This window comes from Colossoma macropomum, unplaced genomic scaffold, assembly GCF_904425465.1.
Source record: "Colossoma macropomum unplaced genomic scaffold, Colossoma_macropomum, whole genome shotgun sequence".
NCBI classification, from domain to species: Eukaryota; Metazoa; Chordata; class Actinopteri; order Characiformes; family Serrasalmidae; genus Colossoma; species Colossoma macropomum.
Window position 1 is genome coordinate 3,485 of NW_023494986.1, and position 113,382 is coordinate 116,866.

At 39.8% G+C, this 113,382-nt stretch overlaps 1 protein-coding gene across 1 annotated transcript; it reads left to right on the top strand.

Annotated features, from left to right (window-relative positions):
* Positions 1 to 27,197: 27,197 nt before the first annotated feature.
* Positions 27,198 to 84,508, top strand: LOC118800643. Its single transcript, XM_036560900.1, is given in 16 exon segments — positions 27,198 to 27,366; positions 28,760 to 28,856; positions 28,993 to 29,316; positions 30,369 to 32,390; positions 34,353 to 34,362; positions 35,776 to 35,910; positions 55,206 to 55,257; positions 56,523 to 56,619; positions 56,760 to 57,152; positions 58,967 to 59,738; positions 59,740 to 61,073; positions 68,145 to 68,318; positions 68,564 to 68,737; positions 75,380 to 75,553; positions 82,230 to 82,276; positions 82,596 to 84,508. Coding segments are annotated over 15 exon segments (6,294 nt in total). The 5' UTR covers positions 27,198 to 27,366; positions 28,760 to 28,809; the 3' UTR covers positions 83,135 to 84,508.
* Positions 84,509 to 113,382: the final 28,874 nt, after the last annotated feature.

Here is a 113,382-nt window from a genome sequence, read left to right on the forward strand (position 1 = left end):
CAGAAGGACCTGGACTTCACGAAGACACCATTCCTCCTGGATTACAGACTGCAGACGCAGAGGGACCAGAACTTCACGAAGACACCTGCACCTTCTGCGTTCAGCAGCCTACGTCGACCACCGCCAGGATTTGAATCGGCTACAGGATTCGTTAGACTGTGTTTTGTACATCCTTTAGATTTAATTATTAGATTCATGTTTTCATATTTCTTACTTCTTAACATTTTTGCATGTCTGTGTGTTTCTGTGTGAGTGTTTTGTTTTCAGGTGCAGGCGCTGTCGTCTGTAACCAGAGCCCCTAAATGTTGACCAGTGGGAGCGCTGAGGTCGAACATCACATCCACTCATCACCACAATGGAAGTCTATATCCTCCTTATTTTGTCTTTTTAGGTTTTAAATATTACAAACCCCCAGATTTTATTAAACCATGCTAGGAATATTTTTATTTCCTCCCTTTCTTTTCTTTTCCACTGTTTTCTGTGCAGGGATCCGGTGAAGCGTCCTTCCTGGATTCAGGATTTCAGACAGCAGAAGGACCTGGACTTCACGAGGACACCTGCACCTTCTGCGTTCAGCAGCCTACGTCGACCACCGCCAGGATTTGAATCGGCTACAGGATTCGTTAGACTGTGTTTTGTACATCCTTTAGATTTAATTATTAGATTCATGTTTTCATATTTCTTACTTCTTAACATTTTTGCATGTCTGTGTGTTTCTGTGTGAGTGTTTTGTTTTCAGGTGCAGGCGCTGTCGTCTGTAACCAGAGCCCCTAAATGTTGACCAGTGGGAGCGCTGAGGTCGAACATCACATCCACTCATCACCACAATGGAAGTCTATATCCTCCTTATTTTGTCTTTTTAGGTTTTAAATATTACAAACCCCCAGATTTTATTAAACCATGCTAGGAATATTTTTTTTCCTCCCTTTCTTTGTCTTTTCCACTGTTTTCTGTGCAGGGATCCGGTGAAGCGTCCTTCCTGGATTCAGGATTTCAGACAGCAGAAGGACCTGGACTTCACGAGGACACCTGCACCTTCTGCGTTCAGCAGCCTACGTCGACCACCGCCAGGATTTGAATCGGCTACAGGATTCGTTAGACTGTGTTTTGTACATCCTTTAGATTTAATTATTAGATTCATGTTTTCATATTTCTTACTTCTTAACATTTTTGCATGTCTGTGTGTTTCTGTGTGAGTGTTTTGTTTTCAGGTGCAGGCGCTGTCGTCTGTAACCAGAGCCCCTAAATGTTGACCAGTGGGAGCGCTGAGGTCGAACATCACATCCACTCATCACCACAATGGAAGTCTATATCCTCCTTATTTTGTCTTTTTAGGTTTTAAATATTACAAACCCCCAGATTTTATTAAACCATGCTAGGAATATTTTTTATTTCCTCCCTTTCTTTGTCTTTTCCACTGTTTTCTGTGCAGGGATCCGGTGAAGCGTCCTTCCTGGATTCAGGATTTCAGACAGCAGAAGGACCTGGACTTCACGAAGACACCATTCCTCCTGGATTACAGACTGCAGAGGGACCAGAACTTCACTAGACACCTGCACCTTCTGCGTTCAGCAGCCTACGTCGACCACCGCCAGGATTTGAATCGGCTACAGGATTCGTTAGACTGTGTTTTGTACATCCTTTAGATTTAATTATTAGATTCATGTTTTCATATTTCTTACTTCTTAACATTTTTGCATGTCTGTGTGTTTCTGTGTGAGTGTTTTGTTTTCAGGTGCAGGCGCTGTCGTCTGTAACCAGAGCCCCTAAATGTTGACCAGTGGGAGCGCTGAGGTCGAACATCACATCCACTCATCACCACAATGGAAGTCTATATCCTCCTTATTTTGTCTTTTTAGGTTTTAAATATTACAAACCCCCAGATTTTATTAAACCATGCTAGGAATATTTTTTTTCCTCCCTTTCTTTTCTTTTCCACTGTTTTCTGTGCAGGGATCCGGTGAAGCGTCCTTCCTGGATTCAGGATTTCAGACAGCAGAAGGACCTGGACTTCACGAGACACCATTCCTCCTGGATTACAGACTGCAGAGGGACCAGACTTCACAGACACCTGCACCTTCTGCGTTCAGCAGCCTACGTCGACCACCGCCAGGATTTGAATCGGCTACAGGATTCGTTAGACTGTGTTTTGTACATCCTTTAGATTTAATTATTAGATTCATGTTTTCATATTTCTTACTTCTTAACATTTTTGCATGTCTGTGTGTTTCTGTGTGAGTGTTTTGTTTTCAGGTGCAGGCGCTGTCGTCTGTAACCAGAGCCCCTAAATGTTGACCAGTGGGAGCGCTGAGGTCGAACATCACATCCACTCATCACCACAATGGAAGTCTATATCCTCCTTATTTTGTCTTTTTAGGTTTTAAATATTACAAACCCCCAGATTTTATTAAACCATGCTAGGAATATTTTTTATTTCCTCCCTTTCTTTGTCTTTTCCACTGTTTTCTGTGCAGGGATCCGGTGAAGCGTCCTTCCTGGATTCAGGATTTCAGACAGCAGAAGGACCTGGACTTCACGAAGACACCATTCCTCCTGGATTACAGACTGCAGAGGGACCAGAACTTCACAGACACCTGCACCTTCTGCGTTCAGCAGCCTACGTCGACCACCGCCAGGATTTGAATCGGCTACAGGATTCGTTAGACTGTGTTTTGTACATCCTTTAGATTTAATTATTAGATTCATGTTTTCATATTTCTTACTTCTTAACATTTTTGCATGTCTGTGTGTTTCTGTGTGAGTGTTTTGTTTTCAGGTGCAGGCGCTGTCGTCTGTAACCAGAGCCCCTAAATGTTGACCAGTGGGAGCGCTGAGGTCGAACATCACATCCACTCATCACCACAATGGAAGTCTATATCCTCCTTATTTTGTCTTTTTAGGTTTTAAATATTACAAACCCCCAGATTTTATTAAACCATGCTAGGAATATTTTTTATTTCCTCCCTTTCTTTGTCTTTTCCACTGTTTTCTGTGCAGGGATCCGGTGAAGCGTCCTTCCTGGATTCAGGATTTCAGACAGCAGAAGGACCTGGACTTCACGAAGACACCATTCCTCCTGGATTACAGACTGCAGAGGGACCAGAACTTCACTAAGACACCTGCACCTTCTGCGTTCAGCAGCCTACGTCGACCACCGCCAGGATTTGAATCGGCTACAGGATTCGTTAGACTGTGTTTTGTACATCCTTTAGATTTAATTATTAGATTCATGTTTTCATATTTCTTACTTCTTAACATTTTTGCATGTCTGTGTGTTTCTGTGTGAGTGTTTTGTTTTCAGGTGCAGGCGCTGTCGTCTGTAACCAGAGCCCCTAAATGTTGACCAGTGGGAGCGCTGAGGTCGAACATCACATCCACTCATCACCACAATGGAAGTCTATATCCTCCTTATTTTGTCTTTTTAGGTTTTAAATATTACAAACCCCCAGATTTTATTAAACCATGCTAGGAATATTTTTTATTTCCTCCCTTTCTTTGTCTTTTCCACTGTTTTCTGTGCAGGGATCCGGTGAAGCGTCCTTCCTGGATTCAGGATTTCAGACAGCAGAAGGACCTGGACTTCACGAGGACACCTGCACCTTCTGCGTTCAGCAGCCTACGTCGACCACCGCCAGGATTTGAATCGGCTACAGGATTCGTTAGACTGTGTTTTGTACATCCTTTAGATTTAATTATTAGATTCATGTTTTCATATTTCTTACTTCTTAACATTTTTGCATGTCTGTGTGTTTCTGTGTGAGTGTTTTGTTTTCAGGTGCAGGCGCTGTCGTCTGTAACCAGAGCCCCTAAATGTTGACCAGTGGGAGCGCTGAGGTCGAACATCACATCCACTCATCACCACAATGGAAGTCTATATCCTCCTTATTTTGTCTTTTTAGGTTTTAAATATTACAAACCCCCAGATTTTATTAAACCATGCTAGGAATATTTTTTTTTCCTCCCTTTCTTTGTCTTTTCCACTGTTTTCTGTGCAGGGATCCGGTGAAGCGTCCTTCCTGGATTCAGGATTTCAGACAGCAGAAGGACCTGGACTTCACGAAGACACCATTCCTCCTGGATTACAGACTGCAGACGCAGAGGGACCAGAACTTCACTAAGACACCTGCACCTTCTGCGTTCAGCAGCCTACGTCGACCACCGCCAGGATTTGAATCGGCTACAGGATTCGTTAGACTGTGTTTTGTACATCCTTTAGATTTAATTATTAGATTCATGTTTTCATATTTCTTACTTCTTAACATTTTTGCATGTCTGTGTGTTTCTGTGTGAGTGTTTTGTTTTCAGGTGCAGGCGCTGTCGTCTGTAACCAGAGCCCCTAAATGTTGACCAGTGGGAGCGCTGAGGTCGAACATCACATCCACTCATCACCACAATGGAAGTCTATATCCTCCTTATTTTGTCTTTTTAGGTTTTAAATATTACAAACCCCCAGATTTTATTAAACCATGCTAGGAATATTTTTATTTCCTCCCTTTCTTTGTCTTTTCCACTGTTTTCTGTGCAGGGATCCGGTGAAGCGTCCTTCCTGGATTCAGGATTTCAGACAGCAGAAGGACCTGGACTTCACGAAGACACCATTCCTCCTGGATTACAGACTGCAGACGGCAGAGGGACCAGAACTTCACGAAGACACCTGCACCTTCTGCGTTCAGCAGCCTACGTCGACCACCGCCAGGATTTGAATCGGCTACAGGATTCGTTAGACTGTGTTTTGTACATCCTTTAGATTTAATTATTAGATTCATGTTTTCATATTTCTTACTTCTTAACATTTTTGCATGTCTGTGTGTTTCTGTGTGAGTGTTTTGTTTTCAGGTGCAGGCGCTGTCGTCTGTAACCAGAGCCCCTAAATGTTGACCAGTGGGAGCGCTGAGGTCGAACATCACATCCACTCATCACCACAATGGAAGTCTATATCCTCCTTATTTTGTCTTTTTAGGTTTTAAATATTACAAACCCCCAGATTTTATTAAACCATGCTAGGAATATTTTTATTTCCTCCCTTTCTTTCTTTTCCACTGTTTTCTGTGCAGGGATCCGGTGAAGCGTCCTTCCTGGATTCAGGATTTCAGACAGCAGAAGGACCTGGACTTCACGAGGACACCTGCACCTTCTGCGTTCAGCAGCCTACGTCGACCACCGCCAGGATTTGAATCGGCTACAGGATTCGTTAGACTGTGTTTTGTACATCCTTTAGATTTAATTATTAGATTCATGTTTTCATATTTCTTACTTCTTAACATTTTTGCATGTCTGTGTGTTTCTGTGTGAGTGTTTTGTTTTCAGGTGCAGGCGCTGTCGTCTGTAACCAGAGCCCCTAAATGTTGACCAGTGGGAGCGCTGAGGTCGAACATCACATCCACTCATCACCACAATGGAAGTCTATATCCTCCTTATTTTGTCTTTTTAGGTTTTAAATATTACAAACCCCCAGATTTTATTAAACCATGCTAGGAATATTTTTTTTTCCTCCCTTTCTTTGTCTTTTCCACTGTTTTCTGTGCAGGGATCCGGTGAAGCGTCCTTCCTGGATTCAGGATTTCAGACAGCAGAAGGACCAGAACTTCACGAAGACACCTGCACCTTCTGCGTTCAGCAGCCTACGTCGACCACCGCCAGGATTTGAATCGGCTACAGGATTCGTTAGACTGTGTTTTGTACATCCTTTAGATTTAATTATTAGATTCATGTTTTCATATTTCTTACTTCTTAACATTTTTGCATGTCTGTGTGTTTCTGTGTGAGTGTTTTGTTTTCAGGTGCAGGCGCTGTCGTCTGTAACCAGAGCCCCTAAATGTTGACCAGTGGGAGCGCTGAGGTCGAACATCACATCCACTCATCACCACAATGGAAGTCTATATCCTCCTTATTTTGTCTTTTTAGGTTTTAAATATTACAAACCCCCAGATTTTATTAAACCATGCTAGGAATATTTTTTTTCCTCCCTTTCTTTGTCTTTTCCACTGTTTTCTGTGCAGGGATCCGGTGAAGCGTCCTTCCTGGATTCAGGATTTCAGACAGCAGAAGGACCTGGACTTCACGAAGACACCATTCCTCCTGGATTACAGACTGCAGAGGGACCAGAACTTCACTAAGACACCTGCACCTTCTGCGTTCAGCAGCCTACGTCGACCACCGCCAGGATTTGAATCGGCTACAGGATTCGTTAGACTGTGTTTTGTACATCCTTTAGATTTAATTATTAGATTCATGTTTTCATATTTCTTACTTCTTAACATTTTTGCATGTCTGTGTGTTTCTGTGTGAGTGTTTTGTTTTCAGGTGCAGGCGCTGTCGTCTGTAACCAGAGCCCCTAAATGTTGACCAGTGGGAGCGCTGAGGTCGAACATCACATCCACTCATCACCACAATGGAAGTCTATATCCTCCTTATTTTGTCTTTTTAGGTTTTAAATATTACAAACCCCCAGATTTTATTAAACCATGCTAGGAATATTTTTTTTTCCTCCCTTTCTTTGTCTTTTCCACTGTTTTCTGTGCAGGGATCCGGTGAAGCGTCCTTCCTGGATTCAGGATTTCAGACAGCAGAAGGACCTGGACTTCACGAAGACACCATTCCTCCTGGATTACAGACTGCAGACGAGGGACCAGAACTTCACGAAGACACCTGCACCTTCTGCGTTCAGCAGCCTACGTCGACCACCGCCAGGATTTGAATCGGCTACAGGATTCGTTAGACTGTGTTTTGTACATCCTTTAGATTTAATTATTAGATTCATGTTTTCATATTTCTTACTTCTTAACATTTTTGCATGTCTGTGTGTTTCTGTGTGAGTGTTTTGTTTTCAGGTGCAGGCGCTGTCGTCTGTAACCAGAGCCCCTAAATGTTGACCAGTGGGAGCGCTGAGGTCGAACATCACATCCACTCATCACCACAATGGAAGTCTATATCCTCCTTATTTTGTCTTTTTAGGTTTTAAATATTACAAACCCCCAGATTTTATTAAACCATGCTAGGAATATTTTTTTTCCTCCCTTTCTTTGTCTTTTCCACTGTTTTCTGTGCAGGGATCCGGTGAAGCGTCCTTCCTGGATTCAGGATTTCAGACAGCAGAAGGACCTGGACTTCACGAAGACACCATTCCTCCTGGATTACAGACTGCAGAGGGACCAGAACTTCACGAAGACACCTGCACCTTCTGCGTTCAGCAGCCTACGTCGACCACCGCCAGGATTTGAATCGGCTACAGGATTCGTTAGACTGTGTTTTGTACATCCTTTAGATTTAATTATTAGATTCATGTTTTCATATTTCTTACTTCTTAACATTTTTGCATGTCTGTGTGTTTCTGTGTGAGTGTTTTGTTTTCAGGTGCAGGCGCTGTCGTCTGTAACCAGAGCCCCTAAATGTTGACCAGTGGGAGCGCTGAGGTCGAACATCACATCCACTCATCACCACAATGGAAGTCTATATCCTCCTTATTTTGTCTTTTTAGGTTTTAAATATTACAAACCCCCAGATTTTATTAAACCATGCTAGGAATATTTTTTTTTCCTCCCTTTCTTTGTCTTTTCCACTGTTTTCTGTGCAGGGATCCGGTGAAGCGTCCTTCCTGGATTCAGGATTTCAGACAGCAGAAGGACCTGGACTTCACGAAGACACCATTCCTCCTGGATTACAGACTGCAGAGGGACCAGAACTTCACGAAGACACCTGCACCTTCTGCGTTCAGCAGCCTACGTCGACCACCGCCAGGATTTGAATCGGCTACAGGATTCGTTAGACTGTGTTTTGTACATCCTTTAGATTTAATTATTAGATTCATGTTTTCATATTTCTTACTTCTTAACATTTTTGCATGTCTGTGTGTTTCTGTGTGAGTGTTTTGTTTTCAGGTGCAGGCGCTGTCGTCTGTAACCAGAGCCCCTAAATGTTGACCAGTGGGAGCGCTGAGGTCGAACATCACATCCACTCATCACCACAATGGAAGTCTATATCCTCCTTATTTTGTCTTTTTAGGTTTTAAATATTACAAACCCCCAGATTTTATTAAACCATGCTAGGAATATTTTTTTTTCCTCCTTTCTTTGTCTTTTCCACTGTTTTCTGTGCAGGGATCCGGTGAAGCGTCCTTCCTGGATTCAGGATTTCAGACAGCAGAAGGACCTGGACTTCACGAAGACACCTGCACCTTCTGCGTTCAGCAGCCTACGTCGACCACCGCCAGGATTTGAATCGGCTACAGGATTCGTTAGACTGTGTTTTGTACATCCTTTAGATTTAATTATTAGATTCATGTTTTCATATTTCTTACTTCTTAACATTTTTGCATGTCTGTGTGTTTCTGTGTGAGTGTTTTGTTTTCAGGTGCAGGCGCTGTCGTCTGTAACCAGAGCCCCTAAATGTTGACCAGTGGGAGCGCTGAGGTCGAACATCACATCCACTCATCACCACAATGGAAGTCTATATCCTCCTTATTTTGTCTTTTTAGGTTTTAAATATTACAAACCCCCAGATTTTATTAAACCATGCTAGGAATATTTTTTTTCCTCCCTTTCTTTGTCTTTTCCACTGTTTTCTGTGCAGGGATCCGGTGAAGCGTCCTTCCTGGATTCAGGATTTCAGACAGCAGAAGGACCTGGACTTCACGAAGACACCATTCCTCCTGGATTACAGACTGCAGCAGAGGGACCAGAACTTCACGAAGACACCTGCACCTTCTGCGTTCAGCAGCCTACGTCGACCACCGCCAGGATTTGAATCGGCTACAGGATTCGTTAGACTGTGTTTTGTACATCCTTTAGATTTAATTATTAGATTCATGTTTTCATATTTCTTACTTCTTAACATTTTTGCATGTCTGTGTGTTTCTGTGTGAGTGTTTTGTTTTCAGGTGCAGGCGCTGTCGTCTGTAACCAGAGCCCCTAAATGTTGACCAGTGGGAGCGCTGAGGTCGAACATCACATCCACTCATCACCACAATGGAAGTCTATATCCTCCTTATTTTGTCTTTTTAGGTTTTAAATATTACAAACCCCCAGATTTTATTAAACCATGCTAGGAATATTTTTTTTCCTCCCTTTCTTTGTCTTTTCCACTGTTTTCTGTGCAGGGATCCGGTGAAGCGTCCTTCCTGGATTCAGGATTTCAGACAGCAGAAGGACCTGGACTTCACGAGACACCATTCCTCCTGGATTACAGACTGCAGAGGGACCAGAACTTCACAGACACCTGCACCTTCTGCGTTCAGCAGCCTACGTCGACCACCGCCAGGATTTGAATCGGCTACAGGATTCGTTAGACTGTGTTTTGTACATCCTTTAGATTTAATTATTAGATTCATGTTTTCATATTTCTTACTTCTTAACATTTTTGCATGTCTGTGTGTTTCTGTGTGAGTGTTTTGTTTTCAGGTGCAGGCGCTGTCGTCTGTAACCAGAGCCCCTAAATGTTGACCAGTGGGAGCGCTGAGGTCGAACATCACATCCACTCATCACCACAATGGAAGTCTATATCCTCCTTATTTTGTCTTTTTAGGTTTTAAATATTACAAACCCCCAGATTTTATTAAACCATGCTAGGAATATTTTTTTTCCTCCCTTTCTTTGTCTTTTCCACTGTTTTCTGTGCAGGGATCCGGTGAAGCGTCCTTCCTGGATTCAGGATTTCAGACAGCAGAAGGACCTGGACTTCACGAGACACCATTCCTCCTGATTACAGACGCAGAGGGACCAGAACTTCACGAAGACACCTGCACCTTCTGCGTTCAGCAGCCTACGTCGACCACCGCCAGGATTTGAATCGGCTACAGGATTCGTTAGACTGTGTTTTGTACATCCTTTAGATTTAATTATTAGATTCATGTTTTCATATTTCTTACTTCTTAACATTTTTGCATGTCTGTGTGTTTCTGTGTGAGTGTTTTGTTTTCAGGTGCAGGCGCTGTCGTCTGTAACCAGAGCCCCTAAATGTTGACCAGTGGGAGCGCTGAGGTCGAACATCACATCCACTCATCACCACAATGGAAGTCTATATCCTCCTTATTTTGTCTTTTTAGGTTTTAAATATTACAAACCCCCAGATTTTATTAAACCATGCTAGGAATATTTTTTTTCCTCCCTTTCTTTGTCTTTTCCACTGTTTTCTGTGCAGGGATCCGGTGAAGCGTCCTTCCTGGATTAGAGACTGCAGACAGCAGAAGGGACCAGAACTTCACGAAGACACCTGCACCTTCTGCGTTCAGCAGCCTACGTCGACCACCGCCAGGATTTGAATCGGCTACAGGATTCGTTAGACTGTGTTTTGTACATCCTTTAGATTTAATTATTAGATTCATGTTTTCATATTTCTTACTTCTTAACATTTTTGCATGTCTGTGTGTTTCTGTGTGAGTGTTTTGTTTTCAGGTGCAGGCGCTGTCGTCTGTAACCAGAGCCCCTAAATGTTGACCAGTGGGAGCGCTGAGGTGGAACATCACATCCACTCATCACCACAATGGAAGTCTATATCCTCCTTATTTTGTCTTTTTAGGTTTTAAATATTACAAACCCCCAGATTTTATTAAACCATGCTAGGAATATTTTTCTTTTCTTTTCCACTGTTTTCTGTGCAGGGATCCGTGAAGCGTCCTTCCTGGATTCAGGATTTCAGACAGCAGAAGACCGGACTTCACGAGACACCATTCCTCCTGGATTAGAGACTGCAGACGGCAGAGGGACCAGAACTTCACGAAGACACCTGCACCTTCTGCGTTCAGCAGCCTACGTCGACCACCGCCAGGATTTGAATCGGCTACAGGATTCGTTAGACTGTGTTTTGTACATCCTTTAGATTTAATTATTAGATTCATGTTTTCATATTTCTTACTTCTTAACATTTTTGCATGTCTGTGTGTTTCTGTGTGAGTGTTTTGTTTTCAGGTGCAGGCGCTGTCGTCTGTAACCAGAGCCCCTAAATGTTGACCAGTGGGAGCGCTGAGGTGGAGCATCACATCCACTCATCACCACAATGGAAGTCTATATCCTCCTTATTTTGTCTTTTTAGGTTTTAAATATTACAAACCCCCAGATTTTATTAAACCATGCTAGGAATATTTTTTTTTCCTCCTTTTCTTTGTCTTTTCCACTGTTTTCTGTGCAGGGATCCGGTGAAGCGTCCTTCCTGGATTAGAGACTGCAGACAGCAGAGGGACCAGAACTTCACGAAGACACCTGCACCTTCTGCGTTCAGCAGCCTACGTCGACCACCGCCAGGATTTGAATCGGCTACAGGATTCGTTAGACTGTGTTTTGTACATCCTTTAGATTTAATTATTAGATTCATGTTTTCATATTTCTTACTTCTTAACATTTTTGCATGTCTGTGCGTTTCTGTGTGAGTGTTTTGTTTTCAGGTGCAGGCGCTGTCGTCTGTAACCAGAGCCCCTAAATGTTGACCAGTGGGAGCGCTGAGGTCGAACATCACATCCACTCATCACCACAATGGAAGTCTATATCCTCCTTATTTTGTCTTTTTAGGTTTTAAATATTACAAACCCCCAGATTTTATTAAACCATGCTAGAATATTTTTTTTCCCTTCCTTTCTTTGTCTTTTCCACTGTTTTCTGTGCAGGGATCCGGTGAAGCGTCCTTCCTGGATTCAGGATTTCAGACAGCAGAGGGACCAGAACTTCACGAAGACACCTGCACCTTCTGCGTTCAGCAGCCTACGTCGACCACCGCCAGGATTTGAATCGGCTACAGGATTCGTTAGACTGTGTTTTGTACATCCTTTAGATTTAATTATTAGATTCATGTTTTCATATTTCTTACTTCTTAACATTTTTGCATGTCTGTGCGTTTCTGTGTGAGTGTTTTGTTTTCAGGTGCAGGCGCTGTCGTCTGTAACCAGAGCCCCTAAATGTTGACCAGTGGGAGCGCTGAGGTCGAACATCACATCCACTCATCACCACAATGGAAGTCTATATCCTCCTTATTTTGTCTTTTTAGGTTTTAAATATTACAAACCCCCAGATTTTATTAAACCATGCTAGGAATATTTTTTTTCCTCCTTTTCTTTGTCTTTTCCACTGTTTTCTGTGCAGGGATCCGGTGAAGCGTCCTTCCTGGATTAGAGACTGCAGACAGCAGAGGGACCAGAACTTCACGAAGACACCTGCACCTTCTGCGTTCAGCAGCCTACGTCGACCACCGCCAGGATTTGAATCGGCTACAGGATTCGTTAGACTGTGTTTTGTACATCCTTTAGATTTAATTATTAGATTCATGTTTTCATATTTCTTACTTCTTAACATTTTTGCATGTCTGTGCGTTTCTGTGTGAGTGTTTTGTTTTCAGGTGCAGGCGCTGTCGTCTGTAACCAGAGCCCCTAAATGTTGACCAGTGGGAGCGCTGAGGTGGAGCATCACATCCACTCATCACCACAATGGAAGTCTATATCCTCCTTATTTTGTCTTTTTAGGTTTTAAATATTACAAACCCCCAGATTTATCCTCCCTTTCTTTGTCTTTTCCACTGTTTTCTGTGCAGGGATCCGGTGAAGCGTCCTTCCTGGATTCAGGATTTCAGACAACAGAGGGACCAGAACTTCACGATGACACCATTCCTCCTGGATTAGAGACTGCAGCCGGCAGAGGGACCAGAACTTCACGAAGACACCTGCACCTTCTGCGTTCAGCAGCCTACGTCGACCACCGCCAGGATTTGAATCGGCTACAGGATTCGTTAGACTGTGTTTTGTACATCCTTTAGATTTAATTATTAGATTCATGTTTTCATATTTCTTACTTCTTAACATTTTTGCATGTCTGTGTGTTTCTGTGTGAGTGTTTTGTTTTCAGGTGCAGGCGCTGTCGTCTGTAACCAGACCCCATAAATGTTGACCAGTGCGAGCACTAAGGTCGAACATCACATCCACTCATCACCACAATGGAAGTCAATATCCTCCTTATTTTGTCTTTTTAGATTTTAAATATTACAAACCCCCAGATTTTATTAAACCATGCTAGGAATATTTTTTTTCTCCTCCTTTTCTTTGTCTTTTCCACTGTTTTCTGTGCAGGGATCCGGTGAGGCGTCCTTCCTGGATTAGAAACTGCAGACAGCAGAGGGACCAGAACTTCATGAAGACACCTGCACCTTCTGCGTTCAGCAGCCTACATCTACCACCGCCAGGATTTGAATCGGCAACAGGATTCGTTAGACTGTGTTTTGTACATCCTTTAGATTTAATTATTAGATTCATGTTTTCATATTTCTTACTTAACATTTTTGCATGTCTGTGCGTTTCTGTGTGAGTGTTTTGTTTTCAGGTGCAGGCGCTGTCGTCTGTAACCAGGCCCCCTAAATGTTGACCAGTGGGAGCGCTGAGGTGGAGCATCACATCCACTCATCACCACAATGGAAGTCTATATCCTCCTTATTTTGTCTTTTTAGGTTTTAAATATTACAAACCCCCAGATTTTATTAAACCATGCTAGGAATATTTTTTTTCCTCCTTTTCTTTGTCTTTTCCACTGTTTTCTGTGCAGGGATCCGGTGAAGCGTCCTTCCTGGATTACAGACTGCAGACAGCAGAGGGACCAGAACTTCACTAAGACACCTGCACCTTCTGCGTTCAGCAGCCTACGTCGACCACCGCCAGGATTTGAATCGGCTACAGGATTCGTTAGACTGTGTTTTGTACATCCTTTAGATTTAATTATTAGATTCATGTTTTCATATTTCTTACTTCTTAACATTTTAGCATGTCTGTGTGTTTCTGTGTGAGTGTTTTGTTTTCAGGTGCAGGCGCTGTCGTCTGTAACCAGACCCCATAAATGTTGACCAGTGGGAGCGCTGAGGTGGAACATCACATCCACTCATCACCACAATGGAAGTCTATATCCTCCTTATTTTGTCTTTTTAGGTTTTAAATATTACAAACCCCCAGATTTATCCTCCCTTTCTTTGTCTTTTCCACTGTTTTCTGTGCAGGGATCCGGTGAAGCGTCCTTCCTGGATTAGAGACTGCAGACAGCAGAAGGACCAGAACTTCACGAAGACACCTGCACCTTCTGCGTTCAGCAGCCTACGTCGACCACCGCCAGGATTTGAATCGGCTACAGGATTCGTTAGACTGTGTTTTGTATATCCTTTAGATTTAATTATTAGATTCATGTTTTCATATTTCTTATTTAACATTTTTGCATGTCTGTGTGTTTCTGTGAGTGTTTTCTTGTCAGGTGCAGGTGTTGTCTGTAACCAGAGCAAGAGTTTGACCTCCCAACAACAGAGCTTTGTGTAAAGGACATGTTGCCATTTAGTGTCCCACCAGTTTAGGGTAGAGAACACGTTTGCTCTCTCCTCACACACAGACTGGAGAACGTAAATCACTGATCACTCAAGTACAGTGTAGAGAATACATCAGTGATTAACCCCACACATACCAGTGGCATAGGCAGGAATACATTTTCAGGTTAGCCTGTGGAAAAAGTGGGTTGGACAAATTTGTAAAAACAATTTCCTAACATGCTACGTACCACAATGTTGTCACAAAATGCTATACTTCAGCATACAACACTGACGGCAGTGCATCGTCATTATACATTTTCCAATGCTTCTTCCCTGATACAAAACAATAGGAAAAATCATCTGACATCAACCAGAATGCTGGATTCACATAGACCAGAACCGCATACTTCACTAACCAACCGCACACTTCAATAACCAACCGCACACTTCAATAACCAACCGCACACTTAAGTATAAAACATTTCTAAGTGAAAAAGGTGAACCCAGCAAGGTGGACAGAGGAAAAGCAAGAAAATGAGGTAACAAAAAATGGCAGAGGCTGAATAAACTGTGTGGATACCGAGGTGGTGCTCCTTACTGAAGAAAGACTTACCTGGACTCGTGTCCTCATAAAACACAAGGAGATCTCATCGTAACCTCAGACACTGCCAAAAATGAAAGCCAGTGCCAGTACCTAGCAAGAAAGATAGAAAGCTTGAAGACTGCAAAGGAGTCTGCTGGTCGGACAGCCAGCGTAAGTTGGTTCCACCAATGGATGCCAGAACAGAGAAGGGTCTTGATGCTTGTCTTCCATACATTGTAAAGGATGGCGGGTCAAGCCGAGCTGTACATGTAGCCCGAGGTACAGATCAAGTTTTGATGATTGCCATCAAGCAAGCAGGCAAGCATCAGAGTTTTACATATGACACGGGCTGTTACAGAAAGACAGTGAAGGGAACGCAGCAGTGTCTTTGTAAAAGGCAGGAAGTGCAGCAAATGGAAGGATGTTAATGCTGAGATCAAGTCTGCCTTCTGGACTGCAGATGGGCAATTCCAGAGACCACCGGCCACCCTGGTCTACACCTGTGACAAACATTGGGGATAGATAAGATCACAGGTATTGCGCATCCTGCGACGATGATGTGGTAGTCTACATCTGTGGGATGTGGAAATAGGTATTGAAAAACACAGTTTGGAAGTGCAAAAATGCAGTAATGTGAAGAACTTTTAATTGGTCCCATCTGTGTGTTCATGACGAGTGGAAAAGACTGGTACGTCCAACCAGCCACCACAGATACTCACGTCCATGACAGATGCCTCCTCAGTTAATCAGCTTCATGACTGCCAGCTCAGTCTACATTTCACACCTTAGACTAACCTACAACCACATCTGAAACAGCAGACACAGGAGAACCCCAATCACTGATCACTACAATACACAATGCAGCTAACACCAATGACTAAACCCCACATATGTACAGTTTACTGCTAAGAAGGCAAAACACAAAGACAGAAAAGAGATTCATGAGAAATTAATGAGAAATAAAGATTGATTGCCCATCACCAGAGACTGTGTTTGTGTCTGTATATAATACTCACCTGTTGTCTGTTGCTAGCAGAGTCTGCAAAAGGGAGGCAGAGCAGACGGAGCTCACTCATGAGTGTGCAGGAGGGCCCACGGCTAGCTCATGGGAGGGGTGATGTCTCCAATCTAGATCCAAGAAAACAGAGTGAGCCAGGTTAATAAATGTGCGCACCGTGATGAAACACCTTTACCGGGAATGACATTAAGGCCTTATGACATTGATTGATTGGATTTAAAACAAAGGTAAATAAAATCATACTCTTACAGGACACCCCTGTAGAGTGGAATAGTTCAGCTCAGGTGATGCAGGGGTGGGGCTAAGCCCATAAAAGGTATGGGAGAGGTTTAGCAAAGGGAGGCTAGCTTGAGGATACTCACCTCAGATTGAGAGGAAGCGGTGGGGGAGGAAGTAGAGCCAAGCTAAAAGTGTAGTTCTATGGACCTTGCGGCCTAGGGCTAATTATACTTACCTGTACTGCCAATGAGTCGGGTCAACATTTTAACTATCGTTTATTTTGGGTTTGCATAGTTTTTCTTTTGTATGTCTTCACATTGTAAATAAATGATTCTCCGTTTGAAAGAACCATTCGTGCAATCTTCAGCTTCCAACTGCATTCCACTTACCATTCAGTCACAACCTACCCGGTGACTTTGCGTCTCCTCACGAGGTTCGACAAACCATCATCACATTGATTTTTAAACTGTAACAAAAAAACCCAAACAAAAAAAATTGCAAACCGTTTAACCAAACTGAAGATGAACAACAGAGATTGCCTCGCTGTCCTCTGTGTCCTTGGTGTAGAGATCCTCAACACTTCTTCTCTGAACTCTGACTTGCACGTCATCCTCTGGTCAGTCCAGCCAGGCACAGATGTCAGCAAGTACAGGCCAGGAGGAACCTAGCTCAGAATAATTCCACATGAATTAAAGCATGCTTAAAACTGGATTCAACAACATTTGAGGAAATTCATACACACCCACAAATAATAGCAATAATTTTTTGTCAAATATTATCATACTAACATCTGCTCATTTGCACACAAAGTTTAGCGAAATCAAGCCCAGAGTTGGTCAATAATGGTGTTCAACAGCGTTTTGCTACACGTCACAGCTTCTCTGGATTTCTTCCACGTGGCAGACCACAGTCCTCAACCTATGGCACTGGGTCCATGGTGAACCCAGCAAGGTGGACAGAAAAATCAACAAAATGAGGTAAATAAAAACATGGCAGAGGCTGAAGAAACTGTGTGGATATTGAGGTAGTGCTCCTTACTGAAGAAAGACTTACCCAGACTCATGTCCACATAAAACACATGATCCCATCCTGCCAAATCAGAGGGAAAACTATGCCAGGCTTGCTTTCATTTTCAGAGCTCAAGGGTAGTTTTTTTGCATCTCAGCCTTGCAGAGTTTTCCCTCTGATTTGGCAGGATGCGATCAAGTGCCAGTACCTACAAAGAAAAATACAAAATTAACCATGGCATAAATGCAAAACAAAGCATTTCAATAAGAATCTTGAATTCTTGAAGAATTAGGCCTTTGCTTTATGTTGAAGACCGCAAGGGAGTCTGCTGTTCGGACAGCCAGTGGAAGCGACACAGAAACACACAGACATGCAAAAATGTTAAGATGTAAGAAATATGAGAACATGAATCTAATAATTAAATCTAAAGGATGTACAAAACACAGTCTAACGAATCCTGTAGCCGATTCAAATCCTGGCGGTGGTCGACGTAGGCTGCTGAACGCAGAAGGTGCAGGTGTCTTTGTGAAGTTCTGGTCCCTCTGCCGTCTGCAGTCTCTAATCCAGGAGGAATGGTGTCTTCGTGAAGTCCAGGTCCTTCTGCTGTCTGAAATCCTGAATCCAGGAAGGACGCTTCACCGGATCCCTGCACAGAAAACAGTGGAAAAGACAAAGAATGGGAGGAGAAAATACTCCTAGCATGGTTTAATAAAATCTAGGGGTGTGTAATATTAAAAATCTAAAAAGACAAAATAAGAAGAATTCAGACTTCCATTGTAGTGGTGATTGGATGTGATGTTCGACCTCAGCGCTCCCACTGGTCAACATTTAGGGGTCTGGTTACAGACGACAGCGCCTGCACCTGAAAACAAAACACTCACACAGAAACACACAGACATGCAAAAATGTTAAGAAGTAAGAAATATGAAAACATGAATCTAATAATTAAATCTAAAGGATGTACAAAACACAGTCTAACGAATCCTGTAGCCGATTCAAATCCTGGCAGTGGTCGACGTAGGCTGCTGAACGCACAAGGTGCAGGTGTTTTTGTGAAGTTCTGGTCCCTCTGCCGTCTGCAGTCTCTAATCCAGGAGGAATGGTGTCTTCGTGAAGTTCTGGTCCTTCTGCTGTCTGAAATCCTGAATCCAGGAAGGACGCTTCACCGGATCCCTGCACAGAAAACAGTGAAAAAGACAAAGAAAGAGAGGAAAAAAAAATATTCCTAGCATGGTTTAATAAAATCTGGGGTTTTGCAATATTTAAAACCTAAAAAGACAAAATAAGGAGGATATAGACTTCCATTGTGGTGATGAGTGGATGTGATGTTCCACCTCAGCGCTCCCACTGGTCAACATTTATGGGGTCTGGTTACAGACGACAGTGCCTGCACCTGAAAACAAAACACTCACACAGATATGCAAAAATGTTAATTAAAAAAAATATGAAAACATGAATCTAATAATTAAATCTAAAGGATGTACAAAACATAGTCTAACGAGTCCTGTAGCCCATGAAAATCCTGGCGGTGGTCGACGTAGGCTGCTGAACGCAGACGGTGCAGGTGTCTTTGTGAAGTTCTGGTCCCTCTGCCATCTGCAGTCTCTAATCCAGGAGGAATGGTGTCTTCGTGAAGTCCAGGTCCTTCTGCTGTCTGAAATCCTGAATCCAGGAATGACGCCTCACCGGATCCCTGTATAGAAAACAGTGGAAAAGACAAAGAAAGGGAGGAGAAAGTATTCCTAGCATGGTTTAATAAAATCTGGGGGTGTGTAATATTAAAAATCTAAAAAGACAAAATAAGAAGAATTTAGACTTCCATTGTGGTGATGAGTGGATGTGATGTTTGACCTCAGCGCTCCCACTGGTCAACATTTAGGGGCTCTGTTTACAGATGACAGTGACTGCACCTGAAAACAAAACACTCACACAGAAACACAGACAAGTAAAAATGTTAAGAACTAAGAAACATGAAAGCATGAATCTAATAAGTAAATCTAAAGGATGTACAAAACACAGTCTAACGAATCCTGTAGCCGATTCAAATCCTGGCAGTGGTCGTTAAGGGCTGCTGAACGCACAAGGTGCAGGTGTCTTCATGAAGTTCTGGTCCCTCTGCCGTCTGCAGTCTCTAATCCAGGAGGAATGGTGTCTTCGTGAAGTCCAGGTCCTTCTGCTGTCTGAAATCCTGAATCCAGGAAGGACGCTTCACCGGATGCCTGCATAGAAAACAGTGGAAAAGACAAAGAAAGGGAGGAGAAAATACTATTTTTAATCCATGTTTGTCTACACTGGTTTAACTTTATGAGTACTATCAGTGAGTTTTAAAGATTCATTTGCCCATTAAAATGACTAAAATGCAATAAGTACAATAAACAGAATCACTACTGTCAAACATTAAGCCTGTAGAATATCAGTAATCTGAGGAATTTTCATTTAAGGCAAGTTTGATACAATCAGGTCAAATTTTGGTAGTAATAATGTCCAAAAGTAAGTCTTAATAACAGTTACACTCCTACAAGCTGTGTTAAATCAACACATCTAAAATATCATTATACAGTGTAAATGGATGTGATTATTTTATAATAACTGAACTTAATAGTACAGAACAGTTAACATGTATTTACTCACATAAACACAGATATAGAACTGTGGGGTAATTTCTGTGTGGGTTCTTTAGAACTGCTCTGGTGGGTGAAACATCCTACAGAAAGTAAACATTGCAGGCACCACTTAAGGTGGAACAATATTTAAGATGGAGTGGACAATTTCACATAAAAGCTTGAGGCTCACGGCTCAAGGCTGTAACTGCTGATTATTTAAGGTGGAACAGAAAACAAACAGGAATGAAACTTCAGCCTCGTACGAAGAGTAAAGCGTTTTGGCGGGAATACAGATGTTCACTTCCTGTAAGATGTTCCACCCATTAGCTCAGCAAAGGAGAGACAGAGTTAAACTACCTTAGAGTCTCTTTAGTTCTCCGCTCCTCCTCAGCGCTTCCACAAACGGAGGCTGATCTCGGACTGCGGGAAATTAAATAACCACGCGCGCGCACAGATTAAGGCCTTAAATCAGTCACTCTGATTTTCCCGCCTTCCGCTTCAGTGTTGCAAACCGCGCCAAAATGACCAGAAGAAAAAAACAAGCGCTGAGCTGAATCTGGACTTCTTACTCCAGATTCCCTCCACCTTAAACGGGGCAGCTGGTACAGTCCGCCGCCTCGGGCCCGTTTGAGGGGCGACACAGTTTAACTGCTGCATCACTGAAGGTGGAACTGAACATTTAACTGAGAAGCCTGAGGCGCGAAGCTGTGACTGCTGACCATTTAAGGTGGAACGGACAATTCAGAAAGGATTTTAACTCAAGCCTCGTAAGAAGAGTGAACCGTTTTCGCGGGAAATTCAGGGTAAAAAACTCAGGGTGAAGCTCTAAGGCTTTAATCTGCGCGGCTGAGTTTAGTTGAGTGATGAATTCTTTCCCACAGACGACAGACATGAATCTCTGTTTGTAGAAGCGCAGAATTATAGCACTTCACAGCAGTTTAACCCTCTCTCTCTCTCTCTCTCTCTCTCCTTCACTGAGCTGAGAAGCAGAACTCCCAGAGAACCATCCTGACTGTTCTGCTGAAAATCACAGCTTGGTTCTGCACTGATGTTGTTCAGAGAACCCGACAGACTTCAAGTTGAGGTGAGTGAGTTACAGAGAGCAGCAGCGCAGGTCTTACCTACTGACCGTCCAACACAAATGAGCGGAGCTCCGTCCACAGCTGTATATGTACCCTTTCCAGCTTCCCATAGTGCACCACTACTGTACCACGTGTTCTGTTAAAACCTTATTTATTCATTTTATTTAAATGTAATATTTTACTGTATTGAATACTTTAGTTTTTGTTTGTTTTTTGTTTCTTATTTGTTTACATTAAAACAGTTTCTGCTGCTCAAAAACAAAATAATAAAAACAACATTTCTTTTGAAGCTGTACTTTGTGGAAAGTTGTAATATATAAACTTCGAGGCGTCAAAGCTTTCTTTACTTTTTCAGAACCTGCTGATTCTCACACTGAATCAAAGCCTGTATCAAAGTCACTGTTCTCACATTACTATGAAGTCTGGAGCTTCGGCAAAGCATGGAGCTGTTTTGAAAGGTGTGGCTCTCTCAAGCTATAAGAGAGGTCAGAAAGCACTGATCATGTATTTGTCACAGAGAACGACCATCTTCCTGAAGCACATTCACACCCATCTAACGAATAAATGAATAAGTACATAGATTAATAGAAAGAAATGACTGTTTGAGAGAAAACATACATCTATCTACAGGAAATGATTTATGGAGCCAGTGACCCTGCAGAGAGAACGACAGAGCTTAAGAACTGCAGTTTGGGTCACCATAAGAGAGACTTCAACTGTTTCAGGTAGTGAATTCACTCCTTTTAGGCTCTGGTGAGCATCTGTGAAGTTGAACTTATGCTTAATCAAAAGCTTCACTTGTATGTTACTTTTCAGTGCGATATCATGCAAAAAAGAGTAAGTCAGCTTTAGCTGCTTAGGCTTCTTTGTGTTTGTATTAAAGTAATCATTTTGTGGACCATGTACTAACAGGCCAGTCATCAGCCCAGCTGATCTTAAGCCCTGTCAGTCATCATCTGTGTGAAGATGTTGCAGCAGAGGTCATGATGGCTAATGGCTTCAGTGAGGTCGGCCAACACATCCAGTTTCATTAAAATGTGTAACATTAGGTCTGTTGAAGAAAAAAGTGGCCATTATAATACTAAAACTGAATTTGTACTAAAAAACCTAAACCAGCTTTATCATTTTTCTGTTATTTTGGATCTGAAACTGTTAGTGTGTTTATACTGAGAATATATTGTAACATACTCAGATGAATGTTTTCTTACTCTCATGTTCAGTTTTTGGAGATTTGGACTGTCTGATGTCTTTATTGCATGGAGGAAATTGCAAAGAGCAATGTTTAAGCTACATTACAGTCATCCTAAGCTTTAATGGAACATATAGATGAAAAATTTAAAGTATAGTGTAGCCATTTAGAACAAAGATCATTTGCATTAAATAGACTTGAAATAGCACTTATTGCTTGGGGTATTCATATGATGGCTGCTCTCCCTGAATATATCTAAAAGACTTCTGTAAAATAGATCCTGCCATTACTATTAAGTTAGGAAGAAAGTGGGAAAAAGTAAACATCTGTAACATGAATCCGCCTTACTGTCAAATTGAGGCCTGTAATTTTGTGCATATTCATATGTGCATGTATGAATGTGTGTTTGAGCTACATTTAGACTTAATAAAGCCCAAGCTGACGCTGTATTCTCTGAATGTAGGTGTTGGTATTGGTGCTTACAGTTTTGGAAGCTGTATGAATTTGACATGTGTGGTCCTCTACAATCCATTCCTGGAGGATTTGCATCTGTTCAGTGGATGTGAATATTAATTACTACCACTGGCACCTAACCTAACAATTTTCACTAATATTTGGACAATGTCTTACTTTGAAACTGAGAGTGGGATCATGGTTTATGCTCATTGTTATAGCTACCTGAAAATCAAGTACATTTCTTGTCAGTCAGCAATTCACAACTCATGATATTAGAAATAGTATGTTGTTATCTTGTAGACATCATTGTAAAAAGTTATCTAATTGTCTTTGCTGTAAAATAGTGCTTACAAATTTGAGTGTTGTAATAAGGAGACATTAGAGGGGCCTCACAATATGCACGAGATGAGCTACCTGTTAATTACATAGCAAATAATTTGAAGATTTTTTTTTTCAAATGACAATTGCATGTACTAAAAAATTCACAATTAAATAAGAATTAAATCATTTCAATAAAATTATGAAGAATTACTTGCTGCCTTACTTTCATATTGAGGACAAAAAGGCTGAACGTTGTCTGTTGCACAGTTATCTGTAAAAGAAGTTCTAATCTTTTCAAATCTGAGCTCTACATAAAACGACTGAGTTAAAACAACAAATGGTCAGTGTTTCCTGAAAAAAAAACACTTTCAGTTTTTCACATAGTATAAAATATACTAACTGGCTAGAGTGGTAGCTTTTGACCTGTGTAACCCTGGACTTGCTAAGACTGTTCCTAGTGGTCTTGAATCTGTTATAGAAAGGAAAATGAAAAAGAATTACAGCCACCACATCATGTTTGATAGATAGAGATACACTATATTGCTGAAAGTATTCGCTCATCTGCCTTCACACGCATATGAACTTGAGTGACATCCCATACTTAATCCATAGTGTTTAATATGATGTCTCCCCACCCTTTACAGCTATAACAGCTTCAACTCTTCTGGGAAGGCTTTCCACAAGGTTTAGGATTGAGTTTATGGGAATTTTTGACCATTCTTCCAGAAGCGCATTTGTGAGGTCAGACACTGATGTTGGACAAGAAGGCCTGGCTCATAGTCTCCACTCTAATTCATCCCAAAGGTGTGCTATTGGGTTGAGGTCAGGACTCTGTGCAGGCCAGTCAAGTTCTTCCACACCAAACTTGCTCATCCATGTCTTTATGGACCTTGCTTTGTGTACTGGTGCACAGTCATGTTGGAATAGGAAGGGGCCAAACTCCCCAAACTGTTCCCACAAAGTTGAGAGCATGAAATTGTCCGAAATCTCTTGGTCTGCTGAAGCATTAAGAGTTCCTTTAACTGGAACTAAGGGGCCGAGCCCAACTCCTGAAAAACAACCCCACACCATAATTCTCCCCCGCCAAACTTTAGACTTGGCACAATCCAGTCAGACACGTACCGTTCTCCTGGCAACCTCCAAACCCAGACTCATCCATCGGATTGCCAGACAGAGAAGTGTGATTCGTCACTCCAGAGAAAACGTCTCCACTGCTCTAGAGTTCAGTGGTGGCGCTTTACACCACTGCATTCAACGCTTTGCACTGTGCTTGGTGATGTAAGGCTTGGATGCAGCTGCTCGGGCATGGAAACCCATTCCATGAAGCTCTCTACGCTGTTCTTGAGCTAATCTGAAGGCCACATGAAGTTTGGAGGTCTGTAGCGATTGACTCTGCAGAAAGTTGGCGACCTCTGCGCACTATTTGCCTCAGCATCCGCTGACCCCGCTCTGTAATTTACGTGGCCAAACCACTTCGTGGCTGAGTTGCTGTCGTTCCCAAATGCTTCCACTTTGTTATAATACCACTGACAGTTGTGACTGTGGAATATTTAGTAGCGAGGAAATTTCACGACTGGACGTCCTGAGAGTGACCCATTCCTTCACAAATGTTTGTAGAAGACAGACAGACAGACAGACAGACAGATAGATAGATAGATATGTAGATAGATATGTAGATAGATATGTAGATAGATAGAGATGTAGATAGATAGAGATGTAGATAGATAGATAGATAAATATGTAGATAGATAGATAGATAAATATGTAGATAGATAGATAGATAGATAGATGGATAGATAGATAGATAGATAGATAGATAGACAGACAATATCTATCTATCTATCTATCTATGTACATGTTTATCTATCTATCTATCTACATATCTATCTATCTATCTATCTATCTATCTACATATCTGTTGGTTTTATGGACTACTTATTGGAAATGACCATTTTACAATGTGTACTGACAAGTTTGGGGATTTTGGCTGCCAATTACTTAAAGATTCTACAATTCAATATAATAGTCCACTGATTGTTGATAACGAGAGTGGATATGTGTTCAGTAGATATCCTAACTGAAAAGAGAAGCAATGATCAGTCTAACAATGAAAAGCCAATGTGGAAAACCTGTAAACAATGTTGCGCTACATGCGTAAATCAAGCGCTATGTTGTGGTTCATGATTGACAGGCTCGTGAGGTGACGTGCAGTAGGCCAGGTCGGATGTGGGCGGGGTTGGATGTCCAACTGCGCCTTCCTACAGCTGAACGCACTGGTCTTTCACACATACAGCGTTTGAGCTGCAGAGAGACGGTTACACAGACAGTCCTGCTTCAGACGGACAGACAGTCACATCGGTCACTCTGATCAATAAACACATACGTTATAAAAAGTGCATGGCCTGTCTCTCTGTCTGTGTGTCTGTCCTCCACAGCGCTCTGACTGTGATTAGGAGAGAGTTTCAGGCCTGGTGGACCAGTCAGGAAATCTGTCTGCAGCTCAGAATGACTGACTGGTGTTTCGTCATGAACTAAATAAAAGCAGCGTTTGTAAAGTTTGTACACGGTTCTCTGTTTGATCTTCACTGATCTTCACGGCTTATTTCAGTGTATTTTGTTGCGTGTCTGGGACTCGCGCAGGTTGTGTGAACATGCTGACCTGTTAACCTGGGCGCCAAAATGAAAAGCAAGACTATTTGTGTGGAGGCGGCGCGTTTGAATAAATAGCAAGCTGGAGCACTGCTTCTTTACCTTCTCAATGCAGGGGTCTCGCTGAGACTCACAGTAAAGCAGCCCCCACTGAAAACAGCCACACAAACCATGAAGAGGGTCTGCTGGTTCCTGGTGGTGTCCAGTAGGTACTGATGGTGTTTAGTGTCCTCCTGATGGCTGATATCACAGTGTAAAGGACTCTAATGGTTCTAATGGTCTTTATTCAGCCGATGCCGATCCAAAAATGCGCAGAGTTTTGTGTATGAAAAGTTTTAACACCTCAATGCGTTTTAAAACTTTGTACACACATCACTTTAAATATAAAGGAGACACAAATGGAGCGTCTTATATACACAAGACTGAAGTCTGACCTGCCAGGTAACTTTTTCTTTTTCATTTCTTGTCCACTGGACGCTCCTGTCAGGCGACGTTGGGGAAGTGGGCTATGAGTCATTCCTTCAGGAGCTGATGTGAATGACATCATCACTCTGAATCTGTTCTCTTTTATTGTTTTATCACCCCTCCAGGTTCAGGTAGGCATCAGGCAGAGGGAAACCCTGGAAGAGTGGCAGCGCAATATGTCCATCACCTTGACATCAACGACCTCAGGACATATGGTGGTCCTCCAGGTGGGCCTCTACATTAGTGCGAGCTAGAAAGCTGCTCCGCCCTTTTCAGTGAAGCCCAAAGACATTAAAATGCATAATACTGAGGAGAACTTGCTGCTCTTGAGATGAACGGTGTGTGTATAGAGGCTGAAAGGAAGTTTAGTGTAGACTATAAATACGATCCTCTGACTAAAGTGCTTCTTACCAGGACCAGATGAACTTGGGAACATCTGCCACTTTTACAAGAGCACCAGAAATGATCCAGACCGAGAAGAACCTTCAAGCATAGAGATATTGAAATAGTTGTATGTAGTTCATCCCCACAAAACTCCTAGATAATAGAAAAAACAAACCAGGCCTTACCTGACTTCAGTGGACCAGTACACCGTGTCCAGCTACAAACCAAGACATACATGCTGGAGTGGCCTGTGAATAAGCTGTGTTTGTTACAACAGGACATCAAACAGACGAGGACTTACAGCTGAGAGTTAAATAGTTATTCTCAGTTTAATGGTTTGTGGTTCTTAGTATTTAAGTTGATAATTGCTTAATGTCTCTGCCTGACCAGATAGAGGTTGATGATACAAGAGCCACAATAAGGGAAATACTGAAATTGAGGAAACATAAACATTCAGCATAATTTGTAGTGCATGTTTGGAATGAATATGAAACTACTGGTGGTTCTGGTTAATATTGTGCTCCACTAGGGGGCAGTAATGTATTAGTCTGCTCAGTTGCAGAGCTGCAACAGACACTAGAGCAACACAGTTCTTTCAGGCTGTGTGACAGTAAATCAAGTTCAGTAAACTTCTTTTTTTAATTGAATGTCATTGAAAATTAATGTTTGGCTGAAACATGGAGTGGACTTTATGAATACTGGAACAAACTTCCATGGGAATGTGTTCAGTTCTTTGCTGGAACGTGTTCCTCTCAGAAGTCAGACCAGTTAAACCAGTTCATGTGTGAAAGGTCAGAGTAACTGAAATGAAGACTTTTAGTCTAAACTTTAACTGGTGATCTCTGTCAGATCTGCAGCAGAGTGTAGTGTCAGATCCTCTGGTGACGTAATGAGACTGAAATGAGCTCCAACCAGTTTCTCTGGTTCTAAAGGAAACAAAGTTCAGCCGTGTTCTGGTTCAGTCTGGACTGAGACAGAGTGATCTAAAGGCTCCAGTGGGAGAAGATACTCTACTGAAATGGAGATGAAGTGTCTGTGTTGGTGGTCAGTGATGTTTCTCTTGTAGACCTGCTGTAAATGAACACAGATGAAGGAGGACTTTCTCACTGAAGACGTCTAGACAAACCTCAGAAAAGGTAACAGTGCTTTCAGTTCCTCACAGATATCACTGAGGAGTCCTCTGATCTGCATTAATAACTATCTTTATTTTAATAACACCTTTATACTTAGCTTATCACAGAGAAATTATACACAACATTCATAAAACAATAAGAGGACACTAATTAAAATCTAAAGTAGATAAATATGATGTTAATAAGACAGTTTATTAAAATCAAGAGTAAATAAATATAATTTTAATGACAGTTTATTAAAATCTAAATAGGAGTAAATAAGGTGTTAATGTCCTTGTTAAATGTGAATGTTGAGGATGAGACAGTAACATTATTGATAATGATTATCAGGATTATAGAGGTGATCAGTTATACAGTTTGTTTATACTGAGATTCTATCAGTAAATTCAGTTTATTAATAATGAACTGAGAGATCAGACAGAGACAGTAACATTATTGATAATGATTATCAGGATTATAGAGGTGATCAGTTCTACTATCTGTTTATACTGAGATTCTATCAGTAAATACAGTTTATTAATAATGAACTGATAGATCAGACAGAGATAGTAACATTATTGATAATGATTATCAGGATTATAGAGGTGATCAGTCCTACTGTCTGTTTATACTAAGATTCTATCAGTAAATACAGTTTTGTAAAAGTTCAGTTCATCAGTCTCTGAGTGTTTCCATCAGCTACTCTTATATGAAGATCCTGAAGATGCCATAGCAGGATTAGTCCTGTGGAACTAAAGAGAACCTAACTGTAGCCTAATGGAGAGTCTGAGCCTCTATTAGCTCTGAGTAGAGTGGTCATCTGTACACGGCTGAACTACAGCAGGTCAGAGTGATGGACCATTTACTGAGAGATCAGATTACTGTTCCACTCCAACACCGTCCACCTGAGAATGACCACACAGTTCTGGATCAGTATTACACAGGGACATTATTATGGAGATCAGATGAAGCTGAAATATGAGATTTACATCGTCACAATGTCACTGTTTATTCAACACTGTTTCCATCATCATGTATCACACATAATTTAAACTGAAGCGATGGAATTCTCAGCTGGTAAGCAGGTGAATGGTATTGTGGGATTGTCTTTGCTGAGAAGGATACATGCGATGCTGCCTTCAGATTTGGTCAAAATAAGGCACCTTAAAAGGCAGCTGCCTTAGGCTGCATAGTGTGCAGTTCTGTGTGATGGACAGTCTGAGCTCTACAGTAGATTCCTGCATCTGCTTCAACCACCTCTCTAGTAGTAAATAGTGCTGAATAAATTTTAAAGAAAAAAACATACATTGACCAATGAAAATGTTATCTAGTATCTTATAAGATGCTAGTTTCATATGTTGTAGTTATATTTATTATCCAGGCATTATTTCATGCTACATTAATGATGTGTTCACAGAGAGCAGCATCTCCAGTGTCCAGCTGTGTGTGGAGAGTAAAACCTCAGTGATGGAGCTTCATCACTCCAGCAGTGGAGGAAGAACCTCTGATTCAAAGTGAGTAACTTTATATCAGCTCTTAACCTGATTAAACAGAAAGAGGAAATCGTGACTTATGATCAGACTAAATGAGTCTTAGTGAAGAACACAATTACTCAGCACTTTAATCTCACTGTGGATGAACTTTTCTCAGAGTAAAGCGTGCAGCATCTCCAGAACCCAGCTTTGTGTCTGAGAAGAGGTACCGGTCCATGGAGAACCCTTCTGTATTCAGCAGAGGAGGAGGAGAACCCAGCTGTGTGTCTATGAAGAGTAACTGGTTCATGGGGGAACCTCCTAAACTCAACAGAGGAGGAGGAGAACCCAGCTGTGTGTCTGTGAAAAGTGACCGGTCCATGGGGAACCCTCCTGTATTCAGCAGTGGAGGAGGAGAACCCAGCTGTGTGTCTATGAAGAGTGACGAGTCCATGATGTTACCAGCACAGTCCAGTGGAGGGAGAGGATCCTCTGACTCGGGGTAAATAACTGCTACGAGTAAACAGCAGCTCTGACAGTGAATCATTGTAAACATGTATCTGAGCTCTGGTTCATTAAACCAGCTCTAAATGCTGTTTTAATCTGTAAGATCTGTAAAAAAACAAACAGATCTGCTTTGATTATTAGGTTTAAAGAAAGTGAAAGGACATGAGCTGCTCAGGCATGAGAGCACCATTTCAGAGAAGCTCCCAATTCACTTCTATTCATTTTGGGACTGTGGTGAACATATGTTAACCAGTAATTCATAGCAATGTTAATTTAATCAAAATTTTATGTTTGATGATGTTTATTGCAACAAATATTATTTACCAGTAGAGACAGAAAATCACAGTATAAAACTTAAAGTGAATAATTACATTTTTATAAACTTTTATAAAGTGTTTATGTACTATTTATGTTATATATTTTTAATTTGTATGAATTTTACTAGTTATTAATGCATTACTTTAATTTGATAAATGCTTTATTTTGAATGTATTGTTAAATGATACCACTAATAATAATGATACTAGTAATAAGATTAATAGTAGTATCACTTTCAACATGCTCACAATTTGCTGAGCAGCTTCTATAACCAGGTTGGTTATTTTCACTGTACACTGAGATTTGTGTCATTAAGGCATCTGCAGAGTCTCATTGGCTAACTTAATATCAGCTTAGTGAGACAGAGACCCAAACAGGGCCACACGTCTCAGTACAGGTTTGATTCTGACTGACTGCTGCTCAGATCACAGTGTGTTAGTGATCCTTTAACTATTAATAACCAGTTCTATAATATTTAAAACCAAATTTAACCTCAATTAATGTTATAGAAATTATATTACTACATTATTGGCTGGGAATATTTATAATTGTTAGTTATAGAGAAATCAAAAGCAAAAAACATAATGTTAAGTTATCTTGGGAATTTGAGGTAAACTAAAAATATTTTTTTTAACTAAACAGCTCAAATCTAATGAAATGTACGGTAAATTGATTATTATGGGTATTTGTATTAATGATGTTTAAGTTACTGTGTTTGGTCCTGATTAGGCAGCACTCCACACAAACAGCACTGCAGATAAACACTCTGGCAGATATTCACCAACCAGTGGATGACATCCTTCACAGAGTCTTAGAGAGACACAAAACCAGCATTAAGAACAAGTACGAGAGCTTATTTGAGGGAATCAGAACAGAAGAGAATAAAACCCTCCTGAACAGGATTTACGCACAGCTCTACATCATAGAGGGAGAGAGTGAAGGAGTGAATGAAGAACATGAGGTTCTACAGATGGAGAAAACATCCAGGAGACACTTACAAGACTCTCCAATCAACTGCTTAGACATCTTTAAACCTCTACCAGGTCCTGGAGGAGAAACACAAGAAGAGAACATTAGAGCTGTGAAGGCTGACAGAAAAGAAGATAACAGACCAAAAGAGCCAGAGCTCAGAAGTGTTCTGACTAAAGGCATCGCTGGAATTGGAAAAACTGTCTCTGTGCAGAAGTTCATTCTGGACTGGGCTGAAGGAAAAGCCAATCAGGATGTAGAGCTCATGTTTGTGCTTCCATTCCGGGAGCTGAACCTGATTAAAGATGATCAATATAGTCTTCATGGACTTCTGTGTGACTTCCATCCTGAGCTCAAAGATCTGGACCCAAAGATTTATGATCAGCTCAAAGCTGTGTTTATATTTGATGGTCTGGATGAAAGTAGAATTCCACTGAACTTTGAACAGTGTGAGAAAGTATCTGACATCACCATGACATCATCAGTGGGAGTGTTGATGACAAACCTCATCAAAGGAGAGCTGCTTCCCTCTGCTCTGATCTGGATAACCTCCCGACCAGCAGCAGCCAATCAGATCCCTCCTAAATACATCAAGCGTGTGACAGAAATTCAGGGATTCAGTGACCCACAGAAGGAGGAGTACTTCAGGAAGAGGATCAGTGATGAAGACCAAGCCAAGAAAATCATCTCCCACATTAAGAGAGCGAGGAGCCTCCACATCATGTGCCACATTCCAGTCTTCTGCTGGATCTCAGCCACTGTTCTTCAGCAGATCATGAAACAGCGTCATACAGAAGTCCCTAAAACTCTGACTGAAATGTACTCACACTTCCTGCTCACTCAGACAAACATGAACAATGAGAAGTATGAGGAGAAAGATGAGAGATACCCAAAGAATTTGCTGGAGTCCAACAGAACCGTTATACTGAAACTGGCTGAACTGGCTTTCAAACAGCTGATGATGGGCAATGTGATGTTCTATGAAGAGGACCTGAGAGAGAGCAGCATTGATGTAACTGAAGCCTCAGTGTATTCTGGGATTTACAGTGAGATCTTTAGGGAGGAATGTGTGCTTCACCAGAGGAAGGTCTACTGCTTTTTTCATCTGAGCTTTCAGGAGTTCCTGGCTGCTGTTTATGTGTTTCACTGCTATGAGAGCAACAACATGGAGGGACTGCAGATATTTAACCCACTAAACAGTGAGACGTCTGAGAACGATCTACTGAGGTTTCCTTTCGAACGGTACAGAGAGTGGTCTACGAATATTCTACTGAGGTTTCCTTTCCAACAGTACAGAGAGTGGTCTAAGTATGTTCTACTGGATGAGGTTCTGATGGGAGCAGTAAACAAAGCTGTAGAGAGTCAGAATGGACACCTGGATCTTTTCCTCCGTTTCCTGCTGGGCATCTCACTGGAGTCCAATCAGAGACGCCTACAGAGTCTACTGACCCCAACACAGAGCAGCTCAGAGAGAACTACAGAGCACATCAAGAGGTTAATCAAAGGAGAAGATAAATATCACATCTCCACTGAGAGATTCATCAATCTGTTCCTCTGTCTGTCTGAAATGAATGACGCGTCTCTCTCCAGAGAGATTCAAGAGTATGTAAACTCAGAGAGACACTCAGAGGAGAAGCTCTCTCCTGGACAGTGTTCAGTACTAGCCTATATGATTCTGAACTCAGAGGAGGTTCTGGATGAGCTGGACCTGAAGAAATACAACACATCAGAGGAGGGTTATAGGAGACTGATCCCAGCTCTGACTGTCTGCAGAGAAGCTCGGTGAGTGTTACACCTACATTAATACAGCAGATTAATATCTGATTATTAATGATTGATTAAGGCTGAAAACATTAGAGCTTCAGTTCAGAAAATGAAAAATAAATTTCAGTTATTATAGTTATAGTTATTATGAAATGCTGCAGGTTTTAATAGAACTTTAATAAAAACCCCTATTTCTGGAGTTATGGCTGATTGTTATATTGTCAGTATATTCTGTGGTACATTGTGATATTGACATGTTGTGATAGAGCTCTTTAGTGTTAGAAACAATGAAAGCACGAAATTATTCAATTTAATAACCATAACTTATTAAATTTTCACTGTGAATATTTGAACATTTTTGTAAAACATATAACTGAGTAAATCTTGAAGAAGCATGTTAAACAGTAGCTTATTTGGATGCCATTACCTAATAAGTAAGATAAAACATGGCTCATTTACATGTTCTTCAATTAAACATATTAACAAATAAAGTTCAAGTGACCTTAAGTGTGGCTCTAGTTTATAGCGTTATAGTGTTAGGGGAGGGGTCACGCTAAGTATGGCTCTAGTTTTATAGCGTTATAGTGTTAGGAGAGGGGTCACGCTAAGTATGGCTCTAGTTTTATAGCGTTATAGTGTTAGGAGAGGGGTCACAGTAAGTATGGCTCTAGTTTTATAGTGTTATAGTGTTGGGGGGGGGCCACGCTAAGTATGGCTCTAATTTTAATAGTGTTATAGTGTTAGGGGAGGGGACATGCTAAGTATGGCTCTAGTTTTTATGGCATTATAGTGTTAGGTGAGGGGTCATGCTAAGTATGGCTCTAGTTTTATAGCATTATAGTGTTAGGTGAGGGGTCATGCTAAGTATGGCTCTAGTTTTATAGCGTTATAGTGTTAGGGGAGGGGTCACGCTAAGTATGGCTCTAGTTTTATAGCGTTATAGTGTTAGGGGAGGGGTCACGCTAAGTATGGCTCTATCTTTACAGCGTTATAGTGTTAGGGGAGGGGTCACGCTAAGTGTGACTAATTTTTATAGCATTATAATGTTAGGGGAGGGGTCACACTAAGTAAGACTCTAGTTTTTTATACCCTTGTCATTTTTGAGGTGGAGTCATGCTGATTGTGCTGCTAAACCAGATACTGAAACTTTTTATGGACACAACAGACTCAGTTATGTGTTACTGCTGAAATAAAGAATATAGGTTATATATTTATATGACTGTATAACATACATTGTTTTTTAAACTTGTGTTCATTCATTGATTTGCATCTAATTTTAATGAGAGGAACAAGGGATGAAAAAATCAGAAAGTGCGGGTCAGTATGGCTGTGGATAAGAGTTTGGAGTGGTGCACTGAGTGAGTACTTGCATTTCGGTGGGTGTCAGGCAAAGAAGTAATAGAGTTTCAGTGGTGGTAAAAATGAATGGGACTCTATGGGAGGAACGAAGGATGAAAAAATGACAAATAGAGGAGTGTGGGTCAGTGTGGCTGTGGATAAGAGCTTGGGGACTTGCCCTGAGTGAGTACTTGCATTTCGGTGGGTGTCGGGCAAAGAAGTAATAGAGTATGAGTGGTGGTGAAAATGAATGGGACTCTATGGGAGGAACGAAGGATGAAAAAACAACAAATAGAGGAGTGCGGGTCAGGATGGCTGTGGATTAGAGCTTGGGGACCTGCCCTGAATGACTACATGCATTTTGGCGACTGTCGGGCAAAGAAGTAATAGAGTCTGAGTGGTGGCAAAAATGAATGGGACTCAATGAGAGGAACGAAGGATGAAAAAATGACACAAAGAGGAGTGCGGGTCAGTATGGCGGTGGATTAGTTCTTGTGCTAGCTAAGTGCAATTCCACCTTTAAAGCAGTTCCACCTTGAGCATTAGGCTGTGAGGATGTGAGACATTGGGCTCCGTGTGTGAGTTTGTATGGGTGTGAGTTAAGGGCCCATTATGACATCATGTCTGGCATGCTGCCAACAGTCCGCTCAATGTAAGTCTATGAGAGAAACAAATGATGGAATAAAATGACAAACGGATGAGTGTGGGTCCGAACGACAGTGGATTCATGCTTGGGGGCCTGCCCTGAGATAGTGTATGAAAAACAGTGTCGATCGGGCAAGCAGAAGTACCTTAGATTGGCATGCAAATGTTTACCCCATTCATTCTCTATGGGAAAAAATTCCGCAAAATTCCCCTGCTACACGGAATCCGTGCATCCGATCAAAAAGCTGTATACAAGCACGCATCACACAATCAGGCTGGACAATCTGGAGTTGGAACAGAGTTGATATCTCAAAAGCTGCGGGATGAGTTACGCAGCAAAGACACGGCAGAAAAATAAGAATAAAAGAGAATAATATAAATTGGATAACAATATAGTTGATGAGGATGTCGCCATGGTAACCAGTTCGAATGGCAGCAAAAAACATCAGCTCGTAAGTTAAACAAACTTTTATGGTATTTTCACATTGAGAAATTGCATATATAACCCATCCACATGATATTACAATAGATTAAACAACACAACAACATTTGGGAGAAAAAACGAGAGTTTTATATCAACTCTAGACGAAATACAAGGGCCGTGACCTCAGCTGAAGACGCACCGGTAAATATTCCGTTACTAATAACAAAGTAACCAACGGCCAAACAGTGGCCTAACGCAGTGAAACAGCGGTGCTAACTAAACACAACAGGACAGAAACCGCAGAGAACAACGACAGAAAGAAAGAAAGGCAGAAAAGAAAAGAAAGAAAAGAAGGCAGACAGTAAAAAGTAGACTGAAGATGGAAACAGCAGATTCCTCCGCTTCCAACGGACACTCGCTACAGCTGGACGGCTGTGAAATCTGATGCCCTCAACAAGCAAAATCAATAAAAGCCAAGAAAAATTTCAAAACAAAAGTTCTCCACGACAACCCAGAAATACTAGTGGGAGACTTCAGTTCAAAGGACAACCGCAAGGTAATGTGCAACCTGCTTTTTTCACGCATCATCCTGCAGACTGGCATGCAGTAATATGTGAGACATTTCCTCACATAAAGAAAAAAGGAATCAGCAAAGGAAGACAGATCAGCACATACGAGAATGCTGAATACACATATCCCATCCTAACAGTCAATATATATCATAATGAAACAGTTATGATTCAGGGATCTGAAAAAAGTCTACAAAACTTCCAAAACTGCTTCCTAAACATGAAGAAAACAGTAATGTCAAAGAGGAACATCACAGCTCCACAAACACCACCACACAAGGACGTTCCTCAGAGCCCCACCATAACAGCACAAATAGAACACACGCCTAAGCTAGCCAGCAGCGTCAGGACTCTAAAGGAGGGGCTGTCTGTCCTGGAGCAGGAGTTCATAGATTTTAAAGAGAGAACTCTGTCTGTTCTGCATCAGAACAACAACAACAACCAGCCAGCAGGAGAACTGCACTCTCTACTACAGCAGCAGAGAGACGAGATCAGAGAACTACAGCAGGCCATGAGAGAACTAGAGGATGACAACCAGTATCTGAGAATGGCTTTACGGAGAGTGACAGAGGAGCTGGCCACAATCACACACCACCACCCCAACCCAGATACTGCAGCCCAGCCAGACTGAGGAGCAACGACAGACCAAGAATGGGCTCACTTCGTCCCCCACCCTCACCCCCTCTGAAACACCACTGCTGATCCAGCCCTCACATTCTGCCCTTCCCACTTCTTTCTCCTGATCCTCTACAACCTCTATTCCCCCCAAAACCACTCTACCAAAACCTACACAGACGCTCACAACTGACCTCCACAACACTGTAAAACCTGCACACAACACTCAGACACCACCACCCTCTGAGAAGAAATAGCACCAAATAATATTCATGTGTGACTCCAACGGGAAATAGTGGACATGAAGCGTCTTTTCCCAAACAAAAACTCAACAAAAGTCTGGACTCCAACCATATCAAAAGCCATTGATCAGCTATCAAGCATGGATCGAGAAGGAGTTCAGCACATCATCATTCACACCGGAACCAATAATCTCACTGAAAGAGGCAGAAACATACCTGAAGCACTCAAACAAACAGCCATGAAAGCCAGCAGGAGATTCCCCACAGCTACAATCACCATCTCCACCTTATTACCACGACTGGACACAACGCAACATGCAATCAATAACATCAATGCAGATATCTACAGACTGTGTACACAGGTATCAAATGTTCAACTAGCGCTTCAAATTCTTCATGCACACCTGTACGATCGACTCCATCTCAATCAAAAAGGAGTGAAACTATTTGTAAAAAACATTAAAGACACAGTTCTATGCCAGAACAGACCTACAGTCCACTCAAGACTGGGACGCACAACTGAACAGCTCTACTCATCCCAGAACCTTCACCCCAGCAGAGCAGCCAGAGACCCCAGAGAGATTTTAAGTGCCTCCACCCCCACTCCACTGCACACCCCACATCACCAGCCTCTTCAAATCCACTGGCCACCACAGCCTCAGACCACCCCTCATTCAGCACCACAGCCTGAGACTTATGCTGCCGTAGTGGCCCGAGGAACTCCACCTGCACCCACCCAGCTACAGTCCAGTCAGATAAGAGACTTTATCACCCTGCTCTGTCACAAACTACTTAACTAGTTCTACTTACTAGTGTTTTACTTCATTTAAATTCAGATACATTAGTCATTACTATTAATTCACTTGAGATTATTAGAAAAACAGTGATTATTTCATCATATGGTTAGGTTATAGATTGGATACCTCTTTGTGAAATACCTGTAATTGACTGACAATGGCTTCTTTTTCAGTTAGTTGTTGGAATATTCAAGGTTCATTCTCTTCAACATTTGGTTCAAAATTGACAAATCCAGATTTTGTAAATAGTGTATATAATAGAGATTTAATCATCTTACAAGAAACATGGGATACCCACATCAATTCTCTCTACCCAAACCATTACATAGAACTACACGTACCTCCTTCAAAACACAATCACATCAAAACTGGTAGAAACTCTGGTGGTATACTTGTGTGGTATAAAGAAGAATACAGATCATTTATAACCCCAATCAAAAAAGGTAAAAACCATCTATGGATGAAAATTAACATGAATCTATTAGAAACTGACAGAGATGTCTATTTATGTGCAATTTATATACCTCCACCAAATTCTCCTTATTATTTAGAAGACACCTTTGAAAATCTTCAGAAGGAAATTTTCAGAACTTAGGCTACATTTTGCTCTGCGGTGATATAAATGCTAGAACTGGCAGAGAACAAGATTTCATTGATTTAGAGGAAATAACACACATACCTAAACAAATCCCCTCTACCACACAAATATAACAACTCAGAGACAGAGTTATGACAGTGTAATTAACAAACATGGAAAACATGTTCTTCAGTTATGTAAAAGCCTTAGTCTGTACATTGTCAATGGCAGGATGAGAGGAGATTCCCTGGGCAGATTCACCTACTGCTCTGGGCAGTAGCGTAGTAGATTATGCCATCACAGACATGAATCCTGGACACATCAATGCTTTCACAGTCTTACCACAACTCCATTTATCAGATCACAGCCCAATAGTACTATACTTGAACAAAACAAAACAAAAAAAAACAAACAAGTCCAAAACAAAGATAGCTGCGCTCTCCCAAAAAGATACAAATGGACAGAACAGAGCATCACTGATTACACAGCAGCTTTAGACTCTGATAAGATCCAGCAAATGTTGGGTGCGTTCCTTGAAACAAACCACAAGACTAACAAAAAAGGCATAAACTTAGCAACAGATGATCTAAACAAAGTTTTCTACCAGCTGACAAAACTATCAAAACTAAGGACATTAAGAACCAAAAAATCGAAACAAAAACCAAAGGAAAGATGGTTTGTCTCAGAATGTTTAATATCAAAGAAAACCTTACGAAAATTGTCCAATAGAAAACACAGAAATCTATATAATATAATATATATAATATATAAAAACGGTGATAAATTTGACCCACGTAACTACAGAGGTGTATGAGTGAACAGCAATATAGGCAAAGTCTTCTGTAGTATACTAAACAAGAGATTATTAGCATATTTAATGGAACATAACGCAAAAGGCCAAATCGGCTTCTTACCAAAACACAGGACAACAGATCATATTTACACCATGCATACACTCATTCAAAAACACGTCCATCGGCAAAACAAAGGAAAAATATTTGCTTGTTTCGTCAACCTTAAAAAAGCTTTTGATTCTGTTTGGCACAATGGACTATTCTTCCAATTACTCCAAACTGGTATAGGAGGAAAAGTCTATGATTTAATTAAATCGAAATATAATGATAACAAATGCGCAATTAAGTTAGGGAACAAAAGAACAGAATTCTTCAAACAAGGACATGGAGTGCATCAAGGCCCCGACCCTCTTCAACATATACATCAACAACCTGGCCACAACCCTGGAACAATCATCAAATTTAGGATTAGAACTAAATAAGAAAGAAATAAAATTCCTTTTATACGCAGATGATCTGGTCTTACTAGCTCCTACAGCACAAGGCTAACAGAAACACATCAACTTATTAGAAGATTACTGTCAAAATTGGGCATTAGACATCAACATCAATATAACCAAAATTATGATTTTTCAAAAAAAAAGCCAGATCACACAAATCAAAATTCCATTTTATGTTTGGTGAGACTATATTACAGCACACTATGGAATATAATTACTTAGGACTAATAATCAATGCATCTGGTAACTATAACAAAACAATGAATGCACTAATAGAAAAAGCAAGAAAAGTATATTTTACTATTAAACAATCAATAAACACACTCAACCCACCAATCCAAATTTGGCTAAAAATATTTAATTATGTAATTAAATTTCATATTTCAGAGAGAGAGAGAGAGAGAGAGAGAGAGAGAGATTGGTTTCTGAGAGAGAGAGATTGATTTCAGAGAGAGAGAGAGAGAGAGAGAGACTGATTTCAGAGAGAGAGAGAGATTGATTTCAGACAGAGAGGGAGAGAGAGACTGATTTCAGAGAGAGAGAGACAGAGAGAGATTGATTACAGAGAGAGAGAGAGAGAGATTGATTTCAGAGAGAGAGAGAGAGATTAATTTCAGAGAGAATGAGAGTGAGAGATTGATTTCAGAGAGAGAGAGAGAGATTGGTTTCAGAGAGAGAGAGATTGATTTCAGAGAGAGAGAGAGAGAGATAGAGAGAGAGAGATTGATTAGCAGGACAGACATGTATATTATATATATTGTCATAAGATGTATTGCTTGTAAATCCTGGAGAATAATTAATCCTGTGAGGCCATTTAATGATTTATACATTAAGAGAAGGATTTTCTACTCTACAGGAAATTTAAAGTGTAGCCAGTGTAATGACCATAGGATTGGGGATATATGGTCAAATTTTTGGTCCCTGTAAGCAGCTGCATTCTGGACCAGTTACAGTAATCCAACCTGGAGGTTATAAAGGCTCCAGCTTTTCCGCATCATTTAGGGCTGGAATATTGTGTAGTTTAGTGATGTTACACAAGTGAAAGAATGTGGTTCTAACAATGTTGCAAACATGCGTATCAAAAGAGAGACTGGAATCAAAGACGACGCCTGGATTTTTTACAGTAGTGCTTGGAATGACCGTATGGCCTCTAAATTTAGTTCACATTTGGAGAGTTGAGGTCTCTCTGCTTTGGGTCCAACTAGTAGAACCTCAGTTTTGTTAGGATTAAGAAGAAGGAAATTGTTGGTCATCCAGCTTTTGATGTTTTAACACATCCTTCAAGATTATTTAGATTCAGAGCCTCATTTGGTTTAGCAGGTATGTAGAGCTGCATGTCGTCAGCATAGCAGTGAAAACTAACACCAAACCTGTGAATTATAGTCATCACACTGCAGATCTATCTCATACATCAGTGTGGAAAAGAAAAAAGGATGGACTGATGCCGCTTTGTTATTTTAGACTCCAATCGCCCAGACTGTACAACCACTCTTTCAAAATAAAAGTCTCCTACAGGTCATTGATAAAGTGGTGAATTAAATACAGCAAAGACTAAACATGTATTATGTGGTATTAATTTTATGCACATTAGTAAAAATGTAGTGAATCATTCAGTGAGTGTCAGTTCTGCTACATATGGTCCTGTTGTTGGTCAAACTGCTGATTCTAATGCTCATTACTGTCCAGTCTTATCCACAGAAGGACTGTGTGGCTGCAGATTTTTCATTTCCACCAAGCAGGAGCTCAACTGATGTCCTCCTTTGTTGTACTAGTTTTAGTCTTCAAACATCTGATCAAGGGGGTGTTTTACAAAGCAGGACTTCTCAGCTAAGCTGATAACTTACAATAAGCACTGTCCAACCAAAGGAGAGATAAGGGATGTTCCTATTGGACAGTTCTCACATTGGGCTTGAGTTAAGGGGTGATGCTGCTTAGTTGGACTGAAAACACACTGGCCCTTTATAGATAAGACTTAACATCCTTACTGTAAGGTTAAGATAACCTGAACTGATCTGGTCACTGAAAGCCTTGTTGTCTGTATGCAACATTTTATTAGTTATCATTTAAAAATACATTTGTTGTGAAGAGTTAATGTTAATGAAAATAATGGTTGTTGTTTTGATATTATGGTTTTGAAAAAAGTCTCAAATATCAGAACTTTTTTAAACTGTTGTATCAAACTTTAAAAATTCAATATTGTGACAAGTCAGAGAATTCATGCACCATAAGTGACAGTCGTATACGTCTCATTTCAGCAGTGCTTTGGATTATTTTAAACTGGACTGTTGTGTAATGAGAGTTTCTGTGCAGGTACAATCCTATACAAAAGTCTAGGCACCCCTGGTCAAATTACAAACACAATTCCATAAAAAGTTGTGACAGAGTGTGAAACACCAATAATGCAGAAAGCAGTGATGAGTGAATTCTGTTTGATCTGATAAATTGAAAAACAGCCCAAAAATGTTATCTTACCCCATGTTTTACCTTCTGACCTTTATTTTTTAAATATACACTCATTCCAAACATGATGCTTGAAACATGTTCCAAAAAGGTGGGACACAAGTAGGTTTATCACTTTACTACATCGCCTTCCCTTTTACCTGCATAAAATAATGTTTACATCTCCTCTTTCAAAATGTTTTCAGAACATTTCATAGTGTTAAGTCGCCCCTGTCCAAACTGTTTTAGAATGTGTTGCAGGTATCAGTTTCAGAATAAGCTTATATTTACAACAGACAGTGAAGTTGATAGGATAAAACATTAAGGGTGTGTCATAAAACCCAGTGAGCTCTCTTAGTAGCAGCTGTCTACATAGGCAGCTGTTTAAATAGGCAGCATTCTAACCATTACTGAACCTTATAAGACAGATAGATGAGACGCTCTAGTTAAACAGTAATGACATCACCGCTTGTTCCCGCCCACTGCACACGACCATTGTTTACTGACCTCAGCCGTCAGAATCATCTCTGCATTTAACCACAATGGATTAAGTCCACTTCCTTCTATCTACACTCACTGTCCATTTTATCAGCTCCACTGACTATATAGTTTCACTGTGTAGTTCTACAGTTACAGACTGTCACCCATCTGTTTCTCTACTTTTTTAGCCCCCTTTCTCATGAAATGAGGCGAATTCTCCCAGCATCCAAAAAGTGAAGAATTACAAAGCATGTAAAAGGTTTTGTGAGGCTGGGGAATCATGCAGTTTTCTGATGTGTAGTTTGTGCTATAGATGCTGCAGTGTTTGAATTAAAGCTCCTGGAGAACCTGTGCAGCTGCAGGCTGGATGTGATCATCAGGCAAAGATTTGGATGTTTTTATAGGCTTTTCCTACAACAGTGCAGAGTCCTTCACCCAAAACTCCCTACCAGCAGGCAGTGTGATCCTTGGTGATGGTTGTCAGTCCCACTTCTGGATATTGGAGACTTCAGCTCCTCAAATAAATGTTAAACTGTAATATAACCTTTGAGTAAACTTGTAGGATTTGGATCTAATATGCAAACAGAAGATTTGGAGGAGGTAAACATTTTAACTAGCTCAGTTTCTTGAAGGTAAACGATTCCAGTCTTTCTGCAGCAGTTATAATATTCTTGAGATCTGGATTGGCTTTGTAAGGCAGCATGTTTGTAGAGTTTAACTGTGCATTTTGAATTTTTTTGCCTTCATTATTTCAATTTTATTATTTTATTGTTTAAGAAATTCATAAAATTACTGCTGCTGTAGGCTGATGGCATCTGGGGTTCAGTAACTGGTCTTAGTTATTTTAGAAATTGTGCTAAATAATAATCTAAGATTATTCTTATTGTTTTCTATGAGAGAGGAGAGAGAGGCTGAGCGTGCTGCAGTAAGTGCTCTTCTATAGTCTATAAGGCTATAATCCCTCCAGGCGGACTGGAACACTTCTGGTTTAGTCAGGTGCCGTTTTCGCTCTAGTTGTCTGACAGTCTGTTTTAAAGCTCGAGTATGATCATTATACCCCGGTGCAGCTTTTTCTGCCTTATTATTTTACTTTTTAATGGAGCCACATAATCTAAAGTAGGTTGAAAAGTATCCTCTAAGCACTTGGTCATAATATCTAATTCAGTAGGATTAGACAGACAGCTGACAGAAGCTGATAATTGTGGGACGTTTCTGATGAAGCTACCAGCTGTGGAGGAAGTTATAATCTGCTTAACACGATAGCATGGTGATGAATGTACATTACCACTAAAGCTAATTTCATATGAGATTTGGTAATGATCTCAGACTGCTGTGCTCTAGGGAAAAATGGGTAAATGATCTATGTTTACAACAAAGGTATTTATGTTCAAAATAAAGGTTAAAAATAGATAAATCCTTAATCTTTCAATTAATCTACTAATCTACTGTTAATCTTCAGATCTGTCTTGGAACTTACCTTGTATTTCTTTTTTAGGCTGTGCCACATTTTCCTGTTTCCCCAATTCCAAAGGATAGTCCTGTCAACAAACAAAATCAAATTGGGGCTTGTAACTTTGTTAGAGAATAGGTAAAGAGATTAAAAGATCCAACATTATTCAAATAAATTTAACCAGATTAGGAAAATGCTTAACCACACTTAATTAATTACTTCTACTTCCTTTTCAGTAATGATTAGCTAATGTTACATTTTATACTATAACTGAGTTTGCATGAATAACTCATTGGTGTCCAGTCGTATCTGAGTGGGGCTGCAGGTTTTCATGATTAACTTTTTTTTTCTGATTAAGGGGAATCAGCAGAGCTCCTGCTTGTTTCCAGTGAAAACCTGCAGCTACAGCTGCCCTTTGTGGATAAGGTTGGACACCCCTGATCTAACTGGTGAACCAGCACCCTGACTTTCTTACTTCCAAACTGACAAAGCAGAGTTTTTCTCCCTGGTGAACAGCTTCTCTTTCTCTATTTATGATCCTTCACTGAAGGCTTTGATCACTGATCTGGTGGAAAATGCTCTCTCGATATTCGGTCAAAATAAGAAACCTCAGTGGGCAGCATATTTGAGATATCTATGAATTGAGAGCCTTGTTGTCGGGAGCACATATTATGATGTAAAATGTTGTCTATGTAGAAAGATCTCTAGGTTTTCAGACACACCTTAAATATCTTGTCTTTTACTGCTTTTATTTAAATATAGGTCACAGTAAAATTTACAAATGAATTTTTTCTTTTTTAATCTTCGATTTGCATTCTGTCACATTTTTGGAAGTAGACGAAGTAAACAATCTCTCTCTCTCTCTCTCTCTCTCTCTCTCTCTCTATATATATATATATATATATATTTGGGTGGTGGGTCATTCTCAGCACTGCAGTAACACTGATGTGGTGGTGCTGTGTTAGTGTATGTTGCGCTGGTCTAAGTGGATCAGACACAGCAGTGCTGCTGGAGTTTTTAAACACCTCAGTGTCACTGCTGGACTGAGAATAGTCCAACAACCAAAAATATCCAGTCAACAGCGTCCTGTGCGCAGCATCCTGTGACCACTGATGTAGGACAAAAGGATGACCAACACAAACTGTGCAGCAGCAGATGAGCCATTGTCTCTGACTTCACATCTACAAGGTGGACTGACAAGGTAGGAGAGTCTAATAGAGTGGACAGTGCGTGGACACAGTACAGGTCCAGCAACACTGCTGTGTCTGATCCACTCAGACCAGCACAACACACACTAACACAGCACCACCATGTCAGTGTTACTGCAGTGCTGAGAATGATCCACCACCCTAATAGTACCTGCTCTGTGAGGGTCCATGGGGGTCCTGACCACTGAAGAACAGGGTAAAATGGGGCTAACAAAGTATGCAGAGAAACAGATGGACTACAGTCTGTAATTGTAGAACATTTTAGAAATTGTTATGCCTGATCAGTGTGTGTATATGTATGTATGTATATTACAACAGGAAGAGTGGGAAAAAAATCCTAAAACATTAACAGAAAGATGTCTAGCTGGACAAAAAACATTGTGATATCTGCCAAAAGGGCAGATAGTATAGCATCCAAATTTTAAACATTTCATATTTACTATTTACTTGTTTCTATGTTTAGTGTTATTCAAATGTAAAGTAACTGTGCATTAGCAACATATTTTTCAAATAGTTTGCTGTAGATATGTTTTTTTTACTTCAAAAATCAACAAACTGTGCAATGTTGAAGGCTGTTATTGTGAAGTTACTGTGAAGCACAAATATTCCATTCTTTTTATGTAGTATTTCCATTTGAGACTTTTTCCTAGTTTTTCTGGGAACAGAGGTCCTATATGCTTGAAATTTGTTGGAAAAAATCGGCAACATCCTTTCACAACTGATTTACTATATAGATTATTTCTGTTTCACTGTTGTTTTAACACTAAACTGTCAAATTAGGTAAATATCTGATCAGTATACATTCTGGTACATAATGAGGTATATGAGAACATAGTCTGATCATATCTAAGTGAAAAGAATTTACTGCAACATATGGGTTGAAAATCTTTGACATTCTTACATTTTAATGTTACCTTTTATTTGCTGAGCTCAAAATATTGAAAATAAAATAAAATGTGGATTTTTAGTGAATCCACTAGTGTAATTTTTGTAAGGGCTCATTTGATTCATTAGCCCTAATGCAACTGAGGTGTAGACAATTCCGTAGCATACTAAATTCTCTAACCCTTTAAACCCCTGAAGATCTTAAGCTAAAGATAATTGAATCATACACAGCAAGAGAAGATTATAAAAGATAACTAAACACTTCCTGTTTGCAATTTGTACTGTCTGAAATGCCATTAAATAGTCAGGTATGCAGAGTAAAAGCCCTAAATCACTGCCAAGGACTTAAAGGAAGATTTGGCTGGCACAGAAATAGTGATGCTAGTCCTCTGTGCAGTGTTGTTGCACAAACATCATATACATGGAAGGGTCATCAGGAGAAAAAGAGACATAACTGTAAATGTAAAATGTAATTGAACTTGCTACAACCATCAAAGTCATGTTTGGAAATAAATAAATAAATAAATAAGTAAAAGAGCTTTTTGCCATCAGTTAAGCACAGGGTGGATCTTTTATGCTGTTTGGTTGTTTGGCAGCCAGTGGCAGGGCTGCAGAGCTGAACTAGTATGTTCTCATTTATCCTCAATATTTAATATTCATTTCACATGGTTTTAGACTTCTGCTGTATCTCTTTCTCTAGCCTTCCCTGAAATATTAAAACACACTAAAAGTATAAGGTGCTGCTGAAAAAACATTATGTATTTTTTTCCACTTAATCTACTCAGCAATGCTTCTTTTAGTATAGTGCAAAATTTGTTCTATGTTTAACTGTATCATATATTGGCTGGATTGTTGTGGCAGTTAGCATTTTATGCTACTAAACAGGTAGCTTCTACTTAGAGAGGAAAACAGTAGCTATCTTTTCTGTTTCACATGGATGAATTATATCTTGTGCACTTATTCCTGAAAGTGAAGTCAAAGTAGAAAATCGAGAGTAAGGTAATTCTATCACAGTTCCCCTGATTACACCATGTACTATATTTATTCTGACTTTTACAGACTAGCCTGGTGTGGTCTCACCACAAATTCCTGTGAGAATCTATCATCAGCTCTACAATCTTTTACTCATCTCTGAAAGAGCTAGACCTGAGTAACAATGACCTTCTTAATTCAGGCGTCGAGCTGCTCTCTGCTGGACTGAAGAACTCACACTGTAAACTGGAGATACTCAGGTGAACTTTGTGTGAATTCAATTTTTAATAAAAAAATTGACAAACTATAATAAACTGTAATTTTACAATAATATCTTTATGTGTAATTTTAATATTTGTTTCACATGGTTTTAGAATAGTACTGAATCTCTTCTTCTCTAGCCATCCTTGAAATATTAAAACGCACTAACAGTGTTATGCTGCCAAAAATTCCTTTTTGTGTCTGTTTTTTGTTGTCACTGTAACTTGTAACTTATCCTCTCAGGCAGTGAGGGAAGTCTTTCTTTTGTGTTTACTTGTTTTGTTTGTTGTTAGAGAAGGTTGGTTGTGTTACTTCACCATGACTTCTAAAGGCCAAAATGCTCAGAAATGTGGTAAAGATTCTTGGAAACCTCTTAAAAATAGCACATTAGTTAAGGGTGGGACTGAAATGCCTCAGTGGACTGAGTCAGAATTTGAAATGGTAATTGATAGCATAGTCAAAAAGCACATCAATGAGCAAAAGAGATCTCAGTACTTTGCATCCAAAGGGTTCCCTGCTGATAGTGAATGGGCCTTTACAGAATGTAAAACAGCTTTGGGTTATGGTATAAAGCATGATTCAGTTAAGGAATGTCTTCATGTAATAAAGCAGTACTGGAAGTACAAGCTTAGATACATGGAGGGTAAGCTAGAGGAAGCTGAGGGAAAAATCCTAGAGTTAACCACCAAGTGTAAAAAGCATAAAATAGCTGCCATGAATGCCCAGAGAACCTGTAAAAAACTTCAGCAATCACTAACCAAGGTTGAACAACAACATGCCAACCGTAAATCCAAGTCAAAGCGTCAGTGCCGACCTCCACCTGTAGCCCCTCCTCCGGGTCAGCCATGTTACACAGAGGATGAAGATCCTCCACTGTTGGCTAGGCTGTATCCAGAGTTGGATGTATTTCACTCTGATGGATCAGAATCCTCCTCCTCTGATGAGGATTCTAATCCTACTAGTAATAAGCCAGTTCAGATGAGACCAATCACTATTAGAACGTCTGAAGTCCTTAATAAGGGAGGTGAAGTTAAACAAACCAGAGTACAGATTGACCACATTCCTTTAGATGCAGCTACATTGGATAGACTGTCTAAAGAATTCAAGCACCCAAGGGAGATGGGACTTGATTTCATTGATCTTATTGAGAAAAAAAGAAACCTTTACTCATTGCATCCTAATGACGCTGTAGCCATAGCGAGCCAAGTCCTCAACATAACTGATAGTAGGAAACTTGCTAAAAGGGTGTTAGATGGTTTGGGTGACAGTGGTCAGGATATTGATGTGGGGTGGAAAGTTTTCAGGGAGTGGATTAGCCACAAATGCCGCAAGACCACTGACTGGAAGCAGATAACCAATTGTAGACAAAGGAAAGGGGAATCAGCTGCAGAATACACAACACACCCCATAAGTGCTGTAACAAATAATACAGATAATATAGATTATATACAAGAGAAAACTAATCATTGCAAATACAGTCACTGCAACTTAAGTGTAGAAATTCAACCAAACATGAGAGCATTTCACAATACACAAACATCAGCAGCGCTCACAGTACACAGCTGAGTGTGAAAAAGTGACACTCTGAATGATCCTAAACACAATTTAGCATCCAGAACACAAGCAGTCAGAACTCCCAACATGGTTTATGGTATGCATTGCATAGTTTGACCTCCCAACAACAATTTAGTGTACAGGAGGTATTGTACATTTCGAATAGCCAACAATGTAGAGGACGCATTGCACAGCTGGATCTCCAAACACAGTCTGATGTAGAGAACACGTCACAGTTTGACCAGTTTAGCATAGAAGGCAAAGCGCAGTTTCACATCCCATAAACACAGATTATCGGTGAGAAATCAGTGCACAGACTGCTCCAAACACATTAACACACATGTAGCCAATATAACACCAATCATTACCTGCCATATACGACACTTTGGGGTAGAAAAGTCAAGACAGAATGATCCTGAAAACACAAATCTCTCCCCACTGCAACTCGCTGAAGATCTTCTGAAGCCTCTCCAAGATGCACATTTAAGACACAAATTAATTAAAAAGTACGTAAACGGTATCTTTACTATATTAGCAAGTTCTGTAGACAGATTACATTACATCAGGTGTTGTGTTAAAACACTTCATCTTGGTTTACAGAAAACAACATTTTCAAAAGGGGTTTAAAAACCCTGAGGTTTGGTGATGTTTTGTGGATCACTTTGCCATCTCTTGGGTTGGGTTAGGGTTAAATTTAGATGGTACAGCAGTAGATTAGAAATGTCTGAGTGAACAGTGATCGCTTCACACACAGATTTCAGGTGATGCTCTGTTTAAAAACAGCCCTCTTCCTAGTCAACGGTTCACTGGAAAAAGCCATAGTTTTTACTGTTTACATCAGTATGAAATCAGTAGTAATGTACAAAACAAGCCAATGTTTTTCCTGCTGTTACATTTCAGAACTAAACACTTCACCCAAATGACAGCAAACAGTGAATTTTTCTTAGAAGAATATTTAATTATTATACAATAAAACACTTTTTACAAAAACAGCATTCTAAACTCTAAGACCTTCATCTGCTTATGACAGTTAATTACCATGAAAACACATAAGCTCAGCAGTGTGTAAAGAAAACATGCCTTGTGTGTTAATCTGGGTTTGAGAGAAATGACCAACGAGATCAACAGATTTATTGACTTAAAATTGATCATATAAATATAAATCTATTTAATCTATTTGTTTTGTGGTATACTGCCATGTCTGTGCATTTCAAGTTTAATATTAATAAAAAAGGTTCATAGGTTAACTTTGCTAAAATTGTATTAATTTTTGTAAAACAATAAAATAAATTGTCAAAGTTTTAATGAAATCTATTTCAAAAACACACTATAATATGTAAAGGACTTTTAATCCATGTTTGTCTACACTGGTTTAACTTTATGAGGACTATCAGTGAGTTTTAAAGTTCTTTTGCCTATTAAAATGACCAAAATGCAAAAATAAGTACAATAAACAGAATCACTACTGTCAAACATTAAGCCTGTAGAATATCAGTAATCTGAGTAATTTTGATTTTAGGCAAGTTTGATACAATCAGGTCAAAGTGCTGAGATTTATTTACTATTAATATTTTTGTAAAAGTAATAATGTCCAAAAAGTAAGTCTTAATAACAGTTACACTCCTACAAGCTGTGTTAAATCAACACATCTAAAATATCGTTATACTGTGTAAATGGATGTGATTATTTTACAGTAACTGAACTTATTAGTGCAGAACAGTAAACATGTATTTACTCACATAAACACAGATACAGAACTGTGGGGTCATTTCTGGGTGGGTTCTTTAGAGCTGCTCTGGTGGGTGAAACATCCTACAGAAAGTAAACATCGCAGGCACCACTTAAGGTGGAACAATGTTTAAGGTGGAATGGACATTTTCACATAAAAGCTCGAGGCGCAAGGCTGTAACAGCTGATTATTTAAGGTGGAACAGAAAACAAACAGGAATGAAACTTCGGCCTCGTACGAAGGGTAAAGCGTTTTGGCGGGAATACAGATGTTCACTTCCTGTAAGACGTTCCACCCATTAGCTCAGCGAAGGAGAGACGGAGTTAAACTACCGTCGAGTCTCTTTAGTTCTCCGCTCTTCCTCAGCGCTTCTACAAACGGAGGCTGATCTCGGACTGCGGGGAATTAAATAACCACGCGCGCGCACAGATTAAGGCCTTAAAGCGCGCGCAGTCACCCTGATTTTCCCGCCTTCCGCTTCAGCGTTGCAAACCGCGCCAAAATGACCAGAAAAAAAAACAAGCGCCGAGCTGAATCTGGACTTCTTACTCCAGATTCCCTCCACCTTAAACGGGGCAGCTGGTACAGTCCGCCGCCTCGGGCCCGTTTGAGGAGACACAGTTTAACTGCTGCATCACTGAAGGTGGAACTGAACATTTAACTGAGAAGCCTGAGGCGCGAAGCTGTGACTGCTGACCATTTAAGGTGGAACGGACAATTCAAAAAGGATTTGAACTCAAGCCTCGTAAGAAGAGTGAACCGTTTTCGCGGGAAATTCAGGGTAAAAAACTCCAGGTGATCTCTAAGGCTTTAATCTGCGCGGCTGAGTTTAGTTTAGTGATGAATTCTTTCCCACAGACGACAGACATGAATCTCCTGAATCAACCATCCTGACTGTTCTGCTGAAAATCACAGCTCGGTTCTGCACTGATGTCGTTCAGAGAACCCGACAGACTTCAAGTGGAGGTGAGTTACAGAGAGCAGCAGCGCAGGTCTTACCTACTGACCGTCCAACACAAATGAGCGGAGCGCGGTTCACAACTGTATATGTACCGTTTACAGCTTCCCATAATGCACTACTACTGTACCACGTGCTCTGTTAAAACGTTATTTTGTTTAAATGTAATATTGTACTGTATGTAATACTGTAGTTTTTGAGGGGTGCTGTTTGTTTTTTGTTTCTTATTTGTTTATATTAAAACAGTTTCTGCTGCTCAAAAAATAAAAAATTAAAAACACATTTCTTTTGAAGCTGTGCTTTGTGGAAAGTTGTAATATATAAACTTCGAGGCGTCAAAGCTTTCTTTACTTTTTCAAAACCCGCTGATTCTCACACTGAATCAAAGCCTGTATCAAAGTCACTGTTCTCACATTACTATGAAGTCTGGAGCTTCGGCAAAGCATGGAGCTGTTTTGAAAGGTGTGGCACTCTCAAGCTATAAATCTTATTATGAGTGGTCAGTCTGCCAGGATTTCTCCAAGGGCAGATCATCCAGGAAGTCACCAAAGGTTCCAGAGAACATCCAAGGAACTGCAGGTTCTCTGCTGCAGTTAAGGTCAGTGTTCATGACTCTGCTGGAAGAAGGAGGGTGGGTACCAGTGACATTCATGGAAGAGCAGCAAGGCAGAAACCCCTGCTAAGCAAAACCACCATTCATCTCACATTTACAACACAAATAAATAACTAAATAAACAAGAAGACATGGAGAAGTTCTGTTCTGTATCAGAGAATTCTTAGAGAGTATCAGCTCATCTGTCCATGAGCTGAAGCTGAAAGGACATAAAGGTTTTGGAGTGGCCTGGTCAAAACTCTAACTTGAGCCCAGCAGAGATGCTGTGTCAGGGCCTCAAACAGGTGGTTCATGCTTGAAAAGCTGCCAGTCTGTCTCAGTTAAAGCAGCCCTGCACAGAAGAGTGTGCTCAAATTTCCTGATAAGAATCAGAGGAAAGTTGTTTGCAGTTATTGCTGCTAAAGGCCTTGAAACAAGTTATCAGTTTTAAAGGCCATTTTCTTTTTCACATGGGTGATTCACATGTTAGATGACTTTGGTTCTAAAATAAATGAAATAATTAGTAAAAATCATTTTTTTCTGTTTCAAAAAGTTCTTTTTGTCTAATATTACATACAAATACATAAGAATAGTGACAATCGGGAAGGGGCAAGTACCTTTTCACAGCCCTTTAGCAGCCGTGGAGCAAAAGCAAACCTTAGGGTGAAGCCAGTGCAGCACAGGATGAGGGGATGTAAAAGAACGAGAAGCAAAAGAAAAAACTGTTTTTCTGTTGAAAACCTGCACAACAGCCAGGTAGGAGTGAACTGTGTGTTTCTCTGGAACACGTTGCTCAGTAATAGATGCTCATGGATGAGATGATACAGACCACAGTAAGGCTGTCAGTTACAACACAGTTGAAATGGTGAGGAGGAGCACAAACAGAAACAATGCAGTGATGTGCAAATCATTAAACCCCGTATTTAACTGAAAATAAGACAAAGACAACATATCAAATGTCATCTCATCATTAATTAGATCAATTAGCAACAGGTCAGTAACATGACTGGGTAAAAAGGGGAATCTCAGAGAGTCTTTCAGAAGTAAAGATGAGGAGGGGTTCAGCACTCTGTGAAAGACTGTTCAGGCAAATAGTGAAAAAAATGCAAAACTAATGTTTCTCAGAGTAAAATAGCAAAGAACTTTGGGATTTCATCATCTACTGTACCCAATATCAGTAAAAGATTCAGAAAATCCAGAGAAATCTCTGTGTATAGGGACAAGGCTGAACACCAATATTGTCTGACTGTGATCTTCAGCCCTCAGAAGTCTTGGCTTCTTTTCTAAATGGAAGGGGCAATAAATGCTTAACCACCAGCTTTCAGATCCTACATCAGCATTTGGCCTTCAATTTTGATACTTCTAAGAAATGTTTTTTGAACATATGATGAGTTGTTGTTGTGGGGTGTCATGGACCAGTCACAGCTCCAGAAGAGTCTCACAAACAGAGGGGGAAGACCCCAAGGTTAGATGGTATTCCTCCTGATCTATATCTAGCTTTATGGGAGTCGGTGGGGCCTTTGATTCAAAACTCTTTTGTTTCTGCAACAGGAAACAGATCTTTTCACGGGGATCAGAACACACAATTGATATCTCTGCTTTAAAAAAAGAGAAAGATCCACTAGAATGAAGCAGCTACAGGCCTTATTCGCTGATTTGCAGTGACATAAAATTATATGCAAATTAATTAAATAATAATTAAATAAATTTTAATTATTTTAAATTATTAAATTAAATTATAAAATAATTAAAAATATGAACTGGATTTTGAAAATTCTAACATTTCTGTGTTGCATTCGTTTATTTAAATTAATCTTAATAATTTTAAGAATAACTATTTAGATTCATCTTAAATTAATCTAAATCATCTTTAGAATTACATTATTTAGATTCATCTTAAATTAATCTAAATAATCTTAAGAATTGCATTATTTAGATTCATCTTAAATTAATTTAAATCATCTTAAGAATTACATTATTTAGATTAATCTTAAATGAATCTAAACAATCTAAAAACTCATTGTGTTTAAAGAAACAGAATTTTGTAAGTGAGACTTTAAGAATCTTTTTGTCAGTAAAAGTTGGACTGAATCAGAAATATGAAGATGTGCTGGACCTTTAAAGAGCACTGAGTTAATGATGTCATTATTATTATTATTATTATTATTATTATATTATATTATTATTCTCTGTTTCTTATATTTCTCTCTGATATACACAAATCTAAATATAAAGATATGGACAAATATAAACTATTTTAAAAACTGATTATTTTAATTTAATTCTCTGAAATTAATGGTATAATAATCTGTTTGAGGTTCTCTGTATTTTTACAGATATTTACATATTTAGAATTTTCCAGATCAGTTTCTAATATTAAAATCTGATCTTATTATTCATAATTAGCTGCTAGCAGTGTTTCTCATTCTGAGCTGATCAGAATGAGGCTGACTCTGACTCTAATTACTGATGGAGTCTAACAGAGTCAGTAACAGCGCTCCTCCGCCATGGTGTGTGTTTCGGTGTCCATTATGGAGCGTCTCTTAGCTGTACATGGCATATAGACCATCCTTCAGTCTGTATGACCCCAACAACAGATCAGTGATGACACGCTGGAGTTAGACAATAAAGCAGGGATTATTATGAACCTCATTCTTAATCAGACAGAAATCTGCTATTTATTTATTTATTTATTTATTTGATAAAATAACTCAACACTCAGATAAACACGGCATCATTGAGATTCAGTGAAATACATTATTGTAATCCCACTAAAGGTTAATCAATCATACTGATCAATCCTTTCTGTGCTGCTCGTGGCTGATTGGATGAACACACGCGGCCCTACAAACGTGTTTTGAACCTTTTCTCTTTCCGTAGTTCAGAGCTGCTGAGCGTTGGTTGGTGCGCGCCGAGTTGAGGAGGAGCTGAATGGGATCAAAGCGGTTTAGAGTGAAAGTGAAAGTGGAGCAGCGTCTGTTCAGAGAAGAGAAGATCAAACAGAGAAAAGCTCAGAGGTAATTACCGAAGATCAACACTCACAGTTTACTGAGGAGAACAATGAGAACCACACTAATCTGAGAGGAACAGCTGCTGGGTTCTGTTTTAGGTTCTGCTGAAATGGTCTGTTTGATAAAGTCAGGTAACTGAAGCTAAGCTAAGCTAATGCTCAGGTAGCCAATAAACCCAGAGAAATGTTGGAGCTTTTAGAGCATCAGAGCTTCTTTCTGTGAGGAGTCTTTAATTTATGTAAATCATCACGTTTTCGTTATAAATAGTTCAGAATGAGCTTCTTAAAGACTTTTATTCTGGAGAAAAGACGCTAACAGCTGGGTGACTCGGTCGTACTGTAATTGAGCTGTGGGTGACTCGTTTGTTCGTTCGTACTGTAGTTGAGCTGTGGGTGACTCGTTTGTTCGTTCGTGCTGTAGTTGAGCTGTGGGTGACTCGTTTGTTCGTTCATGCTGTAGTTGAGCTGTGGGTGACTCGTTCATTTGTGCCGTAGTTGAGCTGTGGGTGACTCGTTTGTTCGTTCATGCTGTAGTTGAGCTGTGGGTGACTCGTTCATTTGTGCTGTAGTTGAGCTGTGGATGACTCGTTCATTTGTGCTATAGTTGAGCTGTGGGTGACTCGTTTGTTCGTTCGTGCTGTAGTTGAACTGTGGGTGACTCGTTTGTTTGTGCTGTAGTTGAGCTGTAGATCACTCGTTCATCCGCCGTAATTAATTTTAACTCCACAATGCATATTATCATATTTTCTGCACATATGTGTCCAGTATGATTTTCCTCCATTGTTCTGTTTCAGTCTGATTCAGAGAGACCAGACTCACCTGATCTCAGCTATGAGTCCATGAAGAGTCAGTGATCCACCATGAAGATTCAGAGAGGAGGACATTTCTACTGAGGTAAAGAGAGTTTACAGTATGAATGGTGCAGTGAGGTGTTCCTCACCTGATTAACCTCAGCAGGTAGAGCAGAGTAACCTGTGCAGAGCTGTGATTCTACAGAACATGAAGAGCGGATCTTCGGTTCCACACCTGGAACCCCTTTCATCTAGATAACATCAGACCTCAGACACATTATTGATGATGATTATCAGGATTATAGAGGTGATCAGTTCTACTGTCTGTGTATACTGAGATTCTATCAGTAAATACAGTTTATTAGTAATGAACTGAGAGATCAGAGAGAGACAGTAACATTATTGATAATGATTATCAGGATTATAGAGGTGATCAGTTCTACTGTCTGTTTATACTGAGATTCTATCAGTAAATACAGTTTATTAAAAGCTCAGTTCATCAGTCTCTGAGTGTTTCCATCAGCTACTCTTATATGAAGATCCTGAAGATGCCATAGCAGGATTAGTCCTGTGTAACTAAAGAGGAGCCTAATGGAGAGTCTGAGCCTGTATTAGCTCTGAGTAGAGTGGTCATCTGTACACGGCTGAACTACAGCAGCTCAGAGTGATGGACCATTTACTGAGAAATCAGATTACTGTTCCACTCCAACACCGTCCACCTGAGAATGACCACACAATTCTGGATCAATATTACACAGACACATTTTATTATTATGGTGATCAGATGAAGCTGAAATATGAGATTTACGTCTCCACAACGTCATTGTTTTTTCAACGCTCTGTTTCCACCACCCTGTATCACATCTCATCTGTATTAATAGACTTTGTTCAGCTCAGTTAAATGAAAAATCATCTTTTAGAATATTTAGGTGTTTTTATTTGGCTTTTACCAGAATGTATGTCCAATCTCAGAATTCATGTATAAAGTGATAGAAAACCCTCTAGTGTGCAGTTCTCTGTGATGGACAGTCTGAGCTCTACACAGCCTTCACTGCAGATCATATAATGATTGATTATGATTAATTAAGATTGTGGAGCAGCAGGAGATGTGATGGTGTCAGTAGATTCTTGTCTGCTTCTGCCACCTCTGTAGGAGTGGATAGTGCTGGATTATTTTTAATAAAAACATCCATTGCCCAAGACAATTAGTTATTTAGTAGAATCTAGTAAAATCACATTTAGTTTCATATGTTAAATGTTATATCTGTTATATTTATTATCCAGGTATTATTTCATGTTACATTAATGATGTGTTCACAGAGAGCAGCATCTCCAGTGTCCAGCTGTGTGTGGAGAGTAAAACCTCAGTGATGGAGCTTCATCACTCCAGCAATGGAGGAAGAACCTCTGATTCAAAGTGAGTAACTTCGAATCAGCTCTTAACCTGATTAAACAGAAAGAGGACATTGTGATTTATGATCAGACTAAATGAGTCTAAAAGAACATAATTACTCAGCACTTTAATATCACTGTGATTTAAATCTTAACTTTTCTCAGAGTGAAGCGTGCAGGATCTCCAGAACCCAGCTATGTGTCTGTGAAGAGTGACTGGTCCATGGGGAACCCTCCTTTATTCAGCAGAGGAGGAGGAGAACACAGCTGTGTGTCTGTGAAGAGTGACTGGTCTATGGGAAACCCTCCTTTATTCAGCAGAGGAGGAGGAGAACCCAGCTGTGTGTCTATGAAGAGTGACCGGTCCATGGGGAACATTCCTGCATTCAGCAGAGGAGGAGGAGAACCCAGCTGTGTGTCTGTGAAGAGTGACTGGTCCATGGGGAACCCTCCTTTGTTCAGCAGTGGAGGAGAACCCAGCTGTGTGTCTATGAAGAGTGACCGGTCCATGATGTTACCAGCACAGTCCAGTGGAGGGAGAGGATCCTCTGACTCAGGGTAAATAACTGCTACCAGTGAACAGCAGCTCTGACAGTGAATAATTGTAAACATGTATCTGAGCTCTGGGCTGTAGATCAGTTTATAAAGGCTGGAGTTTTTTACATATTTAATATTAGCAGGACTGAAACCCAGAGAGCCGTTTCTCCAGTGTCCAGCTGGGTGTCTGTGAAGAGTGATGGTCCATGCCTGAGCATTCAGTCCTGTGACCCACAAAAACAGAAACATTACTGACTCTTATTTACCTTCTGAATTTATATATCACATACTTATTCACCCACTGTTAAACAAGATTTTCTTACAAAATTTATTAAGACCAAATAGCTCCATCATGGACCAGTCGCTCCTCAGAGACACACCGCTGGGCTCTGGACAAACGACTGTCTGAGTTTGAGTCTTACTAGTATTTAACAGGGTCCTAATGGGGTGAGTTGGTGCTGTCTGGGCTCTTGCAGGACATCAGGGTATCACTCACAGGAGAGGGTCAATGACCTGCTCTTAACCTGGGGTCTGTCTATGCAGTGGTGCTGTGTGTATGTGGGGTCATGAAACACATGCATGTATCATGAGTTTAGTTATAGTCAGTTCATTTAAACCAGAAGAATTTTTTTCTTGTGATCAATTTTTTCAAGTTTTTAACAGATATGTGTAACTTACTTTGCTTTTTTCAGTGCAGACAAACATGGATAAGTACAGTCTAGGTTACAGTCTGTATAAGTGCAAATATAAAGTATATATGTGAGTTTTACAACCAGAAGAATTTTTGTGACTAATGGTTCATTAAACCAGCTCTACATGCTGTTTTAATCTGTAAGGTCTATAAGAAAACAAACAGATATGCTTTGATTATTAGGTTTAAAGAAGGTGAAAGGAAGTTATTAGCTTATGTTTGTAAACATCCAGAAGGGGGAGCTGTTTTACTTCAAGCCCTCACCATTTGCTCTTCCAGTTCATAGACATGAGTGCCTCAAGTGTGAAATGTTCATTTCAGAGAAGCTCCACATTTACTTCCATTCATTTAGAGACTTATGTTAACCAATAATTACTAACAATATTTGATGATGTTTATTGCAACAAAAACAATTTAACAGTAGCGGCAGAAAATCACAGTACAAAATGTAAATTGAGTAATGACATTTTTATAAACTTTGTTTTTCAGGAATTTATTGTTTTTACATATTTCCATTTATTTTGAATTTTTATTAATTTATTTATTCATGAATGCATTACTTTAATTTGATTTATGCTTTATTTAGATTGTGTTGTTAAATAATAATAATAATAATAATAATAATAATAATAAATAATAACAATAATGTCACTTTCAACATGCTCAAAAACAATTTGCTGAGCAGCTTCTACAAACAGGTTGGTTATTTTCACTGTACCCTGAGATTTATGTCATTAAGATGTCTGCAGAGTCTAACTGGCTAACTTAATATCAGCTTAGTTAGACCCAAACAGTGCCACATGCCTCAGTACAGGTTTGATTCTGACTGACTGCTGCTCAGATCACAGTGTGGGTTAGTGAACGTTTAACTATTAATAACTAATTCTACAATATTTAAAACCCAGTTTAATCTCGATGAATATTATATATTTATAATGATATATATTTTATATTATATTGTTACATTATCGTCTGGGAATATTTATAATTGTTAGTTTTGTAGAAATCAAAAGCACAACATGTAAAGTTATCGTGGGAATCTGAGGTAAAATAATAGCACAAATCTAATTAAATAAATTATCAGAAGGTTATTATGGGTATTTGTGTTAATGATGTTTATGTTACTGTGTTTGGTCCTGATTAGGCAGCACTCCACACAAACAGCACTGCAGACAAACACTCTGGCAGATATTCACCAACCAGTGGATGATGATGTCCTTCACAGAGTCTTAGAGAGACACAAAACCAGCATGAAGAACAAGTACGAGAGCTTATTTGAGGGAATCAGAACAGAAGAGAATAAAACCCTCCTGAACAGGATTTACACACAGCTCTACATCATAGAGGGAGAGAGTGAAGGAGTGAATGAAGAACATGAGGTTCTACAGATGGAGAAAACATCCAGAAGACGCTTACAAGACTCTCCAATCAACTGCTTAGATATCTTTAAACCTCTACAAGGTCCTGAAGGAGAAACACTAGAAGAGAACATTAGAGCTGTGAAGGCTGACAGTCTCAGACACAAAGAAAGAAAAGAAGATAACAGACCAAAAGAGCCAGAGCTCAGAAGTGTTCTGACTAAAGGCATCGCTGGAATTGGAAAAACTGTCTCTGTGCAGAAGTTCATTCTGGACTGGGCTGAAGGAAAAGCCAATCAGGATGTAGAGCTCATGTTTGTGCTTCCGTTCCGGGAGTTGAACCTGATTAAAGATGATCAATACAGTCTTCATGGACTTCTGTGTGACTTCCATCCTGAGCTCAAAGATCTGGACCCAAAGATTTATGATCAGCTCAAAGCTGTGTTTATATTTGATGGTCTGGATGAAAGTAGAATTCCACTGAACTTTGAACAGTGTGAGAAAGTATCTGACATCACCATGACATCATCAGTGGGTGTGTTGATGACCAACCTCATCAAAAGGAGAGCTACTTCCCTCTGTTCACATCTGGATAACCTCCCGACCAGCAGCAGCCAATCCGATCCCTCCTAAATGCATCAAGCGTGTGACAGAAATTCAGGGATTCAGTGACCCACAGAAGGAGGAGTACTTCAGGAAGAGGATCAGTGATGAAGACCAAGCCAAGAGAATCATCTCACACATTAAGAGAGCGAGGAGCCTCCACATCATGTGCCACATTCCAGTCTTCTGCTGGATCTCAGCCACTGTTCTTCAGCAAATCATGAAACAGCATCATACAGAAATCCCTAAAACTCTGACTGAAATGTACTCACACTTCCTGCTCACTCAGACAAACATGAAGAACGAGAAGTATGAGAAGAAAAAGAGGAGAAACCCAAAGAACCTGCTGGAGTCCAACAGAACCATTCTTCTGAAACTGGCTGAACTGGCTTTCAAACAGCTAATGAAGGGCAATGCGATGTTCTATGAAGAGGACCTGAGAGAGAGCAGCATTGATGTCACTGAGGCCTCAGTGTATTCTGGGATTTTCGCTGAGATCTTTAGGGAGGAATGTGTGCTTTACCAGAGGAAGGTCTACTGCTTTGTTCATCTGAGCTTTCAGGAGTTCCTGGCTGCTGTTTATGTGTTTCACTGCTATGAGAGCAAAAACATGGAGGAACTGCAGATATTTAACTCACTAAGCAGTGAGTGGTCTGAGAATGTTCAAGTAAGTTTCTTTAACCAACAGAAAAAGAGACCTGAGAATGTTCTAGTAAGGTTATTTAACCAACAGAAAAAGAGACCTGAGAATGTTCTAGTAAGGTTATTTAACCAACAGAAAAAGAGATCTGAGAAAGTTCCTCTGGATGAGGTTCTGAAGGGAGCAGTAAATAAAGCTGTAGAGAGTCAAAATGGACACCTGGATCTTTTCCTCCGTTTCCTGTTGGGCATCTCACTGGAGTCCAATCAGAGACGCCTACAGGGTCTACTGACCCCAACACAGAGCAGCTCAGAGAGAACTACAGAGCACATCAAGAGGTTAATCAAAGGAGATGGTGAACAATATGACATCTACTCTAAGAGATCCATCATCTCCACTGAGAGATCCATCAATCTGTTCCTCTGTCTGTCTGAAATGAAAGACCAGTCTCTCTCCAGAGAGATTCGGGAGTATCTAAAATCAGAGAGACACTCAGAGGAGGAGCTCTCTCCTGGACAGTGTTCAGCACTAGCCTATATGATCCTGAACTCAGAGGAGGTTCTGGATGAATTGGACCTGAAGAAATACAACACATCAGAGGAGGGTTATAGGAGACTGATCCCAGCTCTGACTGTATGCAGAAAAGCTCGGTGAGTGTTACATCTACATTAATACAACAGATTAATATTGGATTATTGATGATTGATTAGGGCTGAACACATTAGTTCTAAAGTAGATCTTCAATTAGACAATAAAAAATTAATTTTAGTTATTATAGTTTTAGTTATTATGAAGAGCTGCAGGTTCACTGCTTGGCCACTTTATTAGAAACCCCTATTTTTGGAGTTAGGACTGATTGTTATATTGTCAGTTATATTGTCAGTAAAACAGTTGCCTTAACAAGCTTCAGCTACTCCAGAACGCTGCAGCCAGAGTTCTTACTAGAACCAGAAAGTTTGACCATATCAGCCCAGTTTTATCAACCTTCCACTGGTTACCAGTTAAATTTCGCATTGATTATAAAATTCTCTTACTGACTTACAAAGCGCTAAACGGACTCACCCCTCAGTACCTTAGTGAACTTCTCTCTCACTATGAACCATCACGCCTACTTAGATCACAAGGTGCTGGCTTTCTATTAGTACCTAGAAATAATAAAGTTACGTCAGGGGGGAGAGCTTTCTCATACAAAGCCCCCCAGCTTTGGAATAATCTTCCTGTTAATGTTCGGGACTCAGACACAGCCTCAGTGTTTAAGTCTAAGCTAAAAACTTACTTGTATAGTCAAGCCTTTGGTAATTAGTTTTCCCTGTCAGTCATATACCTGCCAGAGTCACTGCTGCTCTGCTAACACTGTAATTTGTGATGAGTCACCCATTACAGAACTGACTCTCTGTGTGTTTTTCCTTTCTTTTCTTTGCCGAGTTGAACAAGCTGCCCATCCTGTGCGTTCTGATGCTGCTGCCTCTTCTGCCTTGATCGGGTGCCACTGCTCGCCAGCCCTCTGGACCGGCTTACCACCATTGAGCCTCCTGCTGTACAACGCCGTGCAAACCTCACCCTCACAACCTGACCCCACTGATGCTGCTGCTGTTGCTGCATGAACTAAACTAATCAAAATTAATTATTTGAACTAATCAATCATTTAAACTAATCAAATTAATCAATCACCCATAATAGAACTGACTCTCTGTGTGTTTTTCCTTTCTTTCTTTTCTTTGCCGAGTTAAACAGATGCCCATCCTGTGCGTTCTGATGCTGCTGCCTCTTCTGCCTTGATCGGGTGCCACTGCTCGCCGTGCAAACCTCACCCTCACAACCTGACCCCACTGATGCTACTGCTGCTGCTGCTGCCGCTGCTGCTGCATAAACTAAACTAATCAAATTAATCATTTGCTCCACCTGTTTTCCCTGTTTTTGTACTATAATACTTTATACTAACAATGTTTGCTATCTGGTGTCGACCAGAGGAGGATGGGTTCCCCTTCTGAGTCTTGGTTCCTCTCAAGGTTCCTTCCTGTTTCTCTTAGGGAGTTTTTCCTTGCCACTGTCGCCTCTGGCTTGCTCATGGGGGCTTGGACCCGGATTTCTTTCTGTAATGCTGATTTCCTTGTAAAGCTGCTTTGTGACAACACCTGTTGTAAAAAGCGCTATATAAATAAACTTTGCTTGCTTGCTTGCTTGCTTACTGTGGTATACAGTGATAGTGACATTGTGATAGAACTCTTCAGTTTTACGAACAATAAGCATGGAATTATTCGATTTATTAATTATAACTGATTACATTTACACTGTAAGTATTTGAACATTTTGATAAAACATATAACTGAGAAAATCTTGAATAAGCAGTGTTGAACAGTAGCTTATTTGGATACCATTATCTAGAAAAAATAATTATATGTTATATAAAACAAGGCTAATTTACATGTTCTTCAATTAACCATATTATTATTATACCAACAGTAAATAGAATTCTTAAATAAAGTTCAAGTCATGTTTTACTCTAAACACCTTCAACTGTGTAGAATTACACAGGAGGACTTTTATAATAGACATGGCTCGAGCTGATTACTTAAGATCTGCTTTTTACATACTTCACATTTCCTACTAAAAGCATAAAACAATCATTAATTAAACAGTTCAATTACATGTCACATGTTATAGTGTTAGGGGAGGGGTAACGCTAAGTATGGTTCTAGTTTTTATAGCGTTATAGTGTTAGGGGAGGGGTCATGCTAAGTATGGCTCTAGTTTTACAGCGTTATAGTGTTAGGGGAGGGGTCACGCTAAGTATGGCTCTAGTTTTACAGCGTTATAGTGTTAGGGGAGGGGTCATGCTAAGTATGGCTCTAGTTTTCTAGTGTTATAGTGTTAGGGGAGGGGTCACGCTAAGTATGGCTCTAGTTTTATAGTGTTATAGTGTTAGGGGATGGGTCATGCTAAGTACTGTGAGAGGAGGGGTCACGCTAAGTATGGCTCTAGTTTTTATAGTGTTATAGTGTTAAGATAGAGGTCACGCTAAGTATGGCTCTAGTTTTTATAGCGTTATAGTGTTGGGGGAGGGGTCACGCTAAGTATGGCCCTAGTTTTACAGCGTTATGGTGTTAGGGGAGGGGTCACGCTAAGTATGGCTCTAGTTTTACAGCATTATAGTGTTAGGGGAGGGATCACGCTAAGTATGGCTCTAGTTTTCTAGTGTTATAGTGTTAGGGGAGGGGTCACACGAAGTATGGCTCTAGTTTTATAGTGTTAGGGGATGGGTCACGTTAAGTACTGTGAGAGGAGGGGTCACGCTAAGTATGGCTCTAGTTTTTATACCGCTATAGTGTTAGGGGAGGGGTCATGCTAAGTATGGCTCTAGTTTTATAGCGTTATACTGTTAGGGGAGGGGTCATGCTAAGTATGGCTCTAGTTTTATAGCCTCATAGTGTTAGGGGAAGGGTCACGCTAAGTTTGGCTCTAGTTTTACAGTGTTATACTGTTAGGGGAGGGGTCACGCTAAGTTTGGCTCTAGTTTTACAGTGTTATAGTGTTAGGGGAGGGGTCACACTAAGTATGGCTCTAGTTTTATAGCGTTGTAGTGTTAGGGGAGGGGTCACGCTAAGTACGACTCGAGTTTTCTAGTGTTATAGTGTTAGGGGAGGGGTCACGCTAAGTATGGCTCTAGTTTTACAGCGTTATAGTGTTAGGAGAGGGGTCACGCAAAGTATGGCTCTTGTTTTATACCGTTATAGTGTTAGGAGAGGGGTCACACTGAGTATGGCTCTAGTTTTTATACTGTTATAGTGTTAGGAGAGGGGTCACGCTAAGTATGGCTCTAGTTTTACAGCATTATAGTATTGGGGGAGGGGTCACGCTAAGTATGGCTCTAGTTTTCTAGTGTTATAGTGTTAGGGGAGGGGTCACGCGAAGTATGGCTCTAGTTTTATAGTGTTAGGGGATGGGACACGTTAAGTACTGTGAGAGGAGGGGTCACGCTAAGTATGGCTCTAGTTTTTATACCGCTATAGTGTTAGGGGAGGGGTCACGCTAAGTATGGCTCTAGTTTTATAGCGTTATACTGTTAGGGGAGGGGTCATGCTAAGTATGGCTCTAGTTTTATAGCCTCATAGTGTTAGGGGAAGGGTCACGCTAAGTTTGGCTCTAGTTTTACAGTGTTATACTGTTAGGGGAGGGGTCACGCTAAGTTTGGCTCTAGTTTTACAGTGTTATAGTGTTAGGGGAGGGGTCACACTAAGTATGGCTCTAGTTTTATAGCGTTGCAGTGTTAGGGGAGGGGTCACGCTAAGTACAACTCGAGTTTTCTAGTGTTATAGTGTTAGGGGAGGGGTCACGCTAAGTATGGCTCTAGTTTTACAGCGTTATAGTGTTAGGAGAGGGGTCACGCAAAGTATGGCTCTTGTTTTATACCGTTATAGTGTTAGGAGAGGGGTCACACTAAGTATGGCTCTAGTTTTTATACTGTTATAGTGTTAGGAGAGGGGTCACGCTAAGTATGGCTCTAGTTTTACAGCATTATAGTGTTGGGGGAGGGGTCATGCTAAGTATGGCTCTAGTTTTACAGTGTTATAGTGTTAGGGGAGGGGTCACACGAAGTATGGCTCTAGTTTTATAGTGTTAGGGGATGGGTCACGTTAAGCACTGTGAGAGGAGGGGTCACGCTAAGTATGGCTCTAGTTTTTATACCGCTATAGTGTTAGGGGAGGGGTCACGCTAAGTATGGCTCTAGTTTTATAGCGTTATACTGTTAGGGGAGGGGTCATGCTAAGTATGGCTCTAGTTTTATAGCCTCATAGTGTTAGGGGAAGGGTCACGCTAAGTTTGGCTCTAGTTTTACAGTGTTATACTGTTAGGGGAGGGGTCACGCTAAGTTTGGCTCTAGTTTTACAGTGTTATAGTGTTAGGGGAGGGGTCACACTAAGTATGGCTCTAGTTTTATAGCGTTGTAGTGTTAGGGGAGGGGTCACGCTAAGTACGACTCGAGTTTTCTAGTGTTATAGTGTTAGGGGAGGGGTCACGCTAAGTATGGCTCTAGTTTTACAGCGTTATAGTGTTAGGAGAGGGGTCACGCAAAGTATGGCTCTTGTTTTATACCGTTATAGTGTTAGGAGAGGGGTCACACTAAGTATGGCTCTAGTTTTTATACTGTTATAGTGTTAGGAGAGGGGTCACGCTAAGTATGGCTCTAGTTTTACAGCTTTATAGTGTTGGGGGAGGGGTCACGCTAAGTATGGCTCTAGTTTTCTAGTGTTATAGTGTTAGGGGAGGGGTCACGCTAAGTATGGCTCTAGTTTTATAGTGTTAGGGGATGGGACACGTTAAGTACTGTGAGAGGAGGGGTCACGCTAAGTATGGCTCTAGTTTTTATACCGCTATAGTGTTAGGGGAAGGGTCACGCTAAGTTTGGCTCTAGTTTTATAGTGTTATACTGTTAGGGGAGGGGTCACGCTAAGTTTGGCTCTAGTTTTACAGTGTTATAGTGTTAGGGGAGGGGTCACACTAAGTATGGCTCTAGTTTTATAGCGTTGTAGTGTTAGGGGAGGGGTCACGCTAAGTACGACTCGAGTTTTCTAGTGTTATAGTGTTAGGGGAGGGGTCACGCTAAGTATGGCTCTAGTTTTATAGCGTTGTAGTGTTAGGAGAGGGGTCACACTAAGTATGGCTCTAGTTTTTATACTGTTATAGTGTTAGGAGAGGGGTCACTCTAAGTATGGCTCTAGTTTTACAGCGTTATAGTGTTAGGGGAGGGGTCATGCTAAGTATGGCTCTAGTTTTACAGTGTTATAGTGTTAGGGGATGGGTCACACTAAGTACTGTGAGAGGAGGGGTCACGCTAAGTATGGCTCTAGTTTTTATAGTGTTATAGTGTTAGGGGAGGGGTCACACTAAGCATGGCTCTAGATTTATAATGTTTAGTGTTAGAGGAGGGGTCACGCTAAGTATGACTCTAGTTTTTATACCGGTAAAGTGTTAGGAGAGGGGTCACGCTAAGTATGGCTCTAGTTTTATACTGTTATAGTGGTGGGGGGAGGGTCATGCTAAGTATGGCTCTAGTTTTTATACTGTTATAGTGTTAGGGGAGGGGTCACGTTAGGCATGGCTCTAGTTTTATAGGGTTTAGTGTTAGAGGAGGGGTCACGCTAAGTATGACTCTAGTTTTACAGCGTTATAGTGTTAGGGGAGGGGTCACGCTAAGTATTGTTCTAGTTTTATACCATTATAATGTTAGGGGAGGGATCACGCTAAGTATGGCTCTAGTTTTTATAGCGTTATAGTGTTAGGGGAGGGGTCACGCTAAGTATGGCTCTAGTTTTATAGTGTTATACTGTTAGGGGAGGGGTCACGCTAAGTATGGCTCTAGTTTTTATAGCGTTATTGTGTTAGGCAAGGCGTCACGCTAAGTATGCCTCTAGTTTTTATACCGTTAAAGTTTTAGGGGAGGGATCACGCTAAGTGTGGGCCTAGTTTTATACCGTTATAGTGTTAGGGGAAGGGTCGCGCTAAATATCGCTCTAGTTTTATATCATTATAGTGTTAGGTGAGGTGTCAAGCTAAGTGTGGCTCTCGTTTTTATACCGTTATACTGTCAGGGGAGGGGTCACGCTAAGTATGGCTCTAGTTTTCTAGTGTTATAGTGTGAGGGGAGGGGTCACGCTAAGTATGGCTCTAATTTTGTGGCGTTAAAGTGTTAGGGGATGGGACACGCTAAATGTAGCTCTAGTTTTACACCGTTGTAGTGTTACTGGAGGGGTCACTCTAAGTGTGGCTCTACTTTTATACCCCTATAGTGTTAGGGGAGAGGTTATAGTGTTAGGGGAGGGGTCCTGCTAACACTATAGAGTTATAGTGTTAGGGGAGGGGTCATGCTAAGTATGGCTTCCTGCTTGTAATTTGTACTGTCTGAAATGCCATTAAGGAAAAGACATTAAACACTTCTAAAGTAAATTCAAGATTGGAAAGATCCTGAGAAATAGTCAGGTACGCAGAGTAAAATCCCTACATCACTGCCAAGGACCTACAGGAAGATTTGCCTGGAAATAGTGATGCTAGTCCTCCTAGTTTGTGCAGCGTTTTTGCACAAACATCATATACGTGGAAGAGTCATCAGAAAGGTAAAAGAGACATAACTGTAAATGTAAAATGTAATTGAACTTCATATTTGGAAATAAATAAAAAATAAATAAGCAGATAAAAGATCTTTTTGCCATCTGTCAAGCATGGGCTTGGCTGCTTATGGTTGTGTGGCAGCCTGTTGCCGGGCTGCAGAGCTGAACTAGTATGTTCTGATTCATGCTCAATATTTAATATTCATTTCACATGGTTTTAGACTTCTACTGAATCTCTTTCTCTAGCCATCCTTGAAATATAAAAACACACTAAAAGTATAAGGTGCTGCTGAAAAACCGTGATATACTTTTTCACTTGGTTTACTCAGAAATGCTTCTTTCAGTATTTTGCAAGATCTGTTCTAAGTTTAATTAAATCATATATAGGCTGAATTTTTGTGGGCTTTTTATGGTCATAAACAGGAACTTCTACTTAGAGATGAAAAACAATAGCTGTGTTTTCTGTTTTAAATGGGATCACATGAATGAATAATGAAGCAATGAATGTCTTGGTTACTTATTTCTGAAAGTGAGGACAAAGTAGCATATGGTGAGTAAAGTAATTCTATTACAGTTCTCCTGATTACACTATGTACTATATTCTGATTTTTCCAGACTAGGTGGGTGTGGTCTCACCACAAATTCCTGTGAGAATCTATCATCAGCTCTACAATCTGTCAACTCATCTCTGAAAGAGCTAGACCTGAGTAACAATGACCTTCAGGATTCAGGTGTGGAGCTGCTCTCTGCTGGACTGAACAACTCACACTGTAAACTGGAGAGACTCAGGTGAACTTCCTGAGAATTAATTCTTGAATGGAAATAAACTGATAAGATACTATAAAATGTTAACCTAAAATATGAAGAGAATTATTTAGTATTTTGGAATTCTGTTGTTTCTCTCACTCTAACCCTGACTGTAATATAAAAATACACAAAGAATTTGTAGTATGTTATCTAAACAATATGATATACCTGTTTTGTTACTGTATTCATAAATCCTTCTTTGACTACATTATAACGCCTGTTCTCAGACTACATATCTGTAGTCTTGGTGCGAAAGCTTGTGAAAATCTGGGATCAGTCCTACAATCACCAAACTCTTCCCTGAGAGAGCTGGACCTCAGCAACAATGACTTGCAGGATTCAGGAGTGGAGCTGCTCTCTGCTGGACTGAAGAGTTCATTCTGTAAACTGGAGACACTCAGGTGAGTTTTCTGTGAATTAAATCCTAAATGAATAAAACTTAAAGAAAGAATCAATGAACTGGCAAATCAATAACTTAACATCGTTTTTTCTGTTGTTTGTCTCTCTATTCCTGTAATGAATGTGTAGTGAGTTGTCATGTCATGTTTTCTCATTTCTCTCTGTTATAATAAACTAGACTAAACACCAGTAAAAATGAACACTAACTTTTTAGTTGTTTTGTTAGTTTTCTTGTTTCCTCTATTAAGCTCATGGTAATTACTTTCAAAAACATTAATGTAATGGCTAGTATTTATCATGTGCTGTGCTAGGCTAAGTAATGATCACAGACTACATGAAACGACTCTAAATTTAGTTGTGTAGTGAAATGTTTTTGCACTGAAACTTAAACATACTTTAGTTTAAAAATAGATTTGAAGACACAGTTGATAGCTTTGCTTTTAAAAAAGTCAAAGAAGTACATTTCCTAAGGAAATGATTCACAAACTATTTACACCCACATTCTTTAAATAGTTTTACAATATATTAGTTGTAATTTATTTGAAATTTAATTTCTTTTTTAGAAGGTAAAAGACTTTGCTCAAAAAGTCTTTTTCCAAAAAAAAAAAAAAGATCTGAACATCATGATCAGTGTGCTGCTATTTCAGCATTGTGGTGAGCCTAGCAGCCTTAGCACATAGTGTTAGAAATTCATCAGGAAGAGTCAGGAGACTGGATCTTCAGATCTCGAGGTTTATTCACATGTTTGCAGAGAATCATGCACAGACACAGCTTGGTCATCGGTCTGTCACCAGTCCAATGAACATACAGTCTGACATGGTTTAGGTAGAGATACTGAGGGTCAGGGGAGGGAACAAATAGAGAAGGGAAGACGTTGAAAGGAGGAAGGATGAAAAGTTAGAAGAGAAGGTGAAGGGGTCAAGGTTACAAGAGGCAATGTCCTCACCTCAGGAGGGACAAAAACAAAAGGACATACAACTGTAAGTAAATACAGCTGACACAAGAAAAGAATAACACATGTTGGAGAATAGAAGAAAACACATGTGAAAGGACATATACTTTCTCTCCATAGCAAACCCAGACTATGGCTATACATAAAAACATATAAACACACGTGTACACTGTAACAGTGCTGTAACTGACGGAAGAAACCCACTGCTTCAAAGTGACAGCTTTGAGTTGTGGAAGGAATAAGAAATCGGTTTATGTTGGAACAGCTAACCAAAAATAATCCACTGTGTCACTCTCACAAACTCATAGCCTGATTGCATATATGTAGTATAAAATATGAACAGGCCTCAAAACTCTGGATAAAAGCTCTAAGGCATAGGGTGTGGCGTATGATTGGAGGCTTGTGGGTGCAGGGATACTTGAGAATACTGTGCTCCAATGTCTGTAGGCCGTCGGCTGTGTTAGGAAGGTATGGATCATCTGTCCTGTACTTTCTCTACTCAAGGTAGACCAAGTCTCATGTGAGTCTTTTTTTGGACACACCCTTGATATGTACATAGTTTTGTACTGAAATGTCTTGATCGAAAAGATAAAAACAAATAAAAACTTGATCACAAAAAATGTGAACAGGCCTGGCCTAATAACATGTTTTAGGGGCTGCCACAGGGGGCACTAAATAATTTACATGTAATGGCATTTCTTAAGATCCTCAGGAATTGCAGAAAATATTCAGCTCTTTTAATCGCTCTTGTGACTGGATCACCTGTCATGTTCTTACAGTTTTTACTGAACTGAGAAAATCTGCTTTTAGTGACTGGAGTACATTGCAGAAACTCTAAAGCTTCACTTGCTGGTGTCACTCCATCATTTTAAACTTTTAAACTCGAACCATCTCCACTCAGCCTGCTATTGATATGATGTTAGTTCTTTTACTTTTAATTTTATTATTATGTAACTCTATTTGGAGAGCCCGCTGTAGATGCCTATCTTTCATTCAATTTACATTTAATTAATTATACAAGCATAAATATAAATTCAGCTCAATCTACGTAAAACTAACCCTGACCCTAAACCTAACCATAACATCATCCCAAAGCCTAAAACTAACCCTCACCCTGGCGATGAATTTAACCCAGGTTCTAATCCTCACCCAAATCCTAATACAATGTGAATAATGTCTGTTTACAGCATCTCAACAACAGAGTAATTGGAGCACAATTAGGTAAAATATTCTAATGTAACGTGCCAGAAAGAGTCAGACACTCATGGTTAAATAGATCAAAGGAGGCTTTACTGATAGGATCAAAGTCCAGTTTCGTGGTCAAAAAACAAACGTGGGTCAAATCCAGAAAACACAACCAGTACAAAAACATAACAACAGGCAAAAATCCAAAAGGGTCAGGCAAAAAGGCAGATTCGAGAAAACAGGCAAAAATGTCATAAACAGTGATATCATGAAAGGCAAACAATCCAAAGGGTCAGGCAAAACGGAACAGTCGAGAATATAGGCAGTAATGGTCAAAGACAGGAGTCAAACAACAATAGAACGCTCAGTAGATCAAAAGTGATACAATACCTCGCAAAGTGTCTCTGCTAAAGCCCGAGCTTATAAACTAAACTAAAAGGATCATATGACACACAAAACAGGTGAACAGAATCAGTACTCTGGTGAGTGAGAGCCCTGATTGGAGCGCAAGGGAAGGTCAGGAATCAGGTGAGTCCGAGTGTGTCTCAGAGCCAGGTGGATGTGTGATACCTAATACGATTACAATTACACTTTTTGATAAGCTGTGTAGTAAATCTGTAACATATTTGTGCAAAATAAGCTAAAAAAAAAGAAATTATTAGAAACTTATTGGGTGATACGCTCCCCTATTCACTGTAAAATGATTTGTTTTAACTTACATTAACGTGGCTGCCCTAAAACTGAGATTTTATTACATTTCTATAAAAAGCTAACAGGATCTAAGACAAAAAGAATTGATCTGTTAACTCACAGTTTGAGATTCTGCACACTCAAAAAGGCAGGCATGTTACTTTCTTTTCAACATTATGGGAAACGCCATTTTTACAGTACAGGACTCTAAAGTGCATTCATTCAATTTGCTATATTTCACTACTTTGTTGCACCTAAGCTCTGTTTAAGCATTTAGTTTAATATGTATTGGCTATTAATATAATATAAACACGAACATTTACATATGTACAGTGCTGTGGAAAAGTATTTTCTGATTTCCTCAATTTTGAATATTCGTCACACTAAACTGTTTTAGATAACCACACAAAACATAACATGACATAAGAGGAACATGCTTATATGTAAAACTCTGATTTTAAGTGATTTCATTTATTAGGGGAAAACAGTTATCTAACACCAACTGGCTCTATGTGAAAAGGTAATTGCCCACTGAGTTACTCATTAAGTCAGTTAATGATATTTACTTGATATTTGGGATGAATTAAAATAGACACACCCAGATTTGATCACTCCCAGCCCTGTTGAATCTAAACACCACTTACATAACTCCAACAATGTTATGTAGGCCAAAATATCTCAACAAGCAGCAACTACACCATGATCAAAAGAAATTCCAGAAAAGATGTGAAATCAGTCTGGTTACAAAGCCATGTCTGATGCACAGGGACTTCAGTGAACTAAAGTGAGAGCCATTATCTCCAAATAGAAAAAACTTGGAACTGTGGTCAGTCTTCTTAGAAAGTGGTCTGCCTACCAAAATTCCTCCAAATGACAATTCATCCAGGAAGTCACGAAAGAATCCAGACAACCATCTAAGAAACTGCAGGCCTCACTCGTCTTACATAAGCATCCATGACTTCTTTAGAAAGAGACTGGAGAAAAATGATATCAGTGGGAGAGCTGCAAGGCAAAAACCATGGCTAACCAAGACAAACATACAGGCTTGCCTCACATTCGCCAAAAAATGCCTTGATGACCCCCAAACCTTTTGAAATAGGGTTTTGTGGATTAATGAGTCAAAAGTGGAACATTTTGGAAAACAGGGGTGCCATGACATCTGGTTTAAAGCTAAGTCAGCATTCCACAATAAGAAAAACATACCAACTGTGAAACATGGAGGTGGTAGTGTGATGGTGTGGGGGTGCTTTGCTACTTTAGGGCCTCAGTGACTTGCCATAATTAACAGAACCATGAATTCTGCTCTTAACTACAGGATCCTACAGGAGAATGTTTAGTCATCAATGATGATCTGAAGTTCAAGCATAATTGGGTTATGCAGCAAGACAACAATCCCAAGCACAAGAGTAAGTCCATCTTTGGATGGCTCAAACAAGATTAAGGTTATTGAGTGGCCTAGTCAAAGTCCTGACTTAAACTCATTGACATGCTGTGACACCTCATGCCCAAAAGCATTGGCTGAATTTAAGCAAAAACAGAGTGGACCAAATGACTTGGCTGTTTGGTTACAGTTGTTCTTGCAAAAGATGGCTCAACCAATTATTTAAGTTTAGGGGCAGTTACTTTTTTAAATGAACTTCTGAAAACTTCTTTGTTTTTCCTCAAGTTCTCTTTGTCTTATTACATTTTATATGAGTATCCTATGCATTTAGTGTGACAAAAATGCAAAATCAGAGGAAAACAACAGTGTTCTCCTTCCTCTCAGTCACCTGGGCTGAAGATAGAGATGGGACATTTATAGGACATTAGATTAGAAGGAGGAGAAAGATGAAAGAAAGTAATGAAAATTCAGTGTTTGAATTTGAACAGCGTTTGAACTTTATTTAAGCTAAATGTCTCAGTGCTCAGGCCAGCAGAGTGAGCTCCTGTAATGGAGCTGACTGGCCCTGTGCAAGAATCAAACTTAGGCCTCTAATACTAGAGACCAATGTACAACAAGGCATGTCACCTACTGTAGACAAACACAAACTCAAGTGCAGAGCTGAACTCAAAAAATTATTAAACTAACAGAGAAAATTAGAGAAGTGAAAGGAACAAACTTAGAACACTCTTCAAAAAGCAGAAGCTCAGTCACTCTGAGGCAGATGTGAACTGTGGAACTATGGGTTTGAAAGCTGTCACAACCCAGGGTGAAATAGACGGAGGAGCAGAAATAGGTTACAGAGTAACATACAAGTAAAGTGTAGTGAGATTACTTTTTCAGGTAGTAATAAGTAATTTAATCACATTTAATTTTTAAAGAAGTAATTAGCGGCTTATTCTTTTTTTAGTTACTACCCCAATGTTGGTGGCCAAAGAGTTCCATTTTTCATCCTTGATCAGCAAACAGCTCTTGCTTCCAAAATGCCTCTGGTTCATCTAGATGTTGTTTTAAATGTCTCAGACATTGGCTTTTGTGATGAGGCCACAGGTAATGTTTCCTTCTGATTAAAATTTGGTTTACTTTAATGGTGTTTATGTAATTTCCTGGATGCCTATTTATCTATATATTAACTCTGTGATGCTTCCAGGAGGAAAATGTTTCTGCTTCACAAATTTTTTTGCTGATCAAATCTCCTGAAGCTCTGAATCATAATGAGATTTTTATCATGTTGTAATTGTGAAGATGTGTGTGAAGATGTGAAGATGTTGAGTCAGTTTGTGTTTTTGTTCCGTCCTGTTCTGTGTCAGAGTGTTGATAAATATTGTGATGATCCTTTGGGCCATTTGGTTTGTTTTGTCCTGAATGTGTTGCAGGTGAAATTGGGAGGCAGAGCTTGGACCTAATTGGCTGAGACACACCAGTGTGCAGGTGTTTGGGTCTCTTTAAAAGGCTTTCCGATGTGGATAGCTGGAGCCTCATCATCTTCCTCAACTGTTTGTTATGGACTGGCTGGAGGCTGGTCTGTAACAGTGAGGGGACTTGTTTGTTTTTGGCTGCGCTTTTTCCTGGCTAATATATCCTCGCTGGGGTTTGCTAGAATTTTTTGAGGAGGTGGGGTGAGTGTGGTAAGGTTAAATTAAAAATATTTCCTGTTAGCATTGGGCTCATAATTAGTTTTGTTGCCAGTTAGTTTCATATTTTGTGTGTTGGAAGCCTTCTCCCTTGGTAGGTACCGCAGGATGTCCATTTGGTCATGTAGGCCCTTTTTTGTTTTAGTTTGTTATTTTTTACTGATGATCGTATGTGAAGCACTTGACTCGGGCATCTCTGAGGTGCTAAGAATAGCCTGTTATTTATTTATTTTTTTATTTATTTTCTTTTTTAAAAAGCCTGGCTGGGGGGTGTGCATACTGTGATGTGTCACCACCTTTACTGGTAACACCCTCTCCTATGTTCTTGATATTTGTCAAAGGTACTGACAATGTGATAGCGGATACATTGTTACAGATACCAGTCTTTTAATCTTTATACCTGTTATTTGTTGCTCTGTCCTGTTTTTGCTGTCTTTAAACTTCCCAGGGCCAGGAAGTGCAAGGATGTATTGGATGGGACATGTCTAATATTAATGAAAATTCAAATCAAATCAAATCAAATTTATTTGTATAGCGCTTTTTACAACTGATGTTGTCACAAAGCAGCTTCACAGAAATCCGTTTAGAAATTGTAAAATGTAAAAATTTTTTTTGCACATCTTTGCACATCCAGCGGGTGGGCTTCAGTGGGGCTATCTTTGTCATTTGCAACCCATTTTTAAATAGATTTTTTTGAAAATTTGCCGCTGGATTTTGCTGTATGTAAATGCCATCTGTCCCTCTTTTTCTTTCCTTTCTGCAGATTGTCTGGCTGTATGGTTACAGATGAAGGCTGTTCTTCTCTGGCTTCAGCTCTGAAATCAAACCCCTCCCACCTGAGAGAACTGGATCTGACTTATAATCACCCAGGAGAGTCTGGAGTGAAGCTGCTGTCTGATCTACTGGAGGATCCACACTGTAAACTGGAGAAACTACAGTGAGTTACTGACTTACTGTCTCTCTACACAGACTGTATTTATCCACATTACTGACTGTAATGTATTACGGTATATGTGTTTCTTTTTGAATTGCGACTGAACACATCTTACACACTGAGTTTAGCTTCTTACAGACTGAACACGTCTTACACACTGAGTTTAGCTTCTTACAGACTGAACACGTCTTACACACTGAGTTTAACTTCTTACAGACTGAACACATCTTACACACTGAGTTTAACTTCTTACAGAATGACTGAACACATCTTCCACACTGAGTTTAACTTCTTACAGACTCATGAGAGGCCATTTAGTCCAAAATTCTAACTTGCCTCTCACACTTACTATCAAACTCTCTTACACTCGCTATCAAACCTCTCACACTCACTATCAAACTCTCTCACACATGCTATCAAACTCTCTCAAACATGCTATCAAACTCTCTCACACTCGCTATCAAACTCTCTCACATTCAGAATCAAACTCTCTTACACTCGCTACCAAACTCTCTCACATTCAGTATCAAACTCTCTCACATTCAGTATCAAACTCTCTCACACTCGCTATCAAACTCTCTCACACTCACTATCAAACTCTCTCACACTCACTATCAAACTCTCTCACACTCGCTATCAAACCTTCTCACAAAAAGAAGGTGGTTCAGAATGACTGAACACATCTTCCACACTGAGTTTAACTTCTTACAGACTCATGAGAGGCCATTTAGTCCAAAATTCTAACTTGCCTCTCACACTCACTATCAAACTCTCTCACACTCGCTATCAAACCCTCTCACACTCACTATCAAACTCTCTCACACTCACTATCAAACTCTCTCACACTCGCTATCAAACTCTCACACTCACTATCAATACCTCTCACACACACTATCAAACTCTCTCACACTCACTATCAAACTCTCTCACACTCATTTTCAAACTCTCACACTCGCTATCAAACTCTCTCACACTTGCTATCAAACTCTCTCACACACGCTACCAAACTCTCTCACATTCAGTATCAAACTCTCTCACACTCACTATCAAACTCTCTCACACTCGCTATCAAACCTTCTCACAAAAAGAAGGTGGTTCTTCAAGGGTCCTTTAGTAAAGACAGTGGTTCTGTATTGAACTAGGAACACAAAAAGAACGATTTGCATGATTAAAAAACTCTTTTCATGGTGAATTCGTTCTTCATATTGATAGACAATATGCTGTAGATGGCTCTACATATGACTGAAGTCTTTTTTGTGCTATAGAGGTCTGTGTATCTTTGAATCATTCCATTTTTATTTAAGAAACAGTACTGAGAAACAGGAAAATGGGACAATTCTCATGTATAGTTCTGTTATTGTCAGTGGAAAAATCAGGAAATAGCTTTGTTTCACAGTTTCACAAACTAATCATAAACTTCATTATAATGACCGTGTTACAGCTCCAGACTTAAGAATTAATGCTGTGAGCTCCTCACTATCCTGTGTTCTTATTGTTCATATAATACTGTCACAGCAATGGTTTTGGGAAGGAGCTTTATAGGCATGGTATGCAGAGCTGCGCTGTGGCTCCGCCCCTGTAAAAAGGGAAGTTGTTGTGGTTTAATGTTGTTAATGTTGTTGTTCTGTTAATCTAAAATATATATGTGTGTTATTTGTGTTATTCTGTAGCCTCCCCTGTGTCTCCTTCTTCACCAACACACTCATCACACATCTCTGAGTGCGGCACCAACAACCAGTGCCTTTGGTACATTAAACTGAACTCTCACTGTGAGAGGAGACTCTGTGTTTGGCTTTAGGTCCTTTTGTGCTGTTTGTTGTAAAGGAAAAGTGTAGATTAACTGTTATTTACACACAGAAACAACTGAATACTACTACTACTACTACTACTAATAATAATAATGATAATAATAATGTTTATTTATATAGCACCTTTCATACATTAAAAATGCAGCTCAAAGTGTTTTACAATACAATGTAAAAACAACAGAGAAAGAAAAGGAAAAAGATAATCAAAAATAAAAACAAAATATAATAAACAAATAATAAATAGCAGAAAATGGATATATTAGTAAATACAGTTAATAAAGCACAAGATAAAACTAAAAAGAAAAAAGACAATAAAAATGCAATTAACAACATAAAAGAAATAGTAATATTACAGTAAAAACAAAGAAAACAACGAAAAACGAATAAAACGCTAAAACAAAGAAATATGTTTTTAACCGGTTTTTAAAACACTGGAGGACTGGAGGAGCCTGACGGATGTTTATCAGTAATGTGTTCCAGATCTTTGGTGCATTAAAAACAAAACGCTGCCTGTCTGCTCTTTTTAAGTTTCATGCGTGGAACATGGAGCAGGCAGCACTGGATGATCTTAAAGCTGGATTAGGAACATCCTCTATCAGCACTCAGAGACATATGAAGGTGCTAAACCATTAAGAGATTTAAAAATTAGTAGTAATATTGTGTAGTGGATTCTAAAAGAGACAGGCAGCCAGAGCAGTGATGCTAAAACTGGTCTAATATGATCCTGTTTTCTAGTTTGTGTTAAAATTCTCGCTGTTGTGTTTTGCACAAGTTGTAATTTGTTGGTTGTACTTGCAGGACGTCCTGTGAACAAAGCAATACAGTAGTCAAGTCGAGAAAACACAAAAGCATGGACCAATTTCTAGCATCTTGCAGACAGAGATCAGGTCGAACTTGTGCTACATTCCTTAAATGATAAAAAGCAGTTTTGTTAATATTATTAATATATGCTTTTAAAAGTTAAATCAGAGTCTAGAGTTACACCAAAATTCCTACCTTCAGTTTTTATTTGTAGAGCCAGATTTCCGAGTCTTTCAATCATCTTTTTCCTCTTTGCTTCACTACTAATTATAATTATTTCTGTCTTTGCTAATTATGCTGGACAGACAGATAGCGAGCTTATCTACTGAACTGACATTTGGAGCCACAGTTATATACAGCTGTATATCATCTGCATAACTATGAATGTTGATGCCCTGCTTCCTTATAATCTGACCCAGTGGCAGCATATACAGAGAAAACATAAGTGGACCTAGTACAGAGCCTTGTGGTACACCACAGAGAATATCATGCTTATCAGAGATATGTTCACCTATGTTTACAAAATACTAATTTCCAGTTAAATATGTAGAGAACCAGTTTAACAAAGTTCCAAAAAAGTGCCGGTTTCCAAAGAACAGTTTACAATGTCCAGCACACCTGGTACAAAGGGTGTCAAATACTTCTTTAAAAATGCTGTTGGAACAGGATCTAAACCACAGGTGGAGGAATTTAACTGCATGACAACTTTCTAAGGTTCTGTCTCAGTTATCTTTTTAAAACTATTTATAGTGTTTTGCTGTTGAATAAAAATAGAGTCTATTGGTAGTTTTGGAGTGACTGAATGTGACTGAATGTTAGTGATTTTTGTATTAAACATAATGCAAAATCATTACATTTTGATGTTGAAGTCTCAATGATAATCATTGGTTAATTTAGGATTTAACAGGCGATCAATTATTAAAAATAGAATTAAATTATTAAAATAAAAATATAAATTGTCTGTTGTCATTAATAAGTTTTGAATAGTATTTCTGTCTCTGTACTGCATTGTTATAAATATTAATATGATTTTTAAGAATTTCATAGTGAATAGTTAGTTTAGTTTTTCCTCCACTTCTGTTCTGCTTTGCGTCCTTTTTCAATGGGTTTATCTATTCATTTTTCCATGGCATTTTTGTGGTCAAGGACTTCTTTTTAGTCTTTTCTGGTGCAACATTATCTAGAACAGATCTTAGTTTACAGTTAAAATTGTTGAACATGTCATGCACTGTTGAGTTAACATGTAGAGGAGGTTTGTAATGTAGAGCGTTACAAAAAGCAGCTGCTGTTGATATTAAAATACCGCTTTTTCTTCATTTTAGTATTTCCATCTTTTTTGCCAACAGAAGCAGACATACTAAAAACCCACAGTAGTGATCAGAGATCGTGATATCAAGGATTTCAGTTACATTAATAAATAAACCTCATGACAGACTAAATCTAAAGTGTGACAGTGAGTGTGTGTTGGACTATTTCTGTGTCAATGTGAACATTAAAATCACCGTCAGTAGAATCCGATCATGATTAGTTACACAGACAGTAGTTCAGACAGTTCTGGTAAGAAGGAGGTGTGTATTTGGATGGACGATAAACAACCACCAGCAACACTGGTTCCTGACCTTTAAGTAGAACCACAAGATATTCAAAAGAAGAAACTGTTCCAAATGCATTTTAAAAATACTGTTTTTAATTGTTTTTAATACAATTAAAAATACTGGAAAAACCACAGCTAGACCACCTCCCTTCTTGCTTTCCATACAGTATGGATAAAATCATAATTCTGTGGAGCAGTTTCAATCAGGGAAACTGCCCCGTCTGAACTAAGCCAGGTTTCAATATCATAAAATCCAGTTTCTGTTCAGAAATAAGATGATTGACAGTGCTGGTTAGTGAGACAGTTAGTGTTCCTACATTCAGCAGTGCTGTTCTAAAATCTCTATCTGACTCTGTTACGGTGCAACAAACTTACAAACTTCAACTTACTTTAATTATTTATTCCTTTAGTTCCTGAAGTTCGTACTGCATTTCGACTGCTTACTACAGTTTGAATAGAGAAGTACCAGATGAGCTGCTGTTTGATTTCTTTACTTCTCTATTTTAACATCACATTTTACTGATTCCTTTCTTGTAGTTCGAAGATAAAAATGTAGATCAGTGGAGACTTAGGTGGAGTCTGTCTCTGTGATAAAGAGAAGGACTTTCCCAAAAATGTTCCAACTCTCAGTAAAACCCAAGTTATTGACCTCAGTCCACCTTTTCAGCCACTTGTTTAGCACATAGAGTCTGCTAAAAATCTCTCTTCCTCTTCTAAGTGTTGGCAGAGAGCCAGAAACTACAGCTCTGGCTGTTGTTTGTTCCTGTACGCTACGCAAAAGTGCTGTAAAATGGTCCTTTAAACCTTCGCTCTCTCGATCTCGTGTGTTGTTTACTTCCGTGTGCACAATGACAGAACCAGTATCCAACCAGAGAGGGATAAAACAGAGGCTTCACCTTTAGCTGGAGCCGAGTTCACGTTCCTCACGATCGAGTCTCCGATTACTAAAACGTTGGTTGAGGGAGAAGCAGAGGAGGAGAGAGAGCTCAGTACTTTGAATCTGTTGCTGGTGGTGAGTTCAGACTGAGGTGGTGGTGGGCATCCAGGCCGTCTTCTGCGTTGCTGGCGTTCCCAGACTCCACAGGCGGGGGAGACCATGAAAGTCTCCGGTGTAACTGGCTGGTCTGGCCTGGTTCAGGTGACCTCTGGTCGGCGTGGAAGTTGCCCAGACACTGATGGCCTTTACTGAGCGTCTGAATTTCCCAGTCCTCCTCACTCAGCATTTCACAGATATATTAACTAAAAAGAATAATAAAATAAAATAATTAAAGCATTATAAAATAAAAAATACAAGTGTAAAAAGTAAAAAGTATAAAAATGAGAATTAAAAAACAGAAGTAAAAATAGAAAAATTAAAATGTACATGTATATATAAAAATAAGTAAAATAAAAATGGCTAGGCTAAAACATCTAGCTGTGCTAGCTTAGGTTGTGTTGTGCTAAGCTAGGCTGCTCTCTTTGAATTGAGTTACAAATACTAACTAGCCTAGACATGTGATTTAGAGGTAACTAGCCTAGCAAAGTGATTTAGAGCTAACAAGCTTAGCAGTTTGATTTAGAGCTAACTAGCTTAGCAGTGTGATTTGTAGCTAATTAGCCCAGCAGTTTGATTTATAGCTAATTAGCCTAGCAGTTTGATTTATAGCTAACGAGCCTAGCAATTTGATTTAGTGGTAACTAGCCTAGTAATGTGATTTAGAGCTAATTAGCCTAGTAGTTTGATTTAGAGCTAATTAGCCTAGTAGTTTGATTTATAGCTAACTAGGCTAGCAATGTGATTTAGAGCTAATTAGCCTAGCAGTTTGATTTATAGCTAACTAGCCTAGCAATGTGATTTAGAGCTAATTAGCCTAGTAGTTTAGTTTATAGCTAACTAGCCTAGTAATGTGATTTAGAGCTAATTAGCCTAGTAGTTTGATTTAGAGCTAATTAGCCTAGTAGTTTGATTTACAGCTAACTAGCCTAGCAATGTGATTTAGAGCTAATTAGCCTAGGAGTTTGATTTAGAGATAATTAACCTAGTAGTTTGATTTATAGCTACCTAGCCTAACACTGTGATTTACAGCTAACTAGCCTAACACTGTCATTTACAGCTAACTAGCCCTGTAATGTGATTTACAGCTAACTATCCTAGCAGTGTAAATTAGAGCTAACTAGCCGAGCAGTGTGATTTACAGCTAACTAGCCTAACACTGTGATTTGCAGCTAACTAGCCTAGTAGTGTGATTTAGATCTAACTAGCCTTGCAATGTGATTTACACCTAACTAGCCTATCAGTGCGATTTAGAGTTAACTAGCCTAACAGTGAGATTGATCAGTTTGATGTTTTACTCTTTATTTTAGTTTAGTTTTATTTGAACTGTAAGGTCTGAAGAGTGTTTTATACTGTAATGATCTGTTTTAGTCTTTATTTTAGTTTAGTTTTGATTTGACATGAAGTTTATTGAATGTATAAATGTGTGTGTTTGTTCTTCAGGGTGGATCATGGAGGAAAGATCAGGACGAAACCAGGACTTAAGAAATGTAACACACACACAAACACATTCACACTCACACATACATACATACATACATACACTCACACACACACACACAGACTATACCCACACATACAAACACACTTTACACCCATAATACACTATACACACAAACACATACACTATATATATATATATATATATATATATATATATATATATATATATATATATATATATATATATATATATATATAATCATACAAACACATATACACACCCATATCTTACAGTCACACACACACACACACATTGATTTTTCTCTGTGTTGTGTCTCTTCTGTCTCTGTGTGTGTGTGTGTACAGATGCTGTTAATCTCACTCTGGATCCAAACACAGTGTACAGAAATCTCTCTCTGTCTGAGAGGAACAGAAAAGTGAAGTGGGTGAGAGATGATCAGCGTTATCCAGATCATCCAGACAGATTTGATCACTGGTCTCAGGTTCTGAGTGTGGAGAGTCTGACTGGACGCTGTTACTGGGAGGTTCAGTGGAGCGGATTGGTTTATATATCAGTATCATACAGAGGAATCAGGAGGAAAGGACACAGTGAAGACTGTGTGTTTGGAATCAATAATCACTCCTGGAGTCTGATCTGCTCTAATAACAGTTACTCTCTCTATCACAATAAACAGAGAACTGTCCTACCTGCCACCCCATCCCCCCCTAACACAGTAGGAGTGTATCTGGACTGGGGGTCCAACACTCTGTCCTTCTACACCATCTCCCCTAATACACACACACTGACCCATCTACACACATTCACCACCACATTCACTGAACCACTCTACGCTGGATTCTGGGTTTATCCTGAATCCTCAGTGAGTCTGTGTGAGATAGAATAACCTCTACAGAGAGTGAGAGAGAGATACAGACAGAGAGAGAAAGAGACAGAGAGAAAGAGAGAATTTGAATTTTAAAAACTCTTTTATTGAGACAATCAAAAACCTACGAACATACCAAGGTTGTCACTCAAAATCTCACATGTTAGAAAAAAAATGAAAAAATAAAGAATAACTGCAACATAAATTTAAAACAACACCCACAATCAAAATGCCAACCATAGACTGCCAACATCATCAACTGTGCATAGTCAAGTCAAGTCAGCTTTTTATTGTCAATAGTACAATATGTACAGGACATACAGAGCATTGAAATTGCGTTACTCTCAGACCCCATGGTGTAGCAATAACATTAAATAGATGGTAGACAGTGTGAATTTAAATAGACACTAAGTAAACACTAAACACTAATCATAAAAATAAACACTAATTGTAGAAAAATAAAATGATAAAAATAATATAAATATAAGAAGGTTCTGAAATTAACATTAAAGTGACATAGGCACATACAGATTAAGGTCTATGGGTATATTAGTGCAAATGGAAACAGTAGTGCAATAGGATGAGCTTATGGAGCAGTTAAAGTGATGAGTGCATAACCGTCCCTGAGAATGTGCTCAGTATTGGGGAGTGGGGGTCAGGAACCTGTGCTTTGGTTCAAACTTTGTGTGTAGGGGGGCAGAAGTGGGGGAGGGGGGGCAAAGGAGGAAGAGAGTTGAGCTTCCTGACAGCCTGGTGGATGAAGCTGTCCCCCAGTTTGCTGGTCCTGGCCCGGAGACTCCGCAGTCTCCTTCCTGATGGCAGCAGGCTGAAGAAGCTGTGTAGTGGGTGAGTGGGATCACCTGCCATGCAGAGGGCTTTTCGGGTGAGACGGGAGCTGTATATCTCTCACGATGCGCTGGAGTGTCTCGCGGCAGGACACGGTGCAGGTGCCATACCACACAGTGATGCAGCTGGTCAGGATGCTCTCAATGGTACCTCTGTAGAAGGTGCACATGATGGGGGCTGGGGCTTTGGCTTTCCTCAGGACTTCATTAATACCCCAAATGCTCAGGATCTCTGGCAACTTCCCCACCAAATTATAGTAAGCATGCTCCATTCTCAGTCGTGCAGCCACCAACCCCAGGAACACAGCTACCACGCCCACCGCTCCCTGACCCAGCATCTGGTTCTTCCCTGTCTTCCAGATGGCTAGCTTTGCTGTACCAGATAAAAAGTTTAGTAAAACTAAGACATTTTTCCTCCTTACTGTGTATTTGGGCCCAAAAATAAAAAGCTGAAAGGAGAAAGCCTCACCCAATGACGAGAACCATTCAGTTAACAAGGAGAACAGATCACCCATTGCACAAATAAGTAAAAGAGGGACTCAATTTATGGGCAAAAGAGGCCGCCCTCCCCAACACTTGGATCGAGGTGCACCTGATGTCTGTTTGTAGCTATTGCTCCATGCACGATCCTCCACTGGAGGTCAGCTGTCCGTTTATCAATCGGACGCTTATACAGGACCCGCCAGCAGCCCTTCGGGGAGGAGTCAGCGTCAAACAACTCAGACCACCTTGTCAATAAAACACCATCCACAAAGTGTGCCTGGGACACCTTCACACATACCAAGTACAATGTCTTCCTCCCAAACAAGGAGAAGGCACCTAGTACTGGAGTGGTGAAGGAAAGGAGACACCTCTCATCCTCAGTCCACTCCACAGCAGGGCTAACAGTCAGTTCAGGAAAATCATGCTGACAGCCTTGCCTCCACTGGGCGGTGACAGATGGGTCATTTAGGAACTTCAGGTAGTCAGCTAACAGTGACCTCTGTACCTCTGCCATCACCTGATCCAGCAGACGACCGGACCTGATCCCCGTCCTCTCACTCACAGCCGCTGTTCCAGTACTCATAAGGTGGCCCAGCTTCGTGTATCCTGCAGCCACCAAACGAGAGCACAAAACTGCTGAAGATAAAAGAGCTGATGGTAAAAAGGAGTTAAAGAACAATGGCTCCTCCAACAACCACATACCGGCAGGCATATCAGCAATCCTTGAGACAGAGAACACCTTCCATACTTCCAGCATCGATCTATAAAAAGGTGTAAGTCCCGCCAACACAACCTCTGGCGTTGTCATAAGGAACAGGTGTTTATTAAACCCCATTCCCCCAGCTCGTCTTAAAAGTACAGTGGCAGTATTCTTCCAAGCAATTGCTCCATGGAACAGTAGTCGTTGAGCAGCTTGAAGACGAAAGAGCATGATCCTGGACCTGATATCCACCAGACCTTGTCCTCCCTCTTGTACTGGCAGGTATAGGACAGCTGATCGAACACAGTGTTGGCCTGACCAGAAGAAAGTCACCAACATCCTCTGCACCTCCTGTACCAGTCCTGGAGGCAGCTGTAAAACACTGAATCTGTGCCACAGGGTGGAGGCGACCAAGTTATTTGCCACCAACACCCTCCCCCTGTAGGACAAATGGAGTAGCAACCATTTCCATCGAGACAATTTGGTGCACACTCTCTCCACTACACCCTCCCAGTTCTGCTTCTGAAAATCATCTGTCCCCAAGAAGACCCCCAAAACTTTCAGCCCTTCTCTACGCCACCTCAAGGTCCCAGGCAGATGTGGTAGCCCTTCCATCTGTCCCTGGCCTACCCAAAGAGCCTCACTCTTTTCCCAGTTAACTTTGGCAGAAAACGCCTTCTCATACAAGTTGAGGGACTCAACTGAAACCTTAACATCTTGACTATTTTTGATAAAAATGTTACATCATCAGCATAGGCAGAAAGTGCTACCCCTGGACCCCTAAATCCTTGTGCAGCATGAAAGCCATCTAATCTCTTCCTTAGACAGACGAGTAGCGGTTCAATAGCTAGACTGTATAGCTGACCTGATAAAGGACAGCCTTGCCTAATACCTCTTGTGACTGGAATTGGTCTGCTCAACCCAACCCCCACCTTAACCAAACATGCAGCACCAGAATACAGTAACCACACCAAACTTAAAAAAACATCCCCGATGCCAAAAGCCTTAAGCACATTAAAAAGGTAATAGTGATCAACGCGGTCAAAGGCCTTCTCTTGATCAAGAGAAACCAGCCCAACACTTTTATCAGAACCCTTTCAGCAATCCAATACATCTCGCACAAGGAACAGGTTGTCCATTATTGATCTATCAGGAATGCACTAAGACTGGTTCCTGTGCACTTGAGTTCTGCAGAATAAAAATCCACTGCATGTTTACACATGTCTGTGACATCAGACATCAGGCGAAGACAGACCATCGATATGTAGTGAACACTATGGCTGAAACTCTGCTTCAAGCTGATATGACAATCAGGACCGAAATTCAAGCTTTCTGAATTCCCTGAGGGTCTTGAGCATGGACCCATAGCACCCCCAAGGGGTGAAAATGAGAATTACCACACCACCACCATAAGGACTGTTGCTCACAAAGGACCCCAGGAAAACTCATTCATATGCATGTTTGACTATCAACCTTATCTAATTTGCAAGTGATGATGCTTGTATTTGTGTACTCAATTACTTAAATGTGTATTCTTTTTCTTTTACCAGACGCTAGGAATGTGTAGGATAGCCTTTTGACAACTTACTGAAGTAACCATTTAAGTAACCAACAAGTAGTGACTTTAGAACATTAAGTACGCACCTAGATTTTTTTTCACTTGTTTTATTTAGCCTTTTTATTTTACTCTTCTTCTTTACTTGAGTTTATTCTTCTGAAGTAAGGATTTTACTGTGTTGAAATTTTCTTGCAACGAGACGACACCCAAAGGATTACCTATAGGGTTACCTATTGTTTCTGTTTTTACCATCGTTGTTTTCAGGTAACATGGGTAAAAACTGCATGTTTACAAATGAATGTTCTATTCGTTCTGTTGTGGGTTTTGGGAACTTAATTGAATAATCTGAAACTGTTTTGTTCTAATCGAATTAAAAGTTTTGAGACCTAGAGGGAACAAAGAAGGGAGTTTCCCTGGGATGGTGCTCACAGTGAAAGCACTACCAATCAGAATTGAAAACTAGGAATAGCTAATTACCCGTTGGGTGAGAGAACGTATCAACACCTTGGCTCCACCCCCGCATTCCAGAGCAGAAGATCTGAGCATTTTTGTTGTCTGTGTAGTTTGTCTTTTGTTGTACTTCTAAGTTTAACCCAACTTTAGAGAGGAAAGTGAAGATTTCTTTACATGGCCAAGTAAGGAATTTCTTCAAGTTTCAGCTCTGACGAAGATAGGTAGTTATCTTAGGTTAGCAGCCTTGAAGTTTGACTGCAACCACTACCGTCGCCTGTGAGTTGAGGTAGTCCAGCCGTGCAAAGACCCAGAATCCCCTTTGAGCCACATCTCAATCTGCAGGCTGATTGACTAGAAGGACCACCGAGCTGCGAGCTCCATCCTCAAGCAGCCCCAAGAAGCAACCTAGAGACCCGGAATCTCACCCAGAGCCATGCCTTCACCTGCGAGCCAATTCATCACAGAAAGACTGCCCAGGCTCCAAGCTCCATCCTCAAGTAGCCGAGATGCCCAAAGCTGGTCAGTGACTGCGGCACATCGCCTGTGCGATGACTCCACCAAGCCTCCCGGGCTAGCGAAGGAAAACCCAGCGCGTGAGCTCCAGCCGGTTCCCAAACGACCCATCTCAGAGGACTCGAAATCCGCTCCCTCGACTCCAAGTAAGGCTAGCTATCTTTCATTTGTGCAGTCAAGGTTCGACCTATTTTATCCAATCAGAATTTTCTTTTAGATGGATTAGTTTAGGTTAATTCTCCCTATAGGCTCTTTTACCCTTAAGTTTCCAGTCGCTTTCCCGAGGAGCACCCTAAACCACATTCTCATATCATTTTAAGCTGTGAATCACGTTACCTGAGCTATTCGTTTGTTTAGTTTATTATTTTTTTAATTTTTTTATTTTATATATATATATATGTATATATATATATATATATATATATATATGTGTGTGTGTGTGTGTGTGTGTGTGTGTGGGTGTATGTATATATATTTTTTTTGTTGTTTATTTTTAAAGTTATCCAACTGCAGTGTCATATTTACCCAATAAAGTTCTCTTTTGATTAAAGCATCCTTGGTGCAAGTGTCTGTCTCTCCCCTGCATTGGTCTGTAGACTTTAAATAAATCAAGGTTACTCTGACTTCTTCTTTTAGGTTTAGGCAATAATAATCATATTAATAATCATACTACAGATACACACACACACACACACACACATATATATATATATATATATATATATATATATATATATATGTATATATATATCTACAGGCATATATACAAATATAAATATACAAAAATCTGGAATAAGATCTATAACCTGAGAAACCTATAATCTGCTTATGCTGTACTAGTGAATGTTCCAAATTAAAGAAGAAGGCATCCATGTCTGCAAGTGTAGTAAAATGGGATCTCACCAAGGCCCCCTTCACCCTCTCATTCAAGTAGGCGCTGAGCTCCTTCCTCTTCTGCTGCAACTTTCCCAACATAACAGCATCATGAGTAGCAGTCAGTCCAAGCTCCAGAGAGCGTATCTCCGTCTCAAGAGCCTGGACAGTCAGTCTTGCTCTTGTACTTGAATTGGCTGTGTACTGTTGACAAAACATTCTTACCTGTACCTTGCCCATTTCCCACCACTGTCTCAAATTTTCAAATTTAACCTTTTTGGTCTTCCACTGTTCCCAAAAGCACATGAACCTTGCACAAAAAACTGCATCATGCAACAGCTTCACATTAAAATGCCAATATGAAGGTGCACTGGAAATGCATGACAAGCTCACCGTGATAGAAACCAAGTGGTGATCAGAAAACCCCACAGGAAAAAGGAAAGCCTGAGTGATTCTACTGCTAAGATGTGTAGACACATAAATTTGGTCTAGCCGAGCAGCACTAATTCTATTATCAGAGACCTTAACCCATGTATACTGCCTGGCTACAGAATTCTTTACTCTCCACATGTCCAACAACCTAAACTGTTTCAGGAGCTTAGACAAGCACACAGAAGACTGTATGTGAGGTTCTTCAGAAGTATGGTCTACGGTGAAATCGTAAATAAGGGGGACAGATAGTTAGTTCATCACCAACATTCCCAGATTCCCAAAGGCTTGACTAAACAGATAAGTTTTTAGCCTAGAGTTAAAGATGGAGGTCTTGTCTACAAGACCACCTTTCATGACCTCTTCTGTGTGCAAAATCTTAGCTCCCAATGAAGGACAGAAAAGAATCGCCACCCCAGCACTCAAATTGGTGCCATGACTCAGTGCATGCCCCTCCCAATATGTGGTCCCTCCCACCACATAGCCCACTCAACTTCATTACCCACATCACTGTGTGTCTTCTGAAGGAAAGTAACATGTCTCTTCTGCTGTATAGTATCAGATTTTAAAGCATGTTTCAGTCTGTCCCTACCCCCATTTATATTAAAAGAACCTACTCTTAAAACTTCCATAAATAGAACTAAAAAGAGAATCAAGAGAAAGAACAGTAACATAGGATGTAAAGACACCACGTGACACATGATCAATTTATCACAGATAACTGGAAGATTTTTTCTTCACCAATTTACCACACTTACGTATGTGTGTAACATGTTTCTTTAGCCGAAAGCTCTTTTTCTCATTCAAAAGGTCAAGACCTTCTGGAGCAGTGAAACCGACCAGACAAACTCCATATCGGGAAAAAAATCTTTCACATTAACCTGTTTTCCATAGGTCTCATCTAAAAACCTGTTAACTTCATCCAGAGTGTAAACTGACTGATCCACCTGTGAAGCTCCCCAAGAACTAACTTCTAAACCACTACAGGGCCACTCTTGGGAAGCCCCAAGTTCACCAGGGCTCTCCTGCGAACAAGCACCCCCTTCATCAGAAAAGGATTCATCCAGCCTCGATTCATTCAAATCAGCAGCACTAGACTCAGCTGTCCTCTCATTCATATCACTTGTCTCTATGTCGCCTTTCAACTGTATGACACTACTCGTACTGGGCACTGCACTGTCCACGCTCTGGCTCTCTTGCTCAGACATCACAGGCAGCTTCCTCCCCCTGACCAACATTTGCACTCACAGCAGCACCTACCTCAGACCCAGCATTAACATTTTCCTCCTCTTGTCTCCTGTGTGGACACACAAACCGTTTATGCCCAATATTGCCACATTCAAAGCAGAGGATATTATATGAGGAATCATATAAGCAGCACACTTAACTTTTGGCCGTTTATCAAATTATCCACATATCTTGTTAATCATCTACACTTTTATCATTTTCTTTCTCCTGCTTTTTCCTTTGTCTTTATAGCTCCTTCTGAAATCTTTACCAGCTTTCTTTACTCACCCCAAACCCCTTTACTTTTTTTTCCTGTAAATAAACCTTTAGCAAACATTGTTTTTCTGATTACATTGTACACTAGTAGAATATAGTATTCTTTTGATCAAAGTACTGAAGATTATATCTATATACAGTCTTTCGCAAAAGTTTGCACACCCCTGATCAAATGACGTTTTGTGACATTTTGTGAAAATAAGTTAATCCTCTACATAGAACACACTTCTGCACATTTAATGCACAATTACTGCTTATTTGCTTAATTTAACATATTTGGGGGAAAAAACACAACATAAAATGTGGCCTGTGCAAAAGTTGGCCTATTTTACATAGATTTAAATTTTTTTTCCAATATCTTAAACTCAGAAAAAAATAGAAATTGTACACTAAACTTTGCAGACAAATGCCATATTATATTTGTTCCCTGTGGAAGGTGTTATGTGGTAGATGGGTCATGTAATTTGAGTGGGGGTGTTAAAACGTTTGCATATGACAGTACATAACTTAATGTTAAAGGTGATAACCTGTATTTTAACTTCATAAGCTTTGATTCGTTTTCAGTATTTCAGTTAAAATATCCTGCAGAATAAGTGTTTTTAGTAATACTGTAGCTTCTTCCACTTTTATGTTCTGCTTTAAACAGCAGTATTTAAGTGTAGGCCTATAGGAAATCCTCTGGAAGTCGTATATCCATCACTGTCTATGCATATGATTAGTAGCCTGACCAGTGCATTCTAGTCAGATGTTAGTAATGGAAAACAGTGACAGCTCTATTCCAGAGATCTTCACTGAGTCACACTAAAATAGCTAAAAGGTAAAATATATGCTAATATATCTGTTACAAGCCTCAAATAAAACATGGGATAACATTTACAAGCTTCAAACTGCTGTGTTTAACCTGAAACAGTCAAAAAATGTTCATGTTGTAGTGCTAGCTTAGCATTAAAATGCTGCTAGAAACTGATAGGGGTGTTGGCAGAAATTAGCATTAAGAGTTTTTCATCAAGCTTTGACATTTATGTCCAGAACTGAAGGCCTGAAGGTCCGATAGCAACAGTTTACTACTGAATATTGGAGTACTTACAAGAACAGCAACCCCAAAACATGCTCTCCCACTCTAGGGGTGCAGCCACAGGTAGGCCTGGGTGGGCCTGGGCCAACCCAGATTGATCACGTAGACAAAATCAAACAAAGACAGAAAATGTATTAAGCTTTTTTAAAGATAATGAAAATTGATTGAAGTTTAATTACGGCCAATCAAATCATTATGCTCTCCATCAAGCTCCACCTTATTTTTTGAGCTCTCCAATCACTGTTTAACAACTGTTGTTGTCTGCCATTGCCTCAAGCCTTCAGTTTATCATCTGTGTGCCAATGTTTAAAATTGAAACTCAAGCTATGGTTAAAAGATGTACCTGAGGGAAGTGTAAAGGTGAGATCCTGTCCCAGATAGAGTATGTTGTTTTCTATCCATCCAAAGACAAAAACAAATTTTAATACTATTGATTTCAGCCAATTTGTTACTTACAATGCTTTTTCTTATAAAAGCTAAAATGGGCTGTGTTAAAATATTAAAGCAAAAATGTCTGCTTCAAAGGTAAGACAAAATTGATCAATACAAACTTTTTATGTCCGCTTTAGGTTTAGGTTTTTAAGTTTGCTATGTTGTTTTTCCTAATCTTTGTACATCTCAGCTGTCTGATTGATTTTAACTCAGTTATGTCATCTTCACTGGACAGCAGTTGTGCCTGTGGTGAGTACGCATGCTTTATAGTGAAGGGTGCTGTTGGTTAATGAAGACCTGGTTGGATTTATGTGAGTCCTGCATTTTCGTTGATGTGAACACAGTCTTGCTGTTGCATTGAATCATCATAGGACAGAAGTGTTGGAATAGGTAAAGTGATGACTTCATGGCTGTCAGGAATAGGCTGTAGCCTGATGTTATGCATGTATGGAAATTGTATCTACTAATTGTATCTACTACTTTCTCACAGGCCTACGCAAAAGTTTATTTCTTACTGTGGAAGTTGCTTCACCACAAGTCGAGCTCACTGACAACTGTAGTGTCATGAATTTATTTTAGGCATTTGTACTAAAATATTTCATCACAAATTTCACATCATCTTACTATGAGTTTTGTAGTTTTCTCTAGGCTTAAAAGAGAAAGTTAGTATTATATCACTATCTGGTTAAGACGCAGTTGCAGAGACAGCAGAAGGTCAGAGTGAGACGCAGACAGAGACGAGCTGGAAGTTTCAGAAGCTTGGTTGTCCGTCTGAAGTGAAGTAGAGTTGGTGTGGATGTGTGAGTCTGAACTCAGAATGAAGATCCTCCTCATCTTCATCTTCTGCCTGATATCAGGTAAAAAATGCATTTCTACTTAATCGTCAGGATCAGCAGTTTCAAATGAAGGCTTTGCTTTGATGGACGTTTGTCCTATTTTAGTGGGCGATGGAGCCTCTCGGGAAGTGACAGCATATTCAGGAGGAGGCGTTTCTTCAAGTGCAAATATCAGACAGCATTAGAACTAAACTTTTGTGCTGATTTCTCTCCGGTGGGATGGCTGTTTAAGAGATGTATTTGATTGGCTGTAGCATAAAAGTGTTCAGCATTTGCTGTTTTTAAGGGCTTGTGTTTTTGGTGATGTTTCTCAGGCGGCTCTAAAGGTTTTCTTCACTAGTTAATATGAAGCATTGTTCTTCTCCTGCTCTTCCACTGTCTGCTTCCATTTCTCCATGTCTTATTTTGGTGTCTCTCTCCAGTCTCTCTTTCATCAGGGTCTACAGAGCGGTCATCATGCTGCCACCAGTGCGTTTTTCTCACGGTCCGGTCATTTCTCTCAGTGCATGCAGGAGTACACTGAGCGGGAGATCCTCTCCTTCCTCTTTCGCTCACACGTCCTCTGTTGTGTGAAGGAGTTTGTGGAGCGCCTCTCCTCTGAAATCTGGACACTCTCTGCCAGCACTGGGCAGCTCCTCTCCAGCTATACTCAACTGAATTGGGTCATCTGTGTCTCTGCTTGTCTGCTGGTCTAGGATGGATCTTCTGCCTGATTTCAGTCATTCTTACTCTGAGAGGTTCTCTGTTCTTTCTGTGGAGCACTCTTTTCCTAAGGAGCGGCTTGTAGAGTCTTCTGAAAATGTTCTACTGTCCAGTGGGGCGACTCTCTCCTTTCCTCCTTTCTCTGTGTCCTCCTCTGCTGATGAGGATCAGTTTCAGGTGCTCTTTCACAGGTTCCTGAGTTCCATGACTGTGTTCTTGTCTTTCCAAATGCTTGTTTGTGTCTCCACTGACCTACAGCTCCCACTCAGATGCCTCTGTCTGCTGATATTCTGGTGCTGTTCTCCTCTTCATCTACTTCACTCTTCCTCTCTTCTTGGTCTCTTTTATAAGCTATTCTTCGACCCTTCCCGCATGTTCCTCTCCTGGTGTTTCTCTTTTGTTGGTTTGTTTTGTCTTCATTCACAGGAAAGTCGGTCATCAATGCTTCTATTTCAGCAAGTAGAAAAAATCAGAGGAATCAGCAACAAAGCTCATCTCCAATAATCTTACTTGAAACAAAGACTTTTTAACCAATATTTGAATGATTAAAGTTGTTAAAATGTTTGTTTAATTACAAATACAGTTACCCAGAATCAGATCAGTGCCATCTCTTCTGTCACACAGCCCCCGAAACCCCTTGTAGATTCGGACTCAAACTCCCAGAATCCTCTGGGAGATCACATGACTTCCGATCTTCCCATAGGCAACAAGACTAAAACATCAGGAGATCGCGAGTTCGATCCCTGGTGATGCTGCAGCCATCCATAGCCGGGAGTCCGAGAGAGCACAATTGACCTCGCTCTCTCTGGGTGGGTGGGATGGCTGCCCTTCTCCCCCCATCACTCACTAAGCGCGATGCTAGTCAGCGCAGGCGTCTGTTAGCTGACGTAACAGATCTGGCGGTTGGCGCTTTCCTCCGAGCGTGTTCAGCTGTCCAATGACGTTGCGTGAGCGGCAGTTTGGAAAGATGCGGTGGCTGGTTTCACAGGTCTCGGAGGAAGCCTGTGTTAGCCTCGCCCTCCTAGCGTTGATAGCGTCGTGTGTGATTGGGGGAGTCTTAACTAGCGGGTGGAATTGGCAAAGACTAAATTGGGGAGAAAAAAACGGATAAAAATTAAAGACTAAAACGGACTCAATATCCCAGGATCCTATGGGAAGTCACATGAAGTTTTACGTGACACCGCGCTCCTATCAGCGCTCTAGCTCTCCTGAGTATTGATGTGATTCACCTGCTTTATGTGTCATATGATATACTTAGTATAGTATATAAGCCCGGGCTTTAGCTTAGTAAAGTTGCGAAGTATTGTATCCAGTTTGCGAACTACTGAGCGGTTTTTCATTGTTGTGTATTTCGTGTATGACCTTTGCTTATCGTTTTCTCGTCTCTGCCCTTTGGACTTGGTTGCTATTGTCTCTGATTTTGGATTATGACCACTTGCCTGTACCTTCGACCACGCTACTGCTTTTCCCTTTTTGGATTGTTGCCTTGGCTGATCTTTGTCTTTTTCGTGTGCCTTCTGGATCTGAACTCTGCCTGGTCATCGACTACGACTTTCTGTAAGTTACATCTGCGAGCGTCTTACCGTGTTTGAAACCTTACATCTACATTTTACTCACCAGCCTGGTTGATGGTTCCTTCAGTCTCCTCCATGAAATCTGCCCAACTTTTAATGGGATCATGATCAAATGTTATTTCCACATCTTTTCCTGCAATAATTCAGATTTTGAAATAAAAAGTGATTTGATTATTTCAGTTTCTAAATGTTCGTGTTTCAAAAACGAACTAAAGAGGAGAAATTTGGTTTTATATTAGTTGGTGTGAGTTGGTGACATTTGAAGATGGTCTTTGGTTCTATAGCCAGAGTTCAACTGCTTCATTCTTAATACATTGTGGTTTCTATTACTTACCAAGGACTCGTTTGAAAGTAGTCTCTGTCTCGTCCAACTGAATGTCCATCAGTTTGTTAAGGTCATCAGCTTCTACTTCTACATCAGTGACCTCTAGTATCCAGTGTATCTAGTGTTCATTAGTGGTTGGTCATTAGATGTGTCCATTTCATCCAGATGAGTCTGCATGTTCAGTCTAGAGGCTTCAGCCTCATGTAGAGGGCCTAAAATATACATGGGTTTTTATTTTGAAGCTTATCTTTTATATTATGGTATGGCCAGGAGCGAGTAGCCTGTCAGGGGCCTTCGTGGGGGGGGCGCTAAGCGAGCGGGCTGTGCGAGAGAGACAGACGTGAGGGTTGCTATGTTTTTGAGTGTTTTTAAGCTCATTTTTTCTGTTGAGAACCTTAAACCAGGATTTAAAAGTTGAGCTGATAGCGTTGCTCTGCTTTGTGGACTTATTTCCAGCCACAGTGAGTGAGGACGTTTGCTCTGGAGCTGAGGAAGTTTTTTTTGGAAAACCTCCGTTTTGCTATGGAGATGACTCTGGACTGAGAACAGCTGCGTGTGGGTTCAGCTTTTTCAGTCGTAGCCGTAAGTTTAAAGTGAAGTACATCTTATTGTGCTGTGGGAAGAAGGGAAAGCATTTTTCCTTGACTTATTTTTTTTGTGAAGAGACTGTAGACTCAAGAGAATCCAACCTAAAGCATTAAGACTGTAAGCAGTGCGGGTGTGTGTTTCTCCATTAGCTTGTACGCACTGAAACATGTTGGAAAATATCACTATTCCAGTGCAAAGTCAGCGGGTTTCGCTCTGGGTTTAAAACCGAGCTCAGTGTTTTCTTAGGGCTTTTCTTGAGCATTTTCTAAGCTCTAACGGACTGTTCATTTTTCTACGGACACTGAAGAGGGTTCGTGTTTCATTGTGGGGCGTTGATGTTTGAGTGTTTTGAGGACATTCTGCGGGTGGCTACTTGGGACTGAAGAGAAGCGAGTGGCAGCGGGCGCCATTTTCTGTGAGCATAACGCGGACATGCAATGCGCCTTACTCTCTTCAGCTCTGTTTAGGAGGAGGTCTCCCTGCCATTCAAAGACATCTTCCAGCATCAATCCCTCTGCTTCAGACTGGTAATTGAGTTCCATTTTCTACTTATTATCAGAGACTAAATAACTTGCACTGTTGCATAGAAGTAAAAAAAAAGGGTAATATTTCTGCTTACTGATTGTATAACTGTTGAGAAGAGAGTAACTGTTCATTCCCTTGTCTTAATTCAAATCGTTTTACAGTCTAAGAGGGTGAAAGAGGAATTTTTTTCTTTTCTTGTTGACGTGTAAGCTCTCTATGGTAAATTCTGGCAGTTTTGTTTGCTATTTGAATTTTGTCTCATTTTGAAAAGAGGAAAAGGGATACTACTGCATAACAGACTGAATCTCCAAGTTCTATATGGCCATTGCCGCTTGTTACCTTATATTTTGGTGTTGATTGCAGTTTTGTTTCTTTCTTCTTTTCAAAAAGAAAAGTGAGCTGGAACTAAGAACAAGCACTTACAATTCATCTTTTTTAATAAATATTTTTTTTGTTAATTGTCACCCCCTGATTCTATATTTATCTAGGAGTAGGGGCGTCTCACCTGTCTTGTTAGATCTGGGGAGGGCGGGTCTAATGCTAGGTCTGACTAATACATGTCTAGCTTACATGTCACACTTCAGGGTGCTGCCGTGATTCAGATAATTCCTGAAGCCCACCTTGCCATATCTTTTGCATACATACACACTGATCATCCCTTGCAGCAAGATAGGTACCAACATACTACATGGGTGGGTACTGAGACTGAAAGTATCGGGGGTGGGGACACAGATCCTGTCACTTACTCGATCTTCCTAGATAAAGTGTTAAAGATAACCCCTACTGGGCGGCGGCACCACCCCCTGCCTACACTCAGTATTTGCAGCACTCACCACTTTACATCCTGATTCAAAGAAACAGTGTCAGGATTTTCTATAGGATCTTGATTGAACATCACCAGCAGCCAGTATTACTTCTCAATAGTCTAACAATCATTTTCAATACAATAATTCAGAATTCATATCATAATTTTCCATCAAGTCGTGCATTAATTATTTAGATTTTTAATGTTCACTTTGTAAAAATGAACAAATGAGGAGACATTTGGCTTTATGTCTGCGTTTTTTGTTGGTGAAATCTAATGATCCGTGTTTCACTGCACAGATGGGTTAAATGCAGAGGTCTAATTCCACAGTGTGCAAAAAAACACAGTTGGCTGATGGTTCTGAATAATAATCTCAGAAGATGAACTGAAACCTCATCACTGCATGTGGTGGAAAAGACACTCACCCTGCATTTTACAGTCTTCCATAACTACCAGTAGTCACTCTTATAATTCTAATCATTCACCACAATCATAAATCAGACGTTGTGATCTAACCAAAGAGAAAAGATGCCAGTGAATGCTGATTTAAACAGATTTCCTCCATGTGTCTCCCTCAGGTGGTGAATACAAACAGTAACTTATTATTCTTAACTTACTGACTCTTGTAGGACTCTGTCAAGATCTACATATGAGAATGAATCTTACATTCAATGTTGAGCACATAAAGAAGTCCAAATAGGACCTTAAAGGCTGAGGGAAAATCAGCAAACCCCAGAAGCTACTCAACTATGCTTATTCTCCACATGTCTCAGTCATCACGAACACTGCATCTGGAACAGCTGCACTGTGGGAATGCAGAGGGCCGATAACTTGGAAATGAGGTGAACCAATACTTACTGACTGCATGCGCTGTATGCAGAGAAAGGCAGTTAGGCACCATCTGTCATTAACTGTTTTGAGAATGAAGGGGTTTATTCCACTGCCATGGCTCTTATTCTCCAAGCAAGTCAGTCTCTTAGATCTAATGTGTATCATGCCTTGTATTCTCTGTTCTCTGACTTGTGACAAACCCATTCTTGCTTGACAGCTTACTGAGATTTTTCCATAAGTAAAGAAAATTACTCAACACGCATGTCTTCACCATAGGCGTATACTCTTTTTTGTGATCGTGTTTTTATTTTTAAGATAATGCTTTAGTTTAATACCAAATACAATAGGCAACAAAAGACCTATCAACAAAATGGAGCACGCAACCCCCCAAACATTCCCCACCCACATGGCACCCATAAACCCACCACTGATCAAGGAAGAAGACAATAGTGAAAAAATAAATAAATGAAAATTGACATATTGAGTAATACAAACAAACCAGTTCTACGAATATATGACAAATATAGTACCATCTATAACAATACAATAATGCTTCAATTAAAAGGGAATTTATTGGCTAAATATCAAACTACATTTGAATTACTTTCAATCATACACAAAGAAAATATAAAAATAAAAGTAAAAAAGAAACAAACAGCTCAAGTAACATGATGCACAGCTTAAATAGTATGAGACAGTGTGGTTTAGGGCACTTCCTGAAAACTTAGGTGTGAAAGAGCCTCCAGAGAATGAACCTAAGTATGTGTTTATACCCAGCCAGCATTTCAACGTTTATTTAAGGTTGAATCAATCATGGACCGAGGTTGAATCACCATTGAATATCAACATTTAACAAACTATAGATTATGTTCCCTTTTCAACTTTGTACACTCTTAAAAAGTATGGTTCTTTAAGGGTTTAGTAAAGACACTGGTTTTATATACAAACATGAACATGTTTGATGCCTTCAATAGACACGCTTCATTCAATGCACGCTCTTTTCCGCATTCCGAGTCAGCCAGCTGTTTCACTTCTGGAGCTCATATCCAACACATTGGCTAAGGTGTTTTTCACTCAGTTGCTTCAAAACTTACCCAGACTTGCGGTCAACGACGTTGGTCGCATTAATCAAGCATTGTGCTAAACACCAGCGGCTAAGAAGGAGAAGGGCTTCAAACTATTTGAAGCTACATCCACAATTATGAAGGTAAGATCCGAAGGTAAGATCTTACACTGTTTGTGTACTAGCAAACGCAAATGTAGCGATACTGCTAACGTTCTGTGCCTGTGTGTCGATCACTGCTAAAATTTTCCTAACATTATTGTAGATCTCAGTTTCAAACAAGGATTCAAAGACAGGAGAGATAACCATTAGGGCTGAGAGTTATAGATCAATGAGCGTAAGGGAAAGTTCTCCTGCAGGTTCAGTGCAGACTGGTTCCTGAGACAGGCTCCTGTGTTTCTGTGAATCATATCAATGCTATCAATCTAATGCTGCTAAAGGCTACTTTAGTTTGTATTTCATATGATGTCCTATGAATAATACTAGTGTGTAAAAATCTGTAAAGATTCACAGAAACTAGATTGAGTTGTCACTTCTTTTCCATCGTGTTATGTTGTGCTCCTTGTTATTTTAAATGATTGAAGTGAGATTAATTATGATTTGGCTACAATTTATCCTTTATACATTTAGTGCATATTAACTGCTGTTTCATATTTGTTGCTTTTTTTTCAGACCTTCTCACTGTACACATGTGTTCTCCTTTATAATAAAAGCTGTATGAACTAACTGAGCTAGCAGAACTATCTGAACTAGGGAAAGTTATCCTGCAGGTTCACTGCAGGCTGGTTCCTGTTCGTCAAATCAAGTTTCTGTGAATCATATCAATGCTGTGAATCTAATACTGCTAACCCTGTACTCATGTATTCTCCTTTATAACAAATGTTCACTCATTTATTTTTTAGGAATAACATTTTATTGCTTAACTGCAGTTGCACTTACAGTATGTACTGTAACAGATTTGTGTATTTTCACAGATTGTGCTTCCCACCCTGTGCAGCTACAAAGCTGCTAGTGTACCTGTGTGGTAACCATGTGGCAGCACTTTTGTACCAGACTGCACATTATTCTGACCTGAAGCCCACCTCTGTCCCCCCAGAAATTCACTATTCCTTTTTCTATTTTTGTCTCTATACTTCCCTGGTTGAGATGGAACTTACTTGAAAGTGAGCTTAATTAACTGTAAAAAGTGACAATTTTGCTGTATAATTTTAAACATGCATAATTTAAACATGCATTCATAATTTCTAAGTGGTATCCATATACAATTTAAACATGTTGTTGTTTATTATTATTATTATTATTGTACAAATGTCATTTGTATGTGTATGTAACAATCTTATATAGGAAATGATTAACAGTGTAATAAAGATACATGACTAGTATTGGAGTGTTTTTGTCTTGTGTAAACTATGGTGATTGTTAGAGGAATGTGGGGGAGCAGGACTGACAGGTGGGTGGCCAAAAACACTGAGTAATAGTTAAATTGAATTTATTACAATAAGTCAGTTTTCAGTAATAAACAATATAAAACAGATTTCATGTAAGTATATACAGATCATTGCTATTGACAAGATGTACTTTTGTCCTCAAGACAATATACATAAGGTCTGCTCTATGTTCAGGCTCTTTGCAGGTTTTCATGGGCTTTTTCACCCCTTGATCAGGCCAATACACACAACCATTCTTTACCCAACAGGATGGTATGACTTCCTCCATCTCTGCTTTGCCTTCTCTCCATACAGCTCTTGCCCACATTGTTCTGGTCTTTTACTATACAACAGACAAACAAACACAGACACACAACGTGAAAGCTACTATTAATATAAGCATTGCTCATTTGTGGGGATGTGGGATTTTCAGTATTGCACACTAATGTTGCACAGAATCTGGTGAACGCCAATTTCTACTTTTTGTGATGTGTAAATGATTAAATAGATAACAGGATATTGATAAAATGCTATTGCAGTAATCACAGATGTAGACTAATAGTGAAAAAGTGGTTATTACAAATAGTAATGAATATTGTTTAAGGTGTGTTCATACACCTCTCTACAGTGAGGAGTCTATGTTCGAAATAACATGTTTGTTAATATAGTCCAATACTAATAACTACACATCTTTAAAACACAGAACATTTGTGTGCAAAAATAATTACCATGTCTAACATCTTTCACTGCCATGAAGCTTTGGTATTAAAACAAAACCATTTCCATATGGAAGACATACAGCTTTCCTCTTTAAGTTCTTCTGCTCAATTAGCTTTAGAGTCACACGGATTGTCAAAGAAACTCTCTAACCTATCAAGGTGGTACACATCACACACACACATTTCATCTGTCCTATTTTCCCTCACAAAGACATTTCCATCTCCAACAAAAAAACAGGAGTCCTTCTTTTTGTTGGACACAAATTTCTGGTGTGTTGCTGGTGTAATGCGAATTTTGGCATTATCCAGTTCAGCTATCCTCTTAGATAGTTGTGAAATGGGACTTTTTCCATTCCTGACACTTTTCTTCAGTTTCTGCAGACAGTTCTCAAAATGAAATGCAGAGATCCAAAGTTCCCAAATTCCTCACATCTTCTGCTAAGTGGGCAAGAGAGTGGACATTGTACGAAGGGAAGATGGGGCTGTAGAGCTTAATAGATGTTTTATAAAAATACATCAGTAGTAATTCAGCATAGACAGTGTATCCATTTCTTGTATTGTCATCAGAGTCCAACAGTATGGACATGGCAACAGTCAGTGTCAGGAAGTGGTTGCAGAAGCTTTCAGGCAGCACCTTGTAGAGAGCAACAGGTCCACTGTACAGTAAAAAGTGTCGAAACTGCTTTCCATCTGTCCAGAACAGCAAGACTCAGTGGTTGTCTGGCAAATTCCCTTGGCAGTTTTGCATTGAGAGATGCAAGTCTGGATGAAATTTCACCAGTTTGTCTTTGAGACAGTTTACACTGTCTTGGACCCTGTTTGAGAAAGATCAGTAAGCGTCTAACCAGATAATGCAGACCAGATGCATGTAGTCTAACACAAATGATTGTATGCACTGCAAGCCTGCATCTAACAGGGGTGAGCGCCCACTTTGGTGAGAAGAGTAGGAGTGCCTGCTGAATTCCTTCTGTTCTTGAGTAAATCTTCTCGTGTGTTTGGTAATTATATACAACTATGCGGTTCACATACTGTCCTTCAATAGCGCATTGCTCACAACTATTGTGCATTTCAAAAAAAGCCCTCGCTGGAGCACCACAAATGAAAGCATTGATTTTCTCATTTAAGATTTCATCTTGGAATGCAGTTCCATCTTGTTGGAGCCTATTAGGCTCTTCAAGAAAGTGTGACATTAAATCACTCACAGAATTGGGTTTTGCATTGCCAGAAAATATGGCTACAATAAAAGGCTGAAACCTTCTCACACTGCAAAATGTCCAAATCTAGACATTTGATGACTTGTACAACGGCAACCCATCTACGTTGAAATTAAGGACTACATCATTTTCTCTGGGCATATTTTCAAAATTCCACACTCAAGACCAAAGTACAGATATTGACCCTCACATAATTCCTGTGCTTCTACTTGGTGAGGAGTTCCTAACAGAGTTCTTGCATCTTTAGGCAGCCAGTGTCCATGTTTTCTCTATACAGAAAGGAGCTCATCAACAGATGTACATGTAGCTTTATTCTGAACAGCCCACTTAGCCGAATCACTCTTTAAATCACTTGACTCATCTGAGGAGGTGCCTGTTTCTGTATCATCACTTTCACTGTAGCTGGCTCATTGATGGTCACACACAAAATCATCATTCTCAATGTCTGTAGTACACACTGCACCATCCAGATCTTCTCTCAAAATGCACCCAGACCAGCCCCAACAGTAATAGAAAGCTGATCCTTCTCTGACTCACTGATCGACAATGCCATGGCATGCAACTCAGCATTTTGCCTCCTCCATTTTTTAAGGTAGCCTATCTATACAAGAAGGGACAAAAGGTATGAGGATGTAACAATCTGACCAACTCAGCAGTTACTAATAAAATTCGATCACTAATTTGGTGAGAGGAAAAAAAAACATGTGAGCACCAGAATACAACAGAGCTTGCACAAGTTAGCTTTTACTTATTATTCCCCAGAACAGACAACGCCCTAACAGCATCAGCAACAGCAACAAAGCTTAAAAAAAACAAAGTAGAAAAGCAGTTGAGTATAAGATCGGCTGCAGAAGGCCATTAGGTGCGATAACTATATCAAAGTCCAGAAATTGTCTCTATTGAATCCAAAAAAAAGAAGAAGTCCAAAACTGTCAAACTGCCACCACAGTCCAAGCAAACAGTGTCCCCCCAAAAAATACCCAAAAATCAAAAAATCAAAACAGGGCCCAGCAATGCAAACAGGAATGAGCTCACCCAGTTCCTTGAGGTAACTCCTCTAAATCTTTTTAGATTCTCTAAATCTAAAAAGATTTAGAGAATCTGGAGAGATCTCTGTATGCAAGGGACAATTCCAAAAAACAGTATTTGCTGGCCATGATCTTTGGGCCCTTAGGCAGCACTGCATTAAAATCATGATTCTGCAGTGGAAATCACTGCATGGGCTTAAAACTCTCAACCACAAAGAAGAAACCAAATATAAACTGTATCCAGAAACACTGCCACCTTCTCTGGGCCTAAGCTAATTTAAAATGGACTGAGGGGAAGTAGAAAAGTGTCCTGTGGTCTGACGAATCAACATTTGAAATTCTTTTTGGAAATCATGGACACTGTATCCTCCAGCCTAAAGACCACTCAGCTTGTTATCAGTGCACAGTTCAAAAGCCAGTATTCATGATGGAATAGGGGTGCATCAGTGCACATGGCATGGGTGAGATGCACATCTGTGAAGGCACCATTAATACTGAATGATATATACACGTTTTGGCAACATATGCTGCCATCCAAATGACGTTGTTTTCAGGGAAGGCCTTGATTATTTCAGCAAGACGATGCTAAACCACATTCTGCATGTATAATAACAGCATGGCTCCGTATTAAAAGAGTCCGCGTGCTAAATTGGCCTGCCTGCAGTCCAGACCTGTCACCCACTGATAACATTTGGCACATAATGAAATTAAAAATATATAAAGGAGATCCCAAACTGTTGAGCAGCTGAAATCCTGTATCGAACAAGAATGGGAAAACATTTCACTTTCAAAACTACAGCAGCGTCTCCTCAGTTCCCAAACGCTTGTTGTTAAAAAAAGAGGTGATGAAACACACTTGCCCCTATCCCAACTTTTTTGGGACGTGTTGTTGATCAAATTCAAAATGGGCACATATTTTTCAAAACACAATACAGTTTCTTGGTTTCAACAATCGTCTTTGTAGTATTTCCCTTTAAAAATATGGTTTACATGATTTGCACATCATTGCATTCCATTTTTATTTACATTCTGCACAGCATCCCAACTTTTTTAGAAATGGGGTTGTAAAAAGAAATAAAGTAAATAAATAAAGAAAGAAATAATGGATGCAATGGAACAAAAAATCTGAGACAGTGTGTGAAATGCTAACAAAAACAGAAAGCACCAATTTGTAAATTTACTTTGAACTGTATTTGAATGAAAACAGACAAAATAATTGTTTTATACCATCAACTTCAGCATTTTTCTTGTATCTCTAAAATGGTAAATTTACAGGAGAAGAAAAGAAAAGCATTCTTAACTTTTACTGGAAGTTAATGCAACAAGATCTTATTCTGGGCACTTTTGAACTATTTCTGTGGGGCCTTCAACATGTTCCCAAAAAGACTTGAAATGTTGTGAAATGTTCGAAAAACATTTTGAAAGCATTGACACAATCATTTTTGGGTATAAAAGGAACATAAATACCATTTGTCACTGCATTCACAAATGCAAGTTAAGACTATACTATGCACAATAGAAGCCATATGTCGACAATGCCCTGAACTCCCGCTGTACTGTGGTTTGAGGACTTAACCATTCAGACTGTTTAATGAAAGAAGGGACCATCCTTGATAGTTACCAGCGTAAAGTTATAAAAAGGGTTTGTCATGGCATTACAGCCATTATTAACTTACACATCTGTGAAGGCACCTGAACACAGTACAGTTGTGTGCAAAAGTCTGGGCCCCCCTGGTCAAGTTATGTTTTGTTGATTTTCAGATTTTTTGAAGTGCAATTAAGTACATATCCTATACACCGAACACACTTCTGCAAAAGTTTTATATTTTTCAAATGCATTAAACTCTGCAAATTGATAGAAATTGTGCAGTAAACTTTGTATAAAAACAAGTCATAAACATTGTTTCCTGTATAGGATATGGTAACTTATTCACACTTAGAAGACCAACAGAATATGTAGTTATTTTTGTGCCAAAATTTCATATGATATAATAAAATCTACAGGGGAAATGTTAAGTATTAAAATGTCTAACATATGCTGCAAATATGAATAATGACATTTAAATCAAACTTAAGTTCTGACAACTATTACTACTCATTTTCATGCATTTTGATATAAATATATTGCTAATATTTCCAATGTTTGCCTCATTTTTTCTATTTGCCTTTTTTTCTTCTGAAATCACTGTTTTGCTTCTAAAATATTTCTTTTACTTCTGACTTCTGGTACATTTTCATGGGGGGCAGGTCTTAGACTTCACCTGCACTCTCTATTGGTCAGCTCATTTAGAGTGACAGGTCTCCTGAACAAGTAGCCAGTCAGTGTGACCCAACATGGTGGAACATGTCGTACTGAGTGCTGCTGGATGTTACATTGTACTGGCATGTTTGACGTGAGCAATGTGTGTCATATTTCTTTTGAATTATTATGTTACGCATGTTTAGGTTCCTGTGCCAAATGATTTAACTGTTATTTTGGGCACTGTAGAAAATAAACTTAGTTGTTTCATGAAACTGTACCACCTTTTGGGTTTGCAGTTACTAGTGCTGACTAGCCTAGCAGTGTCCTCCAGGGCTAACTAGGCTAGCTATGCTGGTAATAGAACTATACTACCTAAATATCTAGCATTAGTTTACTATATTAATGTAAAGACAATGAAGAATTTCATAAGAATTTGTAGGCATCACTGTCATAAACAGAGTAAAGATTGAACAATACCACTCATTACTGTCAACTATGAGTTACTGCTGTCATGAGGTTAACATGTCATTGCTGGCTGTTACTGTTCTGGGGGTATGAAGGCCATTATGTCAGCTCATTTCTACCCACAGTGTGCCTCTGTGTCAGTCGCTGAAATCACTGTACTTATACCTGTGTATATCAATGTCCACCTGTGTAGGAACACTTTATAGATCTACAATTACAGATTGTAGTCCATTCGTTTCTCTGCATACTTTGTTAGTCCACTTTCACCCTGTTCTTCAATGGTTTGGACCCCCACAGAACCACTACAGAGCAGGTATTATTTGGGTGGTGGGTCATTCTCAGCACTGCAGTGACACTGACTTGGTGGTGGTGTGCTAGTGTGTGTTGTGCTGGTACAAGAAAATCAGACACAGCAGTGTTGCTGAAGTTTTTAAACACCTAAGTGGACTGAGAATAGTCCACCAACCAAAAACATCCAGCCAAGTGCGTCCTGTGATCACTGATGAAGAACTAGAGAATGAAAAACACAAACTGTGCAGCAGCAAATGAGATATTGTCTCTGACTTTACATCGAAAAGAACTAGCAAGGTGGGAGTGTCTAATAGAGTGGTCAGTGCTGAGAATGATTCCCCACCTAAATAATACCTGTTCTGTGGTGGTCCTATGGGGGTTCTGAACATTGATGAACTGAGAGAGAAGCAGATGGACTACAATCTCTGATACACTCTCTACAGTCACATGGTCCCAATGACGTGCAAATTCCAGATGAAGTGAAAAGCAGAATGAACAAGATAGAGGCAAGCCCATACTGTGCTAGTTTAGACAATATTACGAGAGAAAAATATAAACAAAAATTACAACATATGCTAGGCATGATCCTTATGTTTTGAAGAGGAGTGTTTTTTTCAACTGAATTTAAAGACTTGCCTGCTATTGAGGCAGCAGATATAAGCAATTTGTATGTTCACCTGTCCTTTGTTTAATTGTTAACTCCTTGCAATGAGAAAGAAGAGGAAATGGCTGCAGGTAATAAGGTAAGTTAGAATTCTAAAATGAATGAAGAAAAAAAGGTTTGGTGCCAGTGGGCACATCCTCTCTCTGCTCTCTCGTTCTGGAAAAATTATGTAAATGAGCTGAGTGGTGACCAAGCAGATCGTTGATATGTGGCATGGTAACCAAATTACAGTGGTGCTTGAAAGTTTGTAAACCCTTTAGAATTTTCTATATTTCTGCATATATTTGACCTAAAACTTCATCAGATTTTCATACAAGTCCTAAAAGTAGATAAAGAGAACCAAAACAAACAAATGAGACAAAAATATCAGACTTGGTCATTTTTTTTAGGAAAATGATTGAATATTAAATAGTTATAGGTATATTACAATAATACAACCCCATTTCCAATAAAGTTGGGATGCTGTGCAAAATGTAAATAAAAATGCAATGATGTGTAAATCATTTAAATCCCTTTATTTCATTGTAAATAGTACAAACACAACATATTAAATGTTGAAACTGAGAAATTGTATCGTTTTTGGAAGAATATTTGTCCATTTTGAATTTGATGCCAATAACACATTCCAAAAAAGTTGGGACGGGGCAACTATAGGCTGGTGAAGTTGTGTAATGCTAAAAAAACACCTGGTGGTTGATTGGCAACAAGTCAGTAACATGACTGGATATAAAAAAGCATCCTTCAGAAGTAAAGATGAGGAGGGGTTCACCACTAGCAAAATAGTGAAGATTTATAGAGCAACAATTCAAGAATAACTTTTCTGAACATAAAATAGCAAAGAACTTTTGCTTTTCAGCATCTACGGTACGTAATAACATTAAAAGATTTAGAGAATCTGGAGAAATCTCTGTATGAAAGGGACAAGGCTAAAAACCAGTATTTTCTGGCCATGATCTTTGGGCTCTTAGGCAGCACTGCATTAAAAACAGACAAGATTCTGTAGTGGAAATCATTACATGGGCTCAGAAACACTTCTGAAAACCACTGTCTGTGAAAACAGTTTGTCACTGTATCCACAAATGCATGTTAAAACTCTCAACCACAAAGAAGAAACATCAACAGGATCCAGAAATGCTGCTACCTTCTCTGGGTCTGAGCTAATTTAAAATGGACTGAGGGGAAGTGGAAAAGTGTCCTGTGGTCCGATGAATCAACATTTGAAATTCTTTTTGGAAATCATGGACACTGTGTCCTTCGGGCTAAAGACCACCCAGCTTGTTATAAGTGCACAGCTTTTTTTGGAAATGGGGTTGTACAAAGTTTAGATTTCCCTACACCCTATCTACTGTAAAAAATTGAAATGTACTTGACAACACAAAATACCATATAAAAATGTGCTGCTGTGTGTATGTGGTCTATAAATGATCACAAACTAAACGTGGACATGTCTTGAAATAGACCCCCCCCCCTCAAAAGCCAGAGTGTAATTCAAACACTGCTGGGAAACACCAACAAGAAACACCTGAGTCAAATCACTGGGCAGGGTTACACAGAGGACACAGTTAAGGAACAAGATAACAAGTGGGCGGAGTTGTGAAGAACAGGAGACAAGGCTGGGTTACAAAAGGAGAGAGGAGGAAACAGAAAGAAAACAGGTTTTATAAAAAAAAGTCTACCACCCCTCCACCCCAGGAAGCTTAAGATAAAAAAATAACTTTTTAATATACAGATAAACAACATATGTGAGCAGCTAATAGGGGGGAATTTGATTCAAGCTCCTTTACCATGACAAATGTTTTCTTTCCTAACACTGTCAACAGTTACTTTCTGTTTTAACTCACCTAGCAAGTTGTACAATCTGGGTGTCAGATTACACTATCATAGATTAAAAACTTCACCTTTCACTTTACCCTTATTTGCACAGCTGATCCGCTTAGCAAAACAAGCACAGGTCTTTAGCTCTTTACTGGTAAGAAAAGAAAGTCAATAAAATACATCAATTCTTGTTGATTTTTTCCTCATTAGTGATTGGGCAGCTTATGTGTGTAGGAGGATGCTTACAACATTAAGGTAAGAACTGTTTTAAAATGTATGCAGTAGTATAAACCACATCATCACTGAACAAAGAACTGGAAAAAATCTATTTAGTACATTACAGTAACGTTCACTTTCACGTCCAATTTGTTACCCCAAATCAGCCAATGATTACAACTCTATATAATGTATTGAAAACAAATATGTGAGTTGCTTAATATAGCGATGAGTGAAGATTAATTTTAGTTCAGGAGCATCTTCATAATGCTAAATCATTTATTTCCTGACTTTGTCAGGAGTTACTTTTCAGTTTCAACCCAGTGAAGCTACTGAAGTAGGAAGAGGAGTGGATCTCACTCTGGGTGTCAGATTACACTGACATAGAGTAAAAACTTCACCCATAAAGGTATGCCTACAGCATAAAGGTAGGAACTGTTTTAAATGTAGACAGTATTATAAACAACATCATCATAGACCAGAGGATTGTAACAATACTTTAATATGTTTTCAATTTAAGTCTAGAAGCACAGAAAGAACACCTCCTCGCCCCACCTTTATAATGTACAGATAAAATAAATGTGTAAGCTGATTAATGTAGGCATGTGTAATGTGTAAATGTGTAAATTTTAGTTTATGAGGTCCTCTATAATGATAAACATTAATAAAATCAGAGTTACTTTCTAATTTAAATCTGTGACACTACTGAAGTGGGAAGAGGAGTGGATCTCACTCTGGGTGTCAGATTACATTGACATAGATAAATCTTCAATTTATCCTCATTAGCAGCTGATCTGCACAGTGAAGCAAATATATCTCTTTAGCTCTTTACCTGTGCAAAATGAAAATCAAGTAAATAAATCTATATAAAGAATAATGGATGTAAAGGAGCAATTTATATACAGACCTCAATCCAAAAAAATCTGAGACAGTGTGTGAAATGCAAATATAAACAGAAAGCACCGATTTGTAAATTCACTTTGAACTGTATTTGAATGAAAACAGACAAAGTAATTGTTTTATACCATCAACTTCAGCATTTTTCTTGTATCTCTAAAATGGTAAATTTACAGGAGAAGAAAAGAAAAGCATTCTTAACTTTTACTGGAAGTTAATGCAACAAGATCTTATTCTGGGCACTTTTGAACTATTTCTGTGGGGCCTTCAACATGTTCCCAAAAAGTTGAGACTGGGGCAAAGTAAGACTTGAAATGTGAAATGTTCAAAAAAACATTTTGAAAGCATTGACACAATCATTTTTGGGTATAAAAGGAATATAAATACCATTTGTCACAGCATTAACAAATGCAAGTTAAGACTATACTATGCACAATAGAAGCCATATGTCGACAATGCCCTGAACTCCCGCTGTACTGTGGTTTGAGGACTTAACCATTCAGACTGTTTAATGAAAGAAGGGACCATCCTCGTTACCAGCGTAAAGTTATAAAAAGGGTTTGTCATGGCATTACAGCCATTATTAACTTACACATCTGTGAAGGCACCTGAACACAGTACAGTTGTGTGCAAAAGTCTGGGCCCCCCTGGTCAAGTTATGTTTTGTTGATTTTCAGATTTTTTGAAGTGCAATTAAGTACACATCCTATACACAGAACACACTTTATCAAATTACAGTTTATTTGCTGAATTTCACATATTGGAAAAAAAAACATAGTGTAGCCTAGTGTAGTGTGTAGCCTATGTGAAAGTTTTAAGTTTTATATTTTTCAAATGTATTAAACTCATAAATAGAAAATTTTAGCTAAAATTTGTATTAAAAAGTCATAAAGTTTGTTCCCTGTATAGGATATGGTAACTTATTCACACTTAGAAAGCCAACAGAATATGTAGTTAATTTTATGCCCAAAGTTTCATATGATATAATAAAATCTACAAGGAAAATTTTAACCATCAAAATGTCTAACATATGTTGCAAATATAAATGACAAGTTCTCAAAACTATTACTACTCATTTTCATGCATTTTGATATAAATGTATTGCTCATTTTGCCAGTCTTTGCCTTAATTTTTTCTATTTGTTCATTTTGCTGTTTTTTTGTTGTTTTGTTTTTGCTTCTGAAATCGCTCTTTTGCTTCTAATTTATTTTTTTTTTTACTTCTGACATTTGGTACAGTTTTCCGGGAGGCAGGTCTTAGACTTCACTCTCTATGTCAGTGTGACCCAACATGGTGGAACATGTACTGAGTGCTGCTGGGTGTTACATTGTACTTACATGTTTGACATTATGAGCAATATGTGTCATATTCCTTTTGAATTATTAATGTCACTATTAACTGAAGCAAAATACTGCTTAAAACAATTTACAAAACTAAAATTGTGTAATGGAGGAGTTACTCTGCAGTTTATGTAATTAAGGGGTATGTATTACATATGTAGCATCAGATGTAGGTATATTGGTATGCTCCATTTGGTAATGCATGAATTGTGTAAGGCTTCAATTAGCAGAACTAGCTAGTAGCCATTAATAATGCAGGTACCCAGAAAGTGGCTCTCTGTGCAGCTAACAATTTAGCACTGTAGCTAGCTGGCCTGGAAATAGCATTACCAGTTAGCTAAAAATAAAAAACTTCTACCACGTTCATACTGCAGTTAGTCTGGGTCTTCACTCCAGACCTGTTCACCTTGGGAGACTCTACCAGGAGTATATTGCTCCAGATGACATAGCTCTGAAGATCCCTAGACCACACACAGGCCCTTCCATCACGGCAAGGCCCTGATCCAGCGGCGAATACAAAATGAGGGCGGCAGGCTACACTCTACTTGATAGGGTTAATAGCTCGGTCATCCAGGAGGAGCTCAGAGTACAGCCGCTACTCCTCCGCATTAGGAGGAGCCAGTTGAGGTGGATTGGGCATCTGATGAGGATGCCCCCTGGATGACTCCTGGTGGGGGTTTACCAGGCATGGCCTACTGGGACAAGACCCCGGAGTTGTCCTAGGACCTACTGAAGGGATTATATCTCTAACTTGGCCTGGGAGCAGCTCAGGGTCCCCTGGAATGAGCTGGAGGAAATTGCAGGGGACAGGGTCTTCAGGGAATAGAAAGCCAACTTCAGCCTCATCAACTCTCAGAGGTCTCTACATCATTGAAACGCCCTTGCCTGATCTAAGAACTTCTTTCTTATCTCATCTTTTTTATTCAGATCTTCTGCTCATTGGCTATTTCTTGGCCATCTCTCTTTCTTGACAATGCCTGGAGTTGCTGAATGGGAGGAATAGTTTTGTGTCTCGGTCTAAGAGACTTTGTGTACAAACACCTTATTTTTTCCAGCATGCACACAGACAGCTAGCGAGCTGTGAGGAGATATTTGCTGAATTTGCCAAAAGGTGTATTGGACTGAAATCGTTTATTGTGCCTTTAACACCCTCAGGACCATCATGACCTTCAGACAAGGCTTAATGATTTCTAGGAATGTCAATTTTTTGTTCATTCTTAATTAATAATTTAATCATAATAGCTGTATTTAACCCCATAAGATGCCAGGCTTATTACATACCAAGGCCTATTATTCAGCAACTACATGGACTACAACGCAAACTGAGCTATTCCGAGGTTATAGAAGTCTGTAGTAAAACTTTGAAGCCACCAGTGGGTCCTGGCCATTTAAGGGCCTAAACTCTGCATGTATTGTAGTAATACAGTTAATTTATTGTTAAGTTTTGTTTGGAAACAAAAATCCAAGATCTTGAAACACCCAACTAAAATTGTAGAACACCTTTGTACTACAGAATTGTAAAATTAATATTATATATATATATAATATTATATTATATATAATATTAATAGTAGTAGTAGTAATAATAGTTAGGAGTCCACTTCAATGTCGGGTGGGCAGCTAGTCCAAGGCAGGTGGCGGTGACTGGGGCGTGGGCAACTGGTCTGAAGCGGGTAGCAGGAGAGCTTGACAGACAATCATCCATCAGTGTCCAGCCGGACAGGTGGGCAGTCGTTTACTCGGAAAAAGGTGGGGAGATGGAGTTAGTTTAGTTCTGTATGGGTGTATGTATAATAATAAGTAAATCATTTCCAGAGTGAGGCTAATGACTCCGGCAG